Below are 144,179 nucleotides of genomic sequence, written 5' to 3'. Positions count from 1 at the left end.
GTTACAAATCACAGTTTTAAAACACTCCCTAGGGTTAAGGCAACCTTTTAAGGTATGTTTTGTTTAGTTTGTGGTGGTGAGAGGGGTGTGAAGATTCTTCTGAAAATTTATATATTTTTTTTCCTCTACAAAGGATTGGAGGCAGTATACAGCCACTAGGGTATTTGAAGACAAAAGGACTCCTGAAATTAGTTAAGGAAGAAGAGACGGGGAAGGATTTGTGAGGAACCAACATGGAGTTGGGAGGTGGGGGACTGAGGAAAAAGGGTCAGAAAGGGAGAATGAAAACTAAGAGAAAATAGGCAAAATCAAGGAAGTCAAAGAACTTCCAGAAGGGAGTAATCAGTGAGGTCAACCACCCCAGGAAATTCCAGGCTAAGGTGAGAGCCAGATCATGGAGCCATCAGGGAATGAGCTAGATCAATCCAATGGCATGTTGGGAGAAGCCGCAATGCAGAACTCTTAAGTGACCAGGAGGTAATAATACAGAGAAGCTCAAGAAAGAACACAGAAAAGGAGAACTCAAGGAACCTGAGAGACAAGTAGAAGAGGGAATGTTTTCTTTCTAAGCATTCTAGGACGTGGTAGAATGCTGGGAGATTTGAGGGTGGCTTCAAATCTCTGAGCCACAGACCATTTTTTCATTTAGAACTCCTGTCCCAAACCATATTAAAAATGTAAAAATATACCCACCCCACCCCCGCTAAATATACATTACTTTTATTTAAAGATTTATTTATTTATTTCAGGGGGAGGGGGGCAGAGGGAGAGAGACTCTCAAGCAGACTCCCGGCCGAGCACAGAGCCCGATGTGGGGCTCGGTCTCACGATCCTGAGATCACGACCTTAGCTGAAATCAAGACCTCGAAGACACCCAACGACTGAGCCACCCACCAGGCGCCCCAACATTACTTTTATTTGAGTTATAAATAACTATACTTTGAGTTGAGTTGTAAATGACTAGTTAACATAAAGTTATGTTTTCTAGGTGTTTGATTAAATATATATTTAATATATATTTAATAATAGTATTTAATTATAGTGATTATATAAATTATATTATTAATAAATATATATTATATATAAATTATATAATTATTTAATAATAATATAAAATATATTAATATTGATTAAATATATGTTTCCTTCAATTTTACAGTCTTCTTTTAATATTCAAGAAGCCAATAAAAGATGTTTTTTTCCCTGATTTTCAGACATGTTTTTAGGCCTCTGAAAAGCTCACAGGCCAAAGGCCTTGGGTCCATAACTCTGAGGATTAGTTAATGAGGACTGGGTCTCGCTCAGGCTGCGGGAGAGAAGTGTCAGAAGCAGTAAGATGAAACGGAAATAAGTGACGACATGGGAAGCTGTGACAGACAAAGGGCACCTACACACTGGTCAGAAGATGCTAGAAAACCCGAGTTCTTTTCATGGCAAAGTCACTGAATAAGCCACGAGTGAGCCAATGAATAAGCAGGTGAAGGAAGAGAGACGTGAAAAGGTCAATGAACACAGAAAAAGCTAACGTCACTAGCACCGAGGGACAGGTCCGTTTTTCACACACAGGACTGGCAAAATTTGGAAAACCTAACAGCAACCGAAGCGGAGGAAGGTACGGGGGAAGGGGCCTCGGGGACACGGCGGGGCGGGGTGCAACCCCTGGCACTTCTACAGAAGGCTGGGCGGCAGCCTGCATTGATGAGTGACCCGAGGACAGAAAGTAACCTCCGCCACCTGCCCTGCTCTCCTTGCAGGTGTCCGAAGGTGTCCCATCCCGTGGTCTCCGCTGTCCTCGGGAAAGAAGTCCTTCCTCCAACACAGCGTCTTTGTTTTTCTCGGGTGCCTCACCTCCGACAGCTGTTTCCGATCTTGTGTATTGTTTTATCTGTTGACACACAGCTCCCCTCCCACAATGGTAAACTTCTAGAAAGCAGGGAGCCTCTCTGTCTTGTTCACCTCCATGTTCCCAGCTTCAGGGTACCCGCAGAAGCACGATTAAAACTAATGATGTTCCGGGGCGCCTGGGTGGCTCAGTTGGATAAGCGACTGCCTTCAGCTCAGGTCATATCCTAGAGTCCCGGGATCGAGTTCCGCATCAGGCTCCCTGCTTGATGGGGAGCCTGCTTTTCCCTCTGACCCTCCCTCTTCTCCTGCCTTCTCTCACTCTCTCTCTCAAATAAATAAGTAAAATCTTAAAAAATAAAACTAATGATGCTCTTTGCAGCATTCTTTTTAAACAATGAAAACGGGAAGCAAGCTGAACGCCCATCCACAGGGAAAGCGGTTGAATGAATCACATCCACACTACGGCATTCGATAAAGCTGGGCACTGACCTGCGGGAGGGAGTGTCCCTAATACGCTGTGTGATGGATAAAGAAACTCATGAAGTATTTAGAATCATATTTTTATTGAAAAAGAAGGGGAAAAAACCCATGCGGGTGAATGTATTTGCCCACGTTTGAGTTAGCACCGCACGCGGTGAGGAAGGAAACCCACACAAGGTTAACACTGAAGTCCTTGCGGGTGTGGTAACAACGGGGGGGATGGGAGGTTTCATTGTTACAGTGAGTATATCTTCTGTAATTTTTAAAAATTAAATTATTTTAAAAGAATTCCAGCCTCAAAAGCATGAAGCAATCCTACTAAGAACTATGTTCCTGGAGTGTTTATTTCCTCTGTCGGAGTTAATAAGGCTTACAATCCACTGGACTTGCCTACGGCCAACCTCATACCTGGTAGTCATTCCCATCTGCTTTGTTAAAAAGCCAAAATTATTCCAACACAGAGCAGCAGAAATAGCCTTGCCTTTGATTAAAGACAGTGGTTCTCCCCAGGAGACCTGCAAATGATTTGAAAGCCTTTTCATCAGCCACTGAGCACCCGGGCTGCAGCCCCACGTGAGAGAGAGAGAGAGAGAGAGAGAGAGGCGAGGAAGGAAGCAGGCCAGTGTGCCTGGCAGGCACAGGCGTCGGGGAGCACACCTCAGGCTCCCCAAGCAGCCTCCAGCCAGGGCTTCCCCCTAACCCCTGCACCCTCCAGTTGGCTGGAGCCGGGGAAGTTATCTCTGGAAGGCCTAGGGCCCTCTTCCCAAGAGCCCCTCAATCAAATGTCCTTGTCAACGCCAGAAACAACCTGGAAGGAAAATCTTATCACAAAACAGGCAGCAATCGGGCATGTCACGGATTTTTTTAAATGAATTCCTTAAGCTGATCCAGTGATAAAAGCTGGGAATTTGAAAGGACTTGGCTATTTCTACCTCACTGTGCTAATGGACCCGTAAGCTACTCAACCAACCACGAGAGAAACAACGAGAATGAGACAGGCTTCAGCCGCTCCAGGGTCCCACTCCAGCTTCGGGAACTAGGAGTCACACCCACCCCATGATCGAGAGGGAGGGAGGGAGGGAGGGAAGGGAACTGTCAAGCCCCCGTGGACAACCCTGACAGAAGCTGGCCCGAGACACCAGTTAGGTACTTAAACCAGGGAATTGAGTGCAAATTCTCTAAGCCTCTGTTTCCTCATCTCTGAAATGGGAATGATCGTCGTGCCCCTCTCCAAGGGTTACCGGGAGGCCCCGTGAGGATTCATACAAACCCTGGGCAGCCCAGACCTGAGCTGCCCACATCCCTGTTTGTTCAAGGACTTGCTGGGGGCACGGGGAGTGCATGCAGCCCGCTGCCCCGGGGCCCCCCGCTCCCTCAGGGTCCACCTCAGCTGCAAAGTGTAGCCCCCCCAGGCCACCCTGTCCTCTCTGCAAGTGACCGCCCCATCTGGCGCCCGAGGCAGGCAATTCTGGCCCACAGCAGGGCACCAGGACGGCAAACGTCACTACGAGGCTTCTCACCCGGCTGGCTGAGGCCTTTGCAACCTCTTCCTCCACCCAGTCCTGCTTCCTTCCCTTCCTAGATTTTGCTCCCCAATGGGCATCTTGCAGCCCAAATTCCACATCGATACCTGCTTCCTGAGAACCTACGGTGCGACGGAGCTCTTTTACAGTTTCAAGTACCCCCAGGTTTCTATAATGTGACTAAGAACAGAAGCCAATTCTGGTTTAGGAAAAGAAAAAAACCTTACACCCATAAATTTTGTTGTCCAGTTTTGTTTTTTGTTTTGTTTTGTTTTGTTTTGAACATACATGCCAGTTATTTGAAGTATTCAAAATCTGGTAATTCATTCATATTAGGGAAAGACATACAGAATACAACGTCTTAGGGGCAACCTGCTGGAGGTCTCAGGGCTCCTGTGCCCTGGTGAGAGTTTAGGTTTTTCTACTGCTGTGGCTGTGACTCTTGGCGGGGTGGCACTGTCCCTCCAGGCTCTGGAACAGGGTAAGGGGCTTCTGGTTGTTACGATGATTGCAGGGCTCTGCTGGTACTTGGTGAGCGGGGAGCAGGAATGCTAGACTCCTACAATACTCCAGAAGGTCCCTCCTGATGGGTTGTCCCAGGTCCCGTGCAACTCTCATAAGAGAACAAAGTTTATATAATCATCTGAGTCTAGATCTTAACTCTGTGTTTCATAAAACTATGCTGTCCAGTTTTAAATACACTAAGTTTGCTAGGAATGTGATTACCCTACAGATCAAGAGAGGGCTGGACTTTCTTCTATTCAGAACATTACCAAGAATTTTTTTTACCATCTCCAAAAATCATGACAGTTTCAGGACAGTCACTCATGATTAATGAGTCACCTCCACAGCTCACCTGTACTGGTCTACATTTATAGTTGTCTTATTCTTAGGGATATACATAAAAAGGCTTATTAGCCCTTATTTCTAAGGCTTTATATATATGTAATTAGTGATAATACCCAGTTCAATATTTCTTAAACCTAATTTATCTGATTATTTCACTGTGCCTTCTAACGAAACTGTGCACATATTGAAATACAAGCTATAAATTATATTCATGTTCTTCTCCTTTATATGGGAGATACATTGGAGTTGGAGTCTTATGTTTTGGGTTTTTTTTTTTTAATATTGTGTGTAAGTGATGTCTATTATCTATGAGTTTCATTTCAGGAAGGAAAGAGGACGTTGCAAAATATATAAAAGGGGGTGTTGAATTTGACAGAGGTGGGAACGACTGCCTTATGGAATTGACTCTGACGCCGGGGCCTGGGGCCCGCCTGCAGCAGAAGCATCTGTGGCAATCATTAAAAAAAAATCTAGGTTTCTAGAGGAAGCCTGATTGGCTTAGTCAGTAGAGCATGTGACTCTTGATCTCAGAGTAGTAAGTCTGAGGCCCATGCTGGGCAAAGGGATTACTTAAAATACAGACAAATCATTATTTTTTTAAATCTAGGTTTCTAAATTCCAATGCACCAGAATGTTCTCTGGGGCTAGAACCCCAGAATCTGGATTGCTTTCAAAGCTCCCCAGGTGAATGTGATGTTCATCCAGGCTTGGAAGCCACAGCTACGAAGGAGAGAGGGGGGCGCCAAGCCATCGCCAAGCCATCGCCAAGCCTGGAGGTGCTCACGGTCTAAAGGGAGAGTTTAAAATTACATCTATAACATCAGGCACATAACTGTCAAGTGCCAGAAAAAGAAACCAACAAAGAGCTATGGGAAGTCAAGAAAGGGAGATACCAGCCCAGGAAAGGGGTCTGGAAGAGGGTGTACTGGAGTGGGAGGGTCTGAAAGACAGTAAGAGAGGGAAGCTCATGTCTGGGGAGCATTATGCAAATGACCTTGACATACATTATCTCCATTAAAACCCCCTCCTACCCTCTGGAGTAAATATTCTTCCTGCCCAGGTTTTCAAAAGAAGCTACTGAGGCCTAGAGAAGTTAAGTAACTTAACCCAAGGTTTCAAACTCGAGCCTTGCAGCCCAGAGGACAGGGCTTGACCATCCAGCTAATACTCAGGACCTGGCCAAAAAAAAAAAAAAAAACTGTGGGAGAAGGGTGAGTATGGGAGAAGGCCCAGGGAGTTTCAAGAAGTGTGATTTCTATCCACAAGCTGCATTTTCATCTTGCTATTCACCTGTCACCAGCATTCGGGACAACAAAAAGAAACCACCATTGTTAGGGATTCTGGGCATATATTATTCACATGTGGCTGGAAAGACTCTAGGATGAGAAGAGGAATTCAGGAGTCACCCATGCTCATGAGCCACGAATCACAGAAAAGCAACCTAACTGAGGCAATGGTAAATGGAAGAAGGCTTGGAATGAGGTGTTTTCTCTTTGCTTCCACTGATCAAGCAACAGAATAAGGCAGCTTCTGCTTAATCAATTTCCACCTAATCAGAGTCATCTTAACACTGTCTCCCAGAGCAGCAAATTAGTCTAATAGTGAGTGACTGCACAAATCAGGAGGGTATTGGTGGGGAAGGTGGGGATGGAAACATGCTTGGAGGAAAAGCAATTGGCTAGTGCTAAGGGGTTAAGTGGTATTTAACTAGCTGTTAAATTGCAAAGTGCTAAGCTTCCCCATTCTAATACCGAAATTGTCAACAATGAATAGAAATGAAGATGAAATGCATCAGATTCTGTTTTTATTCTACAACTTGGATGTATACCCAGGTAGACACAAAACTTATTTTCATCACTTGCAAAGGGAAAGATCAAAGCTCTCCATAATCCATCGGTTGTTGGTGTTTCTTAAACTCAAACACCTAGAATTTAGCAGGCACCAGAATCACCTAAGAGGCTTGTTAAAACACACAGGAGGCTGGGCCCACATCTTCCAATGCCACAGATCCCAGCTGGGGCCCTGACATTTCCATTTCGAACAGTTTGCCTGGGTGCTAATTCTGCTGATGTGGGGACCACACTTTGAGAACAACTGCTTAGAATGTCTCCAGGGCCATGTGGGGCGGGGGCAGAAAGATGCAGGTGAGCACCTGAGAGAGGGGACTGGGAGTGGGCAATCATAGCAAGCAATGGGGGTGGGGTCCTCCTAATAACAAAGAGAACGTTCCACATAGTCTTTAATTCAGTGACTTGTCACATCACTTAAGAATAAAGAGTCTCGGGGCACCTGGGTGGCTCAGTGGGTTAAGCATCTGCCTTCCGCCCAGGTCATGATCCCTGGTCCTGGGAATAAGCCCTGCATCCAGCTCCCTGATCTGTGCGGAGCCTGCTTCTCCCTCTCCCTCTGCCCCTGCTCCCCCTGCTTGTGCTCTCACTTTCTCTCTGTCAAATAAGTAAATAAAATCTTTTAAAAAAAGAAGAAGAAAGAGTCCATAAGCCCTCATGTAAAGGCTACTACATATCCGTGGACACTGGGATTGAAACGACAAGGAAAACAGAGGACTTTCTCTTTTCATGAATGGGAAATGAGATGGGTGAATCAAAGGGGAAGTCCGAGAATGCCCCAAGGAATAAGAGGGCCCAGGTCAGAGACAACTGAATGGCTACTTCTCTGTCTACGGGACCCTAAGGAAAATGCACTGGTTCCACGTTACTCCTTCCCTCTGTCCACTTCTGTTCTCACTAGGACTGATAACCCCAGGCCCACAGTTTGAGGAGGACGTGGCTTCTGCAATGAATGAAATACTGGTTTGACCAGCACCCAGGGGTAACCAATCAAAATCAAACTTCAGGCTTCTTTTGGACCAGCTTTATGCCAATCTGGAAAAGGAAACGCAGGTAAGGCAAGACCAACTATGTGAAGCATTACTGTGGGCAATGAGCATAGCTTCTGCTAAGCTGGGGCCAGACTAATACCATTGCATTACACCCCTCCCCTCAGCTCCCCGCTCCCTTCCAACTTCCAGGTACCACTGTCAGGAGACCAGATGCTTCTGGACCAACATCAATCAAGGCACCACTCTGTAGCCCTAGCTTTGATTAACCAGAAAGACCAAACAGCACCTTGGCCCATCCTCCCTTCCCCTCCATCCTTTTCCGTTCCCTCAAGGATGACATGTGGGTCAGCAGGAAGCAAGCACCTCACATCTCTGAGGGGGAGACCTTCAGCCTTGGAAACATCTGGAACAGAAACAGGTGGCGTGGTCGGGAGCAAATTCAAGAAAAGAAAAAAAAATACCAGAAACTCTGAGAAAAGAATCTCTACACAAGGAATTCTCATTTGCATTTCGCACAGTCAGTGGTTCTCCGGGTTTTCCACATCCTTTCAAAGGTTAGGTTCTCATATGGTGTGTTGTGAGCAGGTCAGATGAAGAGGGTTTTTTCTTATGGTTTCAGGCTGGGTAATATTTCATAACCACGTGATTGCAGGGCTGAGCTTAGCAGAGCTGTAGTTAAGAGACGACTGCACATCCATCACTCAGCCCACATTTCAGAGACTGATAAAATATGGCTCCTGTGGATTTAAGAAAAGGTGATAAAGCATCTCCCTCTCCTACCTAACAAGGCCGTGAGGGTCACTTCCTAATACAATGCCAGGGGCCCTGCCGGTGCACAACAAAAATGCATTTCTAACTGGAAGGTGGCCGAGAAACAGTACTGCACAGTCCAGGCAGTAAACAAGGCATTGCTTCTCTATATCACGGTTAGATTATGTGTCCTAAAACACAACTCTGCATGCCTCCCGCCCCGGATCAAGTCTTCCACGGCTCTGCACGGAATCCAAACCCACTAGCCGTCGTCGAGCGGCTGCACACGCTGCCACGGCCCATTCCCTCCAACCCACGTCCCCGCAGCTCCCGCGCAAACCCTCCGCTCCAGTCGCGTGACTCCCGGAAACCCCGCGCAGAGATTCCTCGTTCTCTCTGGCTTTGCTGACCTCTGCCCGAGCGCCCCCTCCATCCTTCCCCCAGTGTGTCAATCTCCTGCCAGGAGGCTTTTTTTTTTTTTTTAAGATATTATTTTTTATTTATTTGGGAGAGAGAGAAGCTCGTGAGAGGGGCGAGGGTCAGAGGGAGAAGCAGGCTTCGCGCTGAGCCGGAACCCAGTGCGGACTCGATCCCAGGACTCCGGGATCGTGACCTGAGCCCGAGGCAGTCGCTTAACCGACAACCCAACAACGCCCACCCAGGAGTCCCTACCATGAGGCATTTAAAAACAGCAGCTCGAACCGCGGGTCCTCCACCAAGCTGCCCTTCTGGAAACATCCTTCCCTGGAGGCTCTCTGCCCCCCACCCGCAACCCCAAGGGCCACGGGAGTGGCCGGCTGGCCGTACACGGCCGCCCTGCACTGTGGCTCTTCTGCTCCCACGTGCCCCCTGCGGCAGCCGGACGGCGAAGCCGGGGAGCGTCGCCCCCCCACCCCCACCCCCGCCTCCCAGCACCTCCCTGGCTCCCCTGGAGCAGCGGATGCTACAAAAGGGTTGTGGCCATCACGTCAGCAATCGGGCCAGCAGAATCTGGTCCTCCCTGGGACTTGGGGTTTATGCAGTACTTCTGCCTTGAAACCACTTTATTTCTCTTGCTGTCCAGCCCCTGCCCTCTCTTTCAGCCCGAGCGTGCGACCGGTCTGCCAACTCGCTCCGTCCCTAGGGCGGCTTGTTGAACAGCTTAATGAGCGTCTAACCGAATCGGAAGAGGCGATTTCCAGGTTGGAAAATCACCCCGGGTCCCAGGGGCCGTGCGCAATGTACGGACAGGAAACCGGCCAGGGAGAAAGGTTAGCGTGAAGGAAAAGGGGGCGAGGCTCCCCTCCACCTCGGCCGGCAGCCCCTCCGAGAGACAAAAAGGAAAGCATCTGGCTGGACCGTGGGCCGAGACTGCTGAGAAGGGAAAACTGCGCACGGCAAAAGCACAAAGGTTTGCAAAACGCCCATTTTGCTCCCCAGCCCCCATCACCTAGGGCTCCGGGAAGGCGAGCAGCTTTCCGTCAGCACATCTGTTTTCAGTTACCTGAGCCTGCATCACAAACTCAAGAGCGAAATGGAGGGATGTCGAGCTGACTCCGCAGCTGAAGGTCTGTGGGGGCGGATTATGCGGAGATGGAGGGCGGGGGTGGGAGCCCCTGCCCTGCCATGCTCGTGGTCTTGACCCGCTGCGCCGAGGACATTTCCGTGGGTAGGAATGTTCTCCCACTGGCTTGGTTGCTGGAACAGGAAGGGCTGCCAAGGAGTATCACCATCACTTGATAAACACAGCTACCCACGTTACCGCTAAGTAACCGGTTAACTTACCAGTCATCAGTTGCATGTTACCAGTCCAATCCCAACAGGCTTAGTCTTTCTTCTTCCCTTTCTTCTATCTTGCTACTATCTTCCTAAACCTCTCTGGCTAAGATTTGGGTTTTCTTTATTGAAAAAGTCAGGCACCTGAGTGGCTCAGTGGGTTAAGCTGCTGCCTTCGGCTCAGGTCATGATCTCAGGGTCCTAGGATGGAGCCCCACATCGGGCTCTCTGCTCAGCAGGGAGCCTGCGTCCCTTCTTCTCTCTGCCTGCCTCTCTGCCTACTTGTGATCTCTCTCTCTGTGTCAAATAAATAAATAAAATCTTAAAAAAAAAAGACAAAAAGTCTTTGACTACTAGAATCTTCTTTGTATTAATTCTTTTTTTTTTCCTTTGGGTTTTTTTCTTCGTATTAATTCTTAAGCCCTGGATCTGTTCACATTGTCTCTCCAGGCTCATAGAATTACTTCCGGGAGGAATATCCCCTTCCTTCCAGTGAATTGGGGAGAAGGTAGAGTGTCCATAGAGAGATGAGGCAGAGTGGGAAAGACAGTCCATAACGATGTTCTTCCTTCAATAAAACCTGCCACATGTGGTGCCAGGGTTAAGTAATACAATACTGATATCCCTGAGTTACTCTTTGAAATAGTGCAATACTGGAACTCTCTCCATACCAGAATCAGAATTCCTCCCTTATCAGACATTTGCCCTGACCTACATAAGCCTGATACAGTCCCAAGCTTTACCTTCACCCCTGCCACACACACACCTTATTGTTCCTTTATTGCGGTAAACACAGTTGCATGAAGGAAATGTAATTTTTAAAATCCCCACTTTGGTAACAAGGATCCCAATGACTTCACTGCTACTTTAAACTTCTTTGAGAAATCATCATAAATTAAAATATAGATTTTCTTGATAAATGTTGTCATCCAAGTACTTAATTTCTTGCACTTTCAATAGTTGAGCTTCTATTAAGAACACAATTCTTTTTTTTTTTTTTTTAATTTACTGGACAGACAGAGATCACAAGTAGGCAAAGAGGCAGGCAGAGAAACAGGAGGAAGCAGGCTCGGAGCGGAGAGCCCGATGCGGGGCTCAATCCCAGGACCCTGGGATCATGACCTGAGCTTAAGGCAGAGGCTTAAACTACTGAGCCACCCAGGTGTCCCGGAACACAATTCTTTTGCAGGGAAGCATTAAATATTTATTATCATTAAAAAGGCACATCATGTTAGGAACTGCTTCACTATTAATTTTTTACTTGAATTGCTTTATATGGAAACATGAAGACTAATTCTGAAATTTCAATAAAACAGGTATTGAAAGAGTGCATCTAGGGGCTCTGCCCAGAGAATGACATGAAATTTTACAGGACTCAATAAACATTTATTGGTAGAAAAAAACTGTATGCCATTTGATTGTTCCTAGGGGAATTCATCATAATGGGCTTTTTAAATTTTCAGGCCTCACGCTAAGGAAATTTAACCAGTACAATTTGGTGTCACCTGGGCTGTATCAGAGGACAACCAAGTTCTGAGGTCACCAGTCTCCCTGTGCTGGCAGGAAAAATGACTCTATCTTGAGGTTGAGGGGTAATCCAAGTGAAGCCTAGAAGCTTACCCAAAAACACTCGTCTACAGAAGTATTGCTGTGATGTTTCCTTCTCTTTAAAAAAATCTACAAGGGGGCACCTGGGTGGCTCAGTCCCTTAAGCATCTGCCTTTGGCTCCAGTCATGATCCCAGGGTCCTGGGATCGAGCCCCGCATCGGGCTCTCTGCTCAGCGGGGAGCCTGCTTCCCCTCTCCCTCCGCCTGCCACTCCCCCTGCTTGTGCTCTCGTGCTCTAACAAATAAATACATAAAATCTTTTTTTAAAAAAATCTACAAGGGACTCTTCGAAGAGAATTATAGAAGTTTCTAAATGGATATGGAACACCCCACTTGCCAAACAATAATGTGGAAGCTGCTATATTTTTAATTCATAAAAGCAGAGGCCCATAGTGTCTTCTCTGCCTAGAAAAGCAGGGCCTCCTCTCCCTCGTCATCCATCTGGCTTCTCCTCTCCTTGGAAAACTCACCCACTTCCACCGTTCGACGACCACCTGCATTCCTGCTCTTTCCACTCCGACCGTTTGAGCTTCCCCTTCCCCAAATGTAAAAGGAAGGTAAAAAGCTGGGCTCAACCCCTCTCCTGTCAACCTGCTAAAATTCCCAACATCGTGCCCCTCAACTTCTCGGGGAGGCCCCTGGGTCTGCCGTACACACCTGGGGTTCATCACGTCCCATCCAAAGGACCCCAACAGCCCCACCTGGAACTCTCTGAACTGAGGGAGCTACCTCCGTCCAATATCCACATATGACAGAAATAGATGGCAGACAGGCATACAGACAGTAAACTACCTCTCTCCAAATGCCGGACTCATCCTCAACCTCCTAGACACACGCGTCCGCCTACCCCCCACCAGCCTGTTAATACACACAGCGCAGTCCAGCATTCAAGGTCTATACACACCCCTGGCAACTGCCCCTCGGCAAGCCTCTCTGGTCTTTCTCTAACGCCTCCAGGTAAAACAGTGCCCCCCAAAACATGGTCAACCGTATAGGTTGACATTTGATTGGAATCATTTTGCATGATTTCTAGATAGAGCACGAATTTGGAATTAGCACCAACCACCAAGTCTCATGTTGTAGAAAGTTGACTGTGGATTTAAACAGGATTTAAACTTCCTTTCCACTGCTGGGAAGAAAATGAGGGAAAGTTACAGGCAAGCAAGTAGCCGTTCAAATTCCCAGGAGGCTTTTAGAATAATATACATTTTAAGTCCCAAGGAAGAAAGTTTGCCTGCATTTCTTTAATAGGGGAAATACCAGTCAAATTATACCCCCATCACATTATCCCTCAAAATACAGTTAGTGAGTTAGCAACACCATTTCCTCACTTTACAAACACATCTGCTGCTAGATTCAGCAAAAGGCACGCTTTTCGTCCTATTGCTAGTTTTGGAAATTACGAGCCTCAAAAGAAATTTGATGTGAATTACCTAGGGGCTGGTGCCTTACACAAGGGCTGACAATGGTTTTCTAGCTGTAATTAAGCGAGGTAACTCACATTTCGCCAGGAGGAAGAAAATGAATAGACAGTCATTTCCAAAAGAGGTCCAGGACATTGTTCCCTTGCTGGATTGAAGGGTACAGGCAAACCACAACTAAGATGTTTTCATATAATTTAAAGTATTGAAATACCTACATTTTTCTGGAGAAAATAAAGTATCCTCATATGAACACATGTGTGACATGTTCATTTGGGATAAGATCAACTCCCAAGTACCTCCAAACATGGACAGACATCTATGCTTTGTGACATTAAGAGGTGGAACTTACTTTCATGAAACGCATTTGCAAGCGACATCAAAGAACCACATGAGAATGAACAAGGGTCCTGGGCCTCTGGCAGGCTGTCAGGACTTCTCTGACTTTCCCCTGCAGTTTGGTCTAGAGGTTTCCAACTATCATCCCTTAACACATCCACATTCTAGGACCAGGTCCAAGCGGCCTCCTCCCCATGAAAATCAAGCAATGGTGTTCTTTTCCCAATTCTCAAAAGGAAAAAGTAATAATAATAATAACATAATAACAATAATATAAAATGATATGGGACATTTGCTCTTTGTACACTTACTCATTTGTTCCTTTAAAACCTTAGCACCCACCACCACACGACCTAACAAGAAATTAAGGCAACATGTAGTCAAAAACTACCCGTGTGTGTTGACACAAAATCCTAGAAATGATTCCTTACACAATTTTAAGTTGTTATATTTTAAGATCTAAAGACTAGCAACACTCACAATAGAGATCTCTTTTCTGCTCCTAAGCAGGGCCTTTTTCCTAAGAAAGAAGTGGTTTCGTGGCACTACAGCAATGTGCTTCTCAAAGCCCACCCATGACCTTCCCCTGCTGGGCGAGTGTGAGTATCACCCACTAGTCTCTAGTCAAAGCCCTCGATCCATCTACGGTGCATTCCGCAGGAAGTGATGAAAAGTTAGAGAGTTTGAGTTACATAAAGCCTGTGGTCCCTGATGGGTCACATTGCAAAATGTCCACCAACAAGTTCCACAAACCCTCCTGCTACGGGAATGGGGCTGTTACTCAGTGAAGCAGGTTGAATGCCGTAAAATGCTACCTGGGGCCCGGAGCTGCCACCTGTTCCCTTTCCGCTATGATCCACACACAGCAGGCTGCTGAGACGGAGCAACCGGAGAAAACAGGTTCAAAGTATGGGAAGCCATGGGTTCAAGTGACTTGCCAAACTATGGGAAATATTCTAACTGGATGTTGGAGCTTCAATGCTTGGCTCTAATGGGGTAATGACTCTCTTCTCTCATAAACATGCTAAGTAGATTTTTACTTTCTCAAGAACCTACATCCTTCTGTGGCTCTATGACTTGTTTCCACAGCCAAGAGTCTCTTACGCTCTTAACAGCCTAGTGTCACAGCTCCGAAGACTAGGCCTGTCTGTTAGTCTCCGGCATGCCCCCATCACAAGTTCCTGCGAAATAAACCCTGGTTACACGGATCACAGTAAAATGAAGAGGAAAGAAAACAGAAAACCCCATTTATGGCTGAGACAGAAACTATGCAGAGCTTAACAAAATCAATAAAGTGATACAGTATCAAATGCTGATATGAGGAAGGGATTTCAGTGCAGTTACCTCTGGGAACCCTTGGCCAGCTTTATCACTGAGTGACAGTGCAAATCATTCAACCATTTATCTCCCACGTGACACGCCTGACTCACTAACTTGGGGAGTCTGAGAGCCCTACCACCTTCCTTTATAATGTAAAACAGTCAGCTGACCGATTCTGCACAAAGAAGAGCACACTTCCATTGGACGGCTGCAGCTGGGCTCTATTAGCGGCTCTGTGAGAGTTCTCCAACGATGCTATTAAAGCATATTATCCTTCCAAACATCTTTTGCCTCCATAGATTCCAACTCCACCTTGCAATAAAAGTGAACCTACTTCTACTTAATACCAGTTCTCTCAATTTGAAAGCAATCTCTTTTTATTTAACCCAAGATCTCCCTAAATGCTATCAAAATGGCAACCAAAGTCATCTTAAGTCTTTAAGGAATTCCTAAAGACAGAAAGAATTTCCTTCTACTTCTTCCACCTTGATTTTTTTTAATGCTTCTCTTTACTTCTCCCAGAAATATTTAACTTGATTTTAAACAATGCAAAACTCTCTTTTGCCGGCAAAGCTGAACAAGTTGGAAAATATTCAAACTACTGGAAAATATCTAACTTTGATAAGCATGAAAAGGCCACATAATAGAAACTCTCTAAAACTCCTTAAAGTTCCCAAATTTTCTTATCCTATTATATCCCTTTTATAAAGAATCCACCCAACTACACGACATTCTGGTAAAGGCAAAACTATGGAGATAAGGGGAAGGTCAATGGTTGCCAGGCGTCCGGGGGCACAGAGGAATTTTAGGGCAGTGAAAATACTCTATATGATACTGTAACGGTGAATATGTGTCATTAAATATTTGTCAAAACCCACACAATGTACCACACCAAGAGGGAACCCTAATGTATACCCTAATGTATACTATGGACTTTACATGGTAGAGAGGTGTTTGTGCAGGTGCGTGGATGTGACAAATGCACCCATCTGGTTTTGGACGTAGACAGTTGGGGGGTGGTCAGTTGGGGGGAGACAGGGAGTACCTTCTGTACCTTCTGCTCAATTTTGTTGTGAACATAAAACTGCTCTTAAAATTAAAATCTATTTTTTAAAGGATTTTATACTACTAGATGTCCCATATAAGAGAATAGATATCCTCCAAATGAAAAAAAAAATGAGGCAGTAGGGGTAGAATGGTCAAGAAAGAGGTTAAATCTGCTGCAGCTAGAAAAGGAAAAGTGTAAGAAAAAGCCACGGTGCTGTAGGGCCTGCCTTGTGACGTCACAGAATACTTGGCAGAGGGTGCATGTTTCTGTTTGGTCTAGAGCTGAGCAAGAGAGGAACCAGCAACACTAGTCATCAGATCCCAGCATTCCCTTTGAAGAACCATTTTTAATGCTGGTGAAACACTGCACAGAAATCCAGAAAAACCCATTCAACATTCACGTTTGCATATATACCTCCGTTTGAATTTTATATCTAGACATTTCACCTCATTTTTTGTAAAGTAAATACCCAGAGATAATATCAATTTTCAATTTACAAAATCAGGGGATTTGTTAGCTAATTGAGGAATTAACAAACAGGGGCACCTGGGTGGTTCAGTCGGTTAAGCGTCTGGTCTGCCTTCAGCTCAGATCATGATCTCAGGATCCTGGGATCAAGTCCCTCATCAGGGTCCCTGCTCAGGACGGAGTCTGCTTCTCCCTCTCACCCTGCTAATTCTCCCTCTCTCTCTCTGTCAAATAAATAAATAAAGTCTTTAAAAAAAAAAAAGGAATTAACAAACAAAATAGCTGTCAGATGTACTTCCTCAAGCAACTGGTTTACCAAAAATCAGTTATAAACCAGGATCTGGGGCTTTAAATATAAGAAATTAGCTTTTGAATACATCAAATTCTAATTAAGTTTTACAATACAGTGAGGAACACCATTACTATCATCCTACTATTATTCAATCAGTTACACAGAGTGGAATATAAGGAGGACACAGAAACCAGAGTCAACACGCCTGAGAGGAAGTCTTCACAAACACCAAATAAAGCCTCAAATGTTAGAGAAGTAAGCCACCCAAACGTTCATGCACACAAAACCGACTTTTCGTCAAGTATCTACATCCTAGAATTGTCCATACTAATTGTCCTTTCATGATCCAGAGATCATGAAAGAAATGTTAATGAATTGGGTAATTAATGGTTAATTGATTTATAACATTTTAGGGAAAAATACATATAAAGACCTATTACCTTTCTCTCTACCTTACCTCTAAAAGCTAAAGTTTAACACATATTAGCCTAGTTTTTCCAAAATTGCAAGCACACGCTTTTGAAGGCGATCTGTACAGCCTGAGACTTGACTAATATTTCTGTCATTCACACTTGAAGTGACCCAGTGACCCATACTTGGCCAACTGATGGGATTCCGAGGGCATGGGAGTGCAGGCCACCAGCTGTGATGACATCAGCTCTCCCAGAGCTGCATCTCTAGAAGAGACGGCTGCACACAGGCAGCCTTGGGACCCCGGAGTCCGTGAAGATTTTGTGAGGGGTCTGCAGGCACGGGTTGTTCTGGGGGTATCACGTTTCAGACCCTCAGCTTCCAGAGGCACACGTGCCTGTGGTTGCGGGGTCACGCTGCTCTTTGTTCATACTTTCCTCTTCATGAGCTTCCCTCAAAGGCAGATATACTTCTCGCCCCTTCTGATTCTGACCAAGAGGACTGCCCCTACGTTGTAAAATGTCCTGGCAGCGAAGAGAATATTCAAAATACTTGAGTCAGAAGAACTTCCTTGAATTCACAACTCCCCTGCTTCAATTAACTTCCTTTACTCATCATTCCAGCAAGAAGTTAGGGTATCCATAAATACATAAACTAATTTAAGCCAAGAAAGCAAGCCTCAACAAGAGATCAAGAAACACCCTTCAAATAAGAATGTCTTACTTCGGGGCGCCTGGGTAACTCACGACACACTGAGTTATCAGTCACACAATTCTTGATTGTACATATTATTTTTTAAAGATTTTATTTATTTATAAATAAAGATCACAAGCAGGCAGAGAGGCAGGCAGAGAGAGAGGAGGAAGCAGGCTCCCCACCGAGCAGAGAGCCCGATGCGGGCCCGCCGAGCAGAGAGCCCGATGCGGGGCTCGATCCCAGGACCCCGGGATCATGACCTGAGCCGAAGGCAGAGGCTTAACCCACCGAGCCACCCAGGTGCCCTTGATTGTGCATATTTAATAAGAAAAAAATCCACCAAAACCAAAACCAAAACACTTGGCGAGACTTTCTACCACCAATCCTTTCATTCAGGCTATTTATGTAAAAAAACTTTATCATGTCCTATCCGCCCTGTCTTCGTGCTAAAGACCGCAGGATGAGGAAAGAAGGTAAACAGTAAGGACCTGAGAATGAAGAGAACAGCAGCAGAAAATGGCACTGGGTCACTCATTCAGTCGTTCAGTCATTCAACAGTCACCGCGAACCTAAACTCAGGGGAAGCACAGCCTTGCATCCTAAAGAGTAGGGGTGCCCACATTCCCCCCAGAAGTGAACAGCAAATAAATGACTTAGCTCCAACCTTCCCAGCCACTCACTAATCAAGGAGCTAAAAACAGATTCAAACCAGAAGTGAGAGGCTCAAGAGAGAAACTCACCCCCCTTCCATGTAAGAAGGAAAATGAAAGTGCTCATTACATTCATCTGCATTTCGACCCATCTAAAGATTAGGCAGTTAGCTCTGTGACAAACCTTTCCCTCAGATGGCAATTCCGACACTGCTCATGAAATTCGGAAAAAGAAAACAGAGGACACTGTGAAGGTATTTGGGGCTGAGGGTGTGGGAAAGGCTTAGTGTTTTAACACAGTTGCCAGGTGCAGGTGTTTTCAAACAAGAACTCTTCTGCGTTATCAAAAAGTTCTTCACCCAAAGGGGAACCGTGAGGCAATACTCTCTTGGCCCTGCACACAATGGGCTCCCTCTTCTAGCCCAACTTTGAAGTGGGTGATACATTCTAATCTAGATAATGCAAATGATATGATACTAGACCCACATAATAATTACCCGGGCAGCAGCCTTCGTATTCTATCACAGGGTGTTTACGCAGTATTTCAGGCTATATCCTAAATATAACTGTAGAAATGACATGTGATTTTACAAGTACTGTTTAAGAACAGGATAGGCAAATGAAATGCACCTCGGACTCAGCCGGAAAAACAAGACCTCTACCAGCACGAAGACTCAGCAAGCCAAGTAACAACCACTGGCCTCAGTTTTTCCCTCCAAAAAATGGGAATTTTATCATTGTGTTAACCTCCAGATAATTTATGATGCTGTTCAGAAAATGCTGGAGGTCTTTAGAGGGCTTAGGTACTGAATCACTGTCAATGTTATCTACAGTGATACACTACGTGAGTTTCTTCACAAATCTTTATCAACAAGTGTCTTCAGTCTTAACTTTCTCTCTAGGAAATCAAAAGAGAAAAATAAAGCTAACTTTTAGATGAAAGACCACATGTGTTGATTGACCTCCCTCCTGCCCCTCACTAACCAGTTCAAGGTGCCCATCTTCATCCAAGATCAAAAGAAACTCCAGGCCTAGAAGGAGTTTTAGAATAACTCAGATGACTTCAGAAGTTCAAGAGTGGGAGGCAGACATGAACACTGGAAACACACACACATATACACACTCACTCACTCACCCAAACCCATAACTCACACAGTTACCAGACTTAGCTTTAGAGAGAACTTTCTAGAATAGTGAGAAATATCAGATAAGTAGATAATATTGATATTTATCTTTTAATTTTATAGTATCCATTTGTAATAATTGAGTGTATCTTCAAAGTACATTCATTTAATTGCTCTAATTGGCATTCTGTAAAATTAAAGCCATTTCTATCCCCATATTAATCTAGACCGTCTACTCAAAGAAACTAAAGATAGCATTTTTAGCACACAATGGGAAAGAGAAAATACTAAGATTTCTGTTTCACTCTCAAATATAAGAGGTAAAGCTCTCCTCCCCCAACGTGGCTCTTGCAGAACATCAAAAGTACATTTTAACTGTTTCTGAATCCACATCTGGAGTTTAAAAATCCAGTTTAAAAGGCATACAATTTAAAATACAAACATATGGCTTCCTTCTCTACAGTGATTCCTAAAGGGAGGAAAAAAAGAAGTCTGAATACAAACAAACTATTGTTTTAAAAGGGGATTTTTCTTTTTTAATTAAAAACATACCAAGAAGGCTAACTAAGCTTCTACTTTCTCCTGGAGAAAATAATAGAAGCGAGAATTACCACATTAATCTAATTAAATCTAGATCAAAGTACAGCATAAGTAATATAAAGACAACACTCAATTTCTAAGCAGCGTGGTCCCCGAGCTTGGATTCGAGTCGGGGTTAGCACATTTCTTCTGCAAAGAGCCAGACAGTAAATGTTTTCGGTTTTGACGGCCATGAGGGCTCTGTGGCAACCACCTAACTCCACTCACGGAGGTCCCCAGAGCAGCCACAGAGAATAGGTACACGAATGAGGGAGGCTGGGTTCCAATCCGATTTGATTTACGGACACTAAAATTTGAATTTCACATAATTTTCACGTGTCTCAAAATATTTTTCTTTTGATCTTGGTCAACCATTTAAAAATGTAGAAACTAGGGGCGCCTGGGTGGCTCAGTGGGTTAAAGCCTCTGCCTTCAGCTCAGGTCATGATCCCAGGGTCCTGGGATCGAGCCCCGCATCAGGCTCTCTGCTCAGCAGGGAGCCTGCTTCCCTCTCTCTCTCTCTCTCTGCCTGTCTCTGCCTACCTGTGATCTCTGTCTGTCAAATAAATAAAATCTTTAAAAAAAAAAATGTAGAAACTATCCTTAGCTGACAGGCTGAATCTGAACAGGCCCAGAGCTAAATTCAGCATGTGGCCCTACCGTCGCCCGCCAGCCTCGGGTTAGAGCCGTGGAAGACTAGAGCAGACGCTGGCTTGTCCAACCAACGTCCTTATTCCTTAGAGGAAACTGAGGCCCACAGAGATGTCAGGGCTGCCAGGTCTCACAGCCAGTTCTGGCAGAAAGGGAGGTGAGAATGGATCTCCGGAAAAGCACACTGAAGCCATAAGGCAGCGATACGGAAATGTCCTTCTTGAGTTCACGCGCAAGGACAGGCGGTAGACACTGAAAACCAGAGCTGTCGCAGGAGCCTAGTTACGAGGCCCAGGAGCCGCCAAACCTGCCTCCCCACGTGCAAAATGACCTGCTATCCGCCGGTCACTGCTCGGAATCTGAAGGCTCCGGACCAGCAGCAAGGATCCCCCCCACCCCGATCAGCCTGATTCTTCCCAGCCTCTGGGTACACAGCTCGGGTCGTTTCTTTCATAGGGCAACCAACAACCTCCTCTTTGGTTATTCCAATCTTAGAACTCCAAGAAATAAGTGTCCGTGTGCTTGAAGAGCAGTGCTCAATGTTAAAAATCATGTTTCAGAGCAGAGTATCGCAGGTAATGACCAATTTAGGTTAAAGTTCAAGAGTGGCTCTGACATTCACCTTGGGAAGTAACATGGTCAGTCTCCCTCCATTCTCAGTTCCTTCCCTGTTTTGTTTTTTAACATTTATTTATTTGAGACAGAGAGAGAGAGAGAGGAGAGAGTGTGCACACAGTGTGGGAAGGAGAGAGAGAGAGAAAGTCAAAGAGACTCCACGCTGAGCACAGAGCCTGACTCGGGGCTGGATCTCACCCCTTGAGACCACGCCCTGATCTGAAACCAAGAGTCAGACACTTAACCAACTGCACCACCCAGGCATCCCCCCCCCTTTTTTTTAAGATTTTATTTATGTATTTGACAGACAGAGATCACAAGTAGGCAGAGAGGCAGGCAGAGAGAGAGGAAGGGAAGCAGGCTCCCTGCTGAGCAGAGAGCCCGATGTGGGGCTTGATCCCAGGACCCTGAAATCACGACCTGAGCCAAAGGCAGAGGCTTTAACCCACTGAGCCACCCAGGCGCCCCACCCCTCCCTCTTTTTAAAAAAAAAAATGTATTTCTGGCCTGTTTTTCTTTCTTTACTCTTTTTTTTTTTTTTTGGTACTACTCTCATTTTCATTTTCCTCTGACCCTTATTATTTTGCCCTACACCTTAACCAGATACACCTCAAAATGAAATACGTCTTAGAATTAAAACATACATGGGGTGCCGGGCCGGCTCAGTTGGTGCAGCATGAGACTCTTGATCCTGGGGTTGTGAGTACAAGTCCCATATTGGGTGTAGAGATGACTTAAAATAAAATTGCCTTTTTATTGCATTCTGTAGTTTTAAAAGAAAAAAAAAGACTCCAAATTAAAGTGACTTCTTAAAAAGAATCCTCTGACTTTTTTAATCACATCTTTTTCAAAGAAATATATGGCTTTCTATCCTGTTATATGTTCGTTCAAGACTTGAAACTTGAATGTTTCTCAGAAATTCTCCCATGACGATTTTTGAAGAAGATTGCCCTATCAACTATTTTGTTCTTACACACTTCCTCAAAAAGACATGGTTTAATACTTCTGCGAAGAGGAAGTGGCATTCTTAAAAGTAATTTTCAGTTCTTTTTGACAACTTAAATCAAGAATGACTACAAACTCCTCAGAGTTTTTTCAACACACATTTATTCCCCTAGAACTATCCAAACATAAAACCTTCAGTCAAATAAACTAAGTCAATACATTCATTAAAACCAAAATCAAAGAAAAATGCACTTCCTAAAGTTGTAGGAACCAAAAATGCTACAATTCAAATCTAAGTATGGAGACTTCACACAAAAGTAAAACACACAGAAACATTTTCTACTAATGCTGTTTAAGTTAGAAATTTTTTTTAAAAAGACCAGATAAATGGTCATAAATTGAAAACAAAAAATAATTAAAACCATATTCTCATAGAACTGAAACTGACCCTAGAGAACTAGTCTTTACTTTGACAAATGAAGAACCAACCAGAAATTCAAGGACTATTTACTGAGTGCCCATAGGCCGCTTGCCGTACAAAGACTTTTCCCACTTGATTGTCACAACTTCCCCATGAAGCAAGTGTTATTATAACCATTTTTAAGCAAGGAACGTTTTGTCACAGCTGTGTCTGAGACCCGTAGTCAGGAGCAGAGATGTGCCTACAGTCTCGATCTCCAGGCACCGACTTGCGTATTCTCTTAACTATGCCACTCCCATGTAATACTTTTGGAAACTGTTCAGAGAGATGTCACGACATTTTAAAACATTGTATATACAGTCATAGAGCACCCGGGGACCTTGACACAAGATTCTTTGCTAAAGAGCAGAGCTCCTCAAAACGCCATTGTTTATTCTTGGCTGCTAAGAAGAGCAGCATTAGCAACTAAAAGTGCAGCTCACCTCACGGGCCCCAAGACTTAATTATACTGAGGCTCCAAAGCAACCAAAACCCTAGTCAGCAGGCTTCTGAACTACACAAGACAGTATCATTTACTCAAGTTGCAACTGGCACTTCTCAAGCCTACAATCTATTCGTAAAGCTGGGCTCCATTCAGACGGATATGGAAGGGGGCACCTGGCTGGTTAAGGAGGTTAAGTGATGGAGCCTGGGTGGTGAGATCGAGCCCCATGGAGGGCTCTGAGCTCAGCACAGAGTCCCCTTGGGACTCTCTCTCCTTTCCCCTCTGCCACGCCTATTTGTGCTCGCCCTCTCTCACGCTCTCACGCTCTCTAAAATATTTTTTTTCAAAAATAAGGGGGGTATGGAAGGATTCTCATACTTGTAGAAATAAACAAAGATATCTCAACTTTGAGGGCAACAACCAACACCTACTTTCTGTTCAGGTAAGAAAAGAGGTGTGGCAATGAGGTTATTAAAACTGAGACCTTGTAACCGTTAGCTGTCTTTTAAAGCTTCCCAGTGGAGGGGTGCCTGGGCTGCTCAGTCAGCTATACCTCGGATTTGTGATTTGAGCTCAGGTCATAACCTCAGGGTCATGGGATCAAGCCCCATGTGGGGCTCGGAGTTCAGTGGGGAGTCTGCTTCTCTCCTTCTCCCTCTTCCTAGCCCCTTCCCCTTTCGCACACAAACACGCTCTTTTTCTTTCTCTAAAATAAATAAACTAAATCTTAAAAATATATATATATAAATAAATAAAACTACATAGATTAAATAGAAACACAGTTTAAAAGTAATGTAACACTGGGGTGCCTGGGTGGCTCAGTCTGTTAAGCGGCTGCCTTCAGCTGGGGTCATGATCCCAGGGTCCCAGGAATCGAGCCCTGCATCCGACTACCTGCTCAGCAGAGAGCCTGCTTCTTCCTCTCCCTCTCCCCCTCCCCCTGCTTGTGCGTGCACGCACTCTCTCTCTCTCTCTGTGTCTCTCAAATAAAAAATAAAATCTTTGTTTAAAAAAGCAATGTAAGGGGTGCCTGGGTGGCTCAGTGGGTTAAGCCTCTGCCTTCGGCTCAGTTCATGATCCCAGGGTCCTGGGATCGAGCCCCGCATCGGGCTCTCTGCTCAGCGGGGAGCCTGCTTCCCTCTCTCTCTCTCTCTCTCTCTCTCTGTCTGCTTCTCTGCCTACTTGTGATCTCTGTCAAATACATAAATAAAATCTTTTTTAAAAAAAAGCAATGTAACATCATGATAAGCACCCAATAATACACGGAACTGTGAAATCACCATATTGTATTCCTGAAACTAATAAGACACTGTATGTTAACTAACTGGAATTTTAAAAAGAAAAAGTGACATAACAAAGTGAATTTGGGCGACTCTAATATCTAAATTCCCCTGGAAATACCTTACACCGAAATAACTGTACAGAACTGCCAAATCTGGGTCTTCCTAAAGACATCCAAGGTGTGGGTTTTAAGGCAGATGCTCAAATACCCACTTTGAGTTATGGGGCCCCTTTGACGAAGTCAGTAGATGGGCAAGCTTCATAGCCAGTTCCAAGTTAGGTGCCTGTTTCTGTAGGCAACAGAACTAGCAGAACTGTGTGCTTTTCTGACAATCAAAACGGATTCCAACAACTCTCCTGAAGACATTCTACCAGGGGGACAGTAGACAGCTTAGAAGGGGCACAAAGAGAGCAGGAAGAAGTAAATTGAAAGGAGGGAAAAAAAAGGCTTCCAAAGAGTGAGTCACTAAAATATTCAGGAGCCCTGGGCAAATGCTAAGGTTTTGTGGTTTTGTTTTCTTGTTTTCTAATATAAAGGCTTTCTTTTTAAACATAACCACAATACCATATTCATACTTTAAAGCATCAATTAAACAGGCAGTATTCAAATTTCCCTAATTGTCTCACAGAAATGTGTTTGTTTGAATCAGAATCCAAATCTATTAGCTGCAATTAGTTTACATGTCTTAATTCTCACTGATCTATATATTTCCTCTCCTCCTCCCTTTTTTATCTTGCAATTGTTTTTTTAATTAGTTTCAGAGGTAGAATTAATGATTCATCGGTTGTATAGAACACCCAGGACTCATTACATCAAGCGTCCTCCTTCATGCCCATCACCCAGTCACCCTGCCCTCTCACCCACCTCCCCTCCAGCAACCCTCAGTTTGTTTCCCAGAGTTCAGTATCTCTTATGGTGTGCCTACCTCAAATTTTGGCCTTATGTTAGTTTTTCTTCCCTTCCCCTATGTTCATCTGTTTTGTTTCTTAAATTCCACATATGAGTGAAATCATCTGATATATGCCTTTCTCCGACTTATTTCGCTTAGCATAATACCTTCTACTTCCATCTATGTGGTTGTAATTGGCAAGATTTTATTCTTTTTGATGACTAAGTAATACACACACACACACACATCTTCTTAATCCATTCATCTGTAAATGGACACCTGGTCTCTTTCCATATTTGGGGTATTGTGGACGTTGCTGTTATAAACCTTGGGTTGCAGGTGTCCCTTCAAATCACAATGTTTGGGGCACCTGGGTGGCTCAGTGGGTTAAAGCCTCTGCCTTCAGCTCAGGTCATGACCCCAGGGTCTTGGGATCGAGCCCCACATCGGGCTCTCTGCTCAGTGGGAAGCCTGCTTCCTCTCTCTCTCTCTCTCTCTCTCTCTCTCTCTCTCTGCCTGCCTCTCTGCCTACTTGTGATCCCTATCTGTCAAATAAGTAAATAAAATCTTTTAAAAAAACAACAACACAATGTTATCCAAGGTGCTCAGCTAAGAATGTGCACCTTGGATAAATACCTAGTAGTGCAATTTGTAATTGATTTTTTTAAAGAAATGAAATCATTTTTCCTGTATATTCTCCATAGTCTGGATTTTTAAAAATAATTTTTAATAAAAATTTATAAGGTTGAAAACAGGCCTTCTCCAGACCTACTATAGTAATCTGTCCGTGTCCTGAACCATGAAGACCGTCCATCCAGCCTCTTTCAATGAAGTTCAGTACTCCAGGATACATGCTTATCCACAAAACATGGCCATAACAAGAATGTGTACAATATTCAAGTAGGGGGTATAGTAGAGACAGAAGTACCCGTAAGGTAACACCACACCTTATGCTTCAATACCTTTTTAGAACAAGATGGGATACACATTCATTTTTTTAAAATCATGCCTATACAACACATGGAAACAATGAGTTTTGTCCTCACACAATTTATGTCTCCAGGAGAAGACACGTAGTACCTATCAGAAAAACTCAAGGGATGCCTGGGTGGCTCATTCGGTTAAGCATCTGCCTTTGGCTTAGGTCATGATCCCAGAGTCCTAGGATCGAGTCCCATATGGGGCCTTGCTCAGTGGGGAGCCTGCTTCTCCCTCTGCCTGCCGCTCCCCCTTCCTGTGCTCGCTTTCTCTCTTTTCTCTGACAAGTAAATAAATAAATAAAACCTTTAAAAGAAAGAAAGAAAGGGAAAAACTCAAGTAAGAAAAAACACAAACACCCTTCCTGCCAAGTATGCGTGTTGAGAATTTCTTTCCTTTCCTCTTCTGTTTTCCTAGTCGGGACCCTCTGCTTCAGTAAATTCAGGCTTCAGGTTACCTGCCTGGCACACAGCACACCCCCCGCATGGGCTGCCTTCCGCCCTCGTCTGGGTCTAAACCACTCCCTTCCTCAAGGATCACAGGACTCCCTCCAGCTCCCTGACGCCTTTCTTAGCAACTGCGCCCGTCTCGGGGACTTCCGTCGTCCCTCATGAGTGCCCTCGGAATGTCGTCTAAACCTGCACTCCACCTGGCTCGGTAGCTATTTCACATGCCACGTGCCTTCAGTGACCATCTGACGACGGCCTTCCGTGCACGAGGCCTGCGACACCGTCTCTGCCAACACCGTGAGCTCCACGAAGAAAAGAGCCTCTTGTGATACTGCGCCCGTCTCCAGAGGCCAGAAGCACAACAGCTAAGAATGTGCACCTTGGAGACAAGCTTGCGCGGATGTGAACCCCAGAGTCCTGTGACCCCAAAGAGACTACTTAATCTCTCAACTCTCGTTTACCTCATCTCTAAAGTGCAACGATGATAGTCCCTCCTTTGTAGAGATGTTGTCAGGACTAAATAACATCAAGCGTGATTATTGTCCTAACTCCTCCTTCCCAATTCTCTCTCTGGTTTCTAACCATTTTCCTGTACCTGTTCTTATCCTTTGTGGAAAGGGGGGGAGCAGAAGACCCCGCCAGAGTTACTGCCTTGGAAATGGAGTTTATGAAACAGACTTTGATTGCCTGAATACATAAAAGACGACCCACTTTGCCATGTGTCTGAGCATCCGTCCCCATAATATCTGGGGTCCACATCTCCTTTTCCCTAGTGTCACTCTGACTCCTCCCCTATAAAGAAATGGAACCTACTGGGAACCAACTATGGTGCCAAAAAGCTCCAAAAGCTCAATTTAACAAGAGAAGAAATATAACCAGAAAAGAAGACAATATGTGATTTTTTATCTTTTGATGAGGCAGAACGATTACTCCAAATTTCTTGGAAATCCAACATGCCAGTGTACAGATAGGAGCTCTGTTTATAGAAGTATTTGTAAGTTTCTTTTTGTTTGAGCACCTAATGAGTAAAAACATTTGAACATGTAGACATACACATACACACACATATATATTTATATCATTCAATTTATATCAATTTATTGTGCATTTACTATGTGCCTTATATTGTTTCTAAGTGCTGAAGTTATAGCAGTGAATGAACCAAGCTAACAAAACAACAAAAAACTCTTGCCTTATTATTCGTATCTCTTCTACACGTAAGTTTTTATTTTTACAAAAAGATAAAATATATGGTAGGAGGGACATGTACTACGGAGAGGAAGTAAAGGAAGGGAACAGGAAATGTGGCGTCGGCAGTTGTCAGAGCGAGGTCAGGCAAGGACTCACTGAGAGTAAAGATCTGAAAGGGGTGAGGCTGGGCGTGTGGCCGTGGGGAAGAGCTTCACAGGCAGCAGGAACTTCAAGGGCCCGCAGGCGGAGGGCGCCTGGCGGCTCAGTGAACGGGGAGGAGGCCGACGCCGACTGGGGCCAAGGAGCCAGGGAGAGGCAGGAGGAGACAGGGCCGGCCAGGCAGGCGAGTGGAGGGGCCTGGGGGGCCACTCTACGACATGGGCTTTTCCTCTGTGTGAGCTGGGAGGGGCTGGGAGGGGCTGGGAGGGGCTGAGCCGAGGAAAGACCCGAGTGATGGGGGCACCAGAGTCCGCGGCTCCGGCGGCCAGGCTGGGAGCCGAGCGTCAGGGCCGGGTGAGCAGGTCCAGCGAGCGGGGCCGCCGCACCAGCCGTCCATGTGCGGGTTTGGCCGGGTGGTCAAAAGTGGAAGTAGAACGAAGAGGATTTTTACAGTACCGGGTACAACATATATTCAAAATACACAAAAATGAACATTTTAAAGGGTTCTAAAAGAACTACGAATTCTGATCTTTTTTTCCCCAAACTCAACAAGCCATCCTGCTCAGCCCTGGGGTCGAGACACCCCTGGCTTCTGCAGGCCATTGTTTAATGACAGTGGGCTGGCTGGTTTGTCCCAGCTTACCTGAACTTCTCCTTCCTGTCTTTCCCCTCATCTTGCCAGTCTTACACAGCAAAACAAGCTTCTGCAGACTGAGTGTGTCCACAAGTACAGAGGCTGTTCGCTGCGAGTGGGAATTCCCTCCTCGAGAAAGTCTGTGGTCCCTGTGTCATTGCACCCAATCTCTGGGAAAACGGACTTGTTAGACCCAGATGTTATTAGGGAGTTCAGCAAAATGGGATTAGGGGAGACCCCAGGCCATTGGCTAATGCAGCATCTCTGAGAAAGGCTGAAGTGGGCACCAGCTCAGCACAGCTCCCAGCAGACAAACACAGGGTCTGCGAGGCCTGCTCCCCTCGCCCTACACGAAGCTCCAGGGAATTCTCACAGGGCTGCACTGAGAGCTGCCCCAGGGCTTCTGTGTCCATCCCTGGAAACCAGCTGCTGCAGATGCCGGATGACAGTCTTGGGGAAAGGACCCCTGACCTTTAGGCAGGGCATAGGGTGTGTGTCTCAGACCTGGTCAACTCCAGCTGCAGCCAACCCCCCTGGGTGGAGGGTGAGGGGTGAGGGAGAGAACAGAAGTTCACGGAAGGCAGATACTTTTCAAACACCAGATTCCATGAGTTCAGACGAGACACCTGTGGTATTCTGTTAGATGGTTAGAACTTGAAAGAATGTAGAGGAATCCCCACCCATCCAGTCCCGTTTTACACAGAAACTAAGGCCAGGACTTGCCCAGAGCCATACAACTATCAGAAAAAGAACCATGAGTAGAAACCCAGTCTATGGATTCCCATCTAGTATTATTTTGAAAACAAACAAAAGCAATTTATCACTGAAACCTTTTTTTTTTTTTTTTTTAACACTAAAACCTTTGAGACGGATTGGAACTGTGGGGAAATTTTGCATGTCTAGGCCTCAGATGTTCCTACAAATCCCTCTAGTTTTACCAAGAGCTCTGGAGGCTCCCCTGAGGCAAAGTGGTTTCCCGGTACTAAAGATACCTTAGAAAGTTCCACTGGGATGCTCAGGACTCACAGGGTGGGAGTGAGGGAATTAGAGACACACAAGACCGAGAAATACAAGCAAGCACTATTGGCTTAGCAAAGTCTGAAAAAGCCCAAAGGCAGACTATGTACTTCCTATTTGCTTCGTCCAACTAACAGAGTGATAAATAAATTTTCAGTTTCAAAAGGGGAGACAAATAAAAAGATCCTTAAAAAGTATGAATATCATAATGAAAACCTAGAGTCATGATCATTAATTCCAACCTCTTGGGCTACCAATTTTTTTACAGTCTTGAACACGGATGAGAGACAATACCCGTTCTCTCAGCCTCTGAAGTCAAGCAGAAGGCAAATACGATGTTGCTAAAAGGCTGCTAAAGAAATAATCAAACGGATGCTTTACAGAATACATAACCTCACGTGATCTACCCAATGGAGGGGGAGTAGAGGCCACAGGGCGGAAATCAGTTCCTAAATCATTGACGCTGGTTAGAACGTTCTTCTGGAATCCAAATTTAACTGTTTGACTTTGTTACCTAGAAAATAAAACTGGAGCTCATCTGCAAATACACGCCGTGTCTGTGAAGACTCCAGTATAAACCGTCAGCAGAGGGACTGAGTCACGGAGGGAGCGGGAGGGGCCAAGGCACCTGAAAGGCATCCGGTCCAACCTCTTCCTTCTACAAAGAAGGACATGAGGCTGGCAGAGCCTAATCGGACCTGCCAAGGGTTGGCTAAGGCACAACAGAGGCCACCTCTCCCTTACCTCATACCCTGGCGAACGCCGATCACTCATCATTCCGTCCCCCCATCCTCAGCTCCCAGAGCCAGAGTGTCCCACAGCCCCTCACCCAACGGGTCTGAACTGAGGCATGAGACGGAAGCTGTTGGCCGACTCCGGCCTTGCACAAGGTGAGAAATAAGCTTTGTAGTGCCTGCGCCAGTGTATGCCTCACTCGAAAGAGAGCGACTAGTCTACTGGTCACTCGTCCACTTACTGTCAAGACTGGGGTGAGCACACACAGTCTCTGTAGTGCGATCGTGCGTCCAGGTTTACCTGGACAGGCCTAGGGATCAGGGGGACCTAGAATCAGGATGTGTAGCAGGTCATTCTTAGGATCTATATTCCCAATATTATCTATATTAATATTAAGCTGTTTTCCCAGCTTAATATTCAGTAGAACCCGCATCATTTCAAAGTTGTCCCAGAATGAATAAAAATGATACGGCCATCCAAATTCTATGTCACTCCTACTCATCTACAAACACTTATAAATGTTTGTTTTTGGAGAACACGATGGGTCAGGAAAGAAACACTGAGTTAGTAACCAGTAGTTTTCTCATACAAAGGGGCTTTTAAATAATACTAAACCCAAATAATCTTTGTGTCTTCTTTTTTAATTTAAAATTCAGAGGTAGTGTTCAATAATTTACCGGTTGCATATAACACCCAGGGCCCCTCGCACCATGTGCCCCCCCTGATGCCAAATAATCTTTGAAAGGGGCTCAGGGATCACTACTGTCACCAATCTCTTATACCTTGACCTTCAACATGGAATCTTCTTTGAGGAAAACTAAAAGGAGTGCCATGGGGGCACCTGGCTGGCTAAGTGGGTAGAACATGTGACTTGATTTCAGGGTGGTGAGTTCAAAGAGCTTACTTTAAAAAAAAAAAGAAAGAAAAAAAAATAATAATAAAGGAGAGCCATAGCTTACCAAGTTTCAGAACCACAGGATTATCTCTCTCCAGCTCTTCCTTATTTTTTAAATTATTTCATGTTATACTTTGGCCTACAGGAAACTCATGGTTATGTTGTTGAAACAGAAATCTTTTTAAAGAATGATTCAGTCCTGTTTCTGGCACAAACAACTGTGCTTTTTGGAGTTTATATTTACTCTCTATTTAGAGAAAAAGAGGAAGTAAAAGTTGAAATCTTTAAAAAAAAAAAAAAAGAAAGCATGTGCTACTGGGTTTATACCAGAGCAGCCAGTCATTTATTTAAGAGATGCAAAAATTTGGTTTATTTGGAAAAATCACTGGTGCAGACAGCATAGTTGTTAGCTCTGTGGTCAAGAGAAAGATACTGATAGCATTCTGTGGAAGGTTTAAAGACTCTACCTGGCTACTAGAAGTTTCCTTTTGTATCAAGATGTCAGGAATAGTTCTGAGCAGAGACTACAGATGGTTTTAACTGTTTCTTTTTGTGTATCCAGCATTCTGATTTTTCTATAGCCATCATAGTGTATTTGCTAATGACCCAGAAAAAAATCCCCGGGGCCACCCATCAACAGGTCTTTCAGCACGGCAGGGGGCTGGAGAGAGGAACAGGATAAGCCAGGCCCACATCTAGCAGTAGCAGAGGCCTCAGAGCATCGCCTGACTCAGACAGAACCTGGTCTGGCCCCCAGAGCAAGGAGGACTTCGGGATGCAGCTCGCCCGATGGCTTCCTGGGAAAGAAGAGCAGGCATCCATGGGTCCTACAACCACGCTGACCTTCAACCACTGAAAGTATGGCCTTGCGGGTAGAGCCCCACCTGTGCAATCAGACTGCCAGGGTAGGACAGGGCACTCCTTAGTGGGTGTATGATGTTGAACAAGTCAGTTGGCCTCTCTATTCCTGTTTTCTCATCTATAAAATAGGAATCACAATGCCTCCTACCTCCTAGTGAGGCTGTGAGGGTTAAGAGAGATGATTCACAGCAAGGGCCTGACACACAAGATCCCAATAAATGTAAGGCATTATTGGGTCTCTGCCAGGAAACACCAGCCCTCAAGTGCACTCCCCAATCATGTGACTGGATCCCAAACAACTAAAGAAGGGTCCAAAAAATAAAGCCTTTCTTTTGCCTTCTTTGCTGAAGGCAGGACCGCAGCAGCGTGTTTACTCTAAACCCAGTGCCCTTGGGAGCAATGGTAGGATGAGGGCGGCCCTATAAGGTACACAACACGTCCCAAGGCCCCACACTATGAGCTAGAAATCCTGTTTTCAGAGTTACAGGATTTCTGCTTCTTGCCACTGCCACAGCTGCCAGCCACTCACTGCCTTTGGCAAGGAGATGGGTGACTCGAGTGTGAGCTAGGGCTTGGCAAGGGGACACCTAGCCAGAAGGCCTCCAGGCAGGAAACTCAAAGAAGGGCCACCTGCTGGAACAGTTTGTCTACAGGCAGCCCCTGAGATGGAGGTGACATTCTGCTGTCAACAGCAAATTCAGGTAAGAACAGTGAACATTTCAAAGATCCAAGAGAACTTACCATTCTGACTTCAGAACTCTGAAAATCTGTTTTGGGGGGTGAGGGGGGATGGCCGAAGACAGGCCCAGACACTTAAAATCACTGGAACGCCTTAACCAGACCTAAAGAGCGGCCCCCGAAAGTTGAATTGCAAATCAAATTGCAAAGAGTTTCATGGCCATCTTGAGCTAAAATGCATTACATTTGTATGAAACAGTACTTTCTCTCCCAAATGTAAAATCACCTCACTTTATCAAAGATTTAAGAAACCTCCTAAGGTCCATCTAGGAAGAAATAATCACATTATTATATTAATTACGTGGGTGAGTACATTCTATGCTGTGCAAGGTGACCAGCTCATCATGGCTGGCCTAGAATTTTCCCAGCTTTAGCACCGAAAGTACCACATCTTGGGAAACCCCTCAGTTCTAGCAAACCAGGATGATTGGTCCCATAATACTACAAGAAAAATGATGTGTGCTGTGGGAAGAGGAAAACAGAAGAGACACAGTTACAAATGCAGAAGTGCTAAATGCTAAGTTTGTTTGTAGCAACAGCTCCCAGTTCCCTCTCATAGTAAAAAAAAATAAATAAATAAAACTAAAAACCACACTTGCCTCTCCCTTTTTTAAACTATCCCAAAACAGAGTTTCAGAAAACACGGTCCCTCCTTGTGCACTACCGACCAAGATGCCAGGGCGGGACTGACTCTTCACAAAGTGACTGCCATCAACCCAGCCAGCTCCTGCCCCCAGCTTCAGCAGGACAGGAAATGTCATCCTCTTGCATTCTTTCCTTTAGGCAGGTTTAAAAACAAACCAAGACAGCTTGTGATTCAGCTTATCAACAGTAAGAATGTGTCAGGGAAATTGGGGTATCAAGCTACCAATCCAAGAGCCATGGTGGGAAAATCGAGAACCAGCTCACAGATAGGACCTTCAACAATGACGGAGGGACGGAGAAGGGATTGTTTCGCCAGCAGCTGACCAGCGAGTCGGGCACTCCTCTACAAACTCCGTGGAAGAAGCAGTGACTCCCACCAGGCAGCCCCCTACCCACAATGATGGAGCAAAACTCTTGCAGCCGGAACTCAAGCAAAGGGTTTTTAAGCCTCCGGTGAGGTTATGAAGCAGCATCTAAGAATTCAGTTTCAAACTGAAAGGTAAGACTATATAAGGCAAGAAAGACCACACATTTCCTGGACCTAAAGCCACATAGAAACCTCCGTTGCTCACAGCTCCACCCAGCCCAGACCACCTCCTCACCCAGCCTCCGTGTGGCCTTGTCCCAATACAGGATGGCAATTCTTAGATGCTCCTGAACCTTAGAACTCCTTAGATCCCTTTTATGCAGCTGGAGACGGACCCAAACGCAGGCTATAGGGCTCGTTTCTCCATAGTGATACTAGTATCTTTGGGGAAGGGAGAAGAGGTGGTCAGAAACATTTCATCTTTGAAAGTCCTACTCTCATAAGTCCCCAAGAATAACGTCCTTTCTTTCTAAGACCAAGAAATACACTTTTCCCTAGTGCTCATCTTGATTTAGGATGCTTTCTTGTAACCCTTTCAACACATCCAAGGAGAAGCTGGAGGTGTCTTACATCCTCTAGCAAAAAGCCCAGAAGCCTGGAAGGCAGGGGACAGGAGAGAAGCTAGTTTCAGCAACACAGGCCGGCAGCTGTGATCCCTGAGGAACACCTGCTGCACGTCTTCAGATCTCAGGTTCTCCATTTAAAAAAATAAAGGACTTGGGGGGCGCCAGGGTGGCTCAGTGGTTAAGCATCTGCCATGATCCCAGGGTCCTGGGATGGAGCGCCGCATCAGGCTCCCTGCTTGGTGAGAAGAAGCCTGCTTCTCCGTCTCTCACTGTGTCTCTCTCTGTCAAATGAATAGATAAAATCTTTTTTTTTTAAATAAAATAAATAAATAAATAAATAAAGGACTTGAGCTAAGATTGTCTTCAGCATCTCTCCCAACACTAAAATTCCATGTGAAATTCTGCTGTGTGTGTGATTACAACAATAATGCCTATTAGACTCACATCTTGTACTTGGAAGTTTCAGGAATTAAGAGACAAGTATAGTAACTTGGAGCAGCCAGGATGGCATGAGCAGGGCCGACTAAAACTGGAAGATGTTTTAAAAAGCAAATGTCTAACAGTTGTCAAAGTATGTGACCAAAAAAGGTGGAGAGGAACCTAATATCAACTTACAAACACTTTTAAATGTTCTGGAACCAGTGGGAACAAGTCGAGTCCCCAATTACCAGCTGTTCTTCCAGCTAAATTTAAGGAGAAGATGAATGCTAATTCAGTGATCTCTCCTCCAAAAAAAAAAACAAAAAAAAAAAACAAACCCACCTGTAAATGCTTAGGGAAAACAAAGCAAAATTTTGAATCTAATGGATAAAAGAGCAAATCATTCTGGTGACTGACTGCATCTAAATTGCAGAATGTTCTGGTGGATTCTACCTGGTAACGGCAAGGCAGCCAAGCATTCGAGAGGGAGGCGATGCTTCATACCAAGGAATGGCACGTTTGATAGGGTCTCTACGTCCCGACTGCCTCTGCACCTACCAGGACCCCCAAACAGGGTTCACTTCACTGTCCCTGAATAAATGGCAGGAGGAGAAAAAGCAAGCCGTTCCCTTTTTTCGGAAAAGGAGCTGCAGGGTTTGGCCACGCAACTTGGTTGGGCGCCTGTGAGGGTCAACGTCCTAGAGCAGCAAAGTCTGCGAAGGTGGCTGTTTCCGTCCACAGAGCTGCGGCCAGGGCTGCCCGCGAGTCCGCAAATAACCCCACTTCTCCGCACCGGGACTCCGAAGCTGCCCTGCGCGGCGTCTGCGCCCGGAAAGCAACCACCCGACACCGAGGGTGGTCCGCCGCGGTGAGCCGAGCCCCGGACTTCTCCCGGGAGACGCCGGCCAGAACCAAAAGCGCCTTCTCCGAGGGTCCCCTCCGCGCCCCGGGCACACGCAGCCTCGAGGCTGCTAAAGAGGAAGTCAGGCTGTCACGTCAAACGGAGAAAGCCGGCTCGACCCCACCAGAGCCGCGGTCTGGCCCGGAGTCCGGCTCGGCTCGGGGAAGGGTCCCGGCTGCGAGCCCTTCTCCCTGCATCCCGCGCCCTCCTTCCGGCGGCGCGGACGAGCCTCCCGCGGCCGGCCTCGCTCGGCGGAGCCCGCGCTGCGCAGCGCCGTGGGGGCCGGAGGCGCACCTCGAGCCTCCCCTCCCCCGGCGCAGCCCGGGCCCGCGGACAACACACCCCCGCGCAGCCCCGCACCGCCGCACCCCCGCCGCGCCCGGCGCCCGCCCGCCCCTGCCCCTGCCCTCGGGCGCGCCGCGGGCAGCGAGCGGAGCGCGCAGTTCCGACGGCCCAGGGCGGGGACGGCGCGGGGAGGAGAGCCGCAGCCGCCGGCTTTCGGAGCCCAGGCGGCCGCACGCACTCCTCCCTCCGCCCGAGTCAACAGCTCCGCGCCGCGCCCCCATCCCCCCGCCGGGCTCCGCGCCGCCCCGCGCCCGAGCGTCCCGCCCGCCGGCGCCGCCGCCCCCTACCTGGTCGGCGAGTTTGAGCACTGCCATTCTTCCGCCCGGGCGCGCGCAGGTCCGCGGCCCGCAGATGTCACGCCGGCAGCCGGCGGAGCGGAGGGGATGGCCGGGGGAAGAGGACAAAACCTGGCTCGCGAATTTGACAGCCCTCCCCCTGCGCCGCCGCCGCCGCCGCCTCGCGCCGAGAGGCTGCCGCGGGCCGCTGGGGCTGGCCGCCGCGCCCGCCCGCCCGCACACAGGAAGTGCCGGCCGCTGCCAGCCGGGCCGCCACTGACATCACCGCGCGCGGGCTCGCTCGCCGCCGCGCCGCCCGGGCCGACGCTGCCTCCTGCCGCCCGCAGGCGGGCCTCGCAGCCCGCCGCCCCCCGAGCGCGCCCGCCGCGCCGCGCCGCCAGACCGCCGCCTGCTTTCGGCGCCTGCACGCGGCGCCCCGGCGCCCGGGCCCCGCGGCCGCAAAGGCGAAAGCGCGGGCGCCCGGGGACGCCCCACCCAGGCCCCGCGGCTGAGCGCGCCCCCCGCCCCCTCCCAGCCCCATCGGACACACACGGACACAGCCGGATGAGCGAGCCCTTGCCGACACAAGCCCCGGGGAGTCGCCCCTCACAGGCCACCGCTCTGACCTGACCTCTCACCGGAGACCTTGGGTCAGTCACCCTCCTCCACCTCGCCCGCCAGTCCGCCCCGATTGCCCGGCGCTCCAACGGACTATCCCACCTAGGTCGGGGGTGTAGTTCTGGGGCTTTCTTTGTTTAAGGCGGGAGGCCTTGGACCCACTGTCCCTCTTGACGAGCGTTCGTTCGTCCAGCACTTGGGAGGTGGGGACGGGGCTCTCGCCTTCCCACCCTGTCCTCCCCCTACCTTCCAGCTGGACGCGCGCGCGACTCCATCGCTAAGTTCAAACGCTGGGTTTTGAGCTGGGGAGATGGGGGGTGTGGCAGAGTGACTGGAGAAGAAAAGAAGTCCTAAATTAGAAGTCCTGAATTAATGGGGCCTTTGAGTGTTGTCTCCGTCTTGACTCATTTCTACAAAATCCAGTTAGCGCGCTCTTCAGCAAAGAGAACACTCGGCTCTCGAGCCCCATGGGCTACAGAGACAGTGGAATGTGCATCAGCCGTAGTAAGTGTCGACACTTCTGGAATTTGGAGCAAACATTTATTCATTCAACAACTATGTACTGCGTGCCTGCTTTGTGCCACATACCAGCTGGCACAGTAGGAAAGGCAGGGAGCATGAACAGGGAAGGTACCTAGTCTTAGTGGGTGTCCTGCATGAAGCAAAAGGTTACAACTAATGAATGTAATCTCCACTGGTAAGGGATGGGGGGCGCGGGGGGCGGGGGATTCTTCCAAAGGAAATCCGTGCCAAAGGAATCCGAACCCGACTGGCGGGTGAGGGCAGCTTCCCTGTCAAAGTGCCAAAAGCTGAGGTTCGGGAGGAAGAAGAGTTAAGTAGGGAAGCGGGTTGGGGGACCGCTCCCAGGTAGCCCCGTGTGCCCCTGGCATGCCACCAAGCAAACCTGCCTTGAGCAGCAAACACAGCTGCGGTTCTGGATTAAGACCAAATACCTACCTTTCATTCACTCACAGGCCAAATGTGGACTATCCCTCCCTACTTGCAGAGCCTCTCCAAAGATCGAGAGCAGGAAAGGGAGAAGGGAGTGGTAGCATCTGCTCAGCATCCCCATCTTTATTACCTGACCGTGGTGTTGTGTGACTCGGATCCCACAGACAAGGGAGCTAAGGAAGCAGGCCCCTGGCTTCCACTCCTCTGTCTTCATTAATGCTCAGAGACAGAACGTTTTTCTCCTCAAGTCCTCCTTCAAACACGAAATAGATCGCATCTGTTGTATATGGAGGCAGCTCTTCATCACTGTCCTTGGTATTTGTACTTACTAATATCACACTGCGTGGCTCTGTAAGTAAATGCAATAGGACACAGAATTCTCCACTGTAGCATAGCTACCTTGCAGAAGAATGATAACAAACAATTGAATCTACAAATGCACTCAAGATCCACTTTGGTTCAACATGACTGTGCCTAGCATAATTTCTTTATTTTATTTTATTTATTTGACAGAGATCACAAGCAGGCAGAGAGGCAGGCGGGGGGGTGGGGGGTGTGGGGGTGGAAGCAGGCTTCCTGCTGAGCAGAGAGCCTGATGCAGGGCTCGATCCCAGGACCCTGAGATCATGACCCGAGCCGAAGGCAAAGCCTTAACCCACTGAGCCACCCAGGCACCCCAATTTCTTTAGGCCCAATTTAAAAGGAGGAGGAGGAAGCTGTTCCCAACCGTATCAGACCCATCACCTCCTTTTTGTAACTAGTGTTTGTAATACTCCCCTTACTGTCCTGAAGTGAAATTCATAGATAATTAACTACCTATGCAAATTTCCCAAGAAATCAATATAATCTCTTAATGATATAATAAAGGAAAAATAAAAGGAAAATGATTCGTCATTAACTTTGTATTAGAAGACAAAATAAATAGTAAGATGCTTACACATGTATGTAGAACCATTGTGAATGAGAGAACTATAAGGACAGACCACTATAAATGTGTTGTATTAGCAACTCAAATATCGACATTGGTCTTGTCAGAGGTGACATGATTTAGTGAAAGGCTGAACAGTTTTTGGTCAAGTTTCCAAACAAAGAGCAAGGGATTGGGCTAAATTTGTTGATATGGGTGCATTTACTGTAAAGCCTGGATTTAATGTGTTAGTTCATACATTGAAAGTGACTCTAATGGTTTGTTTAATTGGCTAGCCAAAACTCAGACCCATTGGTAGTCTATATTCAATGAGATTAAGATGCCCAAATCATGTAGAGGAAGAAATCCAAAGGCTCATGGAGATGGCAAAGTTGGAGTGATTTTATGTATAATGTGTACACCCAGCCCTGAACTATATACCCCTGGAGGCCCAGGTGATTATCTCTACTCTAAGGCCCTGAAAAACACTTTAGTAAGGGGAGTAGCAGAAAAGCTCTGTGGTAGCTGGATGTGATGGTGGCAGATGCTTTCATTGAAATTGCTCCCTGATTTCCGTGACAGTGGGATCCTGGGATGGGATGGCCAAGTGACAGTGCTTAATTGGCAGGAACAGAGTGACACATTTGCTGCAGTGGGCAGCAGGGGAAACATACGACTGAAAACTCTTACCTACGGGGATATTCAGTAATGCCCCGGCAGACTTCTGAAATACTCCTTGATCTCTGTAAGAGGCAAACTAGCCCTGCTACCCGAAACCTGACTTGAGCCATCAAAATGAAAAGTCCTCCTTCTCAGCCAGTTTTCATACGTCAGCCAGTGCACAGACCCCTTGATAGAAACGGAGGCTGATCCCCCTAAGGATAGAAAACCAAAAGTGATACCAAATCCCTGGAAAGATGTAAAAATTAGTAGCAGCTTAAAAGATGTGGATGAGGCAGCAGTCACGATCGTATTGTTTCCCCCATTCAGCTCACCTGTTTGGCCTATGCAGAGGCAGATGAATCTGAGAGAATTATTATGAGTCGGTGTAAACTGAATCAGATGGTAAAGCCAGTTGCTACCACAGTTCTATGCGTCTGTCTTTACTAGAGCAAATCAGCGCAATCCGGGGTACCTAGTACACATCTGCTGATAGGGCAAATGCTATTTTATCTATTCCAAACTGCACCAAAAGCTGTTCTCTTTTCTATGACCAAGGCAACAGTTCACCTTCGTAGTCTTTATGGGACATAAACTCTCCTGCTCTCTGCCGTGATCTAGTCTGCTGAGAGCTGGATCACTATATTAAAGACATCCAGGAGCAATCCTGAGAACCACTGTACTGTTGTGATAATAGCCTATGATTTCAATAAATCTGCCCAATTTACTAATAACACATTTCACTGTGGTTTTATGTGCTTGATTTATGCTTTTTAAATTTTCCTAAGTATAAATACACATGACATGTATGTGTATGTCTATATATTCATGTGTGTGTATATATGTGAATGTACCTGCTTACATACATACGTGTGTGTGTGCATTAACATGTAAACGTGTGGTGCTGCGGTGTCCCACCTGGTTCCCATCTTCGGGACCAAAGCCCTTATTCCCCCAACTGCTTGGAGTGCTGCCGGCTGACAGCTTAAAGCTGAGTCTTCCCCCAGGAATTGCCCTCAACCAAAAATAACCACCTCGACCAAGGTCATAACCCCTCCTTGGAAGTTATACATACCCAATGAATACAAGATACAAAGGCGTTTTAGGTGTTCCCAAAAGCATGGCCCAATAAGTCTCAGCATGCAAATCTCCCTCTCAGAGGCCAGTTGCTGAGAAACCCCACCCAATATAATCATGTGTTTTGACTTTACGCTGGTGGTTTACATAGTTCATACCCTGTTTGTAAATAAATCAGCACCGCCTCCCTGGCCCAGCTGAGGACCACGGGCAGAGGTATGTAAAGGATTGCTGAATGAGGCGAAATTTCGGATGAGGTTACCTCACCGTCTCAACATGGTGACTCTTCTGTTTTGAAACTAGTGTGGCCTTTGAATGCGTAAGGCACAGGGGATCCATGGGTGTCTTGGGGCTAGCAAGTGATTCTCTCAAAGCAGACCCAAGGGCCTGGCAAGCTAGGCTAAGGGGGTAAGAGCATTTCACCAATGTAACTTTTCTATTTTTTTTTTTAAATATATATGAGCACTCCTTGTCTCCACACATACCATACTTCCTGGACCCTAAAGAGCCACGGAATTTCAGTTCGTACCAGTTGTTTAACAGAACCTAGTAGGGAGAAGATGAAATATTCCCACCCCACTAAATGATCCATATTCAATGTCGACACATTTAAAGCACTTTATACCCGTACCTGGTACAAAGATGAATGTTAGCTATTATATCTGTTGTGTTAAAATATGAAGGGATGCCATCCTAGAAATGAAGAAATATGGTAGGTATTTTAAAAAATAACAAATTTTTTTTGGTGTTGATTTGTTTAAAGGTATGTACTTTATTTTTTAAATGTTTTATTTAAATTCAATTTAGTTAAAATGTAATGTATTATTAGTTTCAGGGGCAGAATTTAGACAAATTTATGTACTTTAAAACAGGAAATGCCTTCTTTGACTCTTGGCCCTCGCTGTCCTTGACTGTAATATATATATATATATACACACACACATATATATATGTGATATATATCATATATATGTATATATATATATGATCAGTAGCATTAAGTATTTCATCCTTTTATTTGCTATCATTCATCTATTGTATTTAATTTAATGAAGGATAATCATAAGAATGGTGGGCAGGGACAAGGGCTCCCCAACCCCCTACTTCCCCACCCCCCCACTCCCTGTCCTAAGAGAAAAACTACCCTTAAGAGGAAAGAGACCCCATCCTGTTAATCTAGATTTTACTCAGTGCCCCAGCTTTAAGTCTTCCTGCTGGGAGGACTTACTACTTATATGTGACAGAAAGAAAAGGAATGGCCTTGGGCATCCTAATCCAGACCTGGGAAGGACAACTCAACAGTCAGTGGGATCGTCAAACAAAGCTTCATCTGGTGGCCTGCAGCTGGCCCGCATGCCTTAGGGCAGTGGCGGCTACTGCCCTCTTGTTCCCCCAGGCCTGGAAGGAGCCCTCCACCCTTTCCCACATGAACAGCTGCCTGAGAGGTAGATGAACACGTGGACAAAACCTGATTGGGTGACAGCTGCATAGGGTTAATCAGATTAAAATAGCTCGACAAAAAGACCATAAAAACCCGTATACTTAGCAACCCTCCCAGGTTCCCTCCCTCTTTGGGAGTTTTGTACTTTTGCCCAATAAACTTTGCTGCCCACCGCTCTTGTCTGTTCTACCTCTTTGTTCTCGGAAGCAGTGTGACCGTGAACAGTGGGCAGAAGTCCTGCAGTGTATTGTCTTAGAAGGATCAGTCTTCTATAACTTATTATATTTTCTTTTGCATATATTTTCTTTTGCATATGTGTTGTTTCCTTCATATTAGAAACTTCCAGTGGGTACGAGGCATGCCTTATCCTTCTCTGGTGTCCCATATAGTGTAGCTACCAAGTATAAATTTGATAAATAATGGCAAACTATCTGATTTTAAAAGCATGCAAGTGGAGGGAGTATTAGCTGGGAACATCGTAATTCCACTTTCCTACCCAAAGTGTAAAATTCAACAATGAAAAAAAAAAAAAAAAAAGAAGAAGAAGAAGTCCAGAAGTAGAACAAATAGAAAGAGCTAAGTTATTACAACAATTTGGCAATAAAGCATTTAAATTTTTCCTGTAAGGGATTTGCTAAAGTGAATTTGCTCTGGGTTAAAAGTTCCATTGTTGACAGCAGTTTTTAAAATTCTGTCCCACTTGCTTTCAACTTTTCAAGACAGCTTTCTTAGAAAAACAAATCAAGGGGCACCTGGGTGGCTCAGTGGGTTAAGCTACTGCCTTCGGCTCGGGTCATGGGATCGAGCCCCACATCGCATGGGCTCTCTGCTCAGCAGGGAGCCTGCTTCCCTCTCTCTCTGCCTGCCTCTCTGCCTGCTTGTGATCTCTGTCAAATAAATAAATAAGGTCTTTAAAAAAAAAAAAAAGAAAGAAAAGCAAATCAAAAACCGTAGAGGGTGGGAAGGTAAGATTCATGTAAGAAGATGAAGGAATGACGAATGAAGAAGAGAAGAGAAGCTGCTTAGAAAAGCCGAAGAGGGGACGCCGGGGTGGCTCAGTTGGGTAAGCGGCTGCCTTCGGCTCAGGTCATGATCCCAGTGTCCTGGGATCGCGTCCCACATCGGGCTCCTTGCTCGGCGGGGAGCCTGCTTCTCCCTCTGCCTCTGCCTGCCTCTCTGTCTGCCTGTGTTCGCTCGCTCTCTCTCCCTCTGTCCCTGACAAATAAGTAAATAAAATCTTTACAAAGAAAAGAAAGAAAAAAAGAAAAGCGGAAGAGGTGAAGTCTGTGGAAACCTCAGGCTCCACTAAGGGAGGAAAACCCGCAGCTGGGGGTATTTTAACGTGCAACTGCGGTCTTTCAAAGTGAGTGCGACACCAGAACGGGAGGCACCATTCTCAACCTTCCTCCAGAAGAATGATCGTGCAAATTCACAAAATTGGCTAGCTGCCCCCTCTGTCCTCTCCGTCACAGCCAAACTTGTCCAAAAAAAAAAAGAGAGAGAGAGATGTCTCTCTTTTTTTTTTTCTCATCGCCTCTGTGTTAACTTCTCTAGCCCTCTCCAACTCCCCTGAGCCCACCCCCCTGAACACAAGCCACCCGGAGCAAGTCCACTCTAGTACAACCTGATAACATTCCAGGTTAGGCCCAAAGTGCACTTCTGGGTCTCAGGCCAACCATATTTCTCCTGATCTCGAGACCCACCCAACTGCCTCATTCTCTTTCAGATGCTTCAGAATCACCTCCCACTCAGTATGTCCAGAAAGGAAATAATAATCTTTCCCTAAACTCAGTCCTCCTGCTGGATTCCCCGTATCAGTAAATGACACCACCATGGACCTAGTTTGGTCTAAGAACAAAAACTAAGACTTATCCAAGTCTGATCGATTCTGTTTTCATCATCTCTCTTAAATCTATGACTTTTTCTGATCCCAATTTCCAGGACCTCACATCAGACCATTCTCAGTGTTTAACCTGGTTTATTGGAACGGCCTCCTAGCTGGTTTCCCTGGATCCATTCTCCACCCCAGTGGCAACAACGTCTGTCTAAAACGCAAGCCTGATCAAGTCACTGCCCTTCAATGGCGTTCCATTGTCTTCAGGCTATTGACAGACTTGTTAGCATGCTTGGTTTTCCAAGACCTCCTTTCTCCCCACCCATCATTCTCACGGGAAAGCCACCTTGCTCAGCTTGGAATGGTGCCATTCACATCGTAGTCTATGTGAATGATGACTGCTCGAGTAGTGCAGTACACAACCTGTGGGACTAAACATGGCAGCCTGGCCTCTTTATCACACTTTATATACTGCTAACAGCACCTTTTCTGATGCATCATATTTCTTCTCACTCTGAAGCCTTTGCATTTTGTGTTTCCTGCCTATAATATCATCCACCCCAATGTCATTTTCATCTAGCTGATTCTACCTGTCCCTCAGATCTCAGTTTAAATATCACTTATCCCATGAAGAGGTTCCCTATGGTTTCATTAACTTTGGTGCCCTCTACTTAACCTCTATTATTGTACTTATCCCTTGATCTTTTGATTACCTGTTTACTTTCCTGACTCCTCCTTTAGACTGTTGTTTTAATCACTTTTGTATCTCTAGCTCAGAGTATAGTGTCTGGCACATGGTCGATGCAAAGTAAATACTTTTGAATGGATGCAACTTTGAGTAAATCAATGAACCTAGCTAGGTTTTAATTATCACATGTCAAATAAGGCCAAGGATTTGTGGATCTGTCATCAATAACTTACAGAATGACATGAAAAAATGTATATAAAATTGCATTGAGAAGTGGAAAAAATAAATAGATGAGAAAGAGAACCATTGGTATGGCATCTCATAAAGAAAAAGTGATAAGGATTGGGATGATCTTAAGGGAAGCTATGAGAGCTCCCTCTCGACTGCAGTTTGTATGAGACCTTAATGCTCACGCTGTTGAAGTGAGCGCAGATTCCATGTCTTGTCTGTGAGTGAGCAACCTGAACGTTTTAAAAGATGGGACAAGTCAGAAATGAGAAGTGTAGCAATGAACCATGCTTTCAATTTGTTAACCGGCCACACAGTCTGTGCTTTAAGATGCATACATATTATTTCTTTCTTTGAGACCCAGGTTTTCCAAATGGTGTACCAAGGGCTCAGGCATTCCCAGGATAAACACAGCTTTTCTTTCTGGGGCATCAATTTCACTTGCTGATTGAGGGAGTTAAACCATTTAACTTGGTAAGTAACTTGAAGCAGCGTTTTCACAACTATATAAACAAACAGGTATATTATAGTTTGGTCTGTTGCCGAGACTTCAAACATTGTGTGTTTGCAGTGGATTACTCCACACTATCCCCCTCTACAACGTCTACCAAACCTTCATACTCCGAAGCCCTAAGAGTACGTGTTTACCCACCTATGCTCTTGGGGTGCCTAGGAAAAGTTTAATAAGTACTGCTTTTAGAAGTTTGGTAGGCTTCCATGCTGCTGAAATGAAACGGCCGATGTGGCTGGTAAACTAACATCAGGGCCAAGTTCATAGCCAAGTATTGCTATGTGGGTCTGTTCTTTGTTGCTAGCTTGCAACTGCATAGGTAAGCAATTTTGTAGAACTGGTCACTCGTCCCCAGAAGAATCAAAAATATTTTCATGCAGAGGAATTGATACTCGTTCATCACTCTACAAGGAAAAATATCTAAATCCATATCCCCATGATATTTGGTCAGTGGCATCATAATCTTTGCATGCAAAGGTCAACACATTAGATCTAAAGGAAGAGGAGAGGGGAACTAACATTTATTGAGCCCCTACTATGGGCCAGGCATGGTGCCAGGTGCTGTACTTTTCCTCACCAGCCCAGACACAATTAATCCTGCCCTCCTTTGTATGCTACCTGTACCTTGTACAAGCTCTTACTATGGGACATGACGCTTTAAATTTTGAGTATTTGTTTGTCTGCCAGTCTACTATAAACTCCCTGAGGGCAGAGCTCATTTCAAATACATCTTTGTGTCCCAAGCTCTCTTTGTCTCCCAAACCTGGTCAAATCATTCACACCCTCAGTTAAACTTTTATTAACTGAACTAAAATGATCTCTTCTAATGATTAGGAAACTTAAGAAGTTAATGCCTTCATACACCAAAAATACTTTCTCTAAATCATCTTGCACAGTTTCATCATCTACTAAAGAAATACACAGCATAGCAGTGGTGTCAGTTTTTTGTTATGTGTTTGGGTCCTGGAACATCTCCAAGTCTCCCCTCCTGATCCCCAACCCATTCCCCTGCCAAAAAAAATAGGATCAGTCTATATAATATATACCATATACACTTGTTGATTATCTTTGGCAAAGCACTCTTTTCAATAATATATTAAATACTCTATGAACTGTATCTTTTTTTTTAAGATTTTATTTATTTATTTGAGAGAGAAACAGTGAGAGAGAGCATGAGAGGTGAGAAGGTTAGAGGGAGAAGCAGACTCCCTGTGGAGCTGAGAGCCCTATGCAGGACTCCAGCCCAGGACTCTGGGATCATGACCTGAGCTGAAAGCAGTCACTTAACCAACTGAGCCACCCAGGCGCCCCTGAATTTTATCTTTAAAATGAATCACGAAAAAATAAAATAAAATGAATCACGAAGTGTAAATGTCCCCATTTCAGCAACTTCAACAAGTGACAAAAAACAGGACCAGAGTCACATTGCTCAGAGAGGATCAAATATGCATTCCGAATTTCCAAGTCTATAGCCTCAGGGTTGTTTTTCTTCCCTCCCCAAATCCAGTGTCATCAAAACATAGAAATTTCTTCTTCTCATCACTTCACTTTAAAATGCATACCAAGTAGGCACTGTATAAACACACACACACACACACAGAAGAAAAAAAATAATTAGATACTAGGGGACTCATCAATGCCCTATTTAGAACTAGGTCAAATTCATAAATTCAAAGTTTTAAACCTAATCCAACTTTTCTCAAGTGCAAATTCACTTGACATTTATTATATTGTGACTTCCTGTTTTTGTAGACGAGCAGTTTCAAAAATGGTTCAATGAGCTCTGTGGACAACATCTAACTCCTGCGAGGCAAGTTTTGGAACATTTGGTGGTAGATGAATAGAGAACACATGCAGTACATTTCTTAAGATGTGCATACTTTCAAAAACTCGGGGGGGAAAGTGGCTGGCCAAGTCTATCTGCGGTTTCATTGAATACTTAAAAATGAGTTAATGACATTGAGAGACACAAAGATACAGTTGGGTTTTCCCATCCCGTATGCAAAACACATAGTTTTCAACTAGCGATGATAGAACCCATAGGAAAGTACCCTCAATTTTTGTAGAAACAGTAAAGAATTAAGATTTGGCATCTGGAACTGTGGTGTTTGGATGCATCATTAACAAGAAAATCAAGAACAAAGCAAAAGAATCTAAAAATATTCTTGCATGTTTTCCATTTACTATTTCTCTGCTGTGTAATTGCTAGTATGGGGCGAATGGCGAAAAATACGCTAGTAAATATCTAATCGCCAAAGAGCTCCTGGCAAGTCTTTTTTTTTTTTAATTTATCTATTTCTTGAGTAAATACTATGCCCCATATGGGGCTGGAACTCACAACCCTGAGAGCAAGAGTCACATGCTCTATTCACTGGGCCAGCCAGGAGACCTTCACTGGCAAGTCTTTAGGAGACTTGGTGAAAGTCCACAATAGCTCTTCTTGACACACAAAATCTTTGATCTCCTACTTCCACTCCAAACCCTAAGTGACTCTGGGAAGTGTTTAAGAGTGTTAGGAGTAAATCAAGACACATGGCATGCTGCTTTCTCTCTCAGGGTTTTACTGGGTCCCTGCTAAATCTGCGGAGCTTCTACAATGTTCCACCATCCCTGTAGCTTTGCTAACGCTCTGCTGAAGCTCAGAGAGAAAATATCCTGCCCCAGTTTCCACTCTCTTCCTATGAACCTCCAATGTGGCAAGTGCCATCTTCCTCCTCAGGCCACACTGTGCCAACATCATGCTCTCTTCCATGCTAAAATGCGGTTACCAGGCCTCTTTCCAGAGAGCTCGCATCCACTGCATAGGCATGGGGGGAAGAGAGAGTGAGAGGACAAGCAGTGGGCTGTCCTCTCACTCCCTCTACCCCCACCATCATATCTGGTTCTAGGAAACCACTTACAGAATTTCCTGTGGTAGAATTTGAATTGACACCACTTAACCAATCTGCACTCAGTTACAGCCAGAAGCATCCACTACAGTTGTGGCCAAGAAGTTCTTTTTAATTTGATAACTTTGTGTGGTTGAATAAAATTGAGGTCTCATTGTTGAAGGAAAAGGAAATTAGAAAACATGAAGAAAAATACAAATAAATCATATTTGTTCTAATGATTCCTCAGACTATAATACACAATGGTCAAATAATCAAAGGAAAAGCACTTGATCGATAGGTACTCAATAGACAGAGAAAAAGCATTTGGTACACTCAGCGCCCAGTGATGATTACAAAACAACACCTAAGGCTAAAAATGGAAAAGTAGACACAGACCCACAGACCTGCACCCCTGAAAAAAGTAATACATGATTTATTAATAATAAAAAATAAATAAAAGAAACCTTCCTTAATGTGACATTTGGTATTTACCAAAAAATTGAAAGCAAACCTGTTTAATTAATGGTAAAAGATTAGAAGCGTCTTCTTTGAAGCCAGAAACAAGGCCAGGAAGTAGCTATCACTGCTTCTATTCAACATTTTTTAAGAGAACCAAAAAGAAAAATACAAACTTATCACTCATAATAGATAATATGGCAGTTTACAAAAACAATCTAAGAAAATTAAACACAAAAATCATTAGAACTATTAGGAGAGTTCAGCTATGTGGCTGGATATAAAATACACACAGAATGAATGGTGTTCCTACACATTAGCTTTTTCTATAAAAAGCCAATGGTAAACATTTTAGATTTTAAAAGCTCTGTGTTCTCTGTCCTAACTAATCCAATCTGCCACTGTCGTACAAAAGCAGTTATAGACAGTATGTAAACAAACAGACACAGCCATGGTCATCTTTACAAAAGATTACAGGCTGGTTTTGGCTCACAGGTCATAGTTTACAACTCATGTCAGACACCATTGATGAAGTTAGAAAACTTTACTTAAAAAATACCAGAGAGGGGCACCTGGGTGGCTCAGTGGGTTAAGCCTCTGCCTTCAGTTCAGGTCATGATCTCAGGGTCCTGGGATCGAGCCCCACATCGGGCTCTCTGCTCGGCAGGGAGCCTGCTTCCCCCCTCTCTCTGTCTCTGCCTGCCTCTCTGCCTGCTTGTGACCTGTTTCTGACAAATAAATAAATAAAATCTTAAAAAAAAAAAAAAAAAAAAAAAAAACAGGGAAACCTGGCTGTCTCAGTCAGTAGAGGATGTGACTCTTGATCTCAGGGTTGGAAGTTTGAGCCCCATGCTGGGTGTACTGATTACTTTAAAAAATAAATAACTAAAATCTTGACAGAAAGAAAAAGAAAGAAAGAAAGAAAGAAAGAAAGAAAGAAAGAAAGAAAGAAAGAAAGAAAGAAAGAAAGAACCATTTACTATAGCAACTCAACTGGAAGGTACTTCTGAATAAATCTAAGAAAATTTGTACAAAAACTATTTGGAAAAAATTATGAAACTTTATTGAAAGATACTAAAGAAGATTTCAATACATAGAGGGCCATACCCTGTTAATGGATGAGAAAAGTCAATGTTTCAAATATTTCAATATTTGCAAGTTAATCTATTAATTCAATATAATTCCAACCAAAATACCAACAAGGCTTTTCATGACATCTGACAACCTGACTCCAAAATTTACATAGAACAAAAAACCAAGACAATTATGAAGAACAAGGTAGGAAGCTATGCCTTAACAGGTGTCAAGATTTATTACAAAATAACAGTAACTAAGGCAATACAGTACTGGTAAAGAGATAGTATGATAAAAAGAATAAAATAAGGACCCTAGAAACAAACCCGCTCATATGTGGAACATGATAGTTGACAGAGGTACCATTGTAGAACAGTGGGGTAAAGATTGAGTATCCAATAAATGGTGCTGGAATAGTTGTTTTATATGGTTAAGAATTCAAGTTATATCCTTACCTCCATCATACACAAAAATCAATTCCAGGTTGATTAAATATCTAAGGAGAAAGTCAAAGCTTTAAAACAAATTAGATGGGATGCCTGGGTGGCTCAGTCTGTTACACTAAGCATCTGCCTTTGGCTCAGGTCATGATTCCAGGGTCCTGGGATCGAGTCCCACTTTTCCCTCTGGCTGCCACTTCCCCTGCATGGGCACTCTCTCGCTCTCTCTTCCTGTGACAAATAAATAAAATTTTTTTTTAAAAAATGAAATATATATATATATATAAAATAAATTAGCAATATAGAATAACATGTTTAATACTGGGAGAAAAGAATTCTTTCTCTCTTTTTAAGATTTTACCTATTTATTTTTGTGAGAGAGAGAGAAAAAGAGAGAGAGAGGGCACAGGCAGAGGGAAGGGGCAGAGGGGGAAACAGACTCCGCACTGACCAGGGAGCCTGATGTGGGGCTGGATCTCAGGACCCGGGGATCATGACCTGAGCCAAAGGCAGATGTTAAACTGACTGAGCCACTCAGGTGCCCTGAAAAGGAAAGTTTTCTAAAATAAGACACAAAAAGTCCAAAACATAAAGGAAAAAATTTAAAATATTTAACTACATCAAAAAAGAAAATTTTAGTACATTGAAATATGAATAATATTAAAAGACAAGCTGTAGTAGAACAGGTATTTGCAAAGTATATAACTAAAAAAGATTCAGTATCCAAAATAAAAGAGAAAAGCACAAAAATAATCCAATAAAATAGCATGTATTAGACCCATTAGTGAGTCCTGAAATCCATTTTGTGGGTTGTAGACTAATATTTAATAATATAAAATAGATTAGAATAGAGAACATACCACATATTAAAGATAAATAATATTTTGGGAAACTTTTGTTGTATATCTATATGTGTATATACATTTGAACATACTGGATTGCAATATAAAATAAAATTCTAAAAGTGGGTGACAGTTTTCAGCACACTAAAATAGAAAATTAATAAAATATATAGGTTGTACAACAGTGTGAATGTGCTTAATACTACTAAATAGTACTTAAAAATGGTTTAAATGGTAACATTTTGTTGTGTATATTTTACCACAACAAAAAATGTATAAACAGGTAAATCACAAAACAGAAAATGTTGTATGGCCAATAAATAAATAAAAAAGATGCTTGACCTCAGTAGTCAACAGAGAAATCACAATGAGTCAGTCATCAGATGAACAAATAATTTAAAAGTCTGACAATGCTTCCAAGAGTAGACAAATGGATAAGGAAAATGTGGTATGCGCTCACGCACAAACACACACTAGAATATTATGCACTATAAAAAAGGATGAGATCATACCCTTTGAGACAACTTTATACCCTAGAGGGTATAATGCTAAGTGAAATAAGTCAGAATGAGAAAGACAAATACCATATAATTACTCTCATATAAAAATGAATAAAGAAACAAAAAGCAGAATCGGGCCTATATGTACAGAAAACAAACTTGTGGTTGCCAGAGGTTATGGGGGTTAATGAAGGTTTGGGCAAAATGAGCAAAGGGGAGAGGGAGACCCCAGCTTCCAGCAATGGAATGAATAAGTCACGGGTATAAAAGGCAGAGTACAGGGAATACAGTCAATGATATTGTAATAGGGATGTATTGAGACAGATGTTCACTTGTGGTGGGTGAATTTAACATAATGTATAAATTGTCAAATCACTAAATGGTACACCTGAAAATAATGTAACATTGTGTGTCAGCTATCCTCAAATATAAACAAACAAAGAAATGAAGTCTGACAATGCAAATGCTGGTAAGAATGTAAAGCATTGAGAATTGTCCTATCTGCACCTGGGACTGTAAACATTTATAATTTGGTAACATCTAGTAACATCACCAGCAATTCCACTTCCACACCTGAACAGGAGAAATGCGCATGGCAGCCTGTTTATAATAGTGAAAAAAGTGAACATAATCTAAATGTTCACCAACAAGAGAATGGATAAACAATTGAATACTGTACAACAGTGATAGTGTAGGAACTATTCTCATGCAGCAACACAGATAAATCCTCAAAACATACCTTATGCCAAGAAAGCTGTAAAGGGATACCACCTCAGGAAACAAACTGAGGGCTACCGGAGGGGAGGGAAGTGCGGGGCAGGGTGGTGGCTGGATGATAGACATTGAGGAGGGTATGTGCTATGGTGAGGGCTGTGAATTGTGTAAGACTGATGAATCACAGACCTGTACCCCTGAAACAAATAATACATTATATATTAATTTTAAAAAACACAACAGTATGATATATTTCATTGAAGTTTGAAATATTCAAAATACTCCATAGTTGTAGAAATATAAATGTATTCAGTGGGGCACCTGGGTGGCTCAGTGGGTTAAGCCTCTGCCTTTGGCTCAGGTCATGATCCCAGGGTCCTGGGATCAAGCCCTGCATCAGGATCTCTTCTCAGCGGGGAGCCTGCTTCCCCCTCTCTCTCTGCCTGCCTCTCTGCCTACTTGTGATCTCTCTCTCTCTGTGTCAAATAAATAAATAAATAATCTAAAAAAAAAAAACAAAAAATAAATAAATATATTCATTAGAATGATAAATATCAGGGGCACCTGGGTGACTCAGTCGGTTAAACATCTAACTCTTGATTTTGGCTCAGGTCATGATCTCAGAGTCGGGAGATTGATTGAGCCCTGAGTCAGACTCCGTGCTGGGTGTGGAACCTGCTTAAGATTCTCTCTCTCCCTATTCCTCTGCCCTTCCCCTCCCCCTCTCTGAAAAACAAAACAAACAAACAAACAAAAAAATGAAAGAAATGGTAACTATCAAATTGAGGGCAATGATTGCCTTCGGGGAAGGAAAGGAAGGGAGAGAGATGGGGTCATGGAGAGTATACAGAGCCTTGAATTTTATCTCCAAAATTTTACTTCTTGAGCTAGGTACACAGATCATTATTTATTCTTTAATCTTTTTTGTTTGTTTGTTTGCATGCTTGAAACATTTCATTAATTAAAAAAGAATTAGTCAACAAGAGATCTTTGACAGTTAATTCTATGCCCAGCACTATACTAGGCAATGAGACATATAATTCCAAGATAATAGAATGTCCAATGACAGGCACTCAATAAACATTCAATTCATTCATGAAATGAATGACTATAAGATAAGACACAGTCAAGTCCTAATTGCTGAAACTAGAATAATAGACACGAGCCAAATAGAGAAATGTGTCTGATTCTCAGTGGTCACTAAGAGAGCAATTCAGAAAAAGAGGTAGGTTTTGGGAATGGAGACAATGAGCTCAATCTCATTGGAGGTGCCCTTGGGACATCCAAGTCAGGAAATGTGTAGCTAGAGTTGGATAGGTGCGAGAAGATTCACACTTGAGATTTGTCAGCATGTGGTTGATAATGAAAGCCATGGGAGCAAATGAGATAATAAAGGGAACAGGAAAAGAATGACAGGAAGGGAGGCCCTGAGGACAACTACCAGCAAGAATGGGGAACAAGCTGTTAAACAGAGGCTGTCAGTGTATCAACTCCTTGAAAAGGAATCCTAAGGTGAAACATCCTAAATGATGCCAAAGGACAGAAACTTTTATATTTTTTAAATTTTTGTTTTAAGTGAATTTTAAACAAATACTAAAACAGAAGGAATAGCAAAATGAACTCCCCTTTATCCATCACCTGGTTTCAACAACTGTCAACTCATAGATACTTTTATTTCTTCCATACCCCCATCCACTACATCCCCTCTTATTCTGCAGCAACCCCAAACATCCCATCACTCCATCCGCGGCCATTTCAGTATGGCTCCTTAAAAGGTAATGACGCTTTCTAAACATAATCACAATACCATTATCCTAACTTAAAAATCAACAGTAATTTTTTAATATAATCAAATATTCAGTAGTTTTTAAAATTTCCAACCATTTCATAAGCATCATAAATTTGTTTTACTGTTTGTTTGATTGAAGCTTACATACTGCTGTTGGGTGGTAATGTCTTTCAAAACTGCAAATAAGATATTTCCAAATGACATCACAGATAAAGGGCTGGTATCTGAGATCTATAAAGAACTTATCAAACTCAACACCCAAAAAAACAAATAATCAAGTCAAGAAATGAGCAGAAGACATGAACAGACATTTCTCCAAAGACATACAAATGGCCAACAGACACGCAAAAAGATGCTCAACATCACTCGCCATCAGGGAAATACAAATCAAAACCTCAGTGAGATGCCACCTCACACCTGTCAGAATGGCTAAAATTAACAACTCAGGAAACAACATGTTGGCAAGGATGCAGTTAAAAGGGAACCCTCTTACACTGTTGTTGGGAATGCAAGCTGGTACAGACACTCTGGAAAACAGTAGGGAGGTTCCTCAAAAAGTTAAAAATAAAGCTACCCTATGACCCAGCAATTGCACTACTGGGTATTCACCCCAAAGATACAGATGTAGTGAAAACAAGGAGCACATGCACCCCAATGTTGATAGCAGCAATGCCCACAATAACCAAACTGTGGAAGGAGCTGAGATGCCCTTCAACAGACAAATGGATAAAGAAGATGTGGTCCATATATCCAATGGAATATTACTCAGCCATCAGAAAGGATGAAGACCCACCATTTGCATCAACAGAGATGGAACTGGAGGGGATTAGGCTAAGTGAAATAGGTCAAGCAGGGAAGGACAATTATCATATGGTTTCACTAATACGTGGAACATAAGGAATAGCATGGAGGACATTAGGAGAAGGAAGGGAAAACTGAAGTGGGGGAAATCAGAGGGTGAGATGAACCTTGAGAGACTGTGGACCCCGGGAAACAAACTGAGGGTTTTAGAGGAGACGGGGGTGGGGGGATGGGTGAGCCTCGTGATGGGTATTAAGGAGGGCACAGATTGCAGGGAGCACCGGGTGTTATACGTAAACAATGAATCATGGTAACCTACATCAAAAACTAATAGCGTACTGTATGGTGACTAACATAACATGATTTTTAAAAAAAATTGCAAGTCCCCCATCCTCTACCTCATCATCCTTTTATTCCTTGCTATTTTAAGCTACAATTTTAAAGTCCAATTGAAACAGGTCAGGACAATAAAGAGGTTGCCCCTATACTCCCTAGAGAGTCATTTTGGTGGAAGATGCTTGAGTGGGGTGGCCAAGCTCATTTTTGAACGAGATGAGAACTCAGATTTACTTAGACTACGGTTGCACAGAGCACCATCTTGCACAAAATCAAAAGCTTTAACTTTGTTAGACCCTCATGAACAATCTGGAAGTGCCGTAGGATCATTTTTACCATTACAGTGATTTCTTCTGACAAATTAAAGACAATCATTAAGCCCTTCTTTGAAGAACAGAAGAAATTGGCTTTGGAGTTATCCCTTTTATACTGACAGATTTCCGGAGGGTTTATATTTCCTAAATGAAGCAAAGACATGTCGATCTGACTTTAATGTAGACAGTTGTGCTCAGTAAAAACCATTAACCTAACAACAAACTCAGAATCTTCCTTGGATTATTTACTAAAACTGTGGATAGCAATCCAGCCCCACATAGGAGTTCTTAACACATACTTGATAGTCTTGGCTTTTTAAGGCAATAATGGAATTTTCCTTTTAGTATTTTGTAGCTTTTTTAAAAAATATGCTTGAACATATGTTCATCTTAACAAGTTTCCATGAGTACTTAGAAATGCTTACCACACAACTACCATGGGGTTCCTCACTGATTCCAAATTCTGGCCTTCCATATAGGAAGTCAGTATTTTAACATTCTTATTGTTTAAAATTGAATTTCTGTGTAATGCACTCTTTGGGAATAAATCGTGAACTTTTTCTTCTTGTGGCTCTGAGAGATTTCAGTGCTGTTATACACTGAATGGATTTTACCTTCTCATCCTTGGCAGCTCCTTTGCATTTGTAATGGTGTCTAAACTGAGATGATACAATAGAGTGGTCAGTCTTTGTGCAGGGCCCTGGCAGCTCAGACAGCGGTGACTTATGAGCAGAAGACATCACCTAGAGACTGGAGCTGAAGAATGTGGTTGACCTTGTCCAGAGCATATATACATGAGGCACTGAGAGGCCCTGAGGTGGAGACACAGATGGAGCCAAAGACCTATGATTAGGAGGTGGGTGTAATAAGCTTTCAGTACCCAAAAGTCATTGAGGCATGGACCTTGAATTTGCAGGGGCTCTGGTGATCAGGACTTCTGTGGCTGCAAGTCCAAGTGACAAGAAGCAAATTCATCCAAAATCTATAGAGAACTTATCAAACTCAACACTGAAAAAACAAACAATCCAGTTAAGAAATGGGCAGAAGACATGAATAGACATTTTTCTGAAGAAGACATCCAGATGGCCAACAGACACAACATGAAAAGATACTCAACTTCACTCATCATCACGGAACTACAAATCAAAACCAGGATAAGACACCACCTCACCCCTGTCAGAATGGCTAAAATTTACAACATTGAAATATCAGATGTTGGCAAGGATGTAGAGAAAAGGGAAGCCTCTTATGCTGTTGGTGGGACTGCAAACTGGTGTGGCCACTGTGGAAAACAGTATGAAGTTTCCTCAAAGAGTTAAAAATAGAGGTACCCAATGACCCAGCAATTACACTACTCGGTATTTACCGAAAGGATACAAAATATAGATTCCAAGGGGTACATGCCCACTGATATTTATAGCAACATTATCAACAATACCCAAACTATGGAAAGAGCCCAAGTGTCCATCAACTGATGAATGAATGGATAAAGAAGATGTGGGGGTGTGTTTATGTATACACACATACACATACACACGTACACACACACACACACACACACACACACACACAATGGAATACTACTCAGCCATCAGAAATGATGCACTCTTGGGCCACCTGGGCACAGTCAGTTAAGCATCTGCCTTTGGCTCAGGTCATGATCCCAGAGTCCTGGGATCAAGTTCCATGTTGGGTTCCTTGCTCAGCAGAGAGCCTGCCTCTCCCTCTGCCTGCAATTCCCCCTACTTGTGCTCTCTCTCTCTCTCTCTATCTCTGACAAATGAATAAATAAAATCTTTAACAAAAAAATGAAATCTACCATTGGCAATGGCATGGTTGGAGCTAGAGAGCATTATGCTAAGTGAAATACGTCAGTCAGAGAAGGACAAATACTGTATGATTTCACTCATATGTCGAATTCAAGAAACAAAACAGATGAACATATGGGAAAGGGGGAGAAAGAGGGAAACACACCATAAGACTCTTATCAATAGAGAAAAAACTGAAGGTTGATGGAAGGAAGGGGGTGGGGGATGGGCTAAATGGGTGGAGGGTACCAAGGCACACTTGTGACGAGCACTGGGTGTTATAGGTAAGTGATGAATCACTAATCTCTACTCCCAAAACCAGTATTAAACTATATGTTAATGAATGAGACTTTAAATAAAAATCTGAAGAAAAAAATTTTTAAAAAGGAACTAAAGTCCAACTGACCCAAGCAAAAAAAGAAAAAGAAATCATTGGTCACTTGATAGAAAATTCCAGGGGCTCAAACAATGTCATCAGGCCTGGCTTTTTTTTCTCTCTTCATTTCCTGCTTGGTATTTTTCTGCTTTGGCTTCTCCTTAGCCCAACTTTCTACAGGCCCCAGAAGCTCCAGGCTCACTTCAACCTGACTCTGGTAACCTCAGCAAAAAGTGTAGATTTCTTTCCATTTAGCTAAAATGAAAGTCCCAGGATTGGAGCTCACAGCTCAAACTGTGTCCCCTGCTCATGCATGAACCAATCAATGATGGTTAGAAGAATGGAAGAGCTCAACACACACAAAACAGACAATCATATAAAAAAATGGGCAGAAGATATGAACAGACACCTCTCCAATGAAGACATACAAATGGCTATCAGACACATGAAATATTGTTCATCATCACTAGCCATCAGGGAGATTCAAATTAAAACCACATTGAGATACCACCTTACACCACTTAGAATGGCCAAAATTAGCAAGACAGGAAACAACATGTGTTGGAGGGGATGTGGAGAAAGGGGAACCCTCTTACACTGTTGGTGGGAATGCAAGTTGGTGCAGCCACTTTGGAGAACAGTGTGGAGATTCCTCAAGAAATTAAAAATAGAGCTTCCCTATGACCCTGCCATTGCACTACTGGGTATTTACCCCAAAGATACAGATGTAGTGAAAAGAAGGGCCATCTGTACCCCAATGTTTATAGCAGCAATGGCCACGGTCGTCAAACTGTGGAAAGAACCAAGATGCCCTTCAACGGACGAATGGATAAGGAAGATGTGGCCCATATACACTATGGAGTATGATGCCTCCATCAGGAAGGATGAATACCCAACTTTTGCAGCAACATGGACGGGACTGGAAGAGATGATGCTGAGTGAAATAAGTCAAGCAGAGAGAGTCAAGTATCATATGGTTTCACTTATTTGTGGAGCATAACAAATAGCATGGAGGACAAGGGGAGATGGAGAGGAGAAGGGAGTTGAGGGAAATTGGAAGGGGAGGTGAACCATGAGAGACTATGGACTCTGAAAAATAATCTGAGGGTTTTGGGGGGGTGGGAGGTTGGGGGAACAAGGTGGTGGGTATTATGGAGGGCACGGATTGCATGGAGTACTGGGTGTGGTGCAAAAACAATGAATACTGTTATGCTAAAAATAAGTTTTAAAAATTTAAAAAAAAAAAAGAAGAAGAATGGAAGAGCAGCCAAGACAGGAACACTAAGGATGGTATCGACCTTATCCATGCAATATGAATTGAAAGTAAAGGAGAGGCAGCTCCTCATGGGAAATCAAATCACATCTCCCAAGAAGACGGGAGAGTAAATGACGAGCAGACAAAACAGCACAGGTGCACAACAGCCATGTAAAATTTGTGTTGTTTTTAAGCTCTTAGCAAGTGGTCCGTTACCATACGGAGTGAGAGTGGAAGACAGTCTCTCCCCAGGGGCAGGTGGGACCAGTGAAATCATGGTTCCTAATGCAATAGGGAGGTTTAAATATAGAAGGAGGAATGAATGGGAGAGTGAAAAGCTAGAAATGGGGAGATCTGGAGATATTGACTAGGCTGCCCAGACATTCTAAGTGGAAAGACTGTCAACTAAAAATGGGTAGTATGATACCAAGCTGAGAGAAGAGAAGGCAGATTCAGAAAATGTATCAGTTAATATGCTTTGGTTACATGTGACAGGAAACATGAATGATAACATCCCATTATGCCACTGGACAATCCCAGAGTTGGTTAATGCAGTGACATGATGATGTTGTGCCTCTGGGATGAATTTGGTGGGATTCTCCTCACTTTACCCTCAAGGATGCAAGGTGATTGCCATAGTGCCAAACACTGCATTCTCACACATCAGCATTCGAGGACAAAGAGAAAGTGAGGGCATGGGCTCTTTTCCTGCTTGTCTCTCTTTTATCACACACACACACACACACACACACACACACACACACACATCTTTCTAGAAACTCCACAGATTTCTTTTTATCTTTTAATGGCAAGCTTGAATCTATGTCCAGGTTCTTATTGCAAGGGAGGCGGAAAAGCAAAATAGTATTTAGCTCTTTGGGTGGGTAGAAGGCCATGCCAATAAGATCAGCTGTAGCGAAATAAGTCAATCGGAGAAAGACAGCTATCACATGATCTCCCTGATATGAGGAAGTGGAGATGCAACATGGGGGGTTAAGGGGGTAGGAGAAGAATAAATGAAACAAGATGGGATTGGTAGGGAGACAAACCATAAGAGACTCTTAATCTCACAAAACAAACTGAGGGTTGCTGGAGGGAGGGGGGTTGGGAGAGGGGGGTGGGGTTATGGACACTGGGGAGGGTATGTGCTATGGTGAGTGCTGTGAAGTGTGTAAACCTGGTGATTCACAGACTTGTACCCCTGGGGATAAAAATGTATTATATGTTTATAAAAAATAAAAAATTTTTAAAAAATGGAAAAAAAAAAAAAAAAATCAGCTGAACAAAAATGAGCCAGGGCCCACAGATCAGCATATGCCGCCCAGTACAGAAGACAGGGCTCCATCAGACAAGGAGGTGTTGCCACAACTGTTCTACACCTCCCTCTGTCTCCTGGGGTCCTCATACCCTGGATCGTTCATGAGAACAAGTAGCTCACATAATTGCTTGTAAATGGTACATACCTTCTCACAAGCTATGAAATACCTAGGAATAGGAATATTTTTATTAAAATTTGTATGGTATGATTTTTAATGCAAATCCAAGTTGAAAAGATACATTTGCATAATTGCTGAAACATATTTTTAGATTTAAAAATGAATGCTGTAATAAACTATTGGAACTACATCAAAATAAACAGCTTCTGTGCTGCAAAGAAAACAACCAGTAAAACTAAAAGAAAACCTCCTGAATAGGAGAGGATATTTACAAGTGACATATCTGATAAAAAGTTAGACTCTGGGGCACCTGGATGGCTCAGTGGGTTAAGCCTCTGCCTTAGGCTCAGGTCATGATCCCAGCATCCTGGGATCGAGACCCGCATCAGGCTCTCTGCTCAGTGGGGAGCCTGCTTCCCTCTCTTTCTCTGCCTGCCTCTCTGCCTACTTGTGATCTCTGTCTGTCAAATAAATAAATAAAATCTTTTAAAAAAGAGTTGTTAGACTCCAAAATATATAAAGAAATTATAGAACTCAACACCAACCCCCTCGCAAATAATCCAATATAAAAATGGGCAGAAGACATGAACAGACATTTCTCCAAAGAATCCAAACAGATAGATGACTAACAGACACACAAAAAAAAGATGATTAACATCACTTATCATCAGGGAAATGCAAATCAAAACCACAGTGGGACGTCACCTCACACCTGTCAAAATGGCTAAAATCAAAAAAGTAAAGGAACGAGTGTTGGTGAGAATGTGGAGAAAAAAGAACTTGTGTGCACTACTGGCGGAAATGCAAACTGCGGCTGTCACTGCGGAAAACAGAATGGACATTTCTCAAAAAATTAAAAATAGATAGGGCCCCTGGGTGGCACAGTTGGTTGAGTGTCCAACTCTTGGTTTGGGCTCAGGTGGTGATCTCGGAGGTCATGGGACTGAGCCCTGCATTGGGCTCTGTGCTCAGCTCGGAGTCTGCCTGGGACTCTCTCTCCATCTCCCTCTGACCCTCTCCTGCTAAAATAAGTAAATAATTTTTTTAAATTTTTTAAAAATTAAAAATAGAGCTATTCTATGATTCAGTAATCTCACTAGTAGGTATTTACACAAAGAATACAAAAACACTAATTTGAAGTGATATACACACCCCTAAGTTTATCTCAGCATTATTATAATAGCCAAACTATGGAAGCAGCCCAAGTGTCTATCATCAGATGAATGGATAAAGAGGATGTGGTGTGGTATCTACAATGGAATATTATACAGCCATCAAAAAGAATGAAATGTTGCTATTTGCTACAACATGGAGGAATCTAGAGGGTGTTGTGCTAAGTGCAATAAGCCAGAGAAAAACAAATACCATATGATTTCATTCATATGTGGAATTTAAGAAACAAAACAAATGAATAAAGGGGAGAAAAAGCGAGAAACAAACCAAAAAAGGACTCTTCATTACAGAGATCAAGTTGATGGTTACCAGAGGGGAGGTGGGTGGGGGGACAATGAAATAGGTGATGGGGATTAAGAAGTGCACTTGTCCTGGTGGGCACTTAGGAACATATAGAATTGTTGGATCTCTGTATTGTACACTTGAAACTAATAAAGCATGTATGTTAAAGAAATAAAAATGAATAGTGTAAGGACATCAGTCTATCACAAATTTATAGGTTAAAAGACTTCCCATATTTTAAATATCATGGAACTTTTCAGGGTTACCGACAGGACTCAAAAATTCATCTAGAAAAATGAAAATGTCAAAGAAAATGCATTCAGGAATTTTTTTAAAACTTTAAAATCTTAGAGTGAGCCTACTAGAAACCTTTGGTGGTAAGAAATCTTTTCATGCAGTTCAGAAATCCCTTAGGTTTTACCAAAGCATTTCCTTCTGATAAATTCAGGTAAAATTAAATTCAATATTCTTTTTGCTTAATGGGAAAAATTATACTTCCATCCCATTTTTAGAAAACTACGTGATTTGTCCATTCTTTGAACAAGTATGTAGATAAGTGGGAAACAGAACAAACATAAACCCTTGCCCCATCTCTCCAGCCAGCCAGCTACGGAACACCTTACGTCTACTTACGTGCTAGTGAATGTGTTCAAATGTACAACGTAATTTGATTTGGTCTTTCTCAGTTGTGTCTCTGAACTGCTTTACTATTTAATAATAATTGTCACTTGTGTTCTCCAAGAAGCAGATATCAAAATGAAGATAAAGTTGCCAGAGATTGGGAGCGCCTGGGTGGCTCAGTGGAGTAAGCATCTGCCTTCAACTCAGGTCATGATCTTGGTGTCCTGGGATCGAGTCCCGCTTGGGACTCCTTGCTCAGCAGGGAGTTGGCTTCTTCCTCTCCCTCTGAACCTCCTCCTCACATGTGCTCTCTTTCTCTGCCTCAAATAAATAAATAAATAAAATCTTCTTTTAAAAAAGGTGCCAGAGATTTGTTGTGGGTAATGCTTATGAAATGCAAAAGGGAGAGGGAGCAGGGGGCAGGCAGGGAAGCCCGCAGACCTCCATGTCAGTCTGACGCCTGTGAGGAGAGGGAAAGGAAGGGAGACAGAGGGAAAGATCTCCAGACCACAGGACAGCTCTGAGGACATTTCCCGTAGCACACAGATGCTCATAGAGGAGTCCCGTGTGGGGCACGGATGGCCCGGCCTGGTGCCCTGCCATGCTCAGCCATTGGCTGGTTCTGCCGGAAGGAGATTGGCCTCCACTCAAATGCTGTGGCAGATCCTGAGGGCATGGCTGGTAGAGAGCCAGCTCACGGAGCCCCTCACCACAGACAGGTGAGTTCCTTCTGGAAGCAAGGTCCAGGCAGAGTCTCCTTGGCTGCCACAAGAATGATGAAGATTTCTATTTTTAAAAGGCATTTCTTCAAAATATTTTTTGTAGCCAACTTATTAAGACAAAAGAGCAGGGCAGGCTTATCTCCTGCTAAATTTAAGAGCTGTGAAAGAAAACACAAACTCAAATGCATGACGTTTTATTATTTCTGTATCTCCAAGAGCACAATAAACAGAGTTAAACGCAAGCAACTCATCTGGGGGAAACGTCTGAAATAAATATGACAGGCAAATTAACAGTCTTCCGTCAGAGAAAATTCATACAGACTGACTTTTAAAAAATTGACTAGATCCCAATAAGGATAATAGGTAAAAGACATAACTAGATAATTTACCCAAAAAAGATTTAAAACAGGGGTGCTTGGGTGCCATAGTCGGTTGAGTGTCTGATTCTTGATCTCACCTCAGGTCTTGATCTCAGGGTTGTGAGTTCAGGCCCTGCACTGGGCTCCACACCGGGTGTGGAACCAACTTTTTAAAAAGATAGAAAACAAATAGAACTGGAATATTTTCAACCTTACCAGTAATTAAAAATAAGTAATTTTAAACAAGATTTTTTTAAGCTAAGAAACTAACAGAGGTTTTAAAGATTGTATTATTCAGCACTTGTAAGAGTATGGTGAGTTATTATACCTTTCTGGGGATGGTGTAAATTGGTGATAATTTTGAACCCATTATTTTCCCTTAAAAGATTATGTATTGAAAAAATAAAATAGGAAAAAAGCTTTAGACACAAAGATGTTATTTTAGTTAAGACTCCTGTAAGAAACTCAAGTGGTTTAAGCCAAAAAGGGGAAATTATATGTTCATATACACAAACCGTCAAGGCATGGAAAGTAGGGTTTAAAACAGACTTCAGAGTAGACTAGATACAGGGACTCCACAGCATTAAGTCATTCTCTCTCTTTCTGTCTCTCTCTTAGTTTCTCTCTCAGTCTCTCCCTCTCTTTCAGTTTCTCTCTCACTCACTCTCTCTCTCTCTCTCTCACACACACACACATACACACACCACACACCCCATACTCCTTGTTCTCCAAGCTCTGAGAGAAAAACAAAATGCAAACAATGGTGTACAGTGGCACCTGGGTGGCTCAGTGGGTTAAGCATCTGCCTTCGGCTCAGGTCATGGTCTCAGGGTCCTGGGATCGAGCCCTGAATCTGGCTTTCTGCTCAGCAGGGAGTCTGCTTCCTGCCCCGCCCCCGCAACAACCCCCCCCCCCCCAGCCGCCACGTACCTCTCTGCCTACTTGTGATCTCTCTCTCTCTCTCTGTCAAATAAATAATAAAATCTTTAAAAAAAAAAAAAAAGAAAGAAAACAATGGTGTACATTAATGGTTAGGTATTGAAAGATTGTCTTTCCCAGCAATAATCGAAGTGTTTGAAAGGAGCCCACGTACAGTCTCTCCACATGGTGGAGAACCAGGGAGGCCCTCACTTTGGGATCCCATCTTTCCGTCTTGTGGTTCGAAGAGAAGGAGACTTTGCTCTACTCAGTTGGCACAAGCCCGTCACTGGACCCGTTCAGCGGCAGGTTTCCCCGCTGCATCTCTCCTTCAATAACCCCACCTGCCAGTCTTTCTTTAGATCTACAAATTCTCTCAGCCAGACTGTCGGTGTTAACTCCTGAAAGGTCTCACGGCCCTTCCCCTCACGGGCCACACACACCCCCCATTAAACCACCTTCTGCCCTGTGACTGCTGGTTGTTTTTTTCCCTAAAACGCAAATTTGATTGGGTTCACCTTCTTGCATTAACTTCTCACTGGCTCCCTGTGCACGAGTCTGCACAGTCTCACTCGGGACTCCTTTGTCCCTCTGTTCTCCTCGGCAGCCACCACACAGGCAGACACACTGCCATTCCCAGGAATCTCCACTCTTTGACTCGCTCTGTTTTACTCCACACTGGGCAGCCCGCTCGGACCAAGTACAGCCCAAGGCTGCCTTGTTTCTGTTTCACACCAGGAACCTTTCTGCTTTATGCCTTGCAGCTGCTCTAACCTCACAAGGTAGGACATCCACGAGAACCTGCTGTTAAGTTAATTAAACCAGGAGGCCGTTAGACTGAAATGACTCTCAGGCACGGCAGTCCAGCAAGCAAACCAAAATTGAAACCTATACATGCTCAAGGTTAAGAAATGGAGACCCAAGGACAACCAACCACAGCCACCTAAGCTGTAGTCAAACAAATAATGTCCTTGCTTTGCCGCCACATCTTCTCTATAAATACCTTTCCGTAGAGAGAGAGGGGGAAGCAGGCTCCCCACTGAGCAGAGAGCCCGATGCGGGGCTCGATCCCAGGACCCTGAGATCATGACCTGAGCCGAAGGCAGAGCTTTAACCCACTGAGCCACCCAGGCGCCCCTGCTCAAGTAAACTCTTGAAAGTTTCAAGATGCCGCAGTTTATCTTTTAACACTGCTCAACTCTCATATGAACACAAGCCCAAAAGCCCAGAATAATGGCAGCCTCTGAGGCCACCCTTGACCCACTGGAAGACTGGAGCCAATGAATAAATGCTTTCCCTTTTTGTTCCCTGAGAGGATAATTCTTTTAAATTTTTTAATTTTTTATAAACATATAATGTATTATTAACCCCAGGGGTACAGGTCTGTGAATCGCCAGGTTTACACACTTCACAGCACTCACCATAGCACATACCCTCCCCGATGTCCATAACACAACCATCCTCTCCCTTCCCCCTTCCTCCATCCCCCTGGCAACCCCTAAGAGGATAATTTTGAGGAACGTTTCATAAAACTCCTCAGAAGCTCCCACAGGATCGAACACCAGTCACCCATACCAGCGCCCGCCTCAGTGGCCACAGCCATGTCCTGGCTAACTCTTGCCTGCTTCACTTCCTCTGGAAGCACAACCCCAAACAGTCTACCTGAACTCACATCTTTGCCTCAGGATCTGCTTCAGGAGACCCCAGGCTAACACACTAAGCTACTTCAGGCCACCAACTTCCTGGAAGATCATAATCTGACCAGATCAAAATGGCAGCCCCAAAGCCTGAGGCAAGAAGAAGGACTCTGGGGAGACAACTGCCTTGTTCTAATATCAAACTTGAACTCAGAACCAGGGTCCCAAAAAACTCGATCTCAGAGCAGTCCGGCACTCAAAGAAATAGGTCAGCATCAAACTGGTGTAAATGAAATCATTACTATTATCTCTCTCAAAAAAGCACTGAGGGTATGAAAGTGTATTTCTGAAAACAAAACAAAACAAAAAAACCACCATTGGGTGCCTGGGTGGCTCTGTCGGTTAGCGTCTGCCTTCGGCTCAGGTCATGATCCCAGGTCCTGGGATCGAGCCCCGCAATTAGGCTCTCTGCTCAGTGGGCAATCAATTTCTCCCTCTCCCTCTGCCCCTGCTCCTGCTCCTGCTCCTGCTGTCTCTCTCTAATAAATAAATAAAATCTTAAAAAAAAAAAAGCCAACAAAACACTCTTTTTAAAAATCCTCTTTCACCGCCATACTTTCTGTGGCACCCCACGGAAAAGATCTCCCTTTCCAGGCCATATTCTCTCTCCTGAGCCCTCAGCTCTCAATTACAAAACTCTTTCATAGGACACGAGGTAGCTCTGGACTTTCCTTTCTCCTCCTGCCCTCCCGCTCCTCCCTCTTCCTCCTCTCCAGCCGATAAATCTTGCCTTTTCCATGAAACTACCCCACCCCATCTCTTCTTCTCCAGTCCATCTACTTTCTACCATTGTCCCAGTTCTACTTCACAAGGCCCAGAAACCAAGCCATCAAAGACAGAATCTCCCTTAGTGCTCAGGGGGAAAGGAGAGGTGGAGTTTGCTAGACTCAGAATTCTTCTCTGTCCTGTGAACACTGGACTTCAATACATTTGTTCCAGTCACCCAATATATTAGCCAAATGCAGAGGTAAGTGCGTCTCAGTTTTCCTTATTCCTCTACAAGGAAAAGAATAAAGATGAATGAAGCAAATGGTCTTTAGAGATTGACGTTAACAGAGGAATTATCGTGGTCGATGGGCAATCTACCTACCTATACTTCTGGGTTATGTGTTAAGTATTTTTTATATTCATTAAGTCTCTTAATATATCCTTGAGACTGAAAAATCATCCGGTAATTCAGGTTTTCCCAGAGTTGCTGGACTTAGGGACCACGTTATGCCACAATACTCCCATAACGCTAGATGGGAGGTGGGAGTTGATAGAAGATGACCGGGTTCACAGTGCGGCGACACCAGAAGTCACGTTATAATCACATGCTCTTTGGAGAACGCAGACTCAGGGAGCATCACGGAGCTATAATCACGAGACGCTTCCACTCAACTCTAGGACTTGACCTGCCCTACAGGTGAGATGGGAGACCCAGGTCAAGGTGTGTGCTGTGCGGGAGAGAACCTGCCAGGGTCTACCTCCTTATTTCTCCTTTTTTAGAAAAGGCTAGTGAATCTCTTTCTACTTGGCTCTCTCTTTGGACAGATGAATACCTTCACTCAGGCCTTGTCCTATCAATGGTGGGGGTGGCCAGGAGGGGATGTGGCTAAGGCATCACTTTGACAAAGGGCCTCAAGGAGGCTCTTCAGACGGCCAAGGAGTACTGGGGCTGAAGAAAGGCATCTATGCTTGAACCCCAGTGTCGATCCACACTGCCTGAGTGCACCATGAAAGAGTAATGTAATAAGTCCTATAATTATCTTGTGAGGAGCAAATTATATTGTATTATGTGTTAAAGTGCTAATTGTCTCAATGTAAACATTTTAAATAGCACAATTTTTCTATGTCTGTTTTGCATATCTTTGTTTCCTTTAATGAGTGGGAGTAACTTGAGCCTCTCAGATTCTAAGCAGTTCTGGTTCAAGTAGCTCTTGTCTGGACATTATGTCTTTAAAGATGGACTTTGGGGGCGCCAGGGTGGCTCATGCTTAAGCGTCTGTTTTCGGCTCAGGTCATGATCCTGGAGTCAAAGAATCGAGCCCCGAGTCCGGTTCCCTGCTCAGCGGGGAGTCTGCTTCTCCCTGTGTCTCTTCCCCTGTCTCTCTCTCTCAAATAAGTAAATAGAATCTTTAAAAAAATAAAGACGCACTTTGTAGATCTCTGCACTGTTCAGCTACATGTTAGCTAATTAGCAAATAAGAGGAATTAAACAATTATTACCTGAGTGCCTACTCTTTGTAAGATGGTGAGCAAAAAGAAAAAGTAAAGGACATAGTTCTTGTCCTCAAAAAAAGTTTACATTCCAGACAGAGAGATAGACATTAATCAGGGAATCACATAATTTATGTTAAATTACATTCATGGTAAGTTACAATAGGGGAATTTGACCTTTGGTGGTAACCAGAAAATTATTCATGAAGAAAGGACAGATACATGAGAGGAGAATAGAAATAAAGTAGGAAAAGTGACAAGGATGGGGAAGAGCATCCTAGGGAAGGGAAGAACATGTTCAAAGGCCCTGAGGTAAGAGGGAGCAGCACTGATTTGAGATATTGAAAAATGTTCTGAGCCACTAGAGCAGAGAGCCAGAGAGAACAGGGTCTAGATGAGGCTGGTTGTGGGATATTACTTTGCATCTCCAGGTTTTTGATAGGGGCGAGTCATCTCACTGTGGTCCACACATATCCCTTCAAAGCCCTACCCAGAAAACCACTGCTCTGTACCCCATATCCAAAGCCTTACCATCTTTCAGAGCTTAACTTGAGTCTGAGCTTTCCAGAACAAACCAAACTAATCACTTGAAAGTCCTGAAGCAGGACTTTATCCCTGTGTTTCAGGCTTTGAACAGCAGTAAAACTGAGAAATAATGTAATTGGGGAAAGTGTTGTCCAAAGGAAGAGGATTCAAACAAAAAAATTAAACGAGTTTACAGAAGCAGACAGAAAATAAGGAAACACACCCACACAGGAAATTTTTTAAAGTTTTTTTTCCAGATGAGGGGACTTTTCATTCATTCAGAGCAACAGTTTTGAGTTAAGAGGGGAGTTCTCACATATAAATACTGCAATGCATGACAAGGGATGTGGTGTGATGATAGATTATAAGAAAGCTAATATAGAGAATCAAAACCAAAATTTGTTTCTTTTAGAAGACATTTTTAAAAATAGACAAAACTCTGACAAACTGGTAAAGAAAGATAGCATAAATAGGCAATATTGGGAATAAAAAGGGAAAATGATATAAATATAAGATTTTTAATGCTAAGAGAATACTAAGAACATCTTTCTGGCAATAAACCTGAAAACAGATTAAGTGCAGAACTGACTAGGAAAAAATATAATTCTTTGAAACTAATTCAATAAAAAATCAAGTAAAGTAAGAATATATAACTGGAATTAGGCAGAGAAAGTAGATCTGACCTCAAATAATATAGTGCCAGTTTAGCACAAATGACTGAAAAGGCATTCAGGAATTCCTTTAAGTAGCAAAATGGGTCCTTCCCCCCCTCCCCACCCCCTATCTGTAACGTACAAAGAGAAGATTTAGTAACTAGGATTATCAATGACTGAGGCAGATTTTTTTTCCACATTAATATCTTGTTGGCCTGTATGTTTCCAGAAATTTCTACTCGTAACATTACCTTTAAGGCCCTCTATTTTAAGCAGGTGTGTGCATTGTCAGTGGTGTCGAGCACTGTGGTGGCATCCTGAAACTTTCTGGTCCACAGGACATTTTTGAATAGCAGTGGCACGCTCAAAAGGAGCCTCAGACCCTACTAGACAAATTAGCAATAACTACAACACAATTACGCTCTAGTGTAACAATGTCACTGTGACTGTCAAAGCAGACACAGTTGTACCAGTCACCCTTGTGCACCATGTTACTATCTGAACAAACCCTTTTACTACCGGACCACGCTCTGTCATATATTTGTGAGGCGATGACCTTCTGGATCACATCCAGGCAACAGAAGAGCTTCCTCTGACACTCCCTTGCGTTTTCCTTTACACCTGACTCACCCACCCTAAGTTCTAGGCCATTATGTGTCATGTCACACAACCCCCTCAGCCTACCCCAGCTGACAGATCTATCAGATAAATATATGTATACTGAATCCCAGGAAGAATTACCATTAGACATTTGTCAAAGTTTGACAATTGTGCCTACCCTTTCATGACATACCTTACACCTTGTGTACTGGCTGAGAATTGTCGGGAGCTCCTGGCAACCAGCCCGCCTCAGAGATCGGCTTCGGGGGTTAATGAGATGACCGTAGACAGCATTTTCCCCATTTAATAGTTATAAATTTATCTTTAATATGTATTAGGAGGAAACGTAACTGGCACCTCCAATTTGGATTTGCACAGGTATTAATTCAGTAGAAACAGCACAGCAGAAAATGAAAACAGCAGCAGAACGTGAATCTGGTATTAAAGACGCACACACGCTCTTAGGAAGAATGACGTTTCCATATTTTTAGCACAGCAGTAAACCAAGCACAGCCTTTACAGAACCTGGGAAGGGAAGATACGTACTCACAAGCACATGACTCTGTTACATTTTGTTACAGAGACGTGTGCGGAAGGACTGCCTATCGTGGCAACTGAAGGCAGGAAAAATTGCCAAATCCTGCAGAATAGTTGAAAGAAATTTCTTTTTTAAATTTTTTAATTTTTATTTTTTAAAGATTTTATTTATTTATTTGATAGAGAGAGAGAGACAGTGAGAGAGGGAACACACGCAGGGAAAATGGGAGAGGGAGAAGCAGGCTCCCCGCTGAGCAGGGAGCCCCATGCAGGGCTTGATCCTGGGACCCTGGGAACCAAGCTGAAGGCAGATGCTTAACACCTGAGGCACCCAGGCACCCCTGAAAGAAATTTCAAAGCAACAAGTGATCAAAGCTGTTGCGAGTGATCCGTAATGGCACAGCACTGTCGAGCGCCACAGGTCTTCCTTCTTCCTGAGGCATAAAGGAACGGTGAACCTCACAGTCACAATGTCTTAGATTTGATCAAATTCCCTCCGGATTCCAAATGCCACAGTCACGTTTGGCTGTGCCACAGAGGTGCCAGTGCAGAGCAGGATGGGAGGAAATGATGCCACCTCTTCTTTCCTGGGGTACAGAAAGGCCAGGCCTCAGGCAGCTGACCCTGGGTGACAGCAGACGGGGAACCTGGAACTGCCTTATGACCAATGTGAAGGAAACCTCTAAGCATAAGAGTAGTCAGGGGGCACCTGGGTGGCTCTGTCTGTTAAGCGTCTGCCTTGGGCTCAGGTCATGATCCCGGGGTCCTGGGATCAAGCCCTGCATCGGGCTCACTGCTCAGCAGGGAGCCTACTTCTCCCTCTCCCTCTGCCTGCTGCTTCCCCTGCTTGTGCTCTCTCTCTCTCTCTGTCAAATCTTTAAAAAAAAAAAAATAGTAGTTAGATATGGAATAGAGCAAAGAAAGCTGTGAATTAGAGAGCCAGCAGCTGGGCCTCTGCCCTGTTCTCGCTAGGTGCTTCTTCTCCTCAGGGATGATGTGCAGAGAGTTAATAATCCCCAACACTGCCGGAAAAGAAGGCCCTGGAAGGACTCCTGAGGGGCCCTGCTAGACCAGGTGTGGCCCCTCTCGTTACTAAATGTGGGGCCCCGAGGTCCTGGAGAAGGGAAATGGAAAATAACTGGGGAGGAAGGGAGAGACTATGGTGACACTATTTATCAATTAGTGTGAAAATACTTTCAAATTTAGAGAATCACGGCAGCCACATTGACGTTTACCAATCGAATAGACCCCTGCTGCTACAATTTCACCCGCCTCCCTCCTTCCCTCTACAACGTGGAGAGACTCCATACAACGTGGGAAGTAAGAGCCAGGCTGTGGACTCTGCGGTAGGGCCCGAACCCTGCTGGGTGACCTGAAGCGAGTCCTTAACGTCTCAGGGTCTCAACCATCGCATTTACATAATGGAGAAAGCACTCGAATCTGTAGGTTTCTTAGAACTAAAGGAGATAAGGTGGTTATAATGCTTCAGCCTGGTGCCAGCACACTAAATTCTCACCAAACTGAAGCTGCTGGCATAGCTGTCCATTTCCCATGCTCGGGGGAACCAGGTACCTTGCTCGGGTGTCCCTGGGTGACTCGCATTAGCTGGGCCACGTTGAAGATGTGGGTTTGGGAGTTTGACTGCTGATAGCCATTAAACACAATCACAACAAGAACATCTGGTTTCAACTGAAATTCTAGTCCCCGAATCAGTTTAGGGTTTCTTCCCCCTCCCCCCCAAAAAACAATTGAAAGCTTTGTACTAAATTTGCCATTTCTAAGTGGGTTCAAATATGTTCTTTATTTAAAAACAAATGGGCCCCAGGACATGGGAGAGGGCTGTTTTGGCAAGTTGCCTTTCCGTTAAGTGCGTATTATACAGTCAGCTCACCGTGGGACAGCAGGTGAGACATTTCTCACTGACCTTTCTGGTCCCAATTATCTAGTGCTCAGCACAGCTTTTATGGGAAATATCGTCACAGTTTATAGCTAATGCGTGAGCTGGGCACTGTCTGTGTCTTTAAAATATGCCTCTTCATCCCAAATTAACACTCACCTAGTACTATGTTTTACTATTACACCTACTATTACAGTGAACGGGCTTGGAGTTTTGTCTTTGTGCCTTTGTCTAATCATTTCCTTAGAAAGTCTTAGAAATAGGTTGCCTACCATAAACGGTATACAGATTTTTGTAATTGAGTACATCTTGCCTTCCACAAAATTTTTACCAATCTACACTTTAAGCAATAGTATACGAGAATATCTTTCGTTATGCTTTCATCAATATTTAAATCTTTACCAAACTGGTAGGTAAAAATATCATCTTATGGTTTCAATTTGCATTTTTTCAGTGACTCATTAGTTAAGCATCTTTATGCTTGCTTATTAACCACATGGATTACTTACTCTGAGTCCTTTGCTTATTTGCCTGAAGACACTGGCATGTTTATTGTTATAAACATTTTAAAATATAGATAATATAGATAAATATTATTTATGTAGATATAAATATAAATGAAGAATTCATATAATTATAAAGAGAGTATTTTAAGTTTTCAGCTATTATAATCTTGCCTGGTAGAAATGAGAGTCATCCTTATATTTTAGTTTCAAATATATTGTTTATAGTAAAATATATAGAGAGAGAAAGAGGTGTATTTTTATATTTATATATGTAAGTAAATATATATATAATTATAGTAATTTATATAATTTAAACCTTGAGATAATGTTGTACTAGTCAACAAGACCTGGCCACAATATATTAATACTTTAGGAATCAGGACAAGCCAACGAGCTATTTGTAGTTAATCTTTGTTCCTCTGAGCGGGTCGAAGAGTAATTAAGGGTCTGTCTTTGCTGCAACGACCTCAGGGAAGGGAGAAGGAACAGACCTGCAAAGAACAGAGAAAGGTATTTCTCTGCTCTAACTGATGAAAACATAAAATTAGTGGCTATTATTCCCTGGCATGCGATCCTTCAGTACTTGTTACTGGGGGAACGTAGAGGCATTCATCCACCACCCGGTTTTATCTGGAGTGAGAAGTGCAGGTGAGGCTGGGAAGAGAGATAGGATAGTTAGGATCCTCTCTGGGGAGACAAGAGCTTGAGAGCAGGAATACCAATGATGGGAAGAGAGATAAGGTGAGCATCCTACACAACTGGCCAGCTTCCTCCAGCTATGTGGTAGGAGGCAATGCACCTGTGAGATGGCCATCTTCTCCAGAACCTCAAAGCTTTGGGAGGTCTGGTGGGGACTTCGTGGTAGCAGTAGAAAATCTGTCTCATTCTCCACGGATTAAGTCAACTCAGGAGTCAATCCGTATATGTGCCAAGGTCATGGGTCCTTCTCTGGTCTTGCTTCTGTGCAGTGATGAAATTACACTTTTGGATTCGTTTTTATTGCTCACCATTTTATTCATCGGTTTAGATGTGAATCTCCATTCCTTTCCAGCAGAATTATAAACTCCTTCAAGGTGGAATTTTTAAGAATGTTTAATATTTAGCAAAGTTTCAAGTATACAACACATACTCTAATATTTGTATTTACGTATCATACAGCCCGATATAAAAGAATTCTTTGAAGATTAAATAATACAATGTAAATTAAATATTTACTACTGAACTATCATTTACTTACCAGGTCTGTAAAATGGAAGGAAAGAAGAGGGACCACATAGGAAGCCAAATGGAAAACAAGGTATTCTTTCTAGGTCACAGTTTTACGATTAGAAGGAGTTGTAAAAACAAATAAAAGGTGGGGCACCTGGCTGGTTCAGTCAGTTGAGCCCACGACTCTTGATTTCAGGGTTGGGGGTAGAGACTACTTAAAATTAAAAAATTAAAATTAAAAAAATAAAATTACTAAAAGGAAACCTCATTTAGAATGCAATCAGGAGGCTGGGAGGGGGAGCTCTCACGCCCTGCCATTCATCAGTGGCAAATCCAGTAGGAAGAGAAGGTCTTCAGAGGGATACGGCTTGGCGATCCCAGGCGTTTCTCCTCCCCCAGCAACAGCCCAGCCAATGAGAGACTCTCACAACTCAGCCAATGAGAAGCCACCATACTCCCAACTTCCAGTTTACTCCAGTGGATTTTTTTGTTTATAAGGGTCAACCCAGCGACCCCCTTTCCTCCGGAAAAGGGTGTTCCTCTTTTTTGTTCTGCGGACCTGCCTGTGGTGTTGCTGCCCATTGCTTGCTCTAGATTACAGTTCTCTGATATTCTGAATAAACCATGTTTTTCTGGTAAAATAGATGGCAGTTTTATTTTATTATTTTTTTAAGATTTATTTATTTCAGAGAAAGAGAGAGAGCAAGTGAGTGGGGGGAGGGGCAGAGAGAGAGAGGGGGGATCCTGAAGCCGACTTCCCGCTGAGAAGGGAGCCCAAGGAGGGGGCCGGGAGGACGCTCCATCCCAGGACCCTGACGTCACCACCTGAGTGGCAACCAGGAGTTGGTCACTTGACCGACTGAGCCACCCAGGCTGGCAGTTTTATTTTTAAGGTGAACAGAGTCTTGGATATCATTAATCTAATACCTTTATTTATTCATTTGGAATCTGGATTATGCTGGCTTCCTTTACACATATTGAATTTTTTTCTGGCAAGTGGTTAGATAAGTGTCAGTTCCTCTTGGTCAGGTCAAACTGAAAAGTTTTAGGTGTTGTTAGGGTTGGATTAGTTTGGCATTTTTTGTCCTGAATCTAGTGTGATTCTTCTTCCTAGGCCCGGGCATTCCTGGGGTCTTCACGGAATCCTCGAGGTTTTCGGAGAAGTTGCTCCACTCTGGCTTAGCTGGAGCTCGGCAGCTCCAAACCGTGCATCTGCCTCTGTCCGGTCCGTTCTTTTTCCACCCTCACCGCCAGCACCGCTCTCACCCCCTCTCTCCACCCGACGCTGTGGAGTCGGAGGAGTCTCGCCTGGGTGTGAACAGCCGGCACCAGCTCAGAGTCCTAGGACCAGGCTCCTGCGGACCTCAGGGGCCCCCTCCCGTGTCCAGCTCCCTCTTCTTCAGTTTTCTGCTGCACAAAGCCTGCCTCAGCCACTCTGGGTGCTGCTCTCGGCCTCCTCGACTCAGTAACCTGCCCCTCAGTGAGACACCCTTCTGCTCGGGCTCCAGCTCTGTGCCGCGGTCCGGGACGTGGTCTCGGACAGAGAACAGGGGGGAATGGGGACTCGTCTTTTGTGTTTCTCCTAAGGACGGTGTCTGAAGGTGATCCAGCGGCTGAAAACAGTTGTTCCACGCATTTTATCCACTTTTGTCTCTACTTATGGCCAGGGAGTAAACCCACTATCTAATACTTCTATTTTCCTGGAGAGGAAAATGAATCTCAGAAAAAAGGATGACTAATCTTTTTCTTTGGTTTGTTTTTCTTTTTTAAAAAATAAGATCACAGGGGTGTCTGGGTGGAGCATTCCCTTAAGCATCTGCCTTCGGCTCAGGTCATGATCTCCAGGTCCACTGGGCTCTCTGCTCAGCAGGAAGTCGGCTTCTCTCCCTCTCTTTCTCCCTCTGCCCCTCCCACCGCTCATTCTCTCGCTCGCTCTCTCTCTGAAATAAGTCTTTTTAAAAAAATAAATTTTAATAAAAAATTTAAAAAATAAGATCACAGATATTGTTTTATAGTACCCTTTCTCCCCTCCGCCCTGACTTACATAACCTGAGCTATTCCCCATGTCATCCTATATCCTTCCATGGCATTATTTTTAATAACTGTGGTATTTTAGTGTGGGAATATGCCACAATTTATTTAACCAATCCTGGCAAAGCATTTTTAACAAACAATAGAAATATCACCAATTCTTTCTGGTTAATTATATAATCTTCACTACCTTATCTAATACAAATAGGTTTAAATTTAAAAAGTATTTTTAAATAAAAAAAAGAAATATCACCAATTCTAAGTAGTGAAAACAAAGACAACTATAAGTCACGAAAAATTCTTTTCAAGCAAATGAGCATTTTGTCACCTTGATATAAAGGCTTAAACTACATCCACCAGTGTTTTCTAGCAGAGGCCACTGGAATTTTGTTTTTAGAGCAGATGATCAGTATGTAGGAGATAATCATCTGTGCATAAAAGAAAACCATGGATTTCCCTCCAGTTTTTTTTGCCTTCTCTCAGTCCCTCCGCGATCTCATTCATTCCCGCAGCTTCATTTACCCTTTAAAAATTACCCTCAAAAGGGGCACCTGGGTGGCTCAGTTGGTTAAGAGTCCGATTCTTGGTTTCAGCTCAGATCATGAGCTCTGGGTCATGAGATCCAGCCCCATGTTGGGCTCAGTGCAGAGTCTGCTTGAGATTCTCTCTCTCTTCCTCTCCCCCTACCATCCCCTACCCCCACTCGCACTCTCCCTAAAAGAAGTTTAAAAAAAAAAAAATTGGGGGGGGGGGCGCCTGGGTGGCTCAGTGGGTTAAAGCCTCTGCCTTCGGCTCGGGTTATGATCCCAGGGTCCTGGGATCCAGCCCTGCGTCGGGCTCTCTGCTCGGCGGGGAGCCTGCTTCCTCCTCTCTCTCTGCCTACTTGTGATCTCTGTCAAATAAATGAATAAAATCTTTAAAAAAAAAAGTAAGCATATTTTTTTTTTTTTAATTTTATTCAGTTACTTGACAGACAGAGAGAGAGAGCATGAGCTGGCAGAGTAGCCGGCAGAGAGAGAGAGAGAAACAGGCTCCCTGCTGAGTAAGGAGCCCGACATGGGGCTCGATCCCAGGACCCTGGGATCATGACCTGAGTCGAAGGCAGAGGCTTAACCAACCGAGCCACCCAGGTGCCCCTTAAAAAAATCTCTTTAAAAATTACCCTAAAAAATAACTGCGAATACCCACTTGCTACTATTGGTTTTATGTAAGTGCTGGGACCACGCCTCTCCCCTCACCAACCCTCCAGAGTCCTGCACTCCAGCTCCCCTGACCTTTCTAACACCCTCACTGACTCACTCCCCAGGTCGCCTTGTACATGCTGATCCCTTTGCAAGCAAGCCTCTCCCCCAAGCCGCACCTGCCTGTCTTTCAAAACCCAGGTCACACATCTCTTGGCCTGAAGGCCTTTCGTGACATCACGCCCACCCCACCTGGAACGGAGCCAACCAAACCCAGCCATTTCGCGCAGCCTGTGCTTTCTCTCCATGACTTCTCAGACGGAACTACAGTGTCTCCTTATCGTTCTCACCCATTTAGTTGGAAATCATCTGGGTGCTGGGGCCCTCTGCGTCTCGGGCTGCCTGGTGTGAAGTGAAGCACTCAGTAAAGTTTAGTGAATGAACTGGAAACTGCTCTTTTAATTTTTCACATCATTTCCTTCTTCTGCTCCCTACTGCACTGAGTGCAAATATCCCTGCCTGGATTTCAGTGTCACGGCAGGTCCGTCCAATAACCGTATTCTCCGCCACCCCCGGCCACGCGCCCGCCGTCAACTGGACAGCCTGCTGGTCCTCGCTGGTCTCTGCCCGCCGCACGTTGGCCTCTGCTGCTCTCTGGCCGGGTTCGTCCTCATCATCGCCAACATGCAATGCAAACTCAAGGTCTTCCTCTCACTTATGGTTGTCTATGGTGATTCTTTTCAGTTTGTTTAAAGATTATAGGCTTTCTTTTTCTAGTCCAGTCTGGGTTCAAATTCTTGATCAGTAATCTTTGATTTGTGTTCTGATATTTTGTATATAAACCATGCATTCACTGTATTCTTGGTCCCCCTTTTACTGAGTTTTCCTGACAATTAGCACACTGTTTCCTAATGTCACTCTATTTTGTAAATATATAAGATGCAAATAAACATAATTTCTGGTTTGCTTATTGCCTCATGGGTTTACCAAATTTTCCCATATAAGCTACTCCTGGGAGAATATATTTTCCTTCTATATTCTTTTCTTCCAATTTATGAATGTGAAATATCTTCCATTTATTTGTGTGTTTTTCAATTTCTTTTATTAATTTCTTGTAGTTTTCAGTATACAGGTATTTCACTTCCCTGGTTAAATTTATTCCTAGGCATTTTATTCTTTTTGATGCATCTACATTCTGTTAGCACTCCATAAAACTTCTAGCATAGTGTTATACATAATCAACAATAAATTATCTTATTGTTTTTATGTAGTTAAAACCTAAAATGTTTCTAAAATGTTTTAGAAAACACTATAAATGCTATAAAATTATGTTACATTACGTTACGTTACGTTACGTTACGTTACGTTACGTTACGTTATGTTAGGTTATAAAACATTAAAAAGGAAAAATTCTTCCACCCCACTAACAGGATATTTACATTCATTCTAAATCAGCGGAGGTCCAAAATAATGAGGTTATATTTTATTTCACAAAATCAGAGTCTTACAATAGGAAGGGAACTGCCAAACTACTTAATCCAACACACTCACTCAGTAGTTCTATCCCCTCCTGAAGCGCCATCATAAAGTTTGCAGCAAAACATTTAGTGAGGGGGGGAGCCCCACTTTCCCAAGGCAGCTTTGTTAGAAAGGCCTTACTTATGCTTGTACAAAATCTGTTTCCCTGCAGCATCCTTTCACCTGTCCTGATACGACTCTTTGGGGACCAGAAAAGTCTTATTCTTCCACACGGCAGCACTGCTCGGATTTGGAGACAGTTAGGGTGGGCTCTCCCATCTCCTGCCCCAGCCCCACAAGCCCATCTTCTCTAGATGAAATCTCCAAACTCATCATATGGTGTTGTTTCTCTTCTTTTGCCATCTGTGTTCTTTTTCCTGAATATGAGCCAGTTTGTCCGCATTCCTCAAAGGCTGGGCCCACCAAACTCTTGAGCAAGGATTGCAAATTCAGACACTTCAGAGGCCAGATCCCAACTACAGGAAACCTGTGGCTAGGATGCTGTGTAAGGACAGGAGCAGTGGAAGCTGGACTTAAACCCTGACTCCAGGCTTTTATAGTCAAAACTTTAAACCCACATGCTGGCCAAGAAATCGTGAAGCCTGGGACCCGCAGTTGCTCTTGGGAGCCATCAATTATCTAAGATAAAGCCAACTGCCACCTTCCCAAGACTAAAGGGGCAGCTGACCCTACACAACACTAGCTGTTAGGTGTGTGTGCATTATATATATATACATATATGTATATATATATATATAACATATTTTATTTGTACGAGATATAAAAATTAAAATTTACGGTGCCTGGATGCCTCAGTGGGTTAATCCGCTGCCTTTAGCTCAGGTCATGATCTCAGGATCCTGGGATTGAGTCCTTCATCGGGCTCTCTGCTCAGCGCAGAGCCTGCTTCCCTCTCTCTCTCTCTCTCTGTCTGCCTCTCTGCCTGCCTGTGATCTCTGTCAAATAAATAAAATCTTTTAAAAAATTAAAATTTAAAAACTATGCATTATGTGATTTATGCATTACATAAATGTTGAATTTTACCTGAGCCCTGTGATCCTGGAAAACAATTAAGGTTAAGAAACCTCCCTCTCTGTGCTCTGGAAAATGGTTTACTACAAAGAACCACCTTTCCCCGTATGACTTTGATAAGCCTCATGGATGCTCCTTGTTTACAAGGCCAAACAGACTCTCAAAATTCCCTTTGCCTTGCTTTCCGGTAGCGGAGTCTGGAGAAGATGCGCAGAAATGGCACCTCGCAAAGGGAAGGAAAAGAAGGAAGAAAAGGTCATGAGCCTTGGACCTCAGGTAGTGGAAGGAGAAAATGTATTTGGTGTCTGCCACATCTTTGCATCCTTCAATGACACTTTTGTCCATGCCACCGATCTTTCTGGCAAGGAAACCATCTGCCGTGTGACTGGTGGAATGAAGGTGAAGGCTGATCGAAATGCGTCCTCTCCCTACGAATAAATTGCCTTTGTGTAAGCTAAAAAAAAAAAAAAAATTTTGCCTCATAAATGATTAGCTAAACTGCTCTTCCCAACTACACTTTGGTTCTCTGCTTGCGCCAGGCCCCTGAACTTTGGCCCATCTCTGCCCGAATCAGTGTACAGCCCCTCCTGAGAATGGACTGACCTCAGGGCAGAACATTTTCTGCTCCACTACCCACCATACCACCCTTTTATCCTGCTTCCCCACACCTCGCTCTTTGTTTACCTCTGTGTAAAAGAAAACTCCCCACTGGATTCTGGAGGCACTTGCAGTTCCTATGAGCAAAACATCCTCCCTGTTGCAGCAATGGTCTCCCACCCTTTACCGCTGTCATCTCTTTCCCCTCCTTGCAATAACCCTTTCCAATGAAGTGTCCCTTTACTAAGTCTGGATTTGTTTTTTATTTGACCATAGTCATGAAAATATATTAGCTATTAAAAATGTAGTAATATTACTAGATGAGCATTTCTTTTTTTTTTTTCAATGATTTTATTTATTGGACAGACAGAGATCACAAGTAGGCAGAGAGGCAGGCAGAAAGAGAGGAGAAAGCACGCTCCCCAATGAGCAGAAAGCCCAACAGAGGCTCGATCCCAGGACCCCGGGACCATGACCCGAGCCAAAAGCAGAGGCTTTAACCCACTGAGCCACCCAGGCGCCCCTAGATGAGCATTTCTAAGTGTACTTTCATCTTAGTAATAAACATGGCATGTGATTGAGTCAGAGTGATTGTAAGTCTAAATCTTTCCCAGGATGTTACCAATCAACTTCTGTTTCCTTCTTAGAGCAGGTCTTCTTACCAAATATTCTTCTGTTTGGTGAGATATCTCATTAGTACAGACTGGTCAAGACATTATAGGGTCCTCATTCTATAGTATCACTGAGTTAAGTGGTTCCCTATCATTTACTAAATTGGTCCAAGAGTTTCCTATAAGCTTCATTCATGTTACCAATAAAACATGTTCATGAAACGGGGCCAAAAACTGAGTCCTAAGGAATGTTGAGAAACCTTTCTCCTGGTCCCTTTTAGTCATAGTTAATGTAGAGTTAACTCTACAGGGAAATAGAGCTAGAACACAGTTAATATGGAAACTCATTGGCAACTTCCTTAAGGCAGAGGCACTTCATAAATATTTGTTAAATACCTTAAGGAAGGACCACATGTCAATGTAACACTGTTTAATTGAGAATCTTTATTAAGTTTTATTCTTGTAAATTAAATAAAGTACCAGCATACTCATGGGAAAAAATAGATAAAAAACAACTGCCCAACTAGCTCTGATTAGTCTTCTGAACAGAGGATAGTTGAACCAGTTTTTTGAAGCTCTTTTTCATTCATCCAACAAATACTTATTAATATCGTTTGTGTCGCTACTGATACGAGACCCCATTCTAGCCCTAAGGATGACGTGAACAGAACCATGTTCCTGTCCTTGCTGAATTCGTATTCCAGGAGGGAATACATGATAAACAAGTCAACCAATAAATACATGACACAATGTCAGCTTAAAATAAGGGCCTGGTAAAAAAAAAATAAAGGAAGTTAGAGGACAGAGAAGGATGGCGTGGGTTAGGGCTGATACTTTCCACAGGGGTGGTCAGGAAAAACTCACTGAGAAAGTGACATGTGAGCAGAGACCTGAATAAAGGTGGGAGCAAGACATATATGGACGTGAGAACAGGGAATCCCAGGCCCAGAGAAAGTCAAGGGCAAAGGTCTGAGATGGAAACATGGTTGGCTGATGGAAGGGGCATAAAAGAAGGCCAGTGTGGCCATAGCAGAGTGAAGATGGGTAGAAAAATGTGAGAGACAGACAGGGTCCAGGTCACCTAGCGCTCAGAAAGTCATTGTAAGGGGGTGATGAGAAGCCACCGGAGGACTGAGAACAGAAGCATGGCATGGTCTCCTTTTTGTTTTGAAGAATCACGTCAGCTGTTGCATAGAGACTAGATTGAATATACCAAGAGGGACAAGAGAAGACAGGATCTTTTTTCTTTGTGCCTTTCTTGTATCTCTTTTACAACTCTGGGAAGGACACTCCTGGAGTTTTTAGATATTGAAGTACCAGTGAAATGTCCAATCAGAGAAGCACGAGCTTTTAAAAATAGTTGCTTCAAAAGTGATTGTAAAGTTCACCCATCCATGAAATGTGAAATGCTTAGACTGAAAATTACTTCCAGCTGTTCACGAAGATATATGTACCAGGAAACTAACGTAGCTCTGACAAGCACATGTCAGAATGCTGGAGGCAAACATCTGGGATCGGTCTCAAAAATGCTTTCCTTTTTGTAAGTAAGCTCTATGCCCGCTGTGAGGTTTGAACTCACAGAGTAGCATGCTCTACCGACCGGGCCAGCCAGGGCTCCATTAACAATGCTTCTTTTAAGAAAGCAGGTATCAGGGGCGCCTGGGTGGCTCAGTGGTTAAGCCTCTGCCTTCGGCTCAGGTCATGATCCCAGGGTCCTGGGATCAAGTCCCGCATCGGGCTCTCTGCTCGGCAGGGAGCCTGGTTCCTCCTCTCTCTCTTTGCCTGCCTCTCTGCCTACTTGTGATCTCTCTGTGTCAAATAAATAAATAAAATATTAAAAAAAAAAAAAGAAAGCAAGCAGGTATCAGTGTCCATTTCAAAGAAAACTGTATGGAAACTAGAAGACTATCAAGACGGAGGTAAAGAAACAAGGGGAAATAGTGTAAAAATCCCTGCATTTTAAATATGCAGTGCTAACAGTAAGTCACACTTGTACGAACTTGGAACTGTCCATTATGTGATACACGGTGCTAGTGATTACTCAAAACCCACTGCTATCCTCCACCTTCTACCTCGTTGCTGGAACAGTGATTTGGTTTAGAGAAGCCATCAATGTACCCAGTCTCAGGGGGATCAAAACGGTCTAAACTAATCATGATAATCGTTCCTTGCTTTCCCACTTCCTACGTAAGTGGAGGTGGCCATACAACCCACTAATGGCCAAAGAGGCACAAGCAGAAACCTGCTTCGTCGCATGGTCTGAGAAAGGGTTAGCTTTCCTAATAAAAAGGGTCCATCTCAGCTGGCCTTCTCTTGTTCTCCTTCTTCCATTCTCTATTTAGGCATGTTGGTCACTATTTGATGCAGTGCGACTGTAAGGGAAAGGCCAAGACATTTACCAGGACACCGACAACCACTTCTAGCCAGCAAAGCACCCATATCGAACTCCTACTTCAGGCTTCTCATTAAATAAGAAATTGAAACACATGTGTTTAAACTTCTACAAACTGGGTTTTCTGTTACAGGTGGCCAAATAGATTTTTAATTGAGACACTTTAAATCGCCAATATGCTAGGGAGATAAATATCCCTCATTATCATTTACAATCTAAAATGAATAAAATATACCTGTCCATGTTCAGCAATAATTGAAAAATCTTACTCATACTAACTGAGTCTCTTCAGAGTATCAACAAAGAATACCTATCCTGCTTCCAGGTTTCTCTTATATTTTTTTTAAATGCCTACGGGCTTTCTTCTAAAAATAAATCTTTAAAAAAAAGGGGGGGTGGTGCCTGGGTGACTCAGTCAGCTGAGCATCCGACTCTTGGTATCAGCTCAGGTCATGACCCCAGGGTTGTGAGATCAAGCCCCAGGTTGGGCTCCAGGCTCAGTGTGCAATCTGCTTATGACTCCCTCTCCTTTGGCCCCTCCCCCGCTCCCCACTCTCATTCTCGCTCTCTCCAAATAAATAAATTAATTAAAAAAAAAATGCCTAGTGGCCAAGGTAGCTAACTATAGGGGGAGTTTACTGCCAGGCTGAATAGGGAGTGGGCACCTGGTGTGGAGATGGGCAGTCCCAGGAGTAGACTTGCATCTGCTCTGACTAGCTTGACAAGTTCAAGTCCTAGTCCTTTCACAGCGACTAGTCACACCCCAGCCCTTCACTGCTTGGGATTCTGAGTCTGAAGTCAGATTTGTGAAGAAAGAACCTGCAGGACAAGAACACCCACTTTTATTAGCTCAGAACTAGGATGAAGAGTGCAGAAGTCCTCTGAACACAAAGCATATGTCATGTGTACTCTACTGTCACTTGTGCCAAGTGAATAAAAACTCAAGGATTCCAGTGGACATATTATTTATTAGCATCTGATTTATTTTACCTGGTTGATATGGAAGGTAGAAAGGTGTACCCTGATTCAAGGCTGCCTTTTCCTCTATTTTTTCTTTTTCTCTTTTTCTTTTTCTTTCTTTCTTTCTGTCTTTCTCTCTCTCTCTCTCTCTTTCTTTCTTGTAGCATCTGTAAAGCATTTCACTTTCTAATTGTGGATCACACAGTGTTTTCATGGCTCATGTTACTGTTTTTCAACTTCCAGCCTTTCTTTCCACCCCCACTCTTAAATGAGAAATAAAATGAAAAAGGAGGCCAGTTGGAATTTATTTTCCTCCTTCTGTAGCAGATGTTAAATGCAAACTTTTTAAATGAGGGGATATTAAAAGAGCCTCCTTTTTATCCCAGAGCAACTGCCCAGCATCCTAAGTCCCCGGCTCAGGAGGGAACCTCACTGATCTTTTTATGCAGGGTGCAGACAGAGGACAGCGGAGCTCAAAGCTGGCTCTGCCCCCTTCCCATCCAGGGCCTTGGGCAAGACTTTGAATGTCTCTGGGTCTCAGTTTACTCATCTGAGGGGGGTTGGATGAAAGAATCTTTGAAGTTATTCCAGCTCATAAGAGTCAATGAATTGTCTCCAAAATTCAAATGTAAAACTACTGACCATTTTTAGGAGAAAAATCACTTTCCCTTTTTTTCCCCAGTTCCTTTTCTCCATAACCAGGGATCATCTCATTAATTTGGTTTTATGAGGGATTTGTGGCTAATCTCAGTCACTTAGGGGGAAAGCTGTCTGTTAAAGGAGATGTTTGAGAAGCTGCCTCTCCAATTCGGGTACGGGGCTTTCATCTGTGTAGAAAGCTTTACATGACAGACACCAATACATCTCTGCTCTGCTTCAATACTTTTGGTGTGAGAAATATTTATTGTTCATATTTGACCAAAGCACCTGTATGTTATTAAATTCCTCCCCTCCCCCCACTTCCCATATACACCCATACATTTGTTATGGTACTTCTAGCTAATTCTGTTTTTCAAATGGAGGTCAATAATCTTGTGGTTTCCCTCCTGCCTAGCGGCTCCACCTGATTCACAAGTGTCTGTCCTGTTTCTGTCATTCTCGCTCCCTGATAAATGCCATTACCTTACAGTGCTTAAACAGCAAATACATATGGATGGAACATTATTTTATTTCTTTTCTTTTCTTTTATTATTATCTTTTTAAATTTATTTGTCAGAGAGAGAGAGAGCACAAGCAGAGGGAGGAGCAGGCAGAGGGAGAAGCAGGCTCCCCACTGAGCAAGGAGCTGATGTGGGACTCGATTCCAGGACCTTGGGATCATGACCTGAGCCAAAGGCAGACCCTTAACCGACTGAGGCACCCAGGTGTCCCTGGAAGGAACTCCTTGAGTGTACCTTTCTAGACACCTTAGCTAGATCCTTCCTGCAGTGGTGGGTTAATGAGGAAAGGAAAGGTTAAAGAAGAACTTTCCTTGCTCTTTCTCTTTAAAGATTACACTTATAAGTGTGAGCACTTTCGCATATGGTAGTGGTCACCACAGTAGAAGACAGTAAGAAAAAACACAATCCTAGTACCTGCAATTCTTCTTTTTTTTTTTTTTTAAGAATTTATTTACTTATTTGACAGACAAAGATCATAAGCAGGCAGAGAGGTAGGCAGAGAGAGAGAGAGAAGCAGGCTCCCTGCTGGGCAGAGAGCCCAATGGGGGCTCGATCCCAGGACCCTGAGATCATAACCTGAGCTGAAGGCAGAGGCTTAACCCACTGAGCCACCCAGACACCCCTGCAATCCTTCTTTTCAATCTAGCAAATGCCTGAGGCCAATTCACTTAAGACTTATTTAAATTTTATAGCTCATTTTTACTACAGCATCCTGAGCCTCTGATTCTGCCCAATTTTGTCACATTTCAACAAGTGAAACGTGATTTTGCTATTAAGCTGCCTAAAGAACAGAAACATTTGCTCAAGAGAAACACAAGAAGTCAGGGAACACGGGCTTGGTTCCTATTTCGCATCCTCGTCCCCCAGAGACATCCAGCCCATTTCCTCCTTCCGCGTGGGCAAGTGCAACGCTTCAAGGCCCAGCTCCGAGCCACATGGTATCCGTTTCCTGGCCTCCTCCCTCAGCCCCTGCAGCCCCACAGCACACACAAGGGCCTCATCCTCTAAGCGCAGACTCAAGACACGTCACTGGGACATTTTTCACAGAAGCAAATGAGGCATAAAAAGTCAAGACTCTGCGTACCTATCAGCCCAAATAAGAAATAAACACCCGCAGGCGGCCTTTGTTCCCTTGGTGCGGACTACCCGCACCGCACGTCGTTCCCAGCACTTTCCCACTCGGTCGGCTCACAGAGCCCGCCCCCAAGCCGGAGAGAAGGAACACCCTTCTCCTCATGTCACAGAAGCCAATGGCTACGTGAAGAGGTGCGATGACCGGCCAAGGGCGCACATGTCAGGGGCAGACTCAGGACTCGAACCTCAGCCTCGGGCTCTGAGTCCCTGCTCCGTTTTCTCCCTGCCACCATACACCGTGCAACAGTCCTTCTTGTTGGACTGAAGACACAGACGCACAGGGCCCGACTGGGCAACGTTCGGTTCTGGAAAAGTTGTCTTGGGAAATGCGGTAGGACGGGGTGCTGAGCACCTGGACTGCGGGCCCAACAGCCCCGGTGTGACTCTGGACTCGGCCTCTTAATAGCTGTGTGACACTGCGTCACCCCAGGGGGCTTCATTCACACGGGGCTTCACGTGGATGATGTCCTAAGAGGTCTTCGGTGCAGCTAGTTGGGGAATTACCTGATTGTCCCGTGACCCAGAAGTCCCATCTCAGAAATGGGAGTAGTGATGCCTACTTCCAAGGCTGTGGTGGCAACTGAATAATGTAAAGCACATAAATTGGGGCGCCTGGGCGGCTCAGTCCGTTAAGCATCTGCCTTTGGCTCAGGTCACCATCCCGGTCCTGAGATGGAGCCCCGCATCCGGCTTCCTGCTTGGCAGGAAGCCTACTTCTCCCTCTCCCTCTGCCTGCTGCTCCCCCTGTTTGTGCTATCAAATAACTAAGGAATATCTTTTTTTTTTTTAAATCACATAAATCCTGGCCCAGTAAAAGATACCCCAAAATTCTCTGTGCCTCTGGAAGACTATTCCCCTGATCTCTATCTTCTTGCATATGTCTCTGCCCATATCCCTTTCTGTGAATATCCTCCTTCCTCTCTACTCATCCCATGGTCGGGACACCCCATGGCAGTCTGCCACGTATCGAAGACAGCACTAAGCCAGGCACTGTGCTAAGCTCAAACACGCACACCTTCCCTCCATCCCCTATTTCAGAATCTCCCTCACCCTGCTGCTAACCCAGGCCCCAGTGATGAGTGAGCACCACGAGCTGCTCCAGAGCAGTCTGGATGAGGGTATCCTCATCCCAGTTCTGCCATTAACAGTCTCGGTGACCAACAGGCCCAGAACATCCCCTCTCTGAGTCTCATCTAACTCATCCACTAGGAAAGACTTCTAATACCTGTCCTGACCCTTAAGAGAATCACTGTCTCTGCAAACAGGATGTATCATCTGAAGCTGTTAAGCAAATGAAAAAAAAAAAAAAAAAAAAGGTGAAGTCAGTATAAGAGGCCCTGAGTGATTATTAAAAGAAATGTCCAGGCTCTTTAAATTAGCAAGAGCCCAGTTTTGAAATCTGCCTCTGAAAATTCTGAAGAGAACTTAACAGACAGGGACGAAGGACAAAGGTTTAATCATCGACGTAGTAAGAAGATGGAAAGCCCCATGGAATGAAGACACTACAGCACTCTGGAAAGAGGGAGAGTTGAAAATTAGAGCTGATTTCTAGACTAAGAGGGAGGAGGACATCAGAGGACTTTAGGATACCTTGCAATCTTCTTTTGTATTCCTGATATCAGGATGACCGTGTGGCTGTGGGACAAGGTTCTGCCAACTAGACCCAACTCACCTGCCTGTTTCTTACCTGCGCAAACTTACCAGACAATCGCATGGAATCTTGCCCATTTTCTATCGCCTGCTCATTTTTGCATCATTTTAAAGAATGACACATTGGGGCACCCAGCTGGCTCAGTCAGTGGAGTATGTGACTCTTGATCTCAGGGCTGTGAGTTTGAGCCCCATGTTGGGCATAGAGATTACTTAAAATTAATGAAGGATGAAAGGAAGGGAGGGAGGGAGGAAGGCAAACAGACACATTAACTGAGTCCCTAAAGTTAGACCTGGGATAGTATACGCCTACAGTGATCACGTTTCTGAGTACAAATTCCTCACCCGCATCTATTTATGGGAAAACCAGATGTGATACACAACTCAGATAGTCCCCTGGAGAAGTTACAGATGATCAGGCCAGAGTGTCTGTTCAACCACACAAGTTTGCTGAGCACCTCCCTGCCACATGCCAGGCCACACACCGGTTACTACACAGAAAGTTGCGAGTGGCATGGGACCGACACCAAAGGACTCATTTCAGAATGGGCAGGGGAGGGACAACTGAGGCTCTGGCTATTGGCTGTAGTTATCTCAATTGCTTTCATTATGTTTTGTTTTCTCTTATTTACTCTATGTCTTTTTTTTCCCCAAGGTGGAGTGAGGGAGGATTAACCATAGCATCTGGTAATAATTTACCAATGTTGACATTTTCCCTAATACCAACTCGAAATATCTCATGGCTTAGCATCATTTTATAAGTCCCTGGCAAAAAATAGGCACTGTACTTTCTTAAGACCTTGTAAATATATATATGTATACATTTATTTATTTACATATGAAAATGTAAAATAATTTACATATGTATGTACATATGTATGTAAATATATATATATTGGCCTCTGCCCCTTATTCCTGACGCAGAACTCCTAAAACTTAGTAATTTCATAAGTGATAAGAGCACTAGGATCACCTTTTTTAAAAAGATTTTATGTACTTATTTGACAGAGAGAGATCACAAGTAGGCAGAGAGAGAGGCTTAGCAGAGAGCCCAATGCAGGGCTTGATCCCAGGACCCTGAGATCATGACCTGAGCCAAAGGCAGAGGCTTAACCCACTGAGCCACCCAGGAGCCCCAGGGAACATTTATATTCCCCAGGGAACAATTATATTGCTATAATATTTGGTCTTTGAGCCCAGTTTCTAACAGAGAGTTCCTATATCCCTTGGCACTTCCTAGGTGATGGGATCATCTTTTGTTCTAATGAGGCAATGTTTGTTGGGCTCCTAGAGGGGGGCTGGTCATCAGAAAGACCAAGTCATAACTAGATGCTTAGAACTTTCAGCCCCATCCCCTATCCCCCAGGAAGGGAGGAGGAGCTAGAAATGGAGTTAATGATAGAGCATGACTACATGATGAAGCATCCACAAAAGTCCCAAAGGCACAAGACTTGGGGATCTTCCAGGTTGGTGAACCCGTAGAGGTGCCAGAGAGCGGTGTTCTGGGAGAGGGTGGAGAAGCTCCGTGCCCCTTCCCACGCGCCTTGCCCCATGCATCTCTTCCATCTAGATGTTCATCTGTGTCCTTTATCACATCCTTTTATCACAAACCAGTAATATAAGTAAGCATTTCTAGCAAATTATTGATCTCAGGAAGGGGTTTGTGGGGATGTTGATTTATAGCCAGTAGGTCAGAATATGGTAACAATCTGGCACTCGAATCTGGCATGTAAAGTGTGTGTGGCGGCGGGGAGAGTATTTTGTGGGACTGAATCCTTAACCTATGGGGTCTATGCTAACTCCTGGTAGACACTTTCAGTGAATTATAGGACACAAGCTGGTCTCACAGAGAATTGCTTGGTGGGGGAAACCCACACACATTTGGTGATCAGACATGTCCAGAGTGAAGTGTTGTGAGTAGTAAAGGAGAAACACAAAGGAAGACTGAGTTTTTCCTACCCAGCAATAAAGTGAGGGAGATGGCTATTTGCATTAAAAAAAAAAAATGATAAACTGTTTTTCCTTAAAAGAAACAAACAAACAGTAAACCATTTGTAGTGCCTTCAAAGAATATTGCGTTAACAAAAGCTGGTCTCTACCTTCAAGTCTTTAATCCGCAGTGAGCTTTGTCTGATATCAAGGGCTGGTTTCTGCTGAAAATCCTTAAAGGTTTGCCTCCCAAGTTTTGCAAACCACCCGTTGCAAGCGGCCCCCTTTCCTTCTCACGGACTCTGCTGCCCCCTGTCCGGAGCTAAGAAGGGTGCAGGAAACAGAATTTTTGGAACAAAGCTTTTCATAGAACAGCGGTTTATAGGATTTCCTCAGTCGCACGATGACATGGGACATTTTCACATCTCGTCAATTCATACCGAAGACTTATGTGCTTAGGAACGTGCCTGCCCGCTTGCCTCGCCCGGAGCGCTTGCACGGCTGCGGGGATCACTGAAGAGGGGCTGTCGCCCGCTGAGCCCGCCGCACGCAGCAGGGCAGCCGACAGGGGCCGCCCGGCCCGTGGGCTCCCGCCCTGCCCCGACCGCGGGCGGAGACGCACGAGCAAATGGGCCGCTTGGGCCGCGGGAGAACACGGGTGCGCGCCGGGTGCCGGGAGAGCGCGGCCGGCGCGGCTCCCCGACCGGCCGGTTCCCGGCGAAGCGAAAAGAGCCCGAGAACCAGGGAAGAGCAGAGAGCCGCGACCGTCGGTGCCGGGGCAGAGAGGCCCAGGCCCGTGGCCAGGCGAGCGGGGAGCTGAATTCTGGGGTGAGCTCGCTCGCAGCGGCGCGGCTGCCCTCCTCTGCCCGCCCGCGGTGCTGGCCTGGGGGTCGGCTCGTCTCACTGCCCGGGAGCGCATCCGAGCCCGGGGTCAGGACCAAGGAGCGCGAAAGGAATTCCGGAGGCGCCCCCCCACCCCCGAGCAGAAAGGCCCGCCGAGCTGCTGGCGGTGGCCGTGCGTTGTGCGAGGTTTCCATGTCCGGCCCCCAGCAGGAAAACGGTTGGCGAGCTAAGGGAACCAGCAGATCGTCGGTAAAGGTCTGCCCAGGACCAGATCTACGGCGCGCGAGACGAGAGGAAGACCTAGCAAGAGAAGAGAACCCCAGGGACCACCCACGGGTGGTCCTATGAGAGATGCTTCAAATGTAGTGCTCCTTGCCCCTGTTTTCCCTCAGCGCTGGGGATGTTGCTACACCTCATGGAAGCCGTTTTGTCTTTGTCAGATTCGCGCGCAGGCAGGCATTCATCATTTATAGGTTTTCATTATTTATCTCATTTCCGTGTGGTGCTTCATCTTTCAGTAAGTCACATGCTTTCCCTTCGAAGAGCCTTTCGGCAAAAGTTTTCTATTTTTTTCTTTCCTTTCAGTTCACTCTCAAACATCAAATATGCATTTATTTCTATACCCTTTAATAAGGTTTTCCATTCTCCTGGTCTCTTGGTAACTTCTTTGACTTTATCAGTTCTATGGGAGTTTGTAAGAACATAACACCCCTCAAAACAACAACAACAAAAAGACCGAGGTGCCTGGGTGGCTCAGTGGGTTAAGCCTCTGCCTTCGGCTCAGGTCATGATCTCCAGGTCCTGGGATGGAGCCCTGCATAGGGCTTTCTGCTCAGCAGGGAGCCTGCTTCCCCTCTCTGTCTGCCTGCCTCTCTGCCTACTTGTGATCTCTCTCTCTCTCTCTCTCTGTCAAACAAATAAAAAGACATATTTCTCATTAGTCCACCACAACAGGATCAAAACTGATTTCGATAGTTAAAATACTTAAAAATAACACTGAATAGATGCATCAGTGGAAGGAGAGTCCATTGGCTTGGGGGTACACCAGCCATGGTTCAGATGATGGCACTGGCCCTTAACCTCACAGAGCCTCAATTTTCTCCTGCGTACAATGGGCATAACAAATGTCTACCTCATACATTTGTTTTAAGGAACAAACAAGCAAATAAGTAAGTGTTGTGGAAATTATAAAGCACTAATCAAATGTAAGGCATGCTGTTAAATTGCTCATTGGAGGGATGTAGATTTCATAATTTTTCTTTTTGAGCACCATTGTTCTAATCATGACAACATTTTTATTTGCCCATACCTCACTGTTCTAGGGTCTTGTCAAAACCAGGAGTGATTCTCTTTCCTCTGCTAGGCCCTGTTAATTTAGTGACTCTTGATAAAACTAGCAAGACAAAAATTTCCACACACAAGAGAACAGCATTGCATTCAAAGAGGATTTTTTTTTCATCCCCTTTCATTGTTTACCTAAGATAATGTCAAATAATACTCAACTAGCATCCATCCCTTTTCAGGCCACTTTTTTTTCCCTCTAGAAGCCCAAATCACTTGAAACCTTGAAGGGAGAGATTGACCCCAGGCATGCTATGGTAACCCTCCAGGGACTGAACTCAGTAACTGCATCCAAGCGACTAAACAACTTGACCCCCTTTAATAGCCTTTCTTGGACAGAGATGAATGACAACATTAGCATCTAGTTACAAACTTCTTTTTCTTATTAGAGCAAAAAGAGGATTTCTTTTCTTCTAAGAGAAATATTAAAAGTAGGATCCACATAGAATTTCCAGGGCAGACAGAGAAATGTCATTAAAATTTGCAGAGCATTAACTGCTTCTGTTTCCTTACCTTGTCACGACACGCCCATGTGATCTCTTGGGGTGCCCGGCCAGAGTGCCGCGGGGCCGCGCTCCACAAGCCACACTGACAGCTCATCCATCCCAACTCTTCATCCGGAAAACGTCCAGGGAGCCCCTCAGTCTGCAAGTCAAATTAGCCATGATCTCTGGAAGGTTCATTATTTAAACCATTTCCCCCCTGAAAATGACAGATTATTCCAGATCCCTTTGTGATATTTTAAAAAATCCTTTTCTAATACCCTCTGGGCCCCCCTCCCCCAATATTAGACTTTCAGGGAAAGAAGCAAACAGGCAAGTGATCTGAAGTTCACGAAACCAGGTTTTTGCCAGCTCCTTCCACAACTGGCCTCTATCCCGCGGTGGCGAGCTCCTGTTGAGGAAAATCCGGCAAAGGGGCCACAGTGTCCCAGTGAAGGAGCGGAAAGAAGGGTGTTGGGTGGGCGCCATGACCGAATCGGTCTGAGTGTCTTCGTGGAACTAATTCTGCTCTGAGAACACTTGCTGGATAAACTGTTTATGTAAATCTCTGCTTTGGATCAAGGAAATGAACCTAGGGATACTAATCTCCCTGTAACTTTCTGGAAATGAAGGAAATGAAGATTTGAACTATGATTCAGTGCATGCCCTTTCCCTTTAAAACCTTCAATACATATCTTTGAATAAATGAGTGGTGAATTGTTAGTGGTTACTCATTGCCTATAAAGTTTAAAAAGTGGCCTTGGAAGATTTCCGTAAACGGAAGCCAATATATATCTCATTCATTCCCTTGTTCAGTGAAGAAGATTGGGTACCTAATAAGGAAGGAACTTCTCTTGGTGGTAGAGATTTAGACGTTGAACAGATACACCACATACTTGGACCTAACTTCTTGGGGCTATATCTGATCTTCCACTATTTATTAGCACTAGGGCTGCCCACCTGCCCACACTTTCTTAATCATAATCTAAGCTTCTGCTACTTTGTCAAGGTTCTTTATCCTTCCCTTGCAGCACCTGTGGGCAATTTGGACTTGTCCCTCAAAAATTAAGTTCGAGTGCGCCTTCTGCTGCAAGCTCCCTCCTAACCACACTCTCTCTCCTCCTCCTCTGGTGTGAAGGACACACTGTCCTCTGAACTCACTGCGAACTCGACCTGCAGCTTTGTTTTCGTATCATCTTCTCTATTACTGTTACTTCAATATTGTCTCCTCTGTCTTGCAGGGAAAGACCTTTTCACCTGTACGTACAGCAGCCAGCCTAGTGAGAGTCGGCACTTAGTAAATAAATAAATGTCAAATAAACAGAGGAACTAATGAAGTCCTTGCGACTTAAGTTGCAGAACTGTTTACACACTTGACAATACATTTCTCAAATCCCCTTAAAGGTATGATTTCATCAACTCAAAAGTCAAATGGGTAATTTGTTCAAGATTACTCAATGCAATGAAAATGTAAAAATGCCCATTAGAAAATAAAAATGTGTTGGACTGCATCTCATTAAAGTATTTGAAGCAGAATCATGTACTATCTCCAGAGAAATAAAATTGGAAGAGTGTGCTTGGAATCGCTGAGTGACACCAGTTCTTTCTAAAATGATTTGAAGATTTGAACTATGAATCTATACTTTCAAGACGTCAACTGAACTCACATCAATCCCCTAATCGTCTCGCTTCTTTGGTTATACATGCAGATCGATCCAATTGAACACATTCTCCATCTACCTGGGCTGCTGAACAATATGAGAATATCCTGCAATCCCATGAACATCTTTTTTTTAAAAATATTTTATTTATTTGAGAAAGAGAGAATGAGCTGCAGAGAAGGGCAGAGGAAGAGGGAGAAGCAGACTACCCCCACCCGAGCAGGGAGCCTGTCATGCGCCAATCCCAGGACCCTGGCATCATGACCTGGGCCACAGACAGATACTTAACCAACTGAGCCACCAAGTTGCCCCTCCCTTGGGACATCTTAAATGTCCCTGATGAGTTCCTTCTCTTATTCCCTCAAGAGTTATTTCCAAACTACTTCTTCTCAAGCTACCTACCAATCTCCATCCCCTCCAATTCCAGCAAGGACAACAGAGCTCTCCTCATGATAATAACAATAATAAACTATATCGACAGCATTTCCCAAGCACTATGCTTACTTGGGCATTTTACCTCAGGGGCATTATTACCTCAGTTCATCTTCACAAGAACACCACTTATTGACATAGATACTATTATCCCCATTCTACAAATTGGGAAACCAAAGCAGACAGAGGTCAAATAACTTACCCAAGATCTCACAGTCCGTAAGTGTAATATCCAGGTCATGAATCTAGGATTTGGACTTCTAACCTGGATATGACAAACTCTAGAGCCATCTGGTACTGGTAAGCCTACACTAGGTTGACTCCCTGTTCTCCTCCTCCCTTGGGACATGGTAAAGGCCGGGAGAGGATTTTTTAATAGCCTGTGTGGCTCTGGCCCCAGGCTAGCTCACGCTGGCCTTTAGAGAACACGCCCCTCTCTGTTCTGTCCGGTTTCCCCGCAGCCAGTGTCAACTAGTCTGTAGGAGGAGAGGCAGTGGGGATCTACGTCTATGAGTTTTATAAACTGCATTGACCTAACCAGCCTCAGCTGAGGTCGTCAGAGCAGAATATAACAGACGCCACAGACTGGGTGACTGAAACGACATTTATTCCTCACAGTTTTGGAGGTTGAGAAGTCCAAGATCAAGGTGCCGGCAAGATCCAATGTCTGGCGAGGGTGGGCCCACCTGCTTCCTGGTTTACAGGTAGCCGACTTCTCCTGACAAGGCAAAGAATAGAAAGGGTCAGCTCTCATATCTCTTTTTATAAGGGCACTTATCCCTTATACAATCCCACTCACAAGATCTCCATCCTTAGGACCTAATCACTTCCCAAAGACTCCATCTCCTAATACTATCACATTAGGGATTCATTTCAACACACGAGTTTTGAGGGACACAAGCATTCAGTCCATAGCACAGCCTTACTGGAAAAAGCAATTGATTTTATACAAAAACAAAACAAAAACATGTCTCCTTTCATTCCATCCCTTTTGATTTCATGTGGGTTTCAGTAAAGTGCCACCGGGGGCCATTGTGACCACCACTTGTCGCCATTAGGCCCACTTGCTTCCCCAACTCCACAGGCACTTGCATCCCTCCTACTAAGCACAGATGTCACCACACCACACTGGGAATGGAGTCGTGCCCTAGCTGATCACTTCTCAAACTTTAATGCACACATGAATCCCCGGAGGATCTTAATAAAATGTAGATGCTTATGCAGTAGGTCTAGGGTGAATCCTGGGAGTCCGCACTTCTAAAAACTCCCGAGTGACACCCACGCTGTTGACCTCCAGCCCCCACTTCTGAGTAGCAAATGCCCTTGATATTTGGCACATGAACTATTGGTTCTTCCTTGGTGATCCTGTGAGTGCTAAGTGATTTTCTTCCCAAATCGGTAAATTACATTCTGCTCTAGAGATTAAAACCTCACAGATATGCAGTTGCCTGTTACCCCCTCTACATGCTACACGCTATGGACGCCAGTTATTAAGCTTCCATGTTTTAAACTTTAATTTTTTGCATAAGTTTGATTTTCCTCACTTATGTCTACTTGTTTCTGAAGTACCAGTAAAATTGTTTTTCTGTTTTGCTACTCACTGACATACTATGGGCAACTTTTCATGCCTACATCCCACCACACTGGCTTCCTAAGGATTCAGAGAAAGGTTTCTCTTCCTGTCCGAGAAAATCCATCTGTGTCCTGACTCCCACCTCTTTCCACCTCACAAGAAACTCATTCAGGCAGTTAGCTTTTTCTTGCTCATCAGCCTCCTTCTGTTTTATATAGTCTCAAATTTCTCTACAGTAATAATGATAGAAATCTTTCATAAAAATACACCACTTAAGTGCTCACTTCAGCAGCACATATACTAAAATTGGAACGATACAGAGAAGATTAGCATGGCCCCTGCACAAGGATGGCACGCAAATTCGTGAAGCGTTCCATATTTTTGTAAAGTGTCAGGATATAAAATCAATGCACAGAAATCAGTTGCATTTCTTTACACCAACAACAAGACAGAAGAAAGAGAAATTAAGGAGTCAATCCCATTTACAACTGCACCCAAAACCGTAAGATACCTAGGAATAAACCTAACCAAAGAGGCAAAGAATCTATACTCAGAAAACTATAAAGTACTCATGAAAGAAATTGAGAAAGACACAAAGAAATGGAAAAATGTTCCATGCTCATGGATTGGAAGAACAAATATTGTGAAAATGTCTATGCTACCTAAAGCATTCTACACATTTAATGCCATCCCTATCAAAGTCCCATCCATTTTTTTTCAAAGAAATGGAACCAATAATCCTAAAATTTATACGGAACCAGAAAAGACCTCGAATAGCCAAAGGAATATTGATAAAGAAAGCTAAAGTTGGTGGTCACAATTCCGGACTTGAAGCTCTATTACAAAGCTGTCATCAACAAGACAGTATGGTACTGGCACAAAAACAGACACATAGGTCAATGGAACAGAATAGAGAGCCCAAAAATAGACCCTCAACTCTACAGTCAACTAATTTTCCACAAAGCATGAAAGAATGTCCAATGGAAAAAAGACAGCTTCTTCAACAAATGGTGTTGGGAAAATTGGACAGCCACATGCAGAAAAATGAAATTGGACCATTTCCTTACACCACACACGAAAATAGACTCAAAATGGATGAAGGACCTCAATGTGAGAAAGGAATCCATCAAAATCCTTGAGGAGAACACAGGCAGCAACCTCTTCGACCTCAGCTGCAGCAACTTCTTCCTAGGAACATCGCAAAAGACAAGGGAAGCAAGGGCAAAAATGAACTATTGCAACTTCATCAAGATCAAAAGCTTTTGCACAGCAAAGGAAACAGTTAACAAAACCAAAAGACAACTGAAAGAATGGGAGAAGATATTTGCAAACGGCATTTCAGATAAAGGGCTAGTATCCAAAATCTATAAAGAGCTTAGCAAACTCAACACTCAAAGAACAAATAATCCAATCAAGAAATAGGCAGAGGACATGAACAAACATTTCTGCAAAGAAGACATCCAGATGGCCAACAGACACATGAAAAAGTGCTCCACATCACTCGGCATCAGGGAAACACAAATCAAAACCACAATGAGATACCACCTCACACCAGTCAGAATGGCTAAAATTAACAAGTCAGGAAACGACAGATGCTGGCGAGGATGCGGAGAAAGGGGAACTCTCCTACAGTGTTGGTGGGAATGCAAGCTGGTGCAACCACTCTGAAAAACAGCATGGAGGTCCCTCAAAAAGTTGAAAATAGAGCTACCCTATGACCCAGCAATTGCACTGCTGGGTATTTACCCTAAAGATATAAACGTAGTGATCCGAAGGGACATGTGCACCCGAATGTTTATAGCAGCAATGTCCACAATAGCCAAACTATGGTAAGAACCTAGATGTCCATCAACAGATGAATGGATAAAGAAGAGGTGGTATAGATATACAATGGAATACTATGCAACCATCAAAAGAAATGAAATCTTGCCATTTGTGAGGATGTGGATGGAACTAGAGGGTATTAGGCTTAGCAAAATAAGTCAATTGGAGAAAGACAACTATCATATGATCTCCCTGATATGAAAAAGTGGAAATGCAACGTGGGGGGCTTTGGGGGTAGGAAGGGAGGGAGACAAACCATAAGAGACTCTAAATCTCACAAAACAAACTGAGGGTTGCGAGAGGGAGGGGGAAGGTAGAGGGTGGTGGGATTATGGACATTGGGGAGGGTATGGGCTATGGTGAGTGCTGTGAAGTGTGTAAACCTGGCGATTCACAGACCTGTACCCCTGGGGCTAATAATACATTATGTGTTTATAAAAAATAATAATAAAAAAAATGTTGAGAAAAAAAAAATACACCACTTAAGGGACGCTTGAGTGGCTCAGTTGTTTGAACGGCTGCCTTCGGCTTGGGTCATGATCCCATCGTCCTGGGATCAAGTCCCACATCTGGCTCCTTGCTCAGTGGGGAGCTTGCTTCTCCCTCTGCCTCTGCCTGCCTGTGCTGACAAATAAATAAAATCTTAAGAAAAAAATACACTACTTAAAAAAATATGGAGGGGACACCTGGGTGGTTCAGTCATTAGGCGTCTGCTTTTGGCTTAGGTCATGATCCCAGGGTCCTGAGATTGAGCCCCACATCAGGCTCCCTGCTCCGTAGGGAGCCTGCTTCTCCCTCTCCCACTCCCCCTGCTTGTGTTCCCTCTCTGTGTCTGTCAAATAAATACATAAAATCTTTAAAAACAAAAAATATGAAGCACAATTTAGCAAAATTTTAATTGCTAAATTTAGGTGAAGGATACACAGGTGTTCATTTTACTATTCTTCCAACTTTTTTCATTATTTGAAAAAAATTTAAAGTTTAGGGTGCAGTTAGATGTAGGAATAATTAACAATTTTTCCTATTTGCAAGTTTCTTCCCAGGACATATTCCAGAATATGACTTCTTAAATCTTAAGTCTTAAATCTCCTCCAGAACCTCTCATTCACTAACTTGCTACAAATCTCCTTCCAAAAAAAAGGTAATTAGGCCATTTTTAAAAAGTCTGCGGCCAATATGATATACAAGCACGTCCTTTCATAGTCTTTTTAGATTATCAAATAATAAATTTTTGAAACATAGTTTTTCTAGCACGAATGCTGGAAATGTCACTTACACTCTCTAGTTTACTTACTCCCTCCTACTATAAACCTGACTTCCTGGCAAATCTAAATTCTCTATCAGATCACCTTAAATTGTTTTCCTATCCACATTTTTAAAAAAAGGAGTGGGGGAGGGCTCTGTGCACTGCCTGCCCTCTTCCTCCTGCCTTATCACACACCCCACCTCCCACAGGTGACAACGAGCGCCTTGAAAAACTGCATTCCAAGTGCACACTGAGCCACTGGCACTCCTGTCCCTGCACTTCACAGTTACCTCCAACTGGGCCACGAGATACGCTGAGAACCAGAGAAGTCAGTCAGCATCTTAAATGCTTTTAGTTTGCCTTCCCCAAGACTGATGTGGCATTTATCCAACATAGATGTTTTAAGTATTTGTGAAATAGCTTATCTAGTTACTTCCTAGGCAAATGCTGCCTAAAATGAAATGCTTTACACACCACGATGTAATTTTATCAGACAGGAGTCCTGTCTAAACCAATCTCAATGGTTATCAACCTAGGGAAATTTTGCTCTCCGAAGGACACGAGGCACAACCTAGAGGCATTTTTAGCTGTTGTAACTGGGGTGGGTGGGTGGTTGAGGTCGGGGACGCTGCTCAACAACCTTATGACGCCCAGAACAGCGCCCCCACTACAAAAAGGTCATCTAACTCAAAATATCAATGCCAAGGCGGAAAAACCCTCTCACAGCTGTAGTTTCTATTTCTTTTAACCTATGGGACCTAAGGGGCACTAGAAGCCAAAGAATCGATTAACCCTATACGGATGCAACTGCCTTTTCTAGCTGCTTTCGTATTTAATGAGTTTTTTGGTTTTTCAAGTATTAAGTTCCCTTGTCTGGAAAACCCAGAGAGCTCAGTATTATTTAAATGGCACAACCACAACAGTGTAGTGCAATAACAATACAGTCAGCTAAGATTAAAAACTGGTCTAAGACTTTAGATATAATAAGTTTTATTCATCTGGTGGTACTTGATGCTCACAGGGCACCGTACAACAAATTTTAAAAATACAATATGAAAAACTTGAACAGCCAAAGAGATCAATTCCATTGGAGGGCCCACAGAAAAACCAACAAAAGCCCACAGAAAAACCCACCCAGTCTCCCCTTAAGAACATTTTCTTCCTGCTTAAGTTTGGCTTTAAGAAACACCAAAAGAAAGTGCGAAAGAAAAGTCTTCTGAAAGATAGTTAAAACTTTACATAGCGTCTTTCACAAGGGTATTTCACAAAATGCTTTCCTTCTTCAATAATAAGCATACAAAATTATCCAAACGTCTATGAGCCTTTATTTGGTCCCATCCTTTTAGGTCATTGCCGTATTTCCCTCACCTGTCTTCAAATTATTTGCATCAGTAAAAGTCATATAAGGCAGTCTCCTTTGTTCCACATCGCCACTACAAAGCAGATGTATTTTCCATAAAGAGCCAGGGCCCAAGCAAACTGAAGTTACCCAAGTACTTGAAGTGAAAATACAACTAAATTTACCCAAGATTGGTTTAAAACAAATTTTGGCTTTGAAGCCTAATCATTTTCCTCAATTCTCAGGATTAGAAATTACTAAGAGTCATTTGACATTAACTATGGGAAAGAGCAAGATACAAAGTTACACGGGGGCTACTATTACAAAAATTTCAAGAATAAAAAGATGATTTGGCCAATTTGTTTTAGCACACACTGACATGTTGTCACAGTTATGTTACACAAGGAACGATAAGGAGTTAAAAATTCCGCCTGAAGAGCCAGCTAATGCTCAGTATTCATTTTGTAAGAGTCAGCCAACTGCAAACAGTCGTGTCAGCCTCCAAAACAGGAGGCCCTAAGTGTTAACAGTTGCAGGAACCAACCTCCTCGTCCCAGTGGACCAGTTTTCCTTACAGCGGCAGAGTCATCCCATGCTGACCCTGCTGCACAATCTCATTTCTCATTAGACTTCACCAAAGTACTAACCGAAGGAGACAACACTACTGTGGGCAGTAAAAGGACTAAAACAAAGAAATTTTTGGTCAGAAAATTAGGAAAAGCTGAAAACGTATTTAAAGTCATTGCCAAAACATAGTAAGTACTGCCTTAATGCTTGGTTCCTCTAGAATTAAATGGTTTCGATTTATGCTTGACACCTACAGATCAATTTACGCAAACCCAGACATTTTAACCACAGTAGGTAATAGGCAACTAGATGTGTCTCCTCTTTTCCACTATACTGCATTTCTTAAGGGCAAGGGGCAGGTCAAAAGCACCTTTGCATCCCCTACACTAAGCACAGTGGCTGGTATACAATAGGTATTCAACAAGTATTTTCTGAATACATTGTTGAGTAGTGGCTTATGACATGGGAAAGAGCCCAAAGATTGTCTTATTCTATTAGCAATACTTAGGTAGAAAGCAGTTTTGAAGTAAGGATACCTTCCCCACCTTCTAACCACTAACTCAAGAGTTAGACAGGACTTGAATCACTTCTCTTAAACATGTTCATAAAGCATTTTGAGAAATCAAGAGATGAAAGGCGCTATGTAAGTGCAAAATAGTATTATGCAAGACAGGTCAGCAAAGGTGCTATTATTTTCTATGGTGATGAACGGTTGTGCTACTTTGAGGTAAACCCTCAAAGCTACTCTTCTTGATGTCATTATCAACACAACAATGGAATTTGACAAAGAAGCCATCACTTTATATAGTTTATATTCTGCTAACTACTTTCTATAAACCAGGTAACAGAAAATAAAATTAAGCCACTTATTCTACACAAACCAATACTTCATCAAAGTTCCGCATTTTACAAGTCATGTTCAAAAAACACACACAAGTTAGCATTTTGTACACAAATGTTTATTTCTCAATTAAACATTCCCTTTAAACACAAGGAATGAATTCTAAATTCTCATAAAGATGAATTAAAAATGAAATCCCTCCAGTATAGCGTGTGTAATCACTGTGTTCTTGGTCACTACTGGCGTTTACTGTTTAACATCAAAAACAAAGACGGGTTATTTAAAAATCATGCTACTGATTTCTAGCTCTTCCTCTATGACCAGTTCTACCTGATCTGCAATGTTTAAAAGTTTGTATCACCAAATCGAAGCAAGTTTAAGAGGTGAAACAGCTGTGAATTAAACACAACATAAACAATAAAGTTATAAGATATAGTCAAGTTCGTAACGAATATAGGTGTTCTTATCATCATTGTAGATTCTTGGGTAATGTGCTATGAGCGCGTCCTGAGAACCAATGTAGATGGAGTTGTAAATCTTCCAGTACACGTCTCTGACTTTCCGGGCCGGGTGAAACAGACCCTAGAATAATTACAAGCCATATTTTATTTCAGTTTTCAGTAACATACATAACCTTAGCAAAACTAAGCAAAAAGCCCACAAAGATGGATTCCAAATACTTCCCTTTAAAAGGGGAAAAAACCTGACAAATGTACAAAACTGCAGTAAGCTAAGCCAAAACATGATCTCTCCTCCCCCACAAATGTCCTCCCATATGGTACAAAATGCCCTACTCATAATTAGCAAGAGTGACTTAATTCAACTAAATGATTTTCTGCACGGAGTAACCCTTTAAAAATCTTAACTTTACCTGTAAACAATACTGCAACATTCTACATGGTCCGATAGCAACTCTCAGGCCCTCCAGGGCTCCCATAACGGCCTGAATCACATGTGGAGAGGTCTCAAACACATTGGGCCATACATAGTTCAACAAGTGATTCAGTGAATCTTCACAACCAAATCCATACACCCCGAGTGACATGTGCTGCACCACCGCGCTAGCCGTCTGCCTGTGTACAAGGTCCCTGTAACAGGGTAGGGGGAGAAAAGCTCTTTGTTAAGACACAGTGTTAATTTTACAAATATGTGCCTGCCTTCATTCAGAAATGCAATTTGGGGAGAAGGACCAAAACTTTTTTCAAACATCCCATGTTAACTGCATTTATGTTTATGACAAATCGCTGAGTTATTCTACAATTACCCAAATGAGTACAAACATCAGGTAACAAGGCTGTGGGGGGGGGTATAAAGAACAAGTTCACGCTCTTTGACTTCAAAGGAAGTAACAATACCTTAAAGGTATTAAGAAAACACACTGAATTAAGGACTATATTTCTTATCGTCACTGTAATAACGCTTCATTTATTAGACCTCCTGGCAAAGCAATATTCCTCATTAATAAATTCCCCAAATGAAGTACTGTTTCCTCTCATTTAGTAACTTTCAGTGAGCTGCACCTCAACTTAACAGTACACAGAATGTACCATTTAGTATTTAGCTTCAGGGCACACACCTCAAAGACTGCCTGCGCTACGATGCTCAGGCACGCCTCACTGAGAAGTATGCACGATGTGCTTCTAGTTTACTGGGCCCAAGGTGTCCAGACTTTTACAGAGCACGGTTCTTGTTCTGTCTCTGTCTTGCATTTTTCCTTGTAGTAACTTGTTGAGTCCTATTAAGTCTCCCTTTCGGAAGGGGATGAATGAGTAACTTTAATCTGTACACAAAAGTAACTGAACTGGCTCCAATTTGAATAGCTTATCTTTCCTGAAAAATAAAGAGCCAAGACAGTCATGCCCACTACCTGGACCTTGACCTTTCCTTTACATTCTTCAGTTACTTTTGTGCGTAAAGCTCTACACCAGTCTAGACAGAGGCACCAGGAGTCGGTCCAACAACTCAAGCAGTGCTCGATTAATGGCCGCTCTCTGCACAAGCGGGGGCCTAAAATGGGAGGAGCATGGCTATGTTCACAAGTTCAAAAGCCTAATGGAAATCTTTGCTTCACATCCAGTAACATGAAGCTAAACAGATCAGGTCTCTTTGTCACATCAGTGAGTTCATACTTATCACTTCCTCTATTTGACTTTAATTTTTGAAACAAAAGCTTATCAACTACTGCTTTTCAAAATGGATTTGGCCTAAGATATGAAAGGGGGATTAAAAAGATGAGGGGATACTTGGAAAAGAAAATGTGAGGAACCACTGTAGCATTTATATTATCTGAACAGTCATGTTCAGTTTCATAAAAATCTGGGCCAGTATTCCCCTTTGCACCATAACAAACAGGTCATATAATAATTATTCCAGTAAGTTCTAAAGGAAGAATTATAATTACTTTGCTGCATTTAATTCAGGTCACTTACCTATCCATTAAAGCATCTTCAAGCAATGGTGTTACAGCATAAATGTAGTCCTTTCCCATTTCACCAATATATTCAAATAAGAAGGAAAGTGATTTTAACACTCCGTTTTGAACATTCAGCTCAGGAACTCTGTATTCATTCATTAAGGCAGGTAGTACTGTGAAGGGCGAACACGTTTCTGCGACGATAGCTATTGCTACAGTGGTACAAACTCTGTTCTGCCTTTCCTGAACTTTGAGGTTATTTAAAAGTGTAGCCAAGACATCATGAGGGCTGAAAAAAAGCAATGCGTCAACAAACTGTCAGATTATAAGTCATTTTTTTTTTAAAGAAGAAAGTGCAAACAAATACAACATTATGGTAAATACTAGGAACTTTTAAATTTTATGACAAAATTGGCACTTGTTTCTACTTAAGAACTTTTTTTTTTAAGATTTCATTTATTTATTTGAGAGAGAGAGAGAGAGAGAAAGAAGAGCACAGAGGGAGAGGGAAAAGCAGACAGCCCAAAGCAGGGCTTGATTCCAGGACCCTGAGATCACGACCTCAGCTGAAGGCAAGATACTTGAACAACTGAGTTCCCAAACACCCAAGAACTTCATTTCCATTAAGTATCTTGTGAAGTGGCAACCTTCTCAAGGTCCCCTACCTCCTTGGGAGCTTTGTACTATCACTTTGCTATCACTCAATAAACCTTGCTTTGCTAACTCCCCCGCAAAGTATAAATAGATAGACATTTAAAAAATAAATAAAAGGGACACCTGGGTAGCTCAGTATGTTAAGCCTCTGGTTCAGGTCATGATCCCAGGGTCCTGGGATTGAGTCCCACATCAGGCTCCTTGCTCAGTGGGGAGCCTGCTTCTCCTTCTGCCTGCTCTGCCTGCTGCTATCCATGCTTGTGCTCCCTCCCTCTCTGACAAATAAACAAAATATTTTAAAAAAAGAAATTAAAAATGTATCTCTTAAAGAAAAAAATTCAATGGATTCATTTTCAAATGTAATTTTGAGTCTTTAGTAAACTTCCTAATATAGGGAAGTTTAATTAAATGATTAGAATGAATAATTCTAGAGTGGTCAAAACATGGCCACTAGAGCTTGGCAGTATCCAACCCATGGTCTCTCATGCCCCAACACACAATATCTACTTTCCTTTTCTCATCTTCCCTCTCACGTAACTTTATTACATCTATACGTCGTCAAGCATTTATTTTACTACCAACTTAGAAAGACACGGGAGCTATTAAAAAAAAAAAAATGCACAAAGGCTGTTCATTGCAAATATCTTGAATGTATCACTGCTGAAATAAATTATTACTGCTACCAAAAGAGGGTGAGGGTAAAGAGACTTTGTCTTATTAATCTAACTTTTATTATGTTTTTATTGTCTGAAAATATTTTGTTACTAAGCTACATGTATATGTGGTATCTCATTTTCCAAAATGACTATTTCTTCTAGTTTGATTCTGATGAAGTGGAAGCAAATAACCAGAGATTATCTAGTAGTTGTAATTTCAGTTGTTTGTGGATTCATTTTAGAAAATTATTTTTTACATTTATTTATCTGAGAGAAAGAGAGCAAACGAGCAGCAGGGAGAAGCAGAGGCAGAGGAAGAAGCAGGCTTCCCACAAAGCAAGGAGCCCAATGCAGGACTCATTCCTAGGATCCTGGGACCATGACCTGAGCCAAAGGTAGATGCTTAACCGACTGAACCACCCAGGCATCCCTAGAAAATTATTTTTAAAACACAAAGCACTAAGGTGCCTGGGAGGCTCAGTCAGGTAAGTGTCTACTTTCTGTGCACGTCTCAGGGTCCGGGTATCAAGACCCATGGCGGGCTCCCTGCTCAGCGGGGCATCTGCTTCTCCTCCCTCTGTCCTTTCCCGGGCTTGTGCTTGCTTACTCTCTCTCTCTCAAAATAAGTAAAATCTTAAAAAACAACAACACACATGCATTAACATGAGACTTAAATTATGCTGATTGTTTTCTTAAGAACTGGCCGTAACATTTTAAACAATATCCTGAAAAAGACCAACAAAAATCTCAAATTACTCTAAAGGTGGTACTGTTTTCCTTCTGAAAATATATGAGGTGTGATTAAATTTTAAAACTCTCCAACTAAGGGCACCTGGGGGGTCAGTCAGTTAAGAATCTGACTGTTGATTTCGGCTCAGGTCATGATGTCAGGATCATGAGATCGAGTCCTGCAGTGGGTTCCACATTCAGCGTGGGAGTTCACTTAGGACTCTCCCTCTATCCCTTCCCCCTGCTCTTATTCTCTAAAAATAAATAAATACATAATTAAAAACAAAATAAAACCTAAAACTATTTTAATTCAATCTGAAATTTAAGAAAACATCTCAAAAACTGAAGGTCAGTGGTTAAATGATGTACTTCTCAACTGTATTACTGACACCGTGCCTTTAGATAATGACTACAGAAACAGAAGCTTTTCTAACACTATGGGTTTATGACAAAGTTAAAAATACATATATAAAGGTAAGTAATACTCACCCAATGGCCTTTGCAATGTAGCCAAATGTGTTGACTGTGGCTCTACGAATAGCTTTTTTGTGAGCTTTTAAGAGCTCCAAAAGCTCAAAGCAAATCCTCATCCATTCTCTGGCAGACACATATTCAGCTCCCCTAATTTAAGAAAAAAGTTATTTTTTTTGGTGGCAACAAGAAATTTTTGAAGGTAAACTTACAATTCAGTTCTCAAAACACGATCGCCTACTCAGTTTAAGCATTAAATAAAAACATTACTCTTCGGAAAGGATGGTTTAATCTTAAAACCATATTGCCACCTCTCATTACCTCTCAAATTTCACTGAAAATTTCACTGGATAGTCTTACCATATATAGTTATATTAGCAACATTAAGCAAATTTGCAGTAAATAAAAAGTGGCTAAATGTGAAAACCAACAGAGCTCATAAAACCGTTTACATAATCTGCTTACCTGTCAGCAATGCGTCCGACAAGATCGATACAATTCTCTTGTACTTTTTCATGCCTGTTCTTTAAGATGGGGGTGAGTCGAGGCAGGAGATCTTTAATTGGTGGGGTCATCTTATGCATACCTATTTAACAAAAGTCAACACACTATCAATAAACATCTGACCTATACCCTTTGTTCATTTAACCTTTTACTCAGCAATATAATATACACGACCAGGCATAAATAGAAACTTACAGCTGCCTATGGAAAGAAAAAGCTCCAGATTCTCACCAGACTCAGAATTTTTAACTTTTTATTAAAACTTCTGATTATGCATAGAAATGAAAGAAATTAGTGAAGTGATTTAAAGAATGATGGATACTCGGCAACAAAAAAAAACTTTTATCTGGTTCTGGAATGTATTTGTACACTCACATTTAAATATGGGGACGGTTTATGTTCCGGCCATACACAACATTATAAGCCAGAGGTAGACATGTAAATTAAAGCAAAATTTTCCAGAAAGGGCCCCCTTACCCTTTAACTGCAAAACAAACAGATCTCCAGTCTCCCTGCAATGCAGGGCATACTTGGATGGTATTTACACCTATGAAGAGAGAAAAAAGGAGGCAGCTGGCAGGGGGCTCTTGCTCTAACTAGAACTGCTTGTTCTGATTCTCTCTCCATTGCTTTCCCCATGTTTCCCTGATTAACAGTATGGTTTAAAACTCCCTGCAAACCAGAACCCCACAGTGGCCAAGTAACTGATTTTTGGCAAACAGCTACCTTCAAGTATAGAAGACAGGGCTAAATTGGGGATTATATGTAAATGCGATGGTTCAAAGATCTCCTATATTGCATAAAAGCCCCTTATGAAATAAACTGAGAGAAACAGTGGCTACAGAGCCAGCTAGTCTGACCTCCTGCTAGGTTATTTTGGCTCCTCTAAACCATACAGAAGTCACCTTCCCAACAGTCATGTCAACTGGAATGAAAGATTAAACAAAAGAGACCATTTGTTTGCTTCACCATAACGTCCTAAAATAATAAAATCTCTGCTCTCTATACCCAAGAGCATTTGTAATATACTCGTATCTTCACTTTGGGTTAGAAAACTGAATGGATAAAGAATTAGACATAAATAAAATGAAACAACTTAAAAAACTCACTTTTCTCCCTGGTTATGTTCCTGGAACATGACAGCAAACAGAAAAACCTGCCATTACCATGTACTAATTCAAGGTTAAAGAAATATATAATATTTTGTCCTAAAACTAAAACTTCAGCATTGTCTCCTCTCACCCCCTGAATACATTTCAGGTGAGATACTATTTTTATTAGGAAATCTCTATTCCATCGGACTTCAAAGTTTCTTAAGTTCTAACTATTCCCACCTCTCTTACAGGTCCTAACCTTGTCCTCTTTTCTCTTTTTAAAGTACAATATAAATGAGTTTAAACAAATAAGACTTCTGGGACATCCCAACTTCACTATAATTTTGAAGTAAAACAAAATATTAGAAATCATTGTTCAACTCCTAAATACGATTCTGTATTTTACTTTTAACAAAAACACACACACAAAAAAACGAAGTTAAAGGAACAAAACAAAAAAATTCTTACATGACCAGCAAATTCCATACCTATTACATTTACAATGGCCTTCAGTGCTCCAAGAATGCTGCCCAATACTTCAGGGTACTCTTCACCCAAATATTCATACAAAACAACGCCCAAGTGCCCCATCAATTTTTCCTGTAATAAAAAATAATAATAATATTAAAATGTTACTATTCACATGAAACTATCTGGTGAAGAGGTAAGAATCTCACACAAAAGTTTACCTCTTGACAAGTCTTCATGACAACAGCAGTTCGAGAGATCAGGTCAGCTGCCTGTTGCCTAACTTTTGCTGATTTGTTATTTAAACGCCACAAAACTGTACCACAGATCTGAGGCAAGTAAGGTTTGACTCGTTTGCCGAGAGCATTGACCACTGTGCCAAAGCCATTCAACATTACTGAGTCCTAAGAAAAGAAAATCGAAGTTAAATTTTAGAACTACGCTGACTGTGAACTAGAAGTCAACTTGTGACTGACTAGTTTAAAAATGCTAATATTGTTTTAACAAAATGAAATCTGAAAATTTAAAGTAGAAGAGTATTCCATAGACAACTGGAATGAGACCAAGAGCATTTTTAAAATTTTAAACTCAATTACTTTTTAGTAATAATTGTTTGTTTGAAAAGTAATGTGTTTTACAAACATGAATGCAGCAATCTGCCATTATATAATTCGTATTAATACCTCTGTAGTCTGCTCCTGGAAAGCATAAAGAATGCCGTCAATCAGCTGTTCTTCAAGTTTATGATCAATATCTGCGGCTCCCAAGTTGCCCATAATCTTCTCAATCGTCTCCATCACCATTTTTCTGTACTGTTCAGCTTCATCTTTCAGATCATCCACAATCCTAGATATAATTTCTGCCGCACCTACTTTGTTTGCCAACTCCACGGTAGTATCAACTAACTAGAAAGAGAAGGAAAAAATCCCCTTAGATATATTCAGGCTAGCAAGCATGCTGAGAACAGTTAACTCCTGTTTTAAAAACCTTAAAAACAAAGGTGACCCAAAAAACCGTAACTGTGGGTAGATGTCAAAGTGATTTAAGGTAAGACTGTAGTCATGTTTTACCCACTCAGGTTCAGCATTTCGTTCAACTAGACAAAGACATTAATTCCTGGTTGGGAATTGATCATAGCATGCAAAATCAAAATGGAAGTTAACTGGCTAACTAAAATCCATTTCCTTTCACAATCAAGCACATATTGTGAGGTAACAAAGGCAAAAAATAATATGTAACATTTATTTGAGCTGACTTAAAAATTTAGTTGAAAGAATTTTTGGAAATATTCTTTTTTGAAGTAGGCTCCACAACCAACGTGGGTCTTGAACTCACAACCCTGAGATCAAGAGCCATAGGCTCTCCGGGCTGAGAGAGCCAAGAATACCTTGAAAATATTTTTTACAATGGAAGTTTACCTGACGGTAATTTCTTCTATCCAAAGCCATTCTGTGTTGCCAGAAGTGTTTAAAAAAAGGCGGAAGAATCTCTGTTTTAATGTAGTTTGCTTCTACACCATCTGTTCCACAACACTGCTTTACCACCTAAAAGGTTAAAAAATAATAGTAAAACTAGCCTGGCTTAACACACAACCGTTATTTTTTTTAACGTGCTTTAACATTCTCTTTGAATCATGAAACACATCCAATTTGATGAACAAATCTGGGATAAAAATTTGTAACAATTACCTTTAGCACAATTTTCTTCATTTCTTCATCAGGAGACTGAAATTCTCGAATGAGGATTAACATCACTTCTCTGGTATAGTAGTTGGCATACTCTGCATCCATAAGAGGAATAAGATACCCAATAGCTTTTAAGAAAGCAGCCAGACCCTATTTTAAAATAAAAAATTTGCATACTTAATAAATTAAAGTTCCCTTCACCTCAATGAGTAGAAATCCAATGAAAAATAAAATCTATCTGGTGAACCCACCTTTCCTCTGTGTTGGCGGATACCCTTCCACAGAGGCTTTAACACAGAATCAAAAGACTCAATACCATACGGAGTTGCGGCTTCAGCCAAGGCAGCAATGGCCAAAGCACTAATTGTCCGAACTTTCTGTTGCTCATCCACAAGACCTAGAAAACCAAACACAGGTTGTAACTAAGTGACATTTCCTAATTTTCACAACCTCACCATTGTGTCAAACTGCAGAATCTGTTCACATCAGACAAAAGGAGGCAAAGCCAGTACGAACCATAGCCTACAATCAGATAATGTTACAAGTCCTATCATAAACTATATTGTGTTGATATAGTTAAAGCCCTTCCATTTATCCCTCCAAATCAGTAGGCCAAATTCAGGACACTTGTCTTATAAAAGACAAAGTTATATTACAACTTACCATGCTCAATGATTTCAACTAGACTTCTGAGATGTGGCAAGATGGCACAGCCCATAAGAATAGCAATCTGCTGTACAATCTTAATACCAGTGTGTCTCGCTTGCCAGGACTTCTTGCTTTTACACACAGCTTTTAAGAAGGGCAACAATGAAGGAATGCCCAGGGCAGAGGCTACAACAGCAAAAGCTCTAGCTGTTGTGTTACGGACATACTCATCCATGTTATCAATATCAGGTCTCATGGTAGAGATCATAGTAGCCAGACCAGCAGCCTACAAAGTCAAGAAAAAAGGACAGTCGTAAGTTGGTAACATTAACCCTTAACTCTTTTTTTTAACCCTTAACTCTTTATATAATCAAATAATCTCATCGGTGAAGACAAACTTTCTCCTCTAGAAATACAATGTAAATACCTTTGCCAAATTAGAAATAATCTCTCGACCTTCCACTCTGGCATAGTAATCTTCATCAATCAACAATGGTTCAATGACCACGAGGATCTGAAAAAGAAAAAGAGCTACATTTTTACACAAATTACTAATGCCATACTCATGTAACCAAGTTTTATACATATAGAAAAATGTATTATAGGCCATTTGTGTAATTTAAACACACAAGTGTACAAAACATATTTTACTAGGAAACTTATAACTACCAGGACTTTATTAATCAAGGGACGAATCAAAAATTGTAACTATGCAAGTTCAAGATATACGAAGACAAATATTAAGATAAAAACTGGGAAGAACTATTAATCACACAGATTAACAGTCAACATTTTAGAAGATAGTAACTTATACATCAATCTCCATTTTACAATTCTAAGCCATTATTACCACTAGCAGAAAGATGGATCCTTAATGCTAAACGGTGTGCTACCGACACACATCTTTTCTCATCCTAATGTTATACCAATAAAAGCAAATGAAAAAATATGAATACAGGAATCCATTGTAAAAATGACAAAAAGTTCCTTCTATATATATACACACACATACTTGTATACGTGTAATGTATGCATACGCAAAGAAAAGGGTCTCAGGACATATAAATTTAATACCGGTTAACTCAATGTCTTGCAACGGGCTGAAATTTCCCTTTATACTATGAATGGATGCCTTGGCTATTATGCTTTCAGAATTTTTAAAATTTCACGAATATAATAAGCTGGTTTAAAAAATCCATAAATTCCCTTTATATTAAAAAATAGTCAACCAGCAGAAACACTACTAGTGGAGAACAAACCTTGTGCACATATGGTCGAACTAAGTCATCAAGTTTGTATAATATTCGATCAATAACTTTCACAAGTAAATGACGCTCTTGATCCTCAAGTGTAGGAGACATCAGGAGAGGAAGAATCTGATTAAACAAAGGACCAGCTCCAAATTCACGAGCTTTATCAGTAATCTGACGCAATGCAGCCTGGGGGAAGAAAGGGAAGAGTAAAAGGTGTAATCCTTTATAATGAAGTGTTCTGAACAAGCAAATTACTCCATGATTTTCTATAACTTAATATTTTTAGTGTAAACTTCACAGACATCTTACACAGAGTAGTATGAGTGCATTCCCATCAAATTACTCTGAACTCCTGTGACTGAAGTTCAATGTTTTCAGTTAATTCAAAAGAGCGTAATAATTTAGTACGATAATGGAGCCACAGGGTATAATATAAAACTCCTCAATTTCCAGTAAAGCAATGCCCATTTTCAGATTACATAGTATTATGTAATTCCTCACATAATTCCACTAATTACCTTAGTGTCTTCAGCATGTTTTAAAGGCCCTGAGAACAAAAAGGAGAATCTCATTTTTCAACATCCTTATTAGCATAAATTGTTTGATTAAAAAGCTAAATCCCTCATACTACACACCTTTCTTTCTCTTACACTTTGCCCTTGGTAAAGATGAAAAGATTAATTACAGATTTCTAAACACAGAATTACAGAGAACCTGATGACTTAGTAAACTGGTATTTACCTTTCTCATTGGAGGTGTTCCATTCTTAATTTTTAAAAGCAGTTTCATTATTTTTCTCTCTTTTTGCTCTTCTGGACTAAGTGTTGATTCATCAACATCAACCTAAGAGTAAAAAGAGAAAATGTAAAAGTAGATTAAGATATTGCAATTTGAAGTCCTAAGTAAAAAGTAGTATTTTAGTTCTGCTATTACCACTCACCAAAAGTTTATCAAAGTACTGAATATCATCGGGTTTTAAAAATGGAAGATTTCCAGATGGTTGGTCATTAACACTTTTCATTGTCCTATCTTCAGTTTGCATGTGGAAACCAGTCATGCCACCCAAAGGTGTTGGAGTTGCTGTCAGCTTTCGAGCTGGAGTTCGAATAGGAACATAACCAGCTGGAGGGGGAAGTACCTAGTACAGTTAAAAGACAGTTTAGGATTTTGACTTTATAAAGTTTCATTATTTTACATAAGAACACAATGAGTAATATTTGCACTAAATATCTTACAGTTTATTAGCTAGACGCTTCTTGCTTGGAAGCAAGAATTAACACTGATCCCATCTTTGGGCTCTTATATTTAAAATCTGTATGACAACCATTCATATTTCTTACCTAATTGAAATATAAATTAAGAATATTAGGAATGTCGGAAAATGAGATACCTAAAGCAGGCTTATGAAATTCTGATCATTTTCAAACATTAACCTATATAAACAAGCTGATGAGCCGACAGGCCATAAATGGAAGTAAGTTCACAAAGCGCAAATAGATCGTTAATTTTAATAAAATGAAAAGCCATTCGAATAAATCTCTACACTTTTTTATAAAAGGAATATTAATATTTAAGTTGAACAAAAATGAGTTAAGTGTATAAAACTAAATGCATAAAAAACTAAAAGTAAAATATTTACCAAAGCCCTATAAAATACACCATTTGATTAAACCAAAAACTTCTTCTAAGATTCACAAAGATTTTTCTCTCCTACGGATACTGAGAAAATCATGACTGCAGCTGAGAAGACACGCACACAGTCAACAGTAAGTTGGAGAACATCTATTTCCATAGCATTATGCGGAGGCTGTAAAATTCATGCACACTTAAAACACTCTAATATAAATCTAACAAGGCGAAAAACAGACATATACAAACTCTTAAAAAGCAGCAGGCACTGGCAACATAAGGCTCTGGAAAGGCCATCTAGATGTCTTACGTTCCAGCTACACGACCACAGACTACCTTTAGACCAGCAAATGGTTCCTGAGTCCCGGGTACTTAGAAAATTTTGTAATTCAAAATAAACTTCAAGCTGCTATGGTAAAGAGAATATCCTTTGTGCTTATCTGCAATCCAGAACTTAAGCACACAAAATCTTGTGAGGCACAAAGTAAGACTGTGACCAAGTGTGAGCTTCAATCTCCAACAGTTGATGAACTAAAGCCTCAAGCTATTCCACACCAAGGCAGCAGTGCGCAAAGTACGGTCCTAGAAGTCCTTGTAATTTCTCACCTTCCAAAAGTAATAAAAGCTTCATGTCATTCATTTTTTTTCATCTCTATTACTTTTTGGAACTGAAATATACTTGGAAATAGCTAAAAGAATGGAACAGCAGTAGTAAACTTGGGCAAGGCCAATACAAACTTGACCAATCAATTTCTTCAAAAAACATTTAAATAAAGTTCACATCCTAAATATCACCAAACCAATACTTGTTATTACCTTGTATCCTTCTGGAAACATAGCATCTAATTCTTCATCAGAAAGTGGGCGATTTCTCTCATCAATTTCTCTTTCCCACCGCCAAGCCTGAAGCTGTTCAGGAGTCATACTCATTATGTGACCTACCAAAAGAGCAAATTTCCATTACAATCTATAGTGCAAGTCTTTATCATTACATAGGCCCTTGGGATATAAGACAGTTAATATCAATTGTAATTTTAATTGCTTCATATTATAAAATCAAACCAAAACTTTTTAATCCAGTTATTCTTGCTAAAAGTAGGCATTAATAGCAAACAGAATACCTAAGAGGAAAAAAATTCAAAATAGTTCCAGGGAAAAAAATTATTTCCAATGGGAGATTTTCTACCTGGAGTAGGGGTAGCCATGTTCATGGCTGGTGTGCCAATTGGTGTCTTTCCAGGGGTCAGAACAGGAGTACTTCCACCCATCTGACTGGCTGGTGTTTCATCCCAACGTGACTTTCTTTTACTGGCTCCAGGAGTTGGTGTTTCACCAATTGAATCTCCACCTCGATCTGTTCGAGGCGTCTCAGCCCATCCGCTACCATGTCCAGGAGTATCTTTAAAAAAAAAAAAAAAAAAAAAAAGGAAATAAATACATTCTAACTACTGTTAAAAAATTACTGTTTATTCTCAAAGAGCTAAAATATTAAAACTAGTCAAGTTCAAAATTAGGATATCCTTAAAATAGAGACCCATTTAAAGTTTAAATTTTCATTTCATATTTATCCTTCTACATTATTTTTTGTTTCTTTCTCACTAATTACAAAAACACAGTAATCACTGAGGAGTAGAAAAACCAAAGTATTTTTTTAACCAGACACAATAGCCCAACCCAGAAACAGCTACTTTGTGCATCCTGAGCTACTTCTGATTTCTCTATACAGTCGAGATTACGCTTCATGTCCCATTCTAAACTGCTTCTTTCCTTTAAGCCCTCTCCCACATCATTAGAAATCCTTTATAAAATTTTAGTGTAACAGATGTACTATCAAGTCTTAACTTCTCACAGCTACTCTCACGAAAAATTAATAAAACATAGCTTAAAACAGTTTACACAAAAAAACACCAAGAGATTTGGGCAAATTTATATAGACAGAAAATAGAACAGAGGTTCCCAGGGGCTGGGAAGAGGAGGGAATGGGGAGTTATCATTTAATGGGTACAGAGTTTCTGTTCAGGATGATGAAAAAGTTCTAGCAATGAACAGTGGTGACGGCTGCACAACACTATGAATGTACTTAACACCACTAAACACTACACTTAAAATGGCTAAAATGGTACATTTTATGTTTTCAAGAAGGGAAAAGAATTAAGGCATAGGATATGATCTCCTTAGTTCTTTATCCCCAAAGCAACTGATTATTTGCCTTTCTAACCCAGGACTAGAGATGTGAACAGATTTCCTCCTATAAACATATCATTCACTCATTCAAGTCAGTATCTCACCCAAACACAAACCACACCAAGATTCCAACAGAAGTACCTCTTTCTGTTTTGGGGGTCTCATCCCATCTGTTTTTACGAGCACTGGAAGTTGCGCCTCCATGGCCTGGTGTTGCATGGCCAGGTGTGTCCCCACGTCCTGGAGTAGCAGCTCCCGCTGGTGTGTGACTAGGTGTAGGATCCCATATTTTTGAGCCAGGGGTTGCTCCAGGAGTCTCACTTCCCTTTGCACGACCTGGTGTCTCATCCCATCTTAAGGAAGGGGTATGTCCAGGGGTCTTAACAAAGCAAAAGACACTTGATTTCACATACCTACACAGCCACATAAAAATAACTAGAAAATTTCTACCAAAAAAATTACAAACAAATGTTTTAGTCTTATTCTGTATAAATGAGTAAATTGCCCTGCTTAAGAGAAACCTTCTTTATAGCAAATATGTCTGACTAAAAACGATGTGAAGTTTTAATTTGAAGCAGTGAAAAAGCCCTATCTTAAAAAAAAGTGTTATTTCGGGTATAAGTCTTGGATATATCATTAGTAGCTCTGTAACTCTGAGAAAATCACTAAACCTTCTCTGTCTAGATCTGCAATCAAAAATGTCAACTTTAAATTACAGCAATATTTCCCAAACTGTGCTTAGAGACATATTATCTATGAGTTTTCACTAAGATACTATTTTAGTGTTTTTGTTCAATTTCTTGTGTGTTTAATTAATCTAAGTATGTTTTGGATCACCTGGGTAATTATAACTAGATACTGTCACAGAACTTCAAACCCTCAGATTTACAATCACATCTGTACTATTCTCAAACTGATGCTGACAGGACTCGTGAAAAAAACATCAGAAGTAGAGTGAAGTAATCAAAGCTCCCATTATCGTTCGAATGGAGACAAGGAGTAGGTGATGCAAGGCATCCAACAGCCCATGGTAACAGAACCTGCACAGTGCAGACAATACAGTATCAAAGCAGCAGGTGCTTCAGTGTTAGGCAAACAAAATTTGTATTTAAGATGCTGAAGTATTCCACAGGTTTTGTAATACACTTTTTTAATTTAAAATTAGATGCTCTATCCAACACAAGAATTCCATTTAGCTTTATACTTGCAAACTGCATAAACACCACAACAAATTGAAGGCTCAATTTTTTTTTTCCCATTAAGAAGATTCTATGTATCATTCAGGGCTGAGAAATTTTTAATTAGGTGAGTGAAGCAGATAAATTGTTCAAAATTTCCTATTTGGCAACTGTTTCTCCTGCTGATCTGTAGGAAATAAACTCTTTGTACTATCCACTACAACTCCCACATTCCTGATTTAGGATGGAGCTGTGTTAAACGAGCACAATGAAAGAAAACAGCATCTGAAACTCTATAGTTTTATAAGACAGACAAATTCTCGTGTCTAAGTTTCATGAGCATACAAATAACAGCACAAGTTTCTCTTTCCCAGTTTTTAAAATTAGCACTGTCAATTACATAATTAAATACAGTAATAATTAGGGGTGCCTGGGTGGCTCAGGTCATGATCCTAGGGTTCTGGGATCGAGCCCTACATCAGGCTCCCTGCTCAGCAGGCAAATCTGCTTCTCCCTCTGCCCCTGCTTGTGCACTCTCGCTCTCTCGAATCAGTAAATCTTTAAAACAAATAATGAATTGAATAACAACATATTCTAGAGAACCAAATCTTCTCACATGTCAGCAAGCAAATGGGAACTCCTCAAGGTCTACCTTAAACTCAAGTGTGAGGAAATTATTAGGTTTATTATATCCCAATTCTGGGTATGGGAAAATACTGCCATGGTGTGAAAATAAATCTGCAGTAATCTTACACTGAAAACAGTGACCTTAGGAGGTGCCTGGCTGGCTTAGGTGGAAGAGCATACAACTCCTGATGTCGGGGTCATGAATTTGAGCCCCACACTGGGTACAGCTATTACTGAAGTAAATAAATAAACTTAAAAAAAAAATTATTGACGGGGCGCCTCGCTGGCTCAGTGGGTTAAAGCCTCTGCCTTCAGCTCGGGTCATGATCCCAAGGTCCTGGGATCGAGCTCAGTGGGGAGGCTGCTTCTTCTCTCTCTCTGCCTGCGTCTCTGTCTACTTGTGATCTCTGTCAAATAAATAAATAAAATCTTTGGGGAAAAAAAATAAGTGATTAAGACTAGGGCGGTGGAGACAGAGGTAATGAAAAGAGGTTAGATTCCGAATATATTTAAAGGTGGGGCCAACAAAATGTACTTATGGATAGAATTTGGGACAAGAGAATAACTACTGGATGACACTGACATGACTCTAAGGATCTGGCTCGCACCAACAGACATGGGAACAGGGTGGAAAGGGTAAGTGAAAGAAAAACTCGTTCTGAAATGTCTATTAAACGTCCAAATGAAAGTGCCAAGTCTGGGAACCCAGGACACGTAGAGGATAGATTTGTACATTTGGGAGCATCTCACAGAGATGGTCTATGAAGACAGGAACGAGATCTTATGTAATGCATTTAGATGGAAAAGAGGTCCAAGGAAGAAAACCCCCAAGAAAACCCCCAAGTTCAAGGAAGCTGAGGAAGATCCAGCAAACAAGACTGAGGAATAGGAGTCAGTGAGGAAAGTATAAGAAGGACAGGAGAGACTGAAGTCCAGAACCTAAGAAAAGGGAATCAAGTAATGGTCAATGCCACTGATAAATGATAGAATCTATGATGTTATGATACAGGATATGAGGGCTGAGACTTGATCTCCGAATTTACCAGAAGGAGGTCAAGTGACTTTGACAAGAGATGTTTTGGTGGAGTGGTATAAGCAGAAGACGAGATAAGCAGAGACTACAGGTTTAGACAACTCATTCAAAGCGTTCTGCGGTGGAGACAGAAATGCGGTGGCACCTGGAAGGGGATGTGAGGATCAAGGGATGGTTTCCTGTAGTTTTTTGTTCTTAAAAGGGAAAAATGGGTACAAAGTGTTTGCTGATAATAACCTGGAGTACAGAGAAAAAACTGTCGTTATACAAAAGTCTCTGAGGAGTAACGGGATGGGAAATAGTATGTAAAGAAGTTGTTCAACCTGCACTGACAACTCAGAAATAAAGGAGTAAATGAGAACAGACGTAGGCATACTGGTCAATTTCATAGTGGGAACAGTTGAAGGTTTTTTATTATTTCTATTTTGGAAAAGGAAAAACAGGAAACAAATTCAACTAAAAAGCTCTCAAGGAGATATTATTCTTCTGAAATTTTCTCTGGGGCTGGAGGGGATAGAGAAGTACTGCTTAATGATTACTGTTTGCTCAAGGTAATGAAAAAATTTCAGAATTAGTGGAGACAGTTATACAACTCTGTGAGTGTAATTAATGCCACCAAACTGTACACTGTAAAATGGTTAAAATGGCAATTTTATGTTATTATTATTTTACAATTTTGAAAAAGTTTAAACAAATCAAACAATAAAAACAATCCCCAAAGACGTTCTCTAAGAAAACAAACTGACTAAGGTAATGCGGTAGCACTACCCACGTGACACCAGTGGTCAGAGGGTTCAATTATCCATCTTGAAAATGAAGATCACTATACTGTACTCAACCTCCACAATGTGACATACTGAAGTATCTATTTTAATACTCCAGAAGGAACGTTCCTTTATTCCAGGTTATGGACTGAACTGTGTCTTCCCCCAAAAAAACTTATGTTGAAGCCCTTAACCACCCATGTCACTATATCTAGAAATTAGGCTTTTAGTGAAGTAATCAGGTTAAATGAGGTCATAAGGTTAGGGCCATAACCTGATAGCACTGGTGTCCTTAGGAGAGACACGAGACCTCGCTTACTCTCTTCATGCACACACAGAGAAAAGGCCACATAAGGACACAGACACCTTGTAGACACCTTCTACAAGCCAAAAAGAGTACTCTAACCAGACATCAACCTTGCTGGCACCTTGATATTGACTTCAAGCCTCCAGAACGGTGAAAAAATCAATGTCTATTATTTGAGCCACCTGGTCTGTGTTAACTTGATGTCAACAAGAGTAGGCTAACACACTCCATGTGGGAGGGAAAATCCAAAAATAGTAACAATCGTCATTAAAAATCAAAATAAATTACCTCTGCTTGATCCCAACTTGACAACTTTTTGGGAGTGGCACCAGGAGTCTGATCAGCTGTTTGATCCCAACGCCGTTTTCGTTTTGAGGGAGGTTGGGACGCTGCTGCTCCATTGACAACTTTTAGTTCTCCAGCTTTAGCTTTTTCTGCTAGCTGCTGCCTAATTTCTCTCTAAAAATATTTCAACAGGCACTGAGTATCTCCAAAACCTTTTCAACATATTTTCATATAATCAGCAGTCATTTCAATTTAATGTCATTGTCTTCGCTTGTTGTGCTTTCTATGCTACTGGGAGTCCCATTCCTTATTTCCCTTTCCTTTCTGTATTTCTAGTTCTATACAATGTCTTTCTGAACAAAAGATGTGCACCTCTGGAATTTGTAACACAGAGCACCCTACTTTAAAAACAGTGAAGTAAAATCTTAAAGAGTAACGCTTTCATGGAAGAAATTTTATTTAAAATTCACATATGTAACAGTTCAGACTATGTAGTAAGATAGAAAGGTGGCTAAAAGCAGAAACTTAAAAATTCTAACTACGTAAATCATATACAACGTAGTCATAACAAATGTACATTTAATTTACCCCATGATTTTAAATAAGGATCCATTACCACACTTACTCCATATAACACATTATATATTTGTAATAAGTTATGGAGGCTTACTATTAAAACAAAATGGAGCTATCACCGCAGGTCAGTAAAAATCCTTCAGAATTCTCTACCCATATCCAAACTGAATCTTATGGAAGATTTTAGAAGCTTTTCAAGGAATGATTTAACTGTATGACTTTTCCCTCAGACATTTGTTTCAGACACACACCACCAATCCTCCCCCCAGATATAACCACCATAAGATACATGTCTGTGTATAGCTACACATACATTTACATGTGTGTGTACACACCCAGACATACAGCCAAAGGGCCAAGGACTAGAAAAGGATATAGAAGTATGAAAAGTTTAATCTGGGAGGAGCCAGAACTTTGGGTAAGGTTTCTTTCTCAATTTAATTTTTATTAATACTATTAAAAATATTACTTGTGCAACAAATAAAAAGGAAACATAAAAGTCTCTCAATCTGAACTTTCTTTTTACATTCTTTCACAACCACCAAAATAAAAAAATCATGCTCACATACCTCTTCTTTAGTTAAATGCTGTTCTCGCATTACATCCATGTAAGTCCTAGCGTTCATTTTAGGATCAGGGGTCTTCCCTCCTGCAGAAAAGAACAGCAACAGGACAAGAGTACAATAAATAAAAGATAATTAGGTTAAATTGATTTATCTGCCCTGCTCTAATGTTATGTTATTGCATAATCATTTAATTTATTTTTTGATGGAAAGCTTTAATAATTATACATCTTACTTTTTATTGAGTTTGCTGATCAATTTAACCTGTTTGAACACAAACATATCTACAGCAGTTTAAAACAAATATTTTAATGCATATAAAAACAAAATGACAGCACAGTTTAGAGTCTTCAGAAGTGATGGGTTCCTGGGTTGCTAATCCGGAATACGTACACTTTCGTGCCTTTGTCTCCATCAGCAGTTCTGACTTCAAGCAGCAGAATAGAAGCCTAGAAAATTATCTCTTTACCATTAGTAACACTTTGGAAAGATATTTATATTCAAAACATTACCTGTTGCAAGCTGTTAAAATCCTGACTACAAATAACTATATCTAGAGAAGTTCTCCATATAACGTTCTAAAACAGTTGCAGTTTAGAAAATCTGACTTTTAAAATATACCTATCATCTTACTCTGATGTCATGTTACTAAAAAGGGCTTCATTCTTTTTAAGTTCCGTTGACCCAAAAACATTTTTATTTTCTTAGAAAGTATAAATTACAATCGGAAACATATTACTTGAAATATATTACTTCTACCAGTTATTATGTTGCACACAGAAGAAAAGTGGTGTACAAAGAGATGTGTTAGTCTCTTGGTTCAAGTTTCAGCATTTGCTTTCAAACTTCAAAATATCTTAAAGAAGCCCAAACAGTACATAACAAGATTCACAGAGGCACACTATGTTTTAGAAATGTGATAATTAGCTATACCAGTAGTATAGCATCACAATTTAGGAAAAAAATAATAAAATTCTAAGACATTTCCTATGCTGAAGATCATGCCCAATTGATAGTGTCATTCTTTCTGACACTAGCTCTGATAAGACTTCCTTTGGAATACTTTTTCACCATAATCTAGAGAGGATGTGTTGAACTGCACCCTTAAGAATGCAGACAGGACTGGCATATAGCAGTACTGCTGTAGGAAAGAAATTAAGGACAGTTAGTATGGGCCTGTGAATTCTGACATACATGTTTAAATCAATTACAATTATGCAAGTAAAAAAAGAATATCCCTACTAATTCATGCAGGCTGAAAGTCTAATTTGTAAACCTGCAGCAGAATCTAATTCTAAGAAACAGGCACCTAATTTTGTTTTTGAAACTCACCTGAGGAAAGCTTCCATCAGGCTCACTATGCCCCTTGTGCTGACCTGCACACTAAAATTAGCAAAACAGACTCCAACTATTAAAAATATCAAAGTCTTTGTATACATACTTTTGTTTTAACTTTAAGTATGCTTAGAGCAAAGTAGGTGCATTTACTAAACTATATTTAGAGCAATATGGGGGGAGCTCTAATGTGAGAAACAGTTTCTCAAAAGTAACAAGCCCAAAAGTCTAGGATTTGGAATGAAAACTTTCAATAGTTTGAAAGTATTTTGAGCAGAAAAACACATTTGTTCCAAGTATAGAAAGCGTACCCAAAACAAAAGTAAAAGAAAAACCTTTAACCCTTTGCGTTTCTATGGCATTGGCTCATTATTTTCTTGTCCTTCTACCTGGAAAGAAAACTTGCATTATAAAGATGAAGAATATGGCATCTGTGACTTCAACCAAATCTATATACATATCTATAATAAGGGGGATTTTAAAAAAGAAAAGCAAATTCATAAGCATGCCAAAAAAAATCAAAGGGCTAAAGACAACTTAAGACAAATAAATTCCTGAAAACTTATAGAAAAGTGGGAAAGAATTACCATCTGCAAAAGGATCAAGACGCTCTGGGGATATTATCATGGTCCTCCTGTGCTTTTTGTATTCATCCTCCCGGTCAGCAATCTTTGGAGGTCGGTGCTCGGCGAATGGATCATACTGAAAAGAGGTTATGTTTCATTTAATAACCACTTTATTAAATACCCAAAGAGAGTATGTAAAAACCAGAACATGAAAAGACACATAAAAATGTTTAATAAATACCTACTAATGAAAGAATTATATCATTTCAGGATAAATATTAACATGAAAAACTAAGACAGAGGGAAATGAGACAATATACATGTCCACATCATTCAACTCTTCACGAAATGATTACTTTTTTTTTTAAATGAAATGATTACCTTAACAAAATAAATCAGTTATTACTTCTAATCCTCCCAATCAACTCTCATCAAGACATTCCAACAACTGGATTTCTAAACTATGTGAGCTTCCACGGGAATTGAGACATTCAGTTTTCCTTAGCTGAATAAACTCTGGTTTTAATTTTTAAAAAGGGGCAGGAGGGGAGAAGAACAAAAGGAAAGTCACCTGTTCTGTTGATTGTGGTATATCATTAAGCAATGCCACAGGGGCATGATATCCCGGCTTCTTCTGACCAAGCAAACTTGTAGATGATGAGTAGTCATCGTCATCCTGCAATGAAACGCCCCCAAAAGACATGAACAGACATTTCTGCAAAGCAGATATCCAGACAGCCAACACACACATGAAGAAGTGCTCCACATCACTTGGCATCAGGGAAATACAAATCAAAACCACAATGAGTTACTACCTCACACCAGTCAGAATGGCTAAAATTAACAAGTCAGGAAACAACAGATGCTGGCGAGGATGCGGAGAAAGGGGAACCCTCCTACACTGTTGGTGGGAATGCAAGCTGGTGCAGCCACTCCGGAAAACAACATGGACGTTCCTCAAAAAGTTGAAAATAGAGCTACCCTGCGACCCACCAATCACACTACTGGGTATTTGTCCTAAAGATACAAATATAGTGATCCGAAGGGGCACGCACACCCAAATGTTTATAGCAGCAATGTCCACAATAGCCAAACTATGGAAAGAGCCTAGATGTCCATCAACAGATGAATGGATAAAGAAGATGTGGTATATATATACACTGGAACACTACTCAGCCATCCAAAAAAAACAAACAAAAAAAACAACAACAACAAAAACCCACCCAAAATCTTGCCATTTGCAACGGATGTGGATGGAACTAGAGGGTATTATGCTGAGGAAATAAGTCAATCAGAGAAAGACAATTATATCTTGCTGATATGACGAATCTGAGAGGCAGGGTGGGGGCTGGGAATGAAAAAATGAAACAAGATGGAATTGGGAGGGAGACAAATCGTAAGAGACTCTTAATCTCACAAAACAAACTGAGGGTTGTTTGGGGGCAGGGACAGGGTGGCTGGATTATGGACACTGGGGAGGGTATGTGCTAGGTGAGTGCTGTGAAATGTGTACGCCTGATGATTCAAACACTGGTACCCCTGGGGCAAATAATACATTATATATTAATAAAAATTGTTTAAAAAAAAAAAGAAGAAGAAATACCCCCCTAAAAACTGCAAAGAAAATGTCAGCAGTTAAAAATTAGAAAGAATAGGGATGCCTGGGTGGCTCAGAGAGTTAAGCCTCTGCCTTTGGCTCAGGTCATGATCTTAGGGTCCTGGGATCGAGCCCTGCATCGGCTCTGCTCAGCAGGGAGCCTTCTTTCCCCTCTCTCTCGGCCTGCCTCTCTGCCTCCTTGTGATCTCTCTCTGTGTCAAATAAATAAATAAAATCATTAAAAAAAAATTACAAAGAATATACAGATTCAACATAGTATCAAAAGACTAAAGGGCAAAGTGATATCCATCCTTTATTCATAAAACTTGCAAACACCTATGTTTTCTTTCAATTCATAAACCTTTTAAAGAAATTAAATTTAGTTCTCTTTTAAAAAACGCTAAACAAGGAATGATTTCTAATGGAGCTATTTAAAATAAAATAGGTATGGACTAAAAAACCTGAGCATTTCATTTTCTTACAGAAAGCATAATGAAATTTGTTTTTTGGGGATGTCTGGGTGGCCCAGTCAGTTAAGCATCTGCCTTTAGCTCAGGTCATGATTCCAGGGTCCTGGGATCAAGTCCCACATCAGGCTCCTTGGTTAGTGGGGAGCCTGCTTCTACCTCTACCTGCTCTGACTGCTGCTTTTCCTGCTTCTGCTCCCACTCTTTCTGACAAATAAAAATCTTCAAAGGAAAAATTAAAAAATTTTGTTTTTCAAATTTAGAAACTGCCAACAGCTTATATAGAATTCTCTAGTTTCCTGGTTGTTGTTTTAAAGGTTTTATTTTTAAGTAATCTCCACACCTAATGTGGGTCTCAAACTCACAACCTCAGGAGTCTCATGTGCTACTGACTCAGGCAGCCAGCTGCCCCTCCTTGTTTTTTTAACTCATGTTTCTTAAACATGATTAAACCACACAAATAAAATATAATTAATTTTAAATGTATTTGTCTCCCTAGCAGTATGTTCAAAGACCAATGTTATATTGCTACTTTACAACTATAAGAGGTGCAACAATAGATTAACTCCGAAGATTTTAACACCTCATTTATTTTATTCAAAAACAAAAATCACAATTTCCCCTTAGCTTCTGGAAACTGTACCACTAGAACTTTAAAATTTTTCTTAAAAGAAAAAAGTGCCAACTCTAAAATAAAATGTGGCTTGCATTTCATAAAAACAAGTTTGATAAAATCCATATACATAAAATGTTTGTTACTGAATTATGCAGAACAATGAACAGCCACTTCACCAAACGTGGATATTTGGAATGGTCTGACACAACAAGCTATGGGTACCATATAAAAACACTTTTGGAGGGATGCACTTCAAAATGAGAAGTGGTCATCCTCCAGAGTAACTAAAAAAGGCCATTAGCATCAGTAATAAGAAGCATTCAGTTCTTATTAAAATGCCAAAGGCATGGGATGGCTGGGTGGCTCAGTCAGGTTGGGTGTCTGCCTCTGACTCAGGTCCCAGAGGTCCAGGGATCGAGTCCCACTCCTTGTTCAGTAAGAAGCCTGCTTTTCCCACTGTCTGCTGTTCCCCTTGCTTGTGCTCACTTATGCTCTCTGACAAATAAATAAATAAATAAAATCTTAAAAAAAAAAAAAAAAAAGGATGCCAAGGGGAAAACCACACACAGCATCAAACACAAGTCAGTAGTCAAAAGTGGCAAGGATAGATGGCTATCTACAATAAAGTCACATCTCACACTGGCTACTCTAGATAGAGCTCAGGAGGGAACAAGAGGGATTTACTTTATACCAGTTAATGATTTACAGGTTCTTTTTTTTTTAATTTATTAATTTTTTATCTTTTATAAACATATATTTTTATCCCCAGGGGTACAGGTCTGTGAATCGCCAGGTTTACACACTTCACAGCACTCACCATAGCACATACCCTACCCAATGTCCATAACCCCACCCCCCCCCCCCCCAACACCCCTCAGTTTGTTTTGTGAGATTAAGAGTCACTTATGGTTTGTCTCCCTCCCAATCCCATCTTCTTTCATTTATTCTTCTCCTACCCCCTTAACCCCCCATGTTGCATCCCCACTTCCTCATATCAGGGAGATCATATGATAGTTGTCTTTCTCCGACTGACTTATTTCGCTTGATTTGCAGGTTCTTTGCTGGATAAACAAATTAGTTTTAACATAAGGATTCAGAAGTGATCACTTCCACAAGTTTCTGGACCTTAAAGAGGAAGGACACCGTCAACAGTTTTAGTCTCCAAAAGAAAAATCCCTCAACCCCCCAAGTCTTCCCAGATTAAATAAGATGACTAAAAGAGAAAATTCCTTTATATTTCTGTTCATCAAAGAAATGCTTGACTCATGATACTCAGTAACTCACATCTTCAAGTTCAGTTGCAGCAATTGATGTCACATATCCAGCAAATCGGCTGTCACTTCCACCATAAATTTCCTGGTCATAATAACCTGTAGAATCAAGGCCCACTCCTTGAGCTTCATCAAGAGCCGCCTTCTTGCCTTGAATTTCTCGAATCTGTGCTTCAATATCTGTAAGAAAGTTAATACAGACTTTAATTTTCCAAAGAGACCCGAAACAATGCATGGCTCTAGTAGGAATATGGTATCAAACTACTCTTCTAAATACACGAACTTTAAAAGAACTATAATACATAAGGAGTTATGTATTATAACTAGGAGTTAGTAAACTCCTATAAAACTCCTATAAAAAGGATTTAGTAGAACTATACCTAGTACTGATTTTTAATACACTTAATACATCTCCACCTCAAGAGATAATACTGGTACACAGAAGAGATGTTTACCATTTCATCAACTACAAATTAGAACAGGTTACCAAAGTTTAAATTATTGTCAAATTCTAAACCTTTCCCCAAATGAAAAAATAGTACTGTCAATGTTGATAAGGGACCAAAAACAGCACTCGATTCAAGATCATTTAAACTCAACAAGACCAGAAATGCAAAACCAACAGCACTATGGAGAGTGGTTCTCAAGTTAGAATGGGCAACAAACTATCTACAGATTTTGTTAAAATGCAGGAGGCCTAGATCAGACCCAAGTTTCTGCATTCCTTACAAGTTCTCAGGTGCTGTCCTAAACATCTAGGACCACACTCTGAAGAGTAAAATAATAAAGGATAAAGTCTAAATTCTTTATAGCCTAGAATTCAGAGCCCTACACAGTTTGACTGCAAACACCATGACATTAATTTTATGATTAAGAGTCTGAGTTCTGGAATCAAAATGTCTGTCTTCAAATAAAGGCTTTCTCTACAAATTAATGTTATTTCACCTCTGTGTCCCAGTTTCCTACATGTTTGTTTGTTTGTTTTTAAAGATTAAATGAGGGGCGCCTGGGTGGCTCAGTGGGTTGGGCCTCTGCCTTCGTCTCAGGTCATGGTCTCAGGGTCCTGGGATCGAGCCCCCCATCAGGCTCTGCTCAGCCTGCTTCCCCCTCTCTGCCTGCCTTCCTCTATGCCTACTTGTGATCTCTGTCCGTCAAATAAAATCTTAAAAAAAAAAAAAAAGATTAAATGAGATAATGAACATGAAGTACTTAAAAGCATTCCATGAATGAATGAACTCTTGCCAGCTAGTTACCTTCAACTAAATTAAAATCCTTTGACACTAGGCACTTAAAAAAAGCTCATTTACTAGTTTGCAAGGACCAAAAGGAAAAAGATTCAAATGGCACAATGCAAATGCCCAACCCACGCCCTCACAAGAGGGAGAAAACCCCGCTGTAGTTAAGATGGGCGTGGCTTAAAGCAGAAAACGCAATAACAGTATACAGGCCAAAGCCTAGCCAGACCACATTTTCCCTTGTAAAAGTGGGAGCAAGTCTCAGAAACGCAACATAACGGAACAGTTTACCAGTGAACTTTGCAGCTCCAGTTTGTCATCACATCTCAAAATTCTTAGTAGTAGAAACTACTACTTTTTCTGGCATCTCTCCCCTCAAAACTGTTACTGTAGCCTAGGCAGCCAGGGGCCCCCACCATGATCAATCACAAATAGAAATATCCTCATGTAAGCTGGGTGGTTTATTTTATTTTATTTTATTTTAAACATTTTATTCATTTATTTGACAGGCAGAGATCACAAATAGGCAGAGAGGCAGGCAGAGAGAGAGGAGGAAGCAGGCTCTCCACAGAGCAGAGAGCCCGATGTGGGGCTCAATCCCAGGACTCCGGGATCATGACCTGAGCAGAAGGCAGAGGCTTTAACCCACTGAGCCACCCAGGCACCCCTGGGTGGTTTATTTTAATAAATAACTGTTGTTTTGTTTCTGTTTGACATTTATTTTTTAAAAGTTTAAATCCACATGTGGTCTCTTCCCTTACCCCCAGAATTTTCTGCCCTGAAATACAGAAGAAACTTAAGTCTAAGGGGTGAGTGGAGATTAAGTCTTTATTTTTTTCTTTCTGAACATTTGCATTTCTGAAATGTTTGAGGCTTAAAAACAAACACTAGATGCAGGGACCACTCTTAAGTAAATAGGTTCTTCTAGCAGACCACAAATACTACTGCCATCAGGATCCAAACAGGACATACCAATGGGTAAATCAAGCCAGCAGAATACTCTGCGGTCTCCACCTCTACAGCATCAGTATAACTACTAACAACCTACACTGAAATCACCTGGGGCCCATGTTACAAGGACTGACTCCAGGCTTCAGATACATTAAGCTGGAACCTCGAACTGAAGAGCCCAGGTTTCTACTTTAGCAACAAACACCCAGAAAACTCTCCACTTCCAACCCCAGCTGGTCCTTAACAAAATTTCCCATTTAGGGCAGGTTATACTTTTTTCTAGCTCATACAGAACCACCACCACCACCACCAAAAATAGGAAAGGGGTGTTGTTTCAAAAAAACTGCATCATACTATACATGCTATACAGTTTGCTCTCCCCCTACACACACACACACACACACACACACACACATCATAGTTTTATTTTCCTCTGGTTTTTCCAGTCCCAAGTTTTCAGCAGCTAGTCTTTTATCTGGATAACATTTATTCAGGAACTACCTTCATCTACTGAATCTTACCTACTGATTTTATGTAAGGATTAGCAACAGAGTTTTCTAATTGTGAAATGACTCAAAATACCAAATTCATTTGTTATATATCATGACTGGAATCTTAGTAAATAAAATTCAGCAACAAAATTACCTAGGGGCTAGGCAGGTCATGCTAGTTAATTACTTCTAAGGGGGTTCATTACCAAATTTCTACAAGTTGTATAGTTCAATTTTACGTGCAAACCAGGTGCTGTGTATCTGCTTGAAACTATGGATAAAAACCCATTAAGAAGCTCCTGGGTTTTGTTCATGCACTGTAAACTGCAGCACATTTACACCAACATCACATTACCCACGAACAGAGACAACAGCTTCCACAACTCAGTTATGCAAACGACAGAATTAAAAAACTAGAAAACTCAGTAATTATTTAATAAAGTATGCATCAAAATATGAAATATGATAAACTCAATAAACTCAAGTATTTATACACAAACAAAATTTATAAACAAGATAACTGGGATATTTTGTTTACAAAATAAACTAAGTTTGTGGCACAAATATGGCAAAATACTAAGAACCGGTAAATCCGAGCAATCAACACACTGGGCTCATTAAATTATATTTTCTCCTGTACTTTTCTGTACCTTACACTATTTCATAACTAAAAAGTAACTTTCAATCTATAGGAGTGTCATTAAAAGTAACTTTTCCAAATTTTGTAAACATTCTGCATCTCTAGGAAAGGAAAAGTTTGCCTCTAATCTCTTATTTTCAAAGCTGTCCCACACAAAATGGTAGCTACCAGTATGCAGGCATTCCTGTACTTTCTGAAATACAAACCAAAGATGAGCAAGATCATTTCTGACAACAAATGCGTAAGATTTGTTAGCAACAATAGGAAAAAAAGGAGGGAACACACCAAATAGAATAACCAGAGGTCCAAAATGTTAAATAAAAGACTTGAGACAGAGAAAGGAGGAAATGTTTATGCTACTCTCTTCCTACTTCAGTTATAACCAGCATGAATAAATCCTCTGTTCCTAACTAATCCCTTTCCAATTCAGACCTCCTGTAGTTGAGACATTCAGATGTGAAGATAAAGAAAAATGGATACTGTCTGCTAGTGACTGGACAAGAAGAGATGGCCATCTCCTCATGGCCACACATAAAAGCTGGCACTCTAATCCACGTGGACCCACAAATACTCCAGTCTTCATGACACATCGATCAGTACTTCTCATTATCAAGTAGGATTCCAATGCACGACAGCACCCAGGTTGCTTGCGGTTTGTAAAGATTACAAATACAGCTGCTACAGAACACTTATGCACAGGTTAAGTAAATATGGCATTTAATAGTACTTGGGTAAATACCTAGTCTTACAGATAAATATCTAGTCTGCTGGGTCTTAAAGCAGTATATGTTTAATTTTATGAAAAACTTACAAAGTCCTTTTGGTGGGTTTGATTACACAAGTCTGAGAACAGAAAAGAGCTGAATTATTCCGTGTAACAGAGGAAGAATCATTTTGAGAGATGAAATGGAAGAAATGAAAACAAGTAAAATGAAGAAGAGCTGGGATAAGTGAGATTAGTAAAATACCGGCTTTATGGTGTTAAAAAGGCGGGGGTAGGGTGGTAATCAGGAGACAGATATATCTAATGTGGATTTCTAAATTATCAAAAGCTTCATTTCTGTTCCCCACCCAACCCTCCCCACAACTTGAGCACAATCTATGGAGCGGGAGCATATATAGAAAGACTCTCAGTTACTGACGCTGAAAACAAAATAAGAATTTCCAATCGTGACAGATTTCAAATCTTAAAATTGAAGTTATGGGTTGTCCTTCAAATCCCCAGAGTTGGCAGTCTAGTACTGGTTTAACTTAAAAGAGCCTCAGATAAGAAATCAAAGTACTAGTTAGGTAGTAAACTTGTATTTAGGGGTACCTGGGTGGCTCAGAGGGTTAAGCAGCCCCCAACTCTTGGTTTCTGCCCAGGTCGCAATCAGAGTTGTGGCCTCAAGCCCCTTGTGGGGTATGCTCAGCACAGAGTCTGCTTAAGATTCTCTCCCTCCCTCTCCGGGCTGCTTGCATATGTGCACACGTATGTATATGTGCGCTAAAAAAGTATTCAACTTTTATTTACCAGAGTCTGCAAGAGCCTCACTAAAGGAGGAGCCTTGAAGGTAAACTATGGGAGGGGCACCTGATTTTGCAAATCCTTCATCAGATTTCCTTGCAATGACTGGTCCAACCTACGCCTGAAGTATGATTTCAGAACTATGTTCATTCCTAAAACCAATAATTTTTTTTGCCACCTCCTTTGTTTGTGGGCCTCCAGACATCTTAACAGCAGCAGTAGTTGTAGGAGAGTCTAGGAGAGAGTAGTGGGTATTTGCTCTGCTCTCTTCCCTGTTTCTGCACACTATGGGAAACTCTACAAGAAAAAGGTGCTGCAACAAATAAACTGCAAGGAAAAAAGAAGATGTAGGAGGAACATAAAAGATTTAAGACTAATTGATGTATAGACTTTATCTGGAACTTGATTCAAATGAACTGGAAAATGAATTTTTTATAAGGCAATCAATAAAACTGAACACTGGATATTTTGTTGCATTAATTTTAGGTGCAATAATTTTTTTTTAAGTTTTTACATTTTAGAGACACATGCTGAAAAATATGGATAAAAGATGCCTGGTATTTGCCTCAAAATAATGGGAAGGAAGAAGGGACCAGAATACAGATAAACAAAAGCAGGCCCATGTTTTTAACTGCTGAAGCTACGGTGCAACATGGGGGTTCATTTCACTCCTCTATTTTTGTATGTTTGCAGTTTTCAATAGAAAGTTAAACAAAAAAAAAAACAGGCGCCTGGGTGGCTGTCGGTTAAGCGTCTGCCTTCAGTTCAGGTCATGATCCCAGTGTCCTGCGTTCAGAGCTCTGCATCAGACTCTGCTAGCCAGAGATGCTGCTTCCCACTCTCTCTGCCTGCTGCTCCCCCTGCTTGAGCTCTCTCTCCCTCTTTCACTCTGTCAAATAAATAAAATCCTTAAAAAAAAAAAAAAAAGTTTAAAAAATGTAAGCATGGTTCTCTGAAGTTTTGCTCTTTTTTCACTCATTCTTTGTTCTTCTTCTAACCCCTTGAAACCAAGGCCTCTGACCCCACACAACAGAAAAAGAAAAGCTCTCTCTTCTTTGAAATGGAGTCCTCTGCTGGATGTAAACAGAATTTTTTTTTTAGCTCTTTTATGAAATATCTTCCATCTTAAAAGCCCCAATTCTTCTCGATCTTCGTCATTTCTTTTCCTTTTCTAGTTTTATTTATTTTGCTGATGGTAAGGTAAAATCTTAATAAATGTTAAGATATAAACATACATTTCCAAACTAAATTTGCTCCAACTACCTACAGAAGATAAATGTCATTATTCGATTGAAATTCCCCTCTTTTTGGAGGGGATTTCTGATCCTAGGAATGCTTCCAAGTATCAGAGAACAAACCCTTCCCTAGAAGATAGACATTAATTAACAGTGTGAATTAATGAAATTTGTGAGCTAGTCCGCTTGGTATCTCAACTCATTCAAAAATAATTTTCGGGATGCCTGGGTTGCTCAGTTAGTTAAGTGTATGCCTTTGGCTCAAGTCATGAGTCCCATATATCACGCTCCTTACTCAGCAGGGAGCCTGCTTCTCCCTTTGCTTGCCACTCCCCCTGCTTGTGCACAGCACACTCTCTGTGCAAATCGATAAATATTTTTTAAAAATGACTTCCACTTTTCATTTCCTTTAAAATTACATTACTTTTATATTCAGAAAAAAGGTGATAAATATTTAAATTACAAACATTTCTGATATGAATACATCATATGTTTTAAGTGGGAGTTGAGTGTGACTTCAAAAGAGTAGTGCAGAACTGGGGGGGGGTCTTTTAAAAGATGGGCAACATCTACCTTCTGTTTATAATTTAACCTGCAACCTAAATATCAAACTTTGAGACAAAACATCACTAGTCACATCTGATAAAACTGTTTAACTGCTCTCCACCAATTCTGTTTCTCTACTGGTTTCCACTTTTGTGCCTTTTCTTTCTTCCATGCTCCAGATGTTAATCCAGCTTGCAGCATTTTCTCCTCCTTGATGTATCTTTTTATTCCTCATTTTTAATTTAGATTGTTTTCAATGTTATAATCACTGTTCATTACATGTCACAGAGGCACAGCCCTTGGATGTTACTTACACCTTAGTCTGGTCCGTGTTACCTATTCTCCAACAGGCAGAAGCAAGTGAGCAAGGATTTCTCACATATGACACCTTTAAAAGACATCCAGAAAATAGAAAGTATATTCTATATCCCAACTCTCACACTTTTCCTTACACAAAGCTCAACAAGAACACTATGGTGGTCATTTTTTTAACTAATCACTATAGTATCAATTCCTTATTTATTAATCCCTTATTAGCACTACTTAAATCAATTCTTAAATAATTACATAGTAAAAATCTAAGCAATTTGCTTTTTTTACTAGCAACATTCACACTAGAAGCCTACAAAACCAAAATACTAAGTATTCTGAACACAGAAAAATAAAAATCTCAGAAAATGAAGACTACGACTATTCCAGACATTCTAAAAGCAAAAATTTAGGGAAAAACCTTTTTCAGCTTTGTGATCCCCCCAAAATCCATTCAAGAGACAGTGGCAAAACGAGCCAATATATGAGATTTTAGGATAATCCGTTTTCCCCATTCCAAGATGAAAGAGAGTGTTTCGTTTGTCAACGTCGACAATATGTGAACTGCTGGAGAGCAAGATTATGTACTTCAACAACTGTATACACTTGACACAACTTAATATGCAGAAAGGTCCAAAAGATTTTATTGATGTGAGCCAGTCCAGCTCTTTTTAGATTTCAATACGGAACAATGTAAGCCACGACAGTAATAAACAATCAGGCTGCTTAAAGAGGATGTTAAGGGCTGATCCTAGCAGAAATACTCAAAAGGAATATGACAGCATTAGAAAAATAAACAGTAATCAGTTTGGCTCAACAATGGGAATAATCTGTGAAAAAAACATATAGGATGGTACAGCAATAACCTAGTTCAGTCTGAACACTATTATTTTATTCACAAAACTGAAGTAAAAATTATTGATGCAACCATTACTTTAAAAATAAAATCACGGGACGCCTGGGTGGCTCAGTTGGTTGGGCAGCTGCCGTCGGCTCAGGTCATGGGATCAAGTCCCACATCGGGCTCCTTGCTCAGCAGGGAGCCTGCTTCTCCCTCTGCCTCTGCCTGCCACTCTGTCTGCCTGTGCTCACTCTCTCTGACAAATAAATAAATCTTTTAAAAAAATTAAAAAATAAAATCACAAAACACAACAAAGAAAAGTCTTTATCAATAACATTACTTAGGATAAAAAGATTACATAATCTTCTTTACTTAAAAGAGCAACATGATGGGGGGGCGCCTGGGGGTTCAGTCAGTTGAGCCCTCTGCTCAGGTCCTGATTTCAGGATCCTGGGATCAAGCCCCTCATCGTGCTCCCTGCTCAGCAGGGAGTCTGTTTCTCCCTCTCTCTCTGCCCCTCCCGTGCTTCTGCTCCCTCTATCTCTTGCTCTCTCAAATAAATAAATAAAATCTAAAAGAAAACAAAACAAAAAACCATAGCCTAAAAAAAAAAAAAAAAGGCAATATGCTGGCTAACTCTAAAAAATAAAACAAGTACTATACATTTTAAAAATTAACTCCAGTGAGGTTCATACTCCAGTCCTCCTATATCAACTACTCCACTAACTTAAAAGAATTGTTGGTCTGTCATTCTTCACACTGCGAACGACTTTCCTAAAACGCAGAAGTAACATGTCACCTGGGAGAAGGAGTAAGGCACTTTATTCTGTAGTCACTGGAAAGCCAAGCCCAATCTAGTGCAGTATTCGGAACCTTTAATGTGATGCTAACCTAACGCTTCCTCCTCTCAGTTCAGGAGGTTCCCAATATATTCGTAAGTCCTACTTTCACTTATCTCAGCCAAACGATGTATCCAAACCTATCCAATCATTCCGAAGTTAGCTTAAAATGATCTCTTCCTGTGAAACTTTTGGTATTTCCAATATAATCTCTCAATAAATGTTAATATGCAGTACCCATCAGGCACTAGGTACCGGGGATACGAGCTAGAGCTCCGGCACACAATCAGCTCCAAGTGGATGAATACCTTCCCACAACAGACTATTCGAATATAATAAAGTGCTACGGTAGCACCACAAAGATACAAAATAAAAACCCACCAAGAATTCTGCTCCAGTTCTCAGAGATGACTTATTCGCGGAAACAGAGATGCACCATAGAGGACTACAGTTCTTTAGAAAAATATCACGAGGAAGGAAGTAGGAAACTATGTAAACATTACAGTGCACTTCCACTAAACATTTACCACCTCTATCTTATACTCAGTGATAGGCAGTGTCTTGTACACAGTGCCCTAATGTTAACTGAACACTCCTACACTTCTTTACAGCATCCGTTATTTCACACTGAAAGGATTCCAAGTAAAATAGCAAATTTGGCCAATGAATTTCAATCTTCTCTAGACCAGTTTTTAACTGGGTTTCAGAAAAGCAGGAAAACTGATCCAAACTTTGATTTTCCTGTCCAAAAGGATCTTGAAAGTACCAATAAACAAGTAATCAATGCCACAAAATGCCCCAAATGAACAAACAATAGCAACATCTTTGCATCTTCTAATCACTCTGCAAGGTATGTCTAAATTAGTCTAATGACAGAAGAGTAAGTGCCTAAAAACCCTTCAGGGTTAAAACAGTGCTGAAATCTAAAAAGAATATTAAAAATCACTGCCAATTAATTAGCATGTTTCAGAAGTTGCAGAAAGCTGGACTTCAGTTCTAGTGGGTAACACAATTATTCGATGTCATTCACGTTCTGGTCCCAAACAACCTTTCCAGATTCGTCTACATTTTCCTTCCTTGCACTGCCACAGTCCACTACTCAAACACACTTTCCACGACTCCCTGCCTCGTTACAAGATGTTCTCTCAAGCTCAAATGTGCCACCCTAATTTAAAACGGATTGATCCTTTTCGACCAGGGACACGTCATCTCCTCTATGAAGCAGTCCTAAACGTACATTAATCGCTCCGTTACCCAGGATCCCAACATGTTGTATTTCCATTTAAGCATTAATCTGCCTCGTAAAAGAATGAAGACGTATACACGTTTCCCCATTAGCCTGTAAAACTTCTGACGGCCTTACTCTTTGTTACTTCAGACTCATACTAAACCAGGCACCTGGAAACGACGAGTGAAACAGAAGCGACTCTTGGAAACCTCGTGTTTGATGAACACCTCAGATTCCACGTCAGAAATCAAGAAATTCACCTCCAAATTCCCATGCCTCATCTTTTCTGAAGTGACCCTATTTCCTGCCATTTCTGGGTACTGGTACTCCCTAAAGGACGCCGCCTATTCTCAGCATTTTCCTAATTTTGTATTCTCCGTACTCCATAAAACGATCAACTATCTCGAAAGCTTTGGCCATTAATAAAAATCATGTGCTTTTCCTTCTTCCGCCAATAATCAGTCTCCAAAGAACAAGACCAATATTCAAGTGATCAAGGGAAGAAAAACCACTAAATTTTATTCCCAAATCCCTTCGTACCAAAAAACCCAAAACGAAGTATTTTAGATGCCTGAAGACACACAAATTAGACAAGATTAAGAGGCATGGGTCTCGGTTAGGCTAACTCCATCTGGGGCCGCCTGAAAAGCGGCTGCCGTATTTCGGTGCTTCCTGACTCTCCTATGCAAAATCCGTGCGGACAACAGTTCCGAAAGGCGAGCGAGACTTTAGGCTTCCAGGCCCGTTTTCCCGATCCCTTGCCCTGGACTCCTTGTTGGCGAGGCGTCTGAACGAGGCGTTCCGGCCAGAAAAGAGAAGCAACTCTGAAGGAATAGCACCCAAACACGGAACAAAGCGCCTACCGGCGCTGTATGAGTAGGACGCCATTACGTGGGGCAGTGGCCTGCGCCGCTAGCGCGGAGGAAACCACCAGGACCCCCAAGCGCGGGCGCCGCACCCCACCAAAGAAACCACAAGCCGAGGCAAAAAACTAGGAAAATAGAGTGTGGGCAGGCTGGGCAGCCGAGAAGACACCTAACCATGGGAAGAGTGCTTACCTTCGTGAGTCTTGGCGATCTTCGCCATTTTGTCCACTCGAACACACAGACGGAACTGGCGCTCCCAAGGACTTCCGCTCGCCGCCGCTGCCACGGAGAAAAATAGCTGGGGTATGCTCTCTGCGCATGCGCCAAGCGGGAGCGCGCTCCGTTGGGTGACACGTGACAGAGCCGCCACCTAGATGGAACAGAGAGATGCATTGTGGGCGAGGGGGAGGAGCCAGGACTGGGTCCGGAGGCAGTTTTCCTGGTGATACGAGAAAAGGACTAGGCAAATCTTGATGCCTTTAACTGAGTAGCTCGGCGCTGGAGGAGAGTGGATGGTGTAGGACAGTTAACAGTCACTGTAGGAAACGCTACGGGTTTTAGCGCTGGAAGAAACCTCAAACCGTCCATTCCCTTTTCCCAAATCGACCGGAAAGTGCACTGGCGGCACAGAAAAGCTTTCCTTAGCCTCTGCCTCAGCTGTTGCGGTGGAGAGTTTGTGCAGACAGTCCTTAACAGTCACCTCCTTCGCGCTGAAATTCAAGGTCATTTTTCTTTCCTTTTAAATAATTACCGTTTGGGTAGGAGTTCTGTTACAGACAGTATTGTACCTCACAAATAACCCAGTAACGTGAACAAGTTGTTGCTAATCCCGTTTAAGAAATGAGAGAAAAACTAGGGCTGGGATATCTGTAACACATGCAAGGTCACACCGTTATTAAATCACACAGAAGGAACTTTGCCACACTTTTAAAGCCTTTTAACTTTATAGGTTCTTAGAAGACCACTGATGGTCAGCAGTAACGGTGATGAAATGCCTCTCTTAATCCTAAATGTCATTCTTAAATGAGGAATTTTTAAAAGATGCGAATATGTCTGTCTTTTTTTTTTTTTTTTCTATGCATCAGTTACACGAGCATAATTCTTAACTGTCACACTGGCCTTGGACTTTCGAAATGAAAAAGAACATAACTTAGAAGGGAAGTTGGTACCGGAAGCAGCCTAGGAAAACAAGTGAGGATTAAGGTTAAAGCTATCACAAAGGAAACAGTTCACCTGGCTGTGTGATAGAGTCACAACACAAATAGTAGAAACCTTGGTAACAAAATGGGAATTTTATTAGCATCAATGAAAAAAATCAATTTGATGGGATAAAATTTTCAGTTTTTAATTTAGTTGTTTCAATTTAGGTTAAACAATAGTTGGGGGAGGAAGGGGATGAAAGAGAAGAACGTAGGTTATTATACAAATTATTGGTAAACTCTAGTTCTTGGATTAGCAGAGGGCCCACGGATATTCCTTACATGGTTTATAACCTACACATAGATTACATATATTCTTTTATATGAACAAAATAGCATATTTTAAAATAATGAAAGGAAAAAAGGATGCCTGGGAAATAAGGAATTAGAGAAGAGTGTTAATATCCATCAATAATCAACAACATAAAAAAATCCATTCATGTCGACAAAAAAAAAAAATCACAAGGTCATTGCATTTGTTGGTTTTATTTAGAAAAAAAAAAGATAAATTTGTATCTACAAGGCAATTACTGTCCTGTAAAAATATATGCAAAGGAGGGCATCTGGGTGGCTCAGTTGGTTGAGCTACGCCTTTGACTCAGGTCATGATCCTGGAGCCCCGGATCGAGTCCCACATCGGGCTCCCAGCTCCATGGGGAGTTCGCTTCTCCCTCTGACCTTCTTCCCTCTCATTCTCTCTCTCATTCTCAAATAAATAAATAAAATCTTAAAAAAAAAAACCCTAGTACAAAAAAGTATACATACATATATATATATATATGCAAAGGAAATTTACCGAAGTGTTAATAGTAGATGTTTACGAATGATGAAATTATGAACTTTTAAAATAATTTTTAGCATTTTCCTGATACTTTGCTATGAGCACATATTTTTATAAATACACACACAAAGAATGTATTAAAGGTGGGGTGCCTGGTCGGCTCAGTTGGAAGAGCATGTGACTCTTGATCTCAGGGTGCTGAGTTTGAGCCCCATGTTGGGTGTAGAGATTTCTAAAAATAAACTATTAAAAAAAAAAAGAAAAAGAAAAAGGAGATGAAATGAAAAGCATGTGCAAAGTAGGTATCACATGTCCTTTGTCTTTCCAAAATAGAAGCTGGACCTGCTGGCCACATTGTATTATATGCATATTTCTCTAGGTTACTAGGTATTAAATTAACTTTTGTAGGACAAAGGCATATATGAGATAGTGAGATGTGAAAAAATCTGCCAAATATCAAGAGAGATTCCCTTCTTTTAGTCTTCTAAAGACTAATTGGTCTTTAATAAAACAATGACTTAGACATTCTGACAGTAAGTTAACAAGGGTTTTTCAATAAGTACCTTTTACTTTCCATTTTCAATATTAATTAACAATATTCAGATATCAATTAAAATACATTTCCTGCCCTTTTCTGGTGAAGTTTTCTGTTTCACAGGTTAGACAAGGTTATCTGATCTTTTTAAAACCCAGACAATTGACAGTGATATAATCCAATTAAAAGGAAAACCCATTCTTTTTCTTTTCAAGTAAGCTCTACACCCAACATGGGGCTTGAACTCATGACCCTGAGATCAAGAGTCACATGCTCTACCCACTGAGCCAGCCAACCACCCCCATTCCTTTTCTAATCATGGGTACTTGGAGGTTGGCTTTTCTGAGTCTCAAAAAAATATTGCGAAGTAGCAAGCATACATAATTTTTCTGGACAAAAAACAAGTTACAATAATTTTGCAGAATGTTAAATGCTAGTTGTAACTTGCTCAAAGCACCTTTGGGGATAAGACTATAAAATAGGCCTTAAAGTTCTGTGCTATAGGAAGACCACTGACAGTTAATCAAACCCATCTTTTCTTTTCTTTTTTTTTTAAGATTTTATTTATTTGTTTGTTTTGAGAGGGAGGGAGAGAGAAAGCAAGAGCATAAGGGCAGGGGGAGGAGGAAGCAGACTCCCTACTGAGCAGGGAGTCCAATGCAGGGCTCCATCTCAAGATGCCGGGATCATGACCGGAGCCAAAGGCAGCGACTTAACTGACTGAGCCACGCAGGTGCCTCCAAGCCCATCTTTTCTCAGGTAAAATAAGGACTGTTATGGATAAGTGGCCCACAATCTTGATGTGTAATGTTTCCTAGATGCCTCATATCAAAGGAATCAGACTCTCCCTACCCAAGGCCAAAAATCCAAAACTTTCTCCCTTTCAGTTATGCCTAAAGTTCCAAAACTACAGAATCTTATTTCTGAAAATTTAATTTATTACTCAGTTAAATAAGAGATAACCTTGAGATGATGTTCTAAATATGTCAGTCAGTGTGCCTGTCATGCCTGACTTTCCCTTCTAGCTTCAGCTACCTGACCAAAGTCTCTGCTCAGGAAAACAGCACTGGGATGTTCTCTTCGAAGAGAAAGGCACCTGGCCAGCTACCTAGAACCGGGTTTGGAATACAGGACATTTCTACCCATAGAAATAAAAGTTATTGGCTAAGTCAAGATTCTTTCTCTTGGAAATTTGAACTGGAAGTATGAAAAGACTTATCAGTTGCTATTGAAACAAAGAATCAAAGGAAAATATCATTTTAATGACAAGACTGAGGGATCGCAAATTTCTGCTGTTCAAGTCCCCACAGCTACCCGAAATCCATAACCATCTCCAGCCCCAACCATCTAATGGCCCATTTAAATAGTACTGCTTTTCATCTGTCTGGGTGGCTCAGTGGGTTAAGCATCTGCCTTTGGCTCAGGTCATGATCCCAGGGTCTTGGGATCAAGTCCTGCATTGGGTTCCTTCCTCAGTGGGGTGTCAGCTTCTCCCTCTACCCTCTCCTCCTGCTCCTGTTTTTTCTCTCTCAAATAAGTACAATCTTTTTTTTTTTTTTCAAATAAAATCGTAAAAAAAAAAAAATTAGTACTGCTTTTCTTGAACTAACTTGGGGAGATGTCTCTTCCTTCCAGCTATTCCAGGCCTAACTAGAACAGAAGAGCAGTATATTAACATCTTAGTGTGAATTCATTAACTAGCTTCTTTTTCTAGTTAAAAGTCAACTGAGAGCTCTCTCTGATTCATAACGGTGAAATATCTAGATTCAAAGTCTGAGCAGGTGTCCCAGACAACTAGGGATTGTGGCCCAGAAAGAAGCATTTGGTGCCTGGAATGGTGTGATGTTTTCTAATGTGTCAACTTGGCTAGGCTACGGTCCCTAGTGATTCAAACAGATACCAACCTAGGTATTTGTAGATGTGCTTTAAGTCCACAATAATTGAGTTTAAGTAAAGGAGATTGTTCTAGATAAGCTGGGTAGATCTAATTCAATCAGTTGAAAAGCCTTAATGGCAGAATTTAGGCTTCGCTGATGCAGAGGAAATTCTACCTGTGGACAGCAACTTCATCCTGTGCTGGAGAATTCCAACCTACCCTTACTTATGGTCTGGCCTTCAGATTTTGGACTTTCTTAGCCAGTGTCCACAGCTGTATAAACCAATTCCCTGCAATAAATCTCTCAATATGTATCTCCTGGTGGTCTGTTTCTCCAGTGAAAACCTGATTGATAGAAATGTCAAAGGCAGGGGCACCTGAGTGGCTCAGTTGGTTAAGCCTTTGGCTCAGGTTCCAGAGTCCTGGGATCGAGCTCCATGCTGGGCACCCTGCACAGTGGGGAGTCTGCTTCTTTCTCTCCCTCTGACCTTGCCTCTGCTCATGCTCTCGCTCTCGAATGAATAAAAAATCTTAAAAAAAAAATGCCAAAGGCAAATTTCACCATTCATTCAAAAAATATTTATCAAGGACCTATTAATAAATATTTAATGAGGACCTATTATATACCAGACATTATTTTTCAAGTTAAATTATGGAGCACATTGTATATACAGAGTATGTCCATTACAATTTCCTATGCAGCTGCTATCCAAGAGCATGATCAGTCTTTCGTGTGCTGATTCCAGTATGCCTTGCCTTAGTTATGGCTCTACCAGTCATATTCAAAAACCCAGTTTTGAATTTTGTAAAAGATGTTATTTATTTATTTGACAGAGACAGAGACAGCGAGAGAGGGAACATAAGCAGGGGGAGAGAGAGAGGGAGAAGCAGGCTTCCTG

General features: G+C 42.2%; 3 protein-coding genes and 1 non-coding gene across 14 annotated transcripts in view; 1 reads left to right on the top strand and 3 right to left on the bottom strand.

The window, feature by feature from the left end:
• The window catches only part of ANKRD44 (ankyrin repeat domain 44), a 311,506-nt gene extending 274,978 nt beyond the window's left edge, over nucleotides 1–36,528 (bottom strand). For all 9 annotated transcript variants that reach the window (XR_004382975.1, XM_032860168.1, XM_032860169.1 and 6 more), the window contains exon 1: nucleotides 36,473–36,528. Coding sequence is in view for 8 of the 9 variants with exons in the window: in XM_032860168.1 (XP_032716059.1) it covers nucleotides 36,473–36,499 (27 nt within the window). In the remaining variant the exon portion in view is untranslated. The remainder of the gene's footprint in view (nucleotides 1–36,472) is intronic.
• Nucleotides 36,529–97,087: 60,559 nt separating this feature from the next.
• LOC116869251 lies at nucleotides 97,088–97,194 on the top strand. The gene has a single exon (XR_004382995.1). It is a non-coding gene; the product is annotated as a U6 spliceosomal RNA (small nuclear RNA).
• Nucleotides 97,195–102,724: 5,530 nt separating this feature from the next.
• LOC116869169 (splicing factor 3B subunit 1) lies at nucleotides 102,725–122,429 on the bottom strand. The gene is made up of 21 exons (XM_032860158.1): nucleotides 122,356–122,429; nucleotides 121,214–121,384; nucleotides 117,158–117,395; nucleotides 116,019–116,231; nucleotides 115,649–115,770; nucleotides 114,144–114,341; nucleotides 113,945–114,046; nucleotides 113,210–113,389; nucleotides 112,378–112,464; nucleotides 111,966–112,236; nucleotides 111,554–111,699; nucleotides 111,306–111,452; nucleotides 111,036–111,161; nucleotides 110,301–110,522; nucleotides 109,839–110,021; nucleotides 109,638–109,749; nucleotides 108,017–108,137; nucleotides 107,570–107,701; nucleotides 105,058–105,330; nucleotides 103,500–103,716; nucleotides 102,725–103,210 (listed from the first exon to the last, which is right to left on the bottom strand). The coding sequence occupies exons 1-21, from the start codon at nucleotides 122,410–122,412 to the stop codon at nucleotides 103,052–103,054; spliced, it is 3,477 nt and encodes a 1,158-aa protein (XP_032716049.1). The 5' UTR covers nucleotides 122,413–122,429; the 3' UTR covers nucleotides 102,725–103,051.
• Nucleotides 122,356–139,187, bottom strand: SF3B1 (splicing factor 3b subunit 1). Of its 3 annotated transcripts, XM_032860162.1 has the most exons (6): nucleotides 139,082–139,187; nucleotides 128,215–128,381; nucleotides 124,822–124,926; nucleotides 124,272–124,386; nucleotides 122,743–122,798; nucleotides 122,356–122,435 (listed from the first exon to the last, which is right to left on the bottom strand). In XM_032860162.1, the coding sequence occupies exons 1-5, from the start codon at nucleotides 139,107–139,109 to the stop codon at nucleotides 122,779–122,781; spliced, it is 435 nt and encodes a 144-aa protein (XP_032716053.1). In that variant the 5' UTR covers nucleotides 139,110–139,187; the 3' UTR covers nucleotides 122,356–122,435; nucleotides 122,743–122,778. The 3 variants fall into 3 exon arrangements, with proteins under 3 accessions (XP_032716053.1, XP_032716052.1, XP_032716050.1); XM_032860161.1 differs by having other exon boundaries at nucleotides 122,356–122,798; XM_032860159.1 differs by having other exon boundaries at nucleotides 122,362–124,386.
• Between the last annotated feature and the right edge of the window lie 4,992 nt (nucleotides 139,188–144,179).

This window comes from Lontra canadensis, unplaced genomic scaffold (assembly GCF_010015895.1).
Source record: "Lontra canadensis isolate GAN:19392208 unplaced genomic scaffold, GSC_riverotter_1.0 scaffold18, whole genome shotgun sequence".
NCBI classification, from domain to species: domain Eukaryota; kingdom Metazoa; phylum Chordata; class Mammalia; order Carnivora; family Mustelidae; genus Lontra; species Lontra canadensis.
Note: the sequence above shows the minus strand (reverse complement) of the source record. Positions and strands in the feature narration are given on the sequence as shown.

Excerpts from the sequence above, each read along its gene's own strand:
- SF3B1 (XM_032860159.1), bottom strand. The coding sequence starts at position 139,109 with ATGGCGAAGATCGCCAAGACTCACGAAG. Across the intron at positions 128,382-139,081 it reads GATCGCCAAGACTCACGAAG|ATATTGAAGCACAGATTCGA; the intron begins GTAAGCACTCTT and ends ACTTTCTTACAG. Across the intron at positions 124,387-124,821 it reads TACCACAATCAACAGAACAG|TATGATCCATTCGCCGAGCA; the intron begins GTGACTTTCCTT and ends ACCTCTTTTCAG.
- LOC116869169 (XM_032860158.1), bottom strand. The coding sequence starts at position 122,412 with ATGAACGCTAGGACTTACATGGATGTAATGCGAGAACAGCATTTAACT. Across the intron at positions 114,342-115,648 it reads TGTTTCCAGAAGGATACAAG|GTACTTCCCCCTCCAGCTGG; the intron begins GTAATAACAAGT and ends TAACTGTACTAG. Across the intron at positions 113,390-113,944 it reads GAACACCTCCAATGAGAAAG|GCTGCATTGCGTCAGATTAC; the intron begins GTAAATACCAGT and ends TTCTTCCCCCAG.